This window comes from Medicago sativa, chromosome 5, assembly GCF_051527215.1.
Source record: "Medicago sativa cultivar Bolivia chromosome 5, Bolivia_mono, whole genome shotgun sequence".
NCBI classification, from domain to species: domain Eukaryota; kingdom Viridiplantae; phylum Streptophyta; class Magnoliopsida; order Fabales; family Fabaceae; genus Medicago; species Medicago sativa.
The window spans coordinates 509,861-651,198 of record NC_140753.1 but is presented as its reverse complement, the minus strand read 5'-3'; the positions used below and the strand labels follow the sequence as shown (position 1 = coordinate 651,198).

At 34.0% G+C, this 141,338-nt stretch overlaps 10 protein-coding genes, 1 long non-coding RNA gene and 1 pseudogene across 23 annotated transcripts; 6 read left to right on the top strand and 6 right to left on the bottom strand.

The window, feature by feature from the left end:
* Window positions 1-7,826: 7,826 nt before the first annotated feature.
* Window positions 7,827-10,666, top strand: LOC146918863 (uncharacterized). 2 transcript variants are annotated; one of them, XR_015011247.1, is made up of 5 exons: window positions 7,827-8,185; window positions 8,498-8,625; window positions 9,004-9,073; window positions 9,727-9,850; window positions 10,436-10,666. It is a non-coding gene; the product is annotated as an uncharacterized LOC146918863 (long non-coding RNA). The 2 variants fall into 2 exon arrangements; XR_015011246.1 differs by having other exon boundaries at window positions 8,425-8,625.
* Window positions 10,667-13,084: 2,418 nt separating this feature from the next.
* Window positions 13,085-17,106, top strand: LOC146918862 (cysteine-rich receptor-like protein kinase 25). The gene is made up of 7 exons (XM_085712101.1): window positions 13,085-13,952; window positions 14,836-14,979; window positions 15,174-15,295; window positions 15,384-15,594; window positions 15,716-15,953; window positions 16,428-16,578; window positions 16,678-17,106. Exons 1-7 carry the CDS (start codon window positions 13,196-13,198, stop codon window positions 17,005-17,007), a joined length of 1,953 nt encoding a protein of 650 aa, XP_085568227.1. The 5' UTR covers window positions 13,085-13,195; the 3' UTR covers window positions 17,008-17,106.
* Window positions 17,079-24,680, bottom strand: LOC146918861 (GPCR-type G protein 2). The gene is made up of 12 exons (XM_085712105.1): window positions 24,370-24,680; window positions 23,828-24,287; window positions 23,500-23,578; window positions 22,033-22,121; window positions 21,715-21,807; window positions 21,003-21,029; window positions 20,794-20,880; window positions 19,817-19,888; window positions 19,082-19,212; window positions 18,264-18,415; window positions 18,098-18,145; window positions 17,079-17,994 (listed from the first exon to the last, which is right to left on the bottom strand). Coding segments are annotated over exons 1-11 (1,407 nt in total). The 5' UTR covers window positions 24,585-24,680; the 3' UTR covers window positions 17,079-17,994; window positions 18,098-18,143.
* A 1,027-nt stretch (window positions 24,681-25,707) lies between these two features.
* On the bottom strand, window positions 25,708-41,122 carry LOC146918859 (putative DNA (cytosine-5)-methyltransferase CMT1; annotated as a pseudogene). The gene is made up of 21 exons (XR_015010647.1): window positions 40,525-41,122; window positions 40,345-40,444; window positions 40,087-40,194; window positions 39,857-39,976; window positions 39,652-39,758; window positions 35,385-35,566; window positions 35,062-35,231; window positions 29,963-30,028; window positions 29,580-29,849; window positions 29,081-29,139; window positions 28,877-28,943; window positions 28,421-28,750; window positions 28,243-28,311; window positions 28,047-28,133; window positions 27,855-27,942; window positions 27,380-27,498; window positions 27,189-27,290; window positions 27,063-27,106; window positions 26,898-26,967; window positions 26,517-26,620; window positions 25,708-26,073 (listed from the first exon to the last, which is right to left on the bottom strand). The product of XR_015010647.1 is annotated as a putative DNA (cytosine-5)-methyltransferase CMT1 (transcript).
* LOC146918860 (uncharacterized) lies at window positions 35,616-39,283 on the top strand. Of its 6 annotated transcripts, none has more exons than XR_015011244.1 (7): window positions 35,616-36,011; window positions 36,138-36,273; window positions 36,398-36,420; window positions 36,525-36,596; window positions 37,636-37,721; window positions 38,180-38,346; window positions 38,911-39,226. XR_015011244.1 is itself a non-coding variant. In XM_085712097.1 (6 exons), exons 2-6 carry the CDS (start codon window positions 36,224-36,226, stop codon window positions 39,102-39,104), a joined length of 441 nt encoding a protein of 146 aa, XP_085568223.1. In that variant the 5' UTR covers window positions 35,616-36,011; window positions 36,138-36,223; the 3' UTR covers window positions 39,105-39,283. The 6 variants fall into 6 exon arrangements, 1 of the variants encoding a protein (XP_085568223.1); XR_015011240.1 differs by having other exon boundaries at window positions 36,393-36,420; window positions 36,525-36,607; window positions 38,911-39,083; XR_015011241.1 differs by lacking the exon at window positions 38,180-38,346 and having other exon boundaries at window positions 38,911-39,283.
* Window positions 41,123-41,593: 471 nt separating the features above from the next.
* On the bottom strand, window positions 41,594-42,432 carry LOC146918858 (cyclin-dependent kinase C-2-like). Its single transcript, XM_085712098.1, has 3 exons — window positions 42,180-42,432; window positions 42,010-42,091; window positions 41,594-41,915 (listed from the first exon to the last, which is right to left on the bottom strand). Exons 1-3 carry the CDS (start codon window positions 42,281-42,283, stop codon window positions 41,805-41,807), a joined length of 297 nt encoding a protein of 98 aa, XP_085568224.1. The 5' UTR covers window positions 42,284-42,432; the 3' UTR covers window positions 41,594-41,804.
* A 2,790-nt stretch (window positions 42,433-45,222) lies between these two features.
* Window positions 45,223-48,466, top strand: LOC146918857 (uncharacterized). Of its 3 annotated transcripts, none has more exons than XM_085712095.1 (2): window positions 45,223-45,476; window positions 46,420-48,466. In XM_085712095.1, the coding sequence occupies exon 2, from the start codon at window positions 46,488-46,490 to the stop codon at window positions 48,180-48,182; it is 1,695 nt and encodes a 564-aa protein (XP_085568221.1). In that variant the 5' UTR covers window positions 45,223-45,476; window positions 46,420-46,487; the 3' UTR covers window positions 48,183-48,466. The 3 variants fall into 3 exon arrangements, with proteins under 3 accessions (XP_085568221.1, XP_085568220.1, XP_085568222.1); XM_085712094.1 differs by having other exon boundaries at window positions 45,347-45,481; XM_085712096.1 differs by having other exon boundaries at window positions 45,471-45,721.
* Window positions 48,467-62,858: 14,392 nt separating this feature from the next.
* Window positions 62,859-64,374, bottom strand: LOC146918856 (uncharacterized). Its single transcript, XM_085712093.1, has one exon. The coding sequence runs from the start codon at window positions 64,323-64,325 to the stop codon at window positions 63,078-63,080; it is 1,248 nt and encodes a 415-aa protein (XP_085568219.1). The 5' UTR covers window positions 64,326-64,374; the 3' UTR covers window positions 62,859-63,077.
* An 18,035-nt stretch (window positions 64,375-82,409) lies between these two features.
* TOR (target of rapamycin) lies at window positions 82,410-118,628 on the top strand. Its single transcript, XM_085712092.1, has 57 exons — window positions 82,410-82,777; window positions 82,900-83,238; window positions 83,519-83,593; window positions 84,101-84,273; window positions 85,190-85,288; window positions 87,863-88,022; window positions 88,117-88,260; window positions 88,424-88,593; window positions 88,676-88,877; window positions 89,001-89,195; window positions 89,510-89,662; window positions 90,197-90,318; window positions 90,429-90,528; window positions 90,613-90,699; window positions 90,774-90,904; window positions 91,168-91,270; window positions 91,350-91,532; window positions 91,614-91,706; window positions 92,361-92,396; window positions 92,595-92,693; window positions 92,785-92,883; window positions 92,983-93,145; window positions 94,313-94,437; window positions 94,573-94,625; window positions 95,555-95,678; window positions 95,770-95,952; window positions 97,821-97,973; window positions 98,060-98,212; window positions 98,688-98,759; window positions 98,934-99,068; window positions 99,174-99,235; window positions 99,304-99,401; window positions 101,258-101,367; window positions 101,444-101,617; window positions 101,702-101,767; window positions 102,629-102,697; window positions 102,788-102,898; window positions 103,825-103,965; window positions 104,053-104,181; window positions 104,263-104,428; window positions 104,506-104,720; window positions 105,489-105,695; window positions 107,566-107,679; window positions 107,756-107,959; window positions 108,496-108,576; window positions 108,812-108,886; window positions 108,969-109,035; window positions 111,524-111,684; window positions 111,809-111,982; window positions 112,092-112,220; window positions 112,300-112,383; window positions 115,063-115,124; window positions 115,201-115,273; window positions 115,363-115,497; window positions 117,357-117,530; window positions 117,605-117,870; window positions 118,136-118,628. Exons 1-57 carry the CDS (start codon window positions 82,640-82,642, stop codon window positions 118,152-118,154), a joined length of 7,428 nt encoding a protein of 2,475 aa, XP_085568218.1. The 5' UTR covers window positions 82,410-82,639; the 3' UTR covers window positions 118,155-118,628.
* Window positions 118,629-120,351: 1,723 nt separating this feature from the next.
* On the bottom strand, window positions 120,352-125,179 carry LOC146918854 (inositol-tetrakisphosphate 1-kinase 4-like). Of its 4 annotated transcripts, none has more exons than XM_085712088.1 (10): window positions 124,776-125,179; window positions 123,981-124,062; window positions 123,827-123,859; window positions 122,153-122,273; window positions 121,959-122,057; window positions 121,540-121,659; window positions 121,240-121,416; window positions 121,066-121,121; window positions 120,898-120,982; window positions 120,352-120,729 (listed from the first exon to the last, which is right to left on the bottom strand). In XM_085712088.1, exons 1-10 carry the CDS (start codon window positions 124,892-124,894, stop codon window positions 120,638-120,640), a joined length of 984 nt encoding a protein of 327 aa, XP_085568214.1. In that variant the 5' UTR covers window positions 124,895-125,179; the 3' UTR covers window positions 120,352-120,637. The 4 variants fall into 4 exon arrangements, with proteins under 4 accessions (XP_085568214.1, XP_085568216.1, XP_085568215.1 ...); XM_085712090.1 differs by lacking the exon at window positions 124,776-125,179 and adding an exon at window positions 124,191-124,232; XM_085712089.1 differs by lacking the exon at window positions 123,827-123,859.
* Window positions 125,180-134,370: 9,191 nt separating this feature from the next.
* LOC146918853 (uncharacterized) lies at window positions 134,371-135,194 on the bottom strand. Its single transcript, XM_085710542.1, has 2 exons — window positions 135,170-135,194; window positions 134,371-134,789 (listed from the first exon to the last, which is right to left on the bottom strand). The coding sequence occupies exons 1-2, from the start codon at window positions 135,192-135,194 to the stop codon at window positions 134,371-134,373; spliced, it is 444 nt and encodes a 147-aa protein (XP_085566668.1).
* Window positions 135,170-135,866, top strand: LOC146918852 (thymocyte nuclear-like protein). The gene has a single exon (XM_085710538.1). The coding sequence runs from the start codon at window positions 135,342-135,344 to the stop codon at window positions 135,789-135,791; it is 450 nt and encodes a 149-aa protein (XP_085566664.1). The 5' UTR covers window positions 135,170-135,341; the 3' UTR covers window positions 135,792-135,866.
* The last annotated feature ends 5,472 nt before the right edge of the window (window positions 135,867-141,338 follow it).

The following is a 141,338-nucleotide window of genomic DNA, read 5'->3' as shown; positions in this document are numbered from 1 at the left end:
TCAGGGACCAATTTGAGTATTTGGTACAAAGATAGGGGACCAATTTGATGGTTTACTCATAAAAATAGATTTTGTGTTAAAAGAATGAAGATGCTTTTTTTTTAGAGATTTAAAAAAAATAAAGTTATTTTTGTTTACCTACTATCTATAAAGATCCTTTTTTTAAAATGTGTTTTAACTCTTACATGTGTTACCTCCTTGTTTTTGAAAAAAAAAATAGATTTTGAGAAAAGTTAATCCTAATAGCTTTTCATTTTAGGGTCAAAATATTTTTTTTTTTTTTTGATAAAATGATTTATCTAAAAATCCTAAACAAACGCTTAAAAATGAAAAAAAAATATTAAACAAATGGGGTCATAGTGTCCTAGGCTTTTTTGAAGCCTGTTGTTTTCACATCCAGTCTTTCCTATAAACACATAGAAATGACAAAAAAACTCAGCGGTAGTTAACTACCGTCGGTTATCTAGTTATAAGTCAGTGGTAGTTAACTACCGTTGAGATGTTTTTGGTCATTTCCATGTGTTTTTAGAAAACAATAAATGTGAGAAAAGCAATTCTCGACTTTTTTTGTTGAATATAAATGGTCTCTAAATTTGGGATACTTACTTTGGCCCAATTCGTTCCCTATTTTATTTATTTTTTTATGAATTCAATTAGTATTCGGTGTAAAATTATTTTACAAATACATTTAATATTCATTTGTAACCAAAAAAATACATTTAATATATAATTAATGATGACTTATCATATTAATTAAATGAACATGAAAACATATGAGTCTCTTATTTTTTTATTGACGTAGTAATACAATATTGGGATGTATGTTTAATGAAATAAGAAAAACGTTAACTTGTGCCCTAAGGGCACAAGATATGAACCTATAAATAAAATTAAAAAATAAGTTACATTGAAAATATAAGTTTTATATCTTTAAAATTATGAATGCACAGTTTCCAAGATTAAGTTTCTATATTTTGTATCTTATCTTGTGCCCTTAGGGCACAAGTTAGCAAGACCCTTAAAATAATAGGGTACTACTCAATTTAGTCCCTGATTGTGTAAAGAGTATCCACAATGGTTCCTTGATATATCAAAATTTTAAAGCAGTCCCTGATTATCCACTTTGTTAGTCAAAATAGTATTTGACGTTAAAAAAAAGGTCATCAATGTAAATATTTATAGGGACTTCTATGACAATAAGTAAGTATTGAGGGACTAATGTGACAATATTAACGAAAAAAATTAAACGTAAGGACTATTTTGACTAACATAGTCACAATCACGAACTATTTTAAAATTTTGATACATTGAGAAACTATTGTGACTACTCGTTACACATTCATGGATCAAAATGACTATTACCTTTTAAAATAAATAATCGTACAAAGCATATAAATTAAACTTTTTTTATTTTATCAATTTTTATTGACTATTCTAAATGTGTAAAAAAACAAGGGATTGGACTCAAGTGGTTAATGAGTTCCATCAAATGATGAATCATTTGAAAGAACCCGAGTTTGAAAGAATTTTTGTTCAGATTTTACTTACTTCTCAATCGAACTTCAAATTATCAATATTTACTTTCTCTAGGCACCGAAAGGTTAACTCATAAAAAAAATATGTAAATTGCTTACCTAGAATTGTGCATGTTTGGTTCCATTTTTGGAAAAGTCTAGCTTAATTTTGAAGGTGTAGAATTAGTTTTATCATGTTTAATCCTCTATTTTAAATTGATTCTACATGGAGTTAGATATTGAAACTTCTAATTTTAAAATTAATGGTTGGACTAAAAATTATTGTTCAAATAATCCAATTGTAGTTAGAATTAATTCATCCAAAATTAATTTTTCATGTAGCATAAAACACACGCTTAAAATTTTTATGGAAAATTGAATGTAAAATACCTACCTTAAGTTTTTTATACATTTTGATTCGAATTTTTCAAAAAAAATTACATCTCAAAATTGGATAATCCAATAGTGTAAAATACGTATTACTTAGTATAGACCTTTTTTAAGGAGTCCTCGTGAGTTTAACTCAGTTGGTATGGACAATGTATAATATGTGCAAGGTCCGGGGTTCGAATCCCGGTCACCAAAAAAAAAAAAAAAAAAGACCTTTTTTAAGGAGCTTAGTATTGACTTGTATTTTAGGATCTTTTGCATCTCTGGATTTTTTACACGTACTTATTGTTGTATACGGTTTTTTTAGGGCATTATACGGTTACTGTTTTACTTTCTTTTACTCAAGACTTGTTGTTTTACTTTTTATGGTTTTTTAGACGTCCTTATTACCTTATGGTTTTGTTTAGATTATCTTTACGGAATTATGGATAAATTATCCGACAACCATTAAAATTAATCACAAGAGTAATTTAGAAGTCTTGATAATCAGAAGTTTGATGAGGAGGTAAGTTTGTTTAAATTTTTCTCATAAATCGAAGTTCAACTCTTTGATTATCTTTTTATAGATATTACCAACAAAAAAATATTTATAGATGTCACATACTTCCTTTGTCCCTGTTATTAAGGCCCCTTGAAATAAATCATGTCCTTAAATATAAGTTCATATACAAATTATTAGATGTATTTTATTTTTCCTAAATATAATCATAACTAATACTACTCCCTCCGTCCCTAATTATAAGCACTTTTTGAGTTTTTTTTTGTCTCTTAATATAAGCATTTATGCAAGTTAGTAGATGTATTTATTGTTTTTTCCTAAAAAAATGTCTCTCATTAATACTCATATTATCAACTTTTCTTCAAATATGAAATGTCAAATTTAATACTCCCTCCGTCCCATATTATAAGCCAAGAAAAAAAAATCACACTTATTAAGAAAACTAAAACATAGTAGTTTGTAACATAGTTTTTTGTATTATCTTTGAAATACTCCCTCCGGTCTCAAATATAAGAAAAGATTCTTTTTTTAGATTCATTGAATAATTAATGTATCTGCTTTACAATGTAGACTAGATACATTAACTGCTCAATGAACCTAAAAAAGGAATATTTTCTTATATTTGAGACCGGAGGGAGTAAGTTTTATAGGAAGATGTAAAAACAATTTTCATTGGTAGATGATTGTAGATAAAATGAAAAAGAGAGCAAATTAAATGCATTCTGCATTTAATTTTCCTTTGGAAAAGATAATTTTTTTTAAAAACATAATTAAATATGATAAAAGTTTGTCGTTTTTACTTATAATTTGGGACAAAGAAAATGAGTTTTTTTGCTTATAATTTAGGACGGATGGAGTACACATACAAACAAATGACAATTTAATTATGTTTACACACAAAATAGATACATTAATTGTACTAACAATCTTATTTACTAAAGCTTAACCCGTAAAGCTAACCCTAAACCTAATTTTTTTCCCCCCATTTTTTCCTCCACTTTTCTAAGCCATTGGATCTTGCGCATTTAGGCGCCATTCAATTTTAGCCATTGATCATATTATATTTATCTCTTCTATTTTCCGAAACAACTATTTCGTATTTATCTCTTCTATTTTCCGAAACAACTATTTCATATTTTTCTCTACTTCCGAAACAAATTGGCCCTACAACTATTTCATATTTATCTATAGCCCTATTTTTCTGAAACAACTATTTCATATTTATCTCTTCTGTTTTCCGAAACAACTATTTCATATTTAACCCGTAACAAATTACATCTAAAAAAATGCATCGCATCAATTTCATTACTTTCCTATTAATTTTTTATTTGACAATTACTATTCCCCAATTACTATTTCCCAAACAGATAATATTACGAAATCCCTCTTCCCTCTTCCCTCACGTTAATTCTTCTTCTTTTTCTGTATTTCAGTTTCTTTTTCTATATTTCCAAATTCTCTCTTCGCTTCCTCTCTCTCGCCGTCTCCTTTATGCCAACCATCTATACTGCTTCCCTCACACGCTGACACCCCTGTTTGAATCACTCTCATCTGTCTAGCTTCATTCCATGACACCTCTATTTCTCTCCTTCTCTCCCTCTCCATGATCGTACTGCCCTTACCATGGCCAACCCAATTGGTTTCTGATTTCCCTCTTTCTTTCTGCTTTAATCGTCTTTCGCTTTCTTCAATTTCATTGTTTCATTTGATAGTTGACTGGATTTCTTGAACAGAAGATCAGATGGATCGAAGAGGGCGGCAGAACGGTGATTATTCGATGTAGAAGACCTATCGTGTAAGTGGGTTGCGAATGTTTAATTTTAATCTCTTTTTAATTATGTGAATTAAGAACTTTGTTTGAATTTGATTATGATATCCCTGATTAGGGATTGAAGATACTACTATATATTTGATCTTAATTCCACATCTATGATGTTGTTATGCTGTAATTTTCGTGATTATGATATCCCTGAATTTTCTTGCTTCAATTAGTTTTATGTTTTTAACTTGATTTTCGTGTTGATTTTAAGTTTGTATTCCTATTTGGTGATGTTTAATTGTTGATTACAAGTTTTTGTTGATTTCTGATTTTTTAACCCTATAGATATCGCGAATTGTGTTTTCACGACAACCTTGCGACAGGCGTAATTGTATTGCAGCAGCCTTTATTCCTTTTCATCTGCTATGTGTGTTTTAAAACAATTTTAGCATCCAATGACCCTGTTTTCTTCGCTATACATTCGGGATGTATGCTTTCTTGATAAATTCCTCACGACAGGTGTAAGTTTTCATCGTTCAATATATTATATTTTACTGAAAAATCTTTAGTCCTGATTTTTTCTGTAACCCTATTATGTTTTTACTTCGAAATTCGAATTATAAATCTTATAATATGTGTAAGTTTCTTTTTTTTAGGATTCAGTATTGGACTGCAATTTTTAAGGTTTCTTTTCTTTCTAGGATTTCTCTTATTGAGTGAGAAGATATGTAACATGAATTCTAATACTTGATACTTCAGGACTGTCCTTTGTCATTTCTATTAATACTGTTGCTAAGCAGTGAGTAGGGTATTGTGAAACTAATGACAATTTTCGTTTGTTACAGTAACGGATACACCTTGGGCTGAAAGAGTAACCTTTGTATGTCAGTCCTTTTGTGGTATGCAAATTATGCTATTTGCTATGCAGATTTTAGGACACTTTGGTTCAAATTGCTATTTGTTATATAACTTATATTTATGTGTTGAGAAATTTATGTACTGCTTCAAATTGTTCTGCAACTTTTATTTGGTGTCCATGTTTCTTAACAAAACTATATGTTTCATCCATTAATATTGAGTCATCGATACATAACAAAAGATGAGTTGGGAATAATACTATGACAATAATCACGGATAACATTACATTATAAATATTCAAACTTTTGGTTTTAGTCTCCAATAAAATTTCACTGACAATTTTGATCTCTGCTTTTTTTTTTTTACAAAAGAGGGCAAAAGATCATTGATCTCTACTTTTATGAATCCCAAAAATAAGAGGAAGGTGGAAAAAAATGTAAGCAAGAATATATAAAATTTTGCAACGTACCGTAGGCTAATTATAATTGTAGTGCTATTTTTTGTTTTTTATGGTGTATTTAATTTTGAGCTGTCTTTTTAAAATTGTCTTTCATCTATTCTTTTCCATCTATTCTTTGCACAAATGCTTGCAATATATGCATGAAGTATTTTAGAATTGCTCTATAAATAAATACAATTCTGCTACTTAGCTGTTAGTCCAATGTCTTCTCCCTTACTAAGCATTACAAACTACAGTTTTGATATCCTGCTTTTCTGTTACAAACAACCTGTCCAGCAAACGATAACTTTATAAAAATCATTATATCTTATGTGGGAGACTTCATTTTTGCATAAATAATCCACATCATGTATATTGAATTTCATGATTTTTGGAGGTTTACTAATGCAATAATATCTCATGATTGTCATATATGTGTGCGTTCACTAATGCAATTTTTGGAGGTTTATATTGCGAGAGAAAGATATGTCAATTATTGGAGTTTCAGGACTGTTGTTGCAAGGCATTTGGCAAACATGTATGGAGGTTTTTGCTTCTTTGTTGAAGTTAAAAATACTGAAGTAGGAAGGAAGATAATTTAGCTGTTGGGTATACTGGTTTATGCATAAATGTAGCACAAGATACACTACAACATTTTAGGCCTAAAGCAACGCCTGTTTTTTTGTCGGTAAAAAAACCGTCCTGGTATAGAAAAATAGGAACGGTTGTTTTACTCTGTTGACCAAGTACATTGATTTTCTTTTTTTCATGAGTAACCGTTATGGATTAATATTTTTTATATTTTCTATTTTTTTATTTAAAAAAAAGTTAGTTTTTTATTGAGTAATTAGCCAAATACCCCCCCCGAAATTGCAAGGCGCGTCAATTACCCCCCTGTAGTTAACGAAATATCAATTACCCCCCCGAAATTGATAAACGTTAGTCAATTACCCCCCTCCGTTAATTTCCTCCATCCAACATGCTGATGTGGCAGTTAACTGCCCACGTGGCACTGCCACATGGTCAGAAAAGGCATGCCACGTCAGAGGGGGGTAATTGACTATATTTTTTAATTTTTTTTTGAAATTTTTTTTTTCGAAATTTTTTTTTTTTGAAATTTTTTTTTTGAACAAAAATATGATTTTTCCTTGCAAATTTATGATAATTGATCACTACTATGAATCTTATTCCTTCTATATGCTAATTTATATGACTAATATATGCCACTGTCATTATTATCACTACTATATAATGTGAAGTTGATGGTGTGTTTCGATTTGGACAGAAGAGGGGGAATTGAAGCTTGCTTTAGGGCTTAATAATGATGAAAATGATAATGGAAGCTTTGCATGTTGATTTTTATTGAAGTACATGATAGTATTGTTGTGTATGTTGGTAGTTTTGATTAAAATTCTTGGTTCACAATAGTTATATGAAATATGTATTGTTGTTATAAGTATTTTCTTATGTGTATTGGAAACAAATGTAAGAGGCAATTATGCTAAGCTGTTTGTGCTGCTATTGTTCTAAGTTGTTTGTGTTGTTATTGTTCCAACAAGTTCGTGTCAAAAACCCCCTGTAGTTTATCAATAATGGTCAAAAAACCCCCTGTAGTTTATCAATAATGGTCAAAAACCCCCCTGTATTTGAATTATTTGGGCTTATGTTTTGACAGAACCTGTTATGCTAGTTCTGTTTGTGGCTGGTGGCGTGTTTCTGCGGCCTGCAGTGTCTGGGTGCCTGCAGTGTCTAGGTGCATGAGTGTCTAAGTTTATAATCTATGACTAAGGTATGCTACTATATGACAGAATTATCTCTGTGAAATCATCATTTAAGTATGCTACCTATAATGACAGTATAAGCATAGAACAGTATAATGACAGTATAAGCATAGAACATCTATATGACAGAATTATCTCTGTATAAGCACATTATATAGTAGTGATAATAATGACAGTGGCATATATTAGTCATATAAATTAGCATATAGAAGGAATAAGATTCATAGTAGTGATCAATTATCATAAATTTGCAAGGAAAAATCATATTTTTGTTCAAAAAAAAAATCAAAAAAAAAATTCAAAAAAAAAAAAATCAAAAAAAAATTAAAAAATATAGTCAATTACCCCCCTCTGACGTGGCATGCCTTTTCTGACCATGTGGCAGTGCCACGTGGGCAGTTAACTGCCACATCAGCATGTTGGATGGAGGAAATTAACGGAGGGGGGTAATTGACTAACGTTTATCAATTTCGGGGGGGTAATTGATATTTCGTTAACTACAGGGGGTAATTGACGCGCCTTGCAATTTCGGGGGGGGGGGGGGGGGGGGGGGGTATTTGGCTAATTACTCGTTTTTTATTCTACCGTGTTCAATCTCTCTCTCTCTCTGTATACACCACCAAAAAAATTCTCTCTCTATTCCCAATTCCATTATTCATGATACCCTCCCTCAGAGTCATCACAACTATCGCAGATCAGAAGAGAACACCAAACCATTCAACTTCCTGGGTCGACGCCAGATCCACTCTTGCACAGGTTCACCGCCGCCATAGTCAAATCCACCGAGGAATAGTTTATCTCTTTGTTCTCGCCAGATCCACTATCAGAAGAGATAGTTTTTCCCTGTGTAACTTCTGATGCGTGATGCCTAAAAAAGGAAAACTATCTATGGTTCACAATCAGATCAATCTTTGTCTTCTAATCCCCACTTGTTTTTTGTAATTGGTGCGTATTCTTCCTCCTTTTTCAATTCCCTGTATTGTGTTTCTTTTGTTGAATATCCCAAATCTTAATTTGTCTCCAATTTTGAATTCAATTTTTCCAGAAAAGGATTTATTTCACCGTAATTTTTTTTATAGGGTTTTTCACGCCCCTGCTTTCCTATTTCAACTTTTTTATTTCAATTTACATATTGAAGATAATTTCATTCAGAAAATGATCAATTATTTATTTATTTATCATAGTGAATTATCTATGTAATTATCGTTACAATTGTTGAACTTTGGTCAATGTTATATGGTAAAATTTCAACAAAAGAGAAGGAAAGAAAATCCTAATGTCATTAAGATTGAGGTTTGAGGTTTGAGGATTACTTGGAAGATGGAGAAGGAGAGAGGGGCAATGGGTCCACTCGTGATTGTAGTTTTGGAAGGAGGCTTCAAAAGGTATGAAAATTGTATGTCACTAGATCAATCTTTCATAGGCATTTGAGCTTAATATTTACTCTTGAAATATGTTTATTTATATTTAATATTTACTATTGAAATATGTTTGTTTATGTTTCTGGTGATTTTCCATGGATGTTTTTAATCAATGAATCACAGACTTACATAGACACGCGACACCCATAATAATTTAAAAAATTGACATAATTCAATGTAATCTTACGTCTTAGTGTTGTGTCGGTGTCGGACAAGATTCATATCCGACAACAGGACATGCCTTATATGAAGAGTGTACATGCTTCATAACTTGTAATTCTTGTAGTCAGTTCTTCTACTCTCCATACTCTGAATTTTTCTTCGTATGTTTTTTCTTCATAGGTTGAGCATGTTGTACTAAATGGATATAATGAGATAAAGCTGCTAGTAACACAAGTTGCAGTTAGGATGGGTATTCCTCTGAACTTTTTTATACTCTCATTCCTTTCTTACATATGTATTAATCAATTAACATGTTCTCTAAAGAGTTGAATTATGAATTTAAAGTATAGTGTAATTCATTTATACTTTTTAATGATTCCAAACAGATACATTTTAGTACTATATAATGATAAAACATAGTTCCATAAAGACAAAATGGAATCCCAATTCTTTGTGCCTTGTCATTTGGGATGAAAGAATGTGGCTTTTTAACTGTAGTGTGAATCATGTTATGACATGAATACATGGGTTCTATACTTCTATATAATTAAGTTTTATTATTGGTTGGCTTTTATATTGTTTGTCTTGTATAGGGCCTAATTGATAGCATCAAAGAGATATTAGTTTCCTCACCCCATGTCCAATTAGTGGTGGTTTGGTGCACTCTCACCCTCTCTCGTTTGACCTTTTTTTTTTTTTAAATCTTTTGATTTTATATTTGACTTGAAAATTGCGGTTCCACAGTATTTATTTCCTCCATGATTGCTCATCAAATTTGACTTTTACCTTTTAACTATAATTTTATTAATTTTAACTCATTAAATTTTCATTGGTGTATCTCTTTTTGTTTTCTATTCTCCTTGACTATATTGTTGTCTTTGTGTTATCTCCCCGAATTGACAGGTAATTAATCATCAATTTTGTAGCCTTCAATGAAGCTCGACAACTTGATCGAAATCCTAAGATATAGAAAAGTAAAAAATTTATGTGGTCAAAGCGGGCAGATTTCATCTATTTCTCTTATGTGGTAATAAGTAGCCTTCAATTTTTGTCTTTTTTGTGGTATAAATAAGGTTTTCATCTCTTTCTCTTTGTTTCTGTTAGTTAAAGTTTCGTAGGATATAGAAAACTATAAGTCTTATGTGGTCAAAGCCGATTTGGATTGACTAATAAATAGTTTATACAAATAAATAAGTTTAAGCTTATGAAAAATAGTTTATACAAATAAATAAGTTTTTATGTTGATTCATAAATTCTCACTAACGTAAATCGTATCTTCATAAGCTGTTTTTTTTTTCCTTCAAAAATTACCTTGAGAAGCTTATGAATAATGCAAAAAAACTTATTTATTTACATAGTTGTTTTGCATGAACTCAAAAATAGGTCAATTCAAATGGCCCCAAGTCTACAAAGGCTCTAAAAAAATGTTAGCTCATAACATATAAAGCATCATAGTGTACCTCTGTTGACTAGTTATTTTGTTTGCTATTAGCCTAATGGTTATTCCATGTGTATAGTTGTTTGCTTATGATTTACCATGTTTGGAATTTTGATAGTGCAAAGGGGATTTTTGTACACCTTACTTATTGAACATATTAATTTTATTTTGTAGATGAATAATGATGATATATTGATGAAGAATTCAAGATTTGCAAGAAGATGAAGAGATACAAATGTTGATGCTTAAGTTTTTTTCTAATAGATGTTGATTGTTATTTTTGAAGATGTTATTTTTAAAAATGATAATTTACAATATATCTTAGGGTATACATTAAAGACTTAGAAAATTTATGATGTAATTTTGTTGTGCGGATCAATGATGATTGACAAGTATTTGATTTTATGTAATTTTTTAATTTAAGATCTTATATCAATTTTATAATTTTTATACGAATAATGTTTTACTAAAGTTATGGTTCCTATAAGTCGAATAAGAATGATTGACAATGATTTTTATTTAGTATTAAATAATAATAATTAAAAAAATATCTTTCACAACAGTTAGAAATTGTTGGGGTAGTTATGAAGAGCCAAAAGAAACAGGTCTTTGAGAACGGTTTACGTAATAGCAACGGCAAAAGGTCGTTAAGATATCCCCTGCAAAGCGTTCTCCAAAATGTACTATTTGCTACGGTTTTCTTACTGGTAACGAAGAAAAAGCGTTGCTATTTTGGTTGTTGAAAGCCGTTCTCTTATGGCGCCTATTACTACGCTTTTTCCTACGTTGTTGCGGTATGTGAACAAAAACGTTTTCTAATTATAAGACAACGCCTCGGTTTGCCACGGACGAGAAACCGTCCTGGTAGCTAACAACAACGCTTTTTTCACATTTTGCAATGGTTTTTTGGTGTTGTGGTAGACCCAGAATGTTGTTGTGATATACTCAATGAGGAATGAAAAAAGTGCTGATCATGCAATACATAAGAGCAATGGTACAGGTGACAAATAAATATTATAAGTGTTTTTTTGTTTTTGTACAAGAATACTATAAGTGTTTATTAATTATGTATGTATAATTTGTGATACATTGGTGTTGCTTTAAGTATTTGGTGTAATTCAAAGTTGCAAATATGCGCGGAGCAAAAGGTGTATGATCTAAACCTATTAGACTCATACTATTGTGCCTTAACTTAATGAATTTATTTGTTGTCTTATTCCAAAAAAGAAATTTAAAGAAATAACAAGTTTGATTGTATAATAACTGATGTGGAATAAAGTACAACGGAGAGCAGAAATTTTCAAATACGAGACCTTTAAATTTAACCAAAATTAATAAGATCTTTTTATCAAGTAAAATTTTAAAATATAAATAAAAATTGGAGACCTTATTTAACATCAACTTTTTATTTCATTTCTATATATACTTTAGACCTTATTTAACATCAACTTTTTATTTCATTTCTATATATACTTTTCTATATATACTTTATACAATACAGACTATATTTTACAGTGAATATGACCCGTGCGTAGTATATATAAATGTTAGACAGTCTGACCTAACCCTAATCCCGCCCTTTTTGGCGGGATTCGAACCGGATACCATTTTGGCTACACATTGGAAATCTCACCACTAAGCCACTTCCTTTTTGTTTGAAATATTGTTGCTTCCAAAATTGATATACCGTACTAAAACATTTTTTAAAAGACGCAAACACCCTAGCGGTTCCTTTTCTGATAACAATTTCTTTTCATGCTTAATGGTTCCTTTATTGATGGCAGTATTTATTATTATTATTATTATTATTATTATTATTATTATTATTATTATTATATTTGTTGTTGATGATGTTATTATTTTCTGTCGTTTACCACATAAAAGTTCCTATTCATATTTCTTCTTCTTTCAGTTACCACATAAAAGTTCATTTTCCTTTTCATTTTTATAGAATTAACGGCCCTTGCGGTTAGGATCAGTTTCTTGGTGTATTCTTACTACGTGTTACGATATTAAAGTTGCATTTTTAAAATTGTTGATAATTTGACTGATTCTGATGATAATTTTGTCATTAAAAACTTCATTTTTTAGTGTAATTTTGTTGGCCTCTTTGTTTGTCATATATTATATTACTTGAAGTTATTTATTCTGACTTTTTATTTTCAAAAATCACTACACTAGATTATAACATTACTTTGATTTCTCCCTTTGACTTTTCAAACATGTTTACTATTTTCAATTAGTTTATTTTAGTTGTTCTTTTAACATGAATGTAATCAAATATGAAGATTGAGAAAAAAGAAATTCAAGAACACAACCTGGTAATATTATTTGGTAAGAAAATAAAGTTAATAACTTAAATTAGTGTAATTTTTGCATTTTTTGTTGTTGAATTTTGAAGTCGTTTCATAACATAGTATTGAATGTACAATCAATATGATATTTATATACAAAACCCGTGCATCGCACGGGTTAAAGTCTAGTTTTTCTTTAAAAATGTGAAAAATAACAAAGGGTTTATATATAAAGACGGACGAGGGAGTACTAACTGATCTTATAAAAAAATCAAATTAAATGAACATACAAATAGTAAAAAATAATTTTGTAAAATTCAAAAACAAACCGACACATTAAATTTAGGTGTTAAATTAGTCAAATGAATTTATAATTAGTCGAATGAACTTAGATCAAGAGGGAGAGAGGCTGCATAAATTTCCATGGTCATGCGTTGAATAGTGAGTCCATGATTCTTTCGTTTATCCTCGTCCTCGCCTTATTTGACTTTGACAATGTTTTGCTTTGGTTTCGTTAGTTTCACACAATATTTGGTTTTAGGACGCCATTGACTTTTTCTATTATTGATTTTATTTTTTTATTTCTATTGCCTTCTTCCTCCATCCATGCAACCACAACGCAAAAACTCAAATTCAAAAAATGGCTACCCTTGCACAACTCCTTTCCTCCATTTGTGTATTTGTTATCATGTTAACAACAAAGGCAGTTGAAGGAACACCAACATACACAGCCACTCACTGCACGAACACAACCACTTATGCACCCAACTCTACTTTCCAAACAAACCTTGACATCCTCTTCTACTATTTCTCCAATAATATCTCTCAATCCAACGGTTACTTTCTCAGTATCACCGGTTTCAACAGCGTCAATGCCGTCGGAGGACTCTTCCTATGTCGTGGCGATGTCACCACCACTGTATGCAACCAGTGTCTCACAACTGCAGTCAAAGAGATAAGACAACATTGTCCAAACCAAACCGAAGCACTCATCTGGTATGATGAGTGCTTCGTTCGTTACACAAATAGGTACTTTGCCGTCGACAAGATTGACCCTAGAGTCAACCTTGACGATGGAAATATTGTCTCCAGCGTTGTCTTAGGAACCTTCAACCAATCAATGCATGGATTGTTGAATGATTTGGCAACAGAAGCCTCTAGGAGTTCCGAGTCGAAGAAGTTCGCCGCCGGTGAAGTAGTGGTGACGGAGTCCATGACGGTGTATGGATTGATGCAATGCACGAATGACTTGACGAACAGTGAGTGTGGGACATGTTTGAAAAATGCTATTGGAACTCTTCCTTATGGAAAACAGGGTGCAAGAGCTTTGCTTCCTTCTTGTAATGTTAGATATCAAATCTATCCTTTTTTCACTTCATCTTCGCCACCATCTTCGGGTAATAAACTATTTCTTGAGTAAACATTATTTGTTCTAGCTCTGAACAAACTTTGTCATAGATACATGTTTGATATTACGCTGACTTGTTGAAATCGCTGACATACTTATTCTGATACTAAACATGCATTAGATAAAAATTTATAATGAACTTAATTTTTTTTTTCCCATCATTCAAGTAACTAAAATGCATCATTTGTCTTATATTATTCTAGAGCAGAACATCGAGACCTAAGTCGCGGTGTGTCGTGCTCAAGGTCTAGTATTGTGTTTAGGTGGGATAAATGACCTATTACTCTCTCCATCTTTTGGTCCTCCTCCTTCTATAATTTTCATGGAATAGGAGAGTGATTCAAGTATAAATATTCTAGGTCGAGCACCTTTGCGTCTAGTCGAACACTAAAAACCATTTTTTTGGAAATTCGATATTTGATTTATTGACCAACAAATATCAAAGATCGTGACTCGTGTAAAAAGAATCGAGTCAATCTGAGAGGGGAGGCATAAAATGCCGTGCCTCTTAAACGTTAAAATTTTTATGAAGATACACTTTTATTTTTTGAGAGAATTGGAATAATTTTTCTTTTCATTTTCATTTCCTATTTTTTCGATAGTAGAAATACAATTTGTGAGCCTAGCTCAACTAAAGATTTTGTTAGATTGAACATCTTCACTTATATTTAAACCTGAAACCTCACAATTGTGTGTTTCAGATGATACTTTACAATTCGTTGGCAAAACCAACAAAAATATTCCATGATGAGTTCTTAATCCTTAATTTTAATGTAGTACTATTTGTTGGTTTGATTCTTCGTTGTTGACCATAGTTTAATTAATTAATGTACTTGACCAAAATTATCCACAATTTCCACTTGGTTATGCAGGGGGAATGAAACTTGGACCTGGCACAATTGCGGTCGTGGTTGTCGTGCCCATTTTTTTCCTAATTATCTTATTTTTAGGTTGCTACTATTTCAAGAGAAGGTCAAAGAAGAAGAAGATACTAATGCCAAGTACAATGGAAAATTGTATGTGAGATATATATATATATATATATATATATATATATATATTTCTAATCATATATATATATATATATATATATATATATATATATATATATATATATATATGATTAGATTGAAATAAATAAAATAATGTCCAATTTCACTTTACCCTTATTTTATGTCTCACATAATTACTTTGAATAATATTGGTTCAGTTGGTGATGAATTTCCAACATTGGAGTCATTGCAATTCAATTTGGCTACACTAGAAGCAGCAACTAATCAGTTCTCATTGGCGAATAAGATAGGAAGTGGAGGATTTGGAGAAGTTTACAAGGTAATTAACAGTGTCCAAATGTGATTAAAAAAAGTTACATTTTTCTTGATATATAATGATTATAATCAATTGGTATTTTTATTTTCAGGGGGTTTTGTTAGATAGCCGACAAATAGCCGTAAAAAAACTTTCAAAAACTTCAGGACAAGGCACAATAGAATTTAAAAATGAGATTGTACTAATAGCCAAACTCCAACATAGGAACTTGGTAACCTTGTATGGATTTTGCTCGGAAGAACAAGAAAAAATGCTTATTTATGAATATGTACCTAATAAAAGTCTTGATTACTTCTTATTTGGTAAGATACTTTCAATCGTGATTCACTTTTCATTGGAGCTTAAAATTCATGTTTATATTATTCAACTTGTTTATCCATTGCTTATATGTACACTAATTAAGTGTCCTATGCTAAATTGTAGACACTCATAAGGAAAGAGTCTTGAGTTGGCCTGAAAGATATAACATCATAGGTGGTATTGCACGAGGGATTCATTACTTACATGATCAATCAAGACTTAAAGTCATACATCGTGATCTCAAACCTAGCAATATATTGTTAGATAAGAATATGAATCCAAAAATATCAGACTTTGGTATGGCAAAAATGATTGATATAGATGAACATCAAGGAAATACTAAGAGAATTGCCGGAACTTAGTAAGTATTTACAAACTTGTATGCTATATTCCTTAGTTTTTCTTGTTACTCTCTAATTAAAAAGCACATCCAATGGTTTTTTTTTTTTTTTGAAGGAAACATCCAATGGTAGAATCTAATTTGAATTTTTAACTTTCATTTAATGGATCCTGCAATCTCATATAAGACTAATAGAGTTTTTGGAACATTGGTAGCTTACCACTAGCCGGACGCACGTTTAGTTGAAGCTATGTAAAGTAGTTTTTAAGTTGTTGTGATTTTTTCGCCGTGAAAATAAGAGTTTTTAAAACATATGCCAAGAACTATATGACACCGGAACTTAATTTTTGTTTGTAATTTCCTTTCAATGAGTCCCATAGTATTATCAAATACTTTTTGATAGATATGATTCAAAATGTTCTACACCACATCATAAGTTTGATTATATCTGCCCAATTTTCACTTTATATATTTAAAATGGACTTTTTTTTCCAGTGGTTATATGTCTTCCGAATATGCAATGCATGGACATTATTCAGAAAAATCAGATGTGTTTAGCTTTGGAGTGATAATTATAGAGATAATTAGTGCAAAGCGGAATGCCCTTAGTCTTCATTCACTGGATTTTGATGACCTCTTAAGTCATGTGAGTATGCTAATCTTAATATATACTAGTTGATTTCCACATTTAATGTATATTTCATCATCTCTACTGGATGTCTAATGTGATAAAGAACTGTTGCAGGCTTGGAAAAATTGGAGGGATGAAAAATCTTTAGAAATATTGGATTCTAATATAGAAAAATCATATTCCTATATTGAAGTCATTAGATGCATTCAAATTGGTTTATTATGTGTGCAACAAAATCCAGATGATAGACCAACAATGGAAAGAATTGTTTCATATCTGAGTAGTGTTTCAGTGGAGTTACCATTGCCTCAAGAGCCTGGAGGTTTCATGGGTAATAGAACGAATCAAATACCAAGGGATAATATTTCAGATCAACGTAACAATAGTAATACTACGGGATCCTCAGTCAATGATATCACCATGAATAATTCTTTTCCTAGATAGCTTGACAATCATCATCTTAAAAACTATTTTTTTATTTTTTTTATTTTTATCTTATGTATAAAACATTCTTATTTGTATTTAATGAATGAATTTTCATGGTTAATCATTGATTTTCTGCGATGACTAATGAGACATAATGGGATGAGCTTTCAATGTTGTATTTTTTTTTAGAAAAACTAAACCCCATGTTGAATAAATATATTTTATTGAGGGATTTTTATATGTAAAGACACTCAGCATGTGCAACTTTATTTATCTCTCTTGGAAATCCATTTATCTTGACAATGTTTTCCTTACCTCCCGACCAAATTATGGATTACCAATGACCTTTCCTCTCATAATCGTCTCTCAGAATCGAAGGGTTAACACACCCAAAAAAAAAACATTTAAATAATTAACATATAAGACATATCCTTTAAATAATTGTCAATGTGAAGGATTTTACATAATGTTTGCTTTATGTAAACCTGTGAAGTCTGAAGATACAATGCAATATAATACGGATACATGGATACACAATTTTAGAAATATAGGACACAGCACAATTTTTTTGAATGGCCAACACAACACAACTTAGACCCGTAAATAAAACTAGGTTAAAAAAATTATACAGATGTATCTCACTTGTAAAGTAATAGACATTAATAATTCATTTGTGCATAATATCAATTTACAAAAGGGTTAAAGAATTTTTGGTCCCTGTTGATATTGTTTTTCATTTTACCTTCTCTAAAATGTTTCGTCAAACAATGGTCCTGCAAATATTTCCCGGCAGCAAATTTGGTCCTCGTTGTTAAAGGGTTTGTGAACTTTAAAAGTAGGTTCGGTTGATTTCAGTTTGGTTCGGTTCAGCAGTTATTTTGAACAGTCCTAGACATGGATATTCCAATAGACTTGGCAGTATGTGCATATGTTGATATTATTACAAACAATATCAACCTTCTCATTGATGATCTCTTCCGGTATGAATTTCTAGTCAGCAATTCACTGGCATAGGAAAACAATACATAATTTCCATCAGTTATCAAATAAATTTAAATGCATCAATCTAGAAGGTTTAAACCATCATGTTTAGTGCCCTGAACCATACCTTTCGTTGCAGTAGAAACTATACATGTATATAGGGAGTATATGCTTCCTGTTTTACATTGAAATAAACAACAAATATAGTAAGTGATTCATTAATCTAGCAGCAAAATCAATAATTCACAATGCCTAGAAAAGGATTAGCTCATATTCAAGTAAGTTACACTCACAATCAATTGGATGTTTATCAATTTGGCGAGATGTATAATGCGCAGATAGTAAAAGTAGGGAAAGGAATGCACTAGCCACAAATATTGCATCAAACCACCGGTGATAAAAGTCAAATTGGATATCACCGCCCAATACCTCTGTAATGATAATCCTGTCAATGAATTCAGATCAGATATTATCAAGATAAATGCTGATCATCCTAGGATGTTTATCCAAACTATAACTATTCCTACACGTGCCAAATTTGAATCAATCAACACAAGTGCAACAAACAACCAGACTCTTGCTTCGGTTTGCTACTACCTTGAGTTGAATTCTAAACAATGAAAAGTAGTCAGCTGAATGTATAGATATAAATAGGATTGAAAGGTTTACTTAAACGTTATTGGTGTTGTTCATTCTTTTTGTTTCTTTTTATCTTCACTCTCTTTCATTCATATTCTCCATGAAAATGGCAACAACCTTATGTTTCACTTTTCTCTCGTTGACAGCTTTTTATCCATTCTGTCAAAACAAATCTTGACTAATCAACAGCTTAATAGTACCTCTCTTACCCTATTATTCATATATTGTCTCCGGCCACAGGTAAATATCAAGCACACCTAAATTCAGTATTTCTGATTTAGCAGGATTGCTGGACATGTTTCTACCATGCATATCAATTAAAATATTACTAATGCACAGATTACTAGTAGGCCATGTTTGTGAACTAATTGCGCACATTCCAAAGCCAGTAAACAAGAAAGGAATAAATAGTTTCTGTTGAGTGGATGGCACTTCGAGAGATTGGAAACAGTAAACCAAAACACACTTATACCTGTATTCGGTTGCTAAGCTTTTCCTGATTAAAAGAATAGAAGATACAAAATATGTTCCCATTATCTCGGACAAAAACAGAACAACGTTGCTGGATGATCCACTTCCAACTCTTGAAACAGCAAAAAAGAACTGTAATCCAAAACAAAAATTTGAACTTAGGCTTCATAATAAGTCAAGTTAAATTGTATTTGTTACTGCCTTGTTATTTTTCAACTTGACGGTTTTCTTTTGTTTTATTTAAGCTGGAAAGTTGATGTTCGATGGCCATTATTTCAGTGGTGATAAGGGTAGCATCTCACAATAGAGGTTCTGCCATTCTGTCAAAGTGGACATTTTGACATTATAAGCATGTATTATTTATTTATTTGTTTCCTTATATTCAATAATTTTCTTTTAAATAATTAAAAAAACAGTTCTAAGAGCATATCAATATTGTTTGGGACTTGGGTAGATTGTCTAGTACCAGAAGAGGTATATTATTCATTAGATTATTCCTTTATCCATGCCAGGAATGTAAATTGTCTACTCTCCTATATCATATTTTATTCTTTTGTATATCATCCCAGGTTGTATGCAAATTCAGCCTTAAAACTTCCAATATGTATTTCGTAAATGGTTACGCTGGTTTACTCCACAAAAAAGATCGAAAATGCCTTAGCAACTATCCAAGAAATATCAAATAGAAAAAAATAGGTGTATAAAAAAAAGTAGCAACTGAAAGCAGCAGAAATACCTTCATTAAATTTGTTAAGAATCCACGCACTGATATCACAACCAACATTCCGATGAATAGCAAGGAAATATACTGTAAAAAATGCAGAAAAATTATAAGTAAATACAACATCAAATCATGTAATACCATACAAATTCTAGTCAACAAAGGAAAAGGTGTATGAGAGAAGAACTAGGAGAGTAACAGAAGACTATGGTCTCTTAGTTAGTTGCTGAAAGCACCACATATAAACTAGGGAGAGCTAGTTTATTTGTGTGAAAAATAATGAAGTTGACTGCCTAAGGTAAAAAATAATGATAATAATCACAACATCAAGTACATGTGATAAGTAACTAGGGAGAGCTAGAAAGCACCACATATGATCATAACAGAATACATTCATTTAATAATCCAAATAAGAAAGTTTCACATGACTAAACAATATATAAACAAAAAGAATTCTTAGGAAATTACATTCAATGGCATATACACTACAATATTCTTGATTCATGAGTTTTTACTTCTCAAACAACTCTATTACATAAGTTCCAAGATATCAAATGGGTTTATACTTCATTTAATAGAGATCTCAGTACAATGGCTCTGATTAGTGGGGAGGATCAACAAAAAGTGAACAAAGGAAAAACATGAACCTTACATTCTTCAGTAAACAAGTACAAAGCAAACAATTGAACCTCATACAAAGCAACAAAAAAGAAATTTAAGGAGACTTCTCAAAGACATAAAATAGTGAATGGAGTGCACAAACTTAATTGTTTTTAGTAATTAAGCTCTGTGTATATATTTATCCTAATCAATTTAGGACACATGCAGTGTAACTAGAAGTGAACAATACCCACTTAATAACGTCAGCTCATATACACGTCTACAACTCTTTACAAAATATGAGAATTCTAATTTGATCTTTAAATAAGAATGCATTAGGTTTAAGGGACACATTGACCATCATCTATTCTACAATGCAACTGGACACTAACCTGAGATAATAAGGCTGCATTTATTCCAATATCAAAAAACTGTAGGAATATACTTATCATCCTTGTCACGGGATCAACTGAACCAGCCTATATTGAAACACATTATCAGCAAAGAAGCACAGTGACAATATGAGATTCAGACTAAAAGATGGAAAAAAAGTAATTATATTTGGAAAATACTAATAACAATACAAGATATGATCTTTTACCTGTTTGAAAACAACACTTTGCAATGACTGCAAAAAAGGATTAATCAGTTAGCCATATTGACTACAGTAAATTTTTAAAAAAAATCACTAGAGAAATACTCCATTAAAATACTATTGCTGCTAATATCACCGTACAGGTGTCACAACATAGTCAACCTCAACTGAACCTTTCAACACGGTAATATACTTCCTCCGTCCTATTATGAGTGTCACACTAGGTTTTTTTCACACAAATTAAGGAAAATCTATAAATGAAAGAAAGAGAATAACAATTTTATCAAACATGAAAATGAACCAAACTTCTGGGTGCAATCTGTACTTTGTCCTAATTTTTGTTAGGGAACTGTACTAAGCTGCAGCTACTTTATGTTGTTCATATTTTCAGCCACATGGATATTTTGGTAAATTTTATTAACCCATATCATAAGCTTTATTCAGGTTCAGATTTATGAGTTGGAACTTGGAATCCTAATACAATTAGCAATATATTCAAATCTTGAAGAATAAATTGAAAACATGTTGCTATCAAACAAGTGAATTTTTAGTTTAGCATCAGTCGGCAAATAGATTGTTGGATTTACCATACTTTGCTTCCGAGCCATTTATACCTAACGAAAAGCTCTAGTCCACCATTACAAACATTAGTTTGTCCCAGAAACCTTAATCTAGCATATAAAATATCAATTTATGCTGCTGTCTGATATCACAATACCTTGATCATTTTATACACACAATAAACGGAACAAGCATAACCTAGTAGATTCTGCATATGTCCTTTCCAAGTTCGAGAATATGCAGCAGCTTCCTGCATAGTTGAAACCATTTTCATAGTAAGCAGATTTACGTAGAAAATATGAGAAGTGAAACCAAGTTCAATCACATTAAGATGGAGTTGGCTTTTTTATACAAAATAAGTCTCAATTTTATCTTTGATTACAACATGCATTCTTCAGAAAGCAGTAACACTATTTTCCAGTTTTTTTAAAGGTCAACGCCACAGTTTTTTGTGATGATATCGGATAAAGTAAACCTTTGCTTGTCGAAGCTCATAGATCTCCAAGAACAATTGCTTTGAAAGCTCTTCTAAAGCCAGTACCTCTGCTTCCATGCCTTTGATATCTTCACATTCAACCAAAAAAATTTAAAAATTTGTATTTGATAATTGATAATTTTATAACATAACTAAAGAAAAATAAGAATATACAATCAGATGTACCATTATTAAATGAATCACTTCATGACCAGTAGTAAAAACAAATCATGTATCATGTAAACCCCCAATTTGAGCAAAAAATTCCAATCATACTGAAACATGGTAATACTTATTTGCATGATTGAAAGGGACGGCCCCATTTTGATAAAAAGGAAACATATAAATTGAGAAATGGAATCCAATCTCTCTGAATATCCAATAAAGAAAAAGGAAAACTTGTGCTATCCAGTCATGGTGGGGGTCTAGAGAAGGGTCGGACATATCTGTAGGCCATGAGTTATCGTAGGCAACCTTGTCTTGCATTTACAAGAGGCCGATTCCATAACTCAAACTTGTGACCTCCTAGGCACATGAAAGTAACTGCTAAAGGCTCCCCACACCCCAACTTCAAAGCCTTTTGTTGCTTTGGAGCTCATACTGTAGCGGGTCTAGGGAAGGGTCAATCACAACAAAGAAACCCATGAACACTAACCAAGCCTCATATAGAAGCTACAGAAATGATAGACATGCCTTTAGTTAGTTGGTTTTTTGCTCGTCAGTTAGTAAACGGGTTAGGAGGTGACTATAGATAGGCAGAATAAGTAGACAGTTGGAAAATAACTCAGTCTTGGAAGAGTTAGTGTTCTAAGTCTATGTTTAACCATTGACCGAGACCCATTGTAATGAGTCAAAGAGTTGAAAAGGGCAATCTAGGAAATTTGAATGTGGACTCTTATAAATAAGAGAAGGCCAAAGAATTAAGGCATGAAATATGTGATGATCTCATTTCTCTTCTAATCTCTCTCTTTCTCTTTCATGTATCTCATAGCTACTGTACCTTTATAATTTTCTGCAACTACTTGTTATTGAACAATCCATTAAACATTGTACTAAATTCCCCATTAATCAAGTTCAGTTCCTTTGAATATTTGTACTATCATTACACCCATCAATAAGGCAATCCTTTTGTTTCTGCGAGAATTTCCCTTTCTTCCCTTCCTGCTCAATTTCTAGTTAATACTATCAAAAAACCTTTCCCAAAGTTATAATAGTTGGTGAAAGATTATCCTTGAAAAACTCAAGCGTTATTCTCCAACTAAACACATAAACCACTACATAAATGCAAATCATCGTATAATAATTTAAAAAAAAAAGACACAAATGTTTTTTCAATCTACATGTCCTCAGTACACAGTTTTTGTTTACTTTATTGATCATGTAATTCTTTAATACTATATTCACCAAAATTTATATCTCTAAAGCAGGCGCTTCAAATGGCTTTTTCAAGAATAAAAGGAAACTAACCTTGCTCCTTCTGGTCCTCTTGCACGGATCGAACAACTGTACCAACAATACGTTTGATAAAAGATCTGGCAGTTAACCTCTGCGAAAAACAAGTTCAGATGAAGCTAGAACAGGAACACAAAGTAAAAGGCAAATAAAACCTATAAAGAAAATGGCTTTACAAAATCAATGCATAAATCAATAGATGTTAACACTCAATAATTAATATATTAAAATTGTGAAACCAAAGGAAATGTCAATATAATTGTTATGCAAATAAAATAATAAGTAATTAATTGTTATTAGAGTCCAAAAACATGCCGAGTGGCAAAAGATAAAAAAAGGCAACCTCTTCAGATCCTTGCTTGTTCTCCATCTCCATTTGAGCGAGAATAATTTTCTTTTTGTTTGAAATACCAGTCTCAATTGACTGCATAAGTTGTCTTTCCAAGGCCTTGATCTCGGTTTCCTCAATCTCTCTGATGAAGAGTGATAAATAACTGTATGGCAAGTTAACAGCACCAAAACCAGATAGAACAGCCATGACAGTAACACCAATGACACCAATTCTACTGACCAATTGAGGCATAGTAAAGAAACCTTTATCAGGTGATGGCATTGGAAAGTGAATACCCATTCTCCAAAAAGCATAAAGAAAAGCAAACAAGAACAGAACAGCACCAAGTGCAGCTCTTTCAGTTCTCAAACCACTGCTTTTAAGCATCAAGTAACAATGATAATAAGGCAAAAGAAACACCAATAACAGTATCAAACAGAATAGATCAATCTTCCAGTTCACAACTCTTGCCCTATTACAACAAATTAATTATCATCAATAAATCAATCAATTAATCAATCAATTAGGTTAATAAGGTTTGAAAAATGACATACTCTTTAGAGAGGATGGGAATGATTTCGAAGATAACAAGCTGAAGAAGATTGCAAGAGAAAGCAAAGACAATACTGAAAATGATTTGAACAAGAACGCGTTTCTCTTCATATTCTTTGTAGAGACGACGATTCAAAAACCAAACACCTGCCCAACCAAGTGAACACAAACTTCCTAACACAACTGAACCTTCCAAGATTCCTCTTCCCCAACCCATCCTAACACCAAGATCGATCACTCTGATTCCGATTTCGAAACAACGCTAGATTCTGTTTTAATGGAAAATCATGTCTTAAGACTGTAATTATCTAATGGAAAATGCTCATTTGCACTATGAAATTATATATCGTAATTTTTTCTCAAAAAACTTGTGTATTTATATTTTTTTTTAAAAAGTATGATAATTGCAACTTTCAATGTCGTATTTCTACTTAAATTCTTTAATGTATGTGTTTTTACGACACACACCTTCGATTTCAAAATGTAAGCAAAATAAACTCACTTTTTTTCCAAAATATAAAAAAAAAAAAAAATCCTATTTAATTTTGTTTTTTTAAAAAAGCATCTTTTCGAACAAAAACTTTTGTTTATTATCATAAAATTAAATGGAAATTACATTCAATTTTTCCTCTCTTCCATTTTCTCCATAACTTATAGCCAACAAAAATTGTTTTTAAATCTTCTTATAAAACTTATTCCAAAGAAAATACGAAAAATTATACTCAAGACCTTAGCCAAAGATGCACCAGAACACACCCATACCAGTCAAAAACCACACCATCATGAAAGCATAGGAACCAGTTTGAATTAAAAACCATCCCTGCCCACAGTGTAATTTGCTACCTCTCTCACCAGATACCAAGACAAAATCATGCTATTAATCCAGTATTCACATTACAAAATTATATCAACAATAGTAAATAAATTTCTGCACACACTTAAAACTAAATTTTTAAACTATCCAATAGCTCAATATTTCATTACACTAAACTCACATCAAACCGGTTGACTTTTGAATCCGTTCATTTTAAGATAAACACCACTTTAGTGAAACTTGTGATTTAATGCACAAAAAGCTACAATGTTATGCAATCGTTTCCTAATTTTAACATATGAAGACGTCAAACAAAGGTAAGGTCTGAGGGTATGAGTTTGGGTTCCATTATACTAAGCAATCCTTAACACTTCCAATTTAAAAAGAAACATAGAAAGGGAGTTCATGATAATATATGATATGAATAAAAATTAATGTAAAAATAACTTCAAGTAAATTTAAGAGTAACTAAATCGCAGTTGTTAAAACATTCACACTAGACAAAAATTAGATGAAACTTCCAAAATCATCACCAAAGTGTGAATCATAAATCATTATAAATAATGTCATCAATTGTACAAACATTCAATCATACAATTCCCTGGTGAAGTATGTGTACTCTTAGCTTGAATACGACATTCCAAATTAAAAAAAAAAAAAAGGAAGCAATTAAGTAACAATGGAAAAGACATTAATTTATTAGAGAGGAGAAGATCAACTTGAATCATCATCATCATCAACTGTATCTAAAGAAGGGGCAAGACAACTTGGGTACTTAAATGGGAGAGTTGTCAAAGGCTTGTCATCAGAAAGTCCTAGAATAGCCAAACCTAATGTGTATCCAAGGGCAAGAGCTACCGGAACAGCAACCGCATTTCCAACTTGAGTATACCTGCATTGAAATTAGAACCATTGAGTATCCTGTTATACATAATGTAAGAGATAGAGAACGTTAACTTAACTCAAACTATAACTACATTTACACCACTAAAAAATATTACATTAAGAGACCTAAACAGGTATGAACCCTTAGGACAGTTACTGAGCAGTTATTGTGCAATCATATCATGTAAATTAATGTATTTGTATGTTTGTAATAAATAAGGAAGTTAAGGTTAAAATAGGTTAGTGAGTTTTTGATTAATGAAAGAGATTCCAAGCTCTCAATTTGGAAGGGTAAACCAAACAGTCAGTCATCCTTGTGTCTTGAAACATCATAGTCGATTTATGCATGTTATCATATAAAAAAATTAAAATAATGCTGATACACTTCCACGTAAGGTTATTTACTGCAAAATTTTGTTTTTATCATTAATTTTGGCCAACAGTACATACCTTGCTTTGGTAGGGCCGCAAAGTTTATAGCAGTCCGGAAATCCCTGTAGCCTTGCATTTTCTCGAATGCTAAGAACTCTGTCTTGTTCCGGGTGGAGAAGAACCTAGAAACAGAATTAGATCAAAGTTTGAGAAAATGCATAATCACACATGAAAAAGAGAACAATCTAGAAGAAATATACTGCCACTTACACAACAAGTCCTAACAATGAACATTGCCAGATAAGTTTAATTGAAAATTGTTAAAATGATCATCCCAAGGAAGATAGCAAATAGTAATTCTCAAATGCAACATTTTTAAAGAGGTTTCGCAAAGGGACAGTCACATAAGTGGCATTAGTTTTACAAACAAAATATAATATAAACAACTTCAATAATAACCTGATTATGAGGTTCTGCTCTCGTTACAACAGTATACGCAATTTCATCCCACCAAAGTCGACCAAATGGCCTGTTATTTTTATCAGATACATAAGAAAATTCAATATAAAGGAAATAAACGGAAAATATGATGGTCGAAAATAGACAATGTGCATATATACATACTTAGAGGAAGTCCCTTTAACAAATGACATGGCATAATCTGGAACCTATTTAAAAAAAAAATGTTTGTGATCAACAAAGAACTAGCTTGAAAATAAACGTGTTCCTAAGACAGCACAAGAGTAATACCAAAGGCTTCCCAGATTTTAGCCATTGTCTTTCAACATTTGGGTCCCATTCCACTTTATTGCCCTTCACAATCACACCTTTCAAGTCCCTGAAGTTAGACCCCTATAAAGGCAAGTAGGCACAATTAAAATACACATGGAGTAACAAAAAATAAACTAGTAGCACATGATGTCAGTTCTAAGATATGGAACCTTCTTGTGTGGAATGTGGCAGGCTCTCTCGTTATCATCTTTATTTAATTTCAATGGAAAGTGATCATATAGCATTCCACTTGGTGCGCTTTCATAGTCAGCTGAATAATTCACCATCTCTAAAAAGCAGAAAAAATAAAGATCATGCCACCAGTAATGTTAATGCATGGAAAAAGGAAGCAAGTCAAATTTTCTTACCATATGAAAATATAACATGCAATCGCCAGTAGATTTTAAAAGCAAAGCAATACAAAATTCAGTCCAAATATATGCAGCCAGTAGATTTTACTTAATAAACAGGGATTGCAATAATCTAAACTCCAACTGAGCTTGATACTTTGTCTTAATATGGTGAACTATGAAACATTCATTCATAAGACCTTGGCTAAAATATTGCATTGTAATGACAACAGGGAACTCATATTGCCGACAACCATGATATACTTCAAAACTAAAAAATAAATACAAATCATACCACTTCTCTTTAGGCGGATATATTTCTGAAATTCTGACCGAGGAGAAGCCCCGTAGCTCCTTTCATCATGGCTCTCGTCATTTTTAATCTGTTTGATGAAAAAAAAAAAAACAAGGAAAGAAATGACATCAAAATTTTATAAGAATCAAAGAAACTATATTCATAATGTATCTGTGAGCAAAATAAACATACTGGAGGGAGATCATCTATTGCATCCTAAAGATATAGTGCTTCAGCCAGCTGACACTTTTCATTTGTGGCAAAAGCAACTGTAATTTCCTGCATTATAACAATAGCCAGATCCCATGGATTAAAACTTTACAATCACAAAATGTATTCCTTATCAAAGAAAATGGCACAAACATCCTTAAGCCTATTAGTTCCTTACTTGAAAGCCAATAGGAATTACAGATCTTGATTCAACCTCGTGAGTTGGTAATGGAAATGCAGGCAATTTCTACAAACAAAACAGTAAATGAATCATTAACCTTGCATTTGAATGACTTAAAGATCAACTTAAATATTACATCAGAATAATTATATTGTAGAGCAAACAATCGGCTTACTTAAGTGGGAAGAGCTCCCCAGAGAAAAACGCGCATCCGAAATTGGGGAAGGCCATAAGACCCTGCAGCCATCATTCCCATTCTAGCTTGATAATTCATGGCTACAAGACGGCCTAAAGCATAACGTCCCAAAAACCCACCCACAAATTTCAAAATGTCAACCACATTCTCCATGAGTACGTATCTCGGCTTCAAGAATTCAATGATATTCATATAGACCATTAATTGCATATTTTTAACATCCTCAAGGGGTGCGTTTTTGTTCCTGAAGCGATTAAAACCAGAAACACCTTGACAAGGTGGTCCACCACAAATAACATCAGCTTGACCCTGGAAAAGAAATAAAGTAGTAAAAAAACCATTTTTTTAATAAATATTACAAGACCAGTTGATAAGCCATTAAAGGTGAAAGAAGAGGTTGAGTGCAATCCAATAACAAGGAGTGGTGTGACTCACAGGAAGAGGCAATATCTTGTCTTTATATCCTGTTGTAACAAAATCTCTCAAGGCATCCTTACAGTCACTGTTACCATTATAAATACAATCACAGTTAGAATCTTGCATAGATCTAGCAATAAGCACTATGTAACAGATTAGTTTAGTGATGCAAAGGTAAGGACATCATTAATAAGAATACATATTTTGAAATCTAGAGATTACCTCAAGCCTTCAATTGGCTCCCATGTATCGTAACTGGAATCATAACCCTTCCACTGCACCTGAAGGATTAAAAATTTATAATAAAAAAAAAAAGTAATTACCGCTAACTGAAAGTGTCATTACACAAATTAAAGCTGCAAGAAAAGTTGTGTTTTAAAATATAAACCATGTACAAAATGTATCTATGCATATTTTCATATACAAACTAGGATCATAGATATAGTTATAAGAAAAGTCGTGTCCTAAAATGGAAACCTAGGGCAAGAAGTATCTGCACATTTTAAGAAATAAACTAGAATCTAAGATATATTAGGCTAGGAGCCGTATGTTTGTGCAACAAAAAAATAGGCAAAGAATCCAATTCTAAATAAAGTAAATTTTTAGTCAAATTAAAAATATAGTCAATTTAAAGTCTTCTCCAACACAGATTGCAACAGTCCTAATAATTGATTTAAGTATGAAAACCAACCAAGTTATGTGAAAGTTTGAGCAAGCTTACTTTAAAGTACAATCCTAGTTTTTCGTCTTTGTTGGCCTTTTTCTTGGCTTTGTTCGGATTGCCATAGCAGACTGCAAGTAGCTTTTCAACCTCAAACACCTCAGAATCAGATGAATCATCCACAACTTCATCATTAGCTTCTTGACCAGCTTCTTCGCCATCATTCATATCAGAATATGAACTTTCAGATCCATGCAATACAAACTCTTCGCACAGCCTTGCCCACTCTTTAAGCAAACTTAGGAAGTTTTCAGCAGTTTCATTTCTCACCTGATTTTCACATTTTATGTAGCAATAAATAAACATTAATAAGAATGAGAATGAAAAACTATGAACAAAGTTACAATGACAAGCGTAAACTACAAGCTAACAACACAACATACGTGTGTTTGAGGATGATTAAGCTTCAAGCTTTCACATGCATGCTTATTGATATCAACTGCCCACCTCTTCAAAGTCAAAAACAGCATTATTAGATCAGTAAAAATGAAATTCCATAAAAGCTAAGTTAAAATAAACCGAAAAACTTAATACAAATTAAACTCAATACCGTGACTAGTTTAATGCCATAATATTCCTAAAGGCTTAGAAGCCCTCCAGAAAGGCTCTAAGACCTCCAGAAGGGCTCAGGCGCCCTCAATAAGGGCTCTTGAGACCTTGGCGCTCTCGCCTTGAGGCACCGCCCTTCTAAGCTTCTAGAAACCTCTAGAAACCACCTAAAATACACAAATACCCCTGTTGCTTGGGAACCAAGCAACCGAAACCCAAGCCCATAGCAGGCTATAAATACTACTCTTGAGAGCATTCTCAGGGCATCGAATCATCAGTCTAAACCCTAGAATCCTAGTATTCCTTACCGTACTTTTTTGCAAGTACAGTTGGCGCCGTCTGTGGGAACGGTAAAACTAACCTAGACCACACTCGTAAACCTAAAAACCTTCCCGGCGATCTCGAAAGATGATGACCGGCGAAGACCAAACTAACATCGATGAGATACTATGGCAGTCGTAGACTTCTTCTCAACCTCGTCATGATCCACTACGGCAAAAGCGGCTGTCAGCCGTTAACATCATCAATCGCTGAAAGTTGGATGAATGATATTCACCATCGTCATCGGTGCACCTCTGAGAAAGAAATCCAGGTGGTAGAGTTCCTTTGTCATTTTTTTTTTTTTTTCCTTTAGTCGTCATGCTTCGCTGAATTCTTTACCAGAAACGTATTTAAATTGTTTTATATATGGATTTCACTTGGTTCAATAGGATTTAGTTAATATTTTGGCTTTGAAAAATTTCACATACCATGAATGCCACACGTTTTCCATACATATGAATTTAAAAAAGGAATTTTGGTGAGATATATAACAAAAAATGATGGTAGCTTTTGATATGGTTCCTGTGCACGTTCCAAATTGATTTAGCCTTCTCATGGAGAGTTTTTTTTAAAGATGTATTTGATATAAGAATTGTTTTGTCTTGTTGTGAGTTCCATTATCGAAATTCAATACTGACCTATATATCCTTTTGATTGCTCATGAAATTTTCATGCTAGTTTTTGGTTTCTGATTAATCGGTTTTATTTTTATCGGACTGTTTAATCCACGTATATTTCCTTGAAGTGTCTTAGCGTTTCAGATAATTGCTCTAATCAGCGAAACAAAGACCGAGAAAGATGAGGTTAAATTCTACGAAACAGGGTCGGATGAGGAATTCAACGAAAGCGGTGTGAGGTCTTTAACGAAGGCGGCGGGAGGTTTGATGAGAGGTTGACTTGGCGAGGAATACTCACACGATTAATATCAGATAAGAACATTATTTATGTGCTCAACTTTACTTATCTTATTATTTGATTTGAAGAAAAATTTCTCGCCATCTAAATTGGAGTGCAAAATCATTGTAATTGTCACATGTTACATTAATATGCTTGATTAGGCAGCCTTATTCGTAAATATTGATCATATGAAGGTGTAGATATAGATGGTTTAAAATTGTTTCTATAAAGGTGTATATATAGTTTGTTTAAGTTATTTCTATTGAATAGTTTTATGCGTCTCTATTAAATATGCTTCAACTTGAGCTTGGATTCATGAGGAATCATTCAATTTTCTTTTACAATAACCTTGATGAGGCATGTTAGTATAGTAGTCTGGTATTACTTTACTCCCAGGATGAATGAGGTAACATCATGGTGCGTTGTCATATGATCAATAGATTCATTATTTAATATACTTTTGAGATGAGTAAGCACAGGGTCGTAATGGACGACCAAAGCTCCTTCCACGACACCAGATACCTAGTAATCTAGGATCACACGAAAATGGAGGATGTACATATTTTGGATCTATTTAGCTATGGAAGATCCAACTAACCAGAGGAGCTAAATTCATCACCGTGATAGTCATCCTTATGAGCAACAACGCCATGGACAACGGTTTTACTCATCTTTCTTTCTTTATTACATATATTTGAAGAAAATTCATTGTCAAATATATTTTGAGAAAATATATTCTTACTACATATATTTAGGAAATTTATTGCCAAATATATTTTGAGAAAATATACAGTTTGATTTGAAGAAAAGTTTATTGTCGACTATATTTTAAGAAAATATATTGTTATGATGTAATGAAGAAAGAATGATGAGTAAAACACAAGTGGTAGAATTAAGTTATTAATAGAAAGACTACTCTAGGTACCCCATGGCAGAAGTAAAGTGTAGTATTGTCAAAAGGTCACATGTGAGGGATTCTGGCGAGGAAAGCCCTGGTATTTAAGAGGTCCAAGTGACCCACCTCTCTTTCCTGGGAACCCTTTCCATGTACCATTTACTTTGCGAACTGGACTAATTGTTTAGTAAAACATAAATAATGGAGTAATAAGCTAGATTGGACAAAAACACATAGAAGAATAAAGTTGAGTAGAAAACTTAGTTCCAACTTCATAGGAGGAAATAAAGACATAGAAAATAATGGAGTGAGCGAGTTAGTTCGGATTTAATGGGAGAATGATAAGTTAATAGGCGAGGTATTCAATTAGAAGAGTGGAGAGGAAAAGGAAGAGGAGTACAAAGCGTAGGCGAGCTAAATAAGAGCTAAATAAAAGAAGACAAAGAACAGTTAGTTCCCATTAAATATAATTGCAAATGATTAAAACTCTTTTATTTATTTATTTACTTTGGAAGTTCGGAAATAACGTTATATTTCAGATGAATAAAGTTTGGAAGGAAGACAAGCCCGCCAAGGGCGAGGTTAAACAAAACAAGAAGAACTCACCAAACAAGGCGCCATGATTAAAAATGCAAGGAAGCAATCGTCCCACCATTAAAAACATAAAGATGAAACACGAAGTTATTCTAACCTTTCTCAACCTTTGAGATTTGTTTTGCAGGTTTTTAACGAGGCGCCCTTTCCTTTTTTCATATATATGACTCTCTCCGCATTTTTTTTTTCTTCTATTATGCAAACAGAATTCACTTACCAATGGCACGAAGATAAAGGATCCACGAGCCCCACAACGCCAACCTTGATAAAGGCTCTGGCTGGGTCGACACAACAACTCGTCTAACCTTCCATCAGAGTTGGAAGTGTAAAATAAAAGTCTTCCCTCAGAGTGGGAAGCAAAAGTCCTCCTTCAGAGTAGGAGGCGCCTTCCATCAGAGTTGGAAGTGTAAAATAAAAAGTCTTCCCTCAGAGTGGGAAGCAAAAGTCCTCCTTCAGAGTAGGAGGCGCCTTCCATCAGAGTTGGAAGTGTAAAATAAAAAGTCTTCCCTCAGAGTGGGAAGCAAAAGTCCTCCTTCAGAGTAGGAGGCGCCTTCCATCAGAGTTGGAAGTGTAAAATAAAAAGTCTTCCCTCAGAGTGGGAAGCAAAAGTCCTCCTTCAGAGTAGGAGGCGCCTTCCATCAGAGTTGGAAGTGTAAAATAAAAAGTCTTCCCTCAGAGTGGGAAGCAAAAGTCCTCCTTCAGAGTAGGAGGCGCCTTCCATCAGAGTTGGAAGTGTAAAATAAAAAGTCTTCCCTCAGAGTGGGAAGCAAAAGTCTTCCCTCAGAGTGGGAGGCGCCTTCCATCAGAGTTGGAAGTGTAAACTAATAAATCGGACAGCCCGCCATCAGGGTTTCTCTTGAAAACAAAAAATAAACGCCGAAAGAATAAACGCCAGGCGTCTCGACATGATCGCCGAAGTGCTTATGTCAACATTTTAGGACGCCGAAAGGTACCAGTTGATTGATAAAGATTTAATCGGATCTACAAAAGAGACGTAGTCACTGAAACGCTCACTTTTAAAGAAACGACTCCCGCATCCCATCAACAATCAACCAAAAGCACCAACATGCAAAATTAAATCAAAGCAACGTATAAAATCATAAAATTACTTAACATTCGTGGAAAATCAAGCCACAGAAGAAAGGGATACCGCATCAAACATAGCTTGAATAAATATTCAAAAGTCACAAACACCAAACAAATGAAGATCAACCGACAAAACTCGCCAGGACATCACGCCAAATGTTGAGAATCTGAGCTCACACAGTCACCAGAGCATACGAGAAAATAAGCACGACAAAATTCAAATTGTTGCAAATCGCCGAAGCATCAAAAGTAATAAAATCGTTTATGTAAATCTCCAAAAACGAATTCAGCAAACAAAACCGACGCAAATTTAATGAGGAATCGCCATAAAAAAGTAAACTCGTCACAACGATACAAACCACTTCGCCTTGTTCCAAGACTCGTGCTTGGGGGGCTGTGAGTGATCAACCTATAAAAACAATTCGAATAGATACTCCATGGAGGTCTATAAAGAAAACGTAAAATCACCCAAGGGGGTTTCTCCAAGTTCGGACGACAACGCCCAAAGGAAAAAGCATTAAGAAATTCAAACACTTCGCCTTGTCCCAAGACTCGTGCTTGGGGGGCTGTGAACCACCAAAACCTTTCTAAAGACTTAATGATCTCTAGGAGATCCAGTCCCATGTTGTCATCACTTCGCCTTGTCCCAAGACTCGTGCTTGGGGGGCTGTGAACCGTCATAATATTCCTAAAGGCTTAGAAGCCCTCCAGAAAGGCTCTAAGACCTCCAGAAGGGCTCAGGCGCCCTCAATAAGGGCTCTTGAGACCTTGGCGCTCTCGCCTTGAGGCACCGCCCTTCTAAGCTTCTAGAAACCTCTAGAAACCACCTAAAATACACAAATACCCCTGTTGCTTGGGAACCAAGCAACCGAAACCCAAGCCCATAGCAGGCTATAAATACTACTCTTGAGAGCATTCTCAGGGCATCGAATCATCAGTCTAAACCCTAGAATCCTAGTATTCCTTACCGTACTTTTTTGCAAGTACAATTAAGCTTCAAGCTTTCACATGCATGCTTATTGATATCAACTGCCCACCTCTTCAAAGTCAAAAACAGCATTATTAGATCAGTAAAAATGAAATTCCATAAAAGCTAAGTTAAAATAAACCGAAAAACTTAATACAAATTAAACTCAATACCGTGACTAGTTTAATGCCAGATTTAGAAGCTCCAAAGCAAAGTCCCGTGGACATAGCTCCACAACCAGCGTACAAATCCAATAAACTCCACTCTGATTTATCAGCAGCACCGACATTAGATCCAGATTCACTGGAAATTGTAGAGGTACTGCTTTCTATTCTTACTGGTTCTGTATTAATTGTACAAACAAAGGCCAATGTAAAAAAGATCAGTAAAGTTCCATGCACAAACCTTAAAAAATCATCATAAACCAAGTACAAAATTCATACCATCCTTAATATATAAATGGAAAATAGTTCTGCACATAAACCCTAGCCAAAACCTAATGAAGCTCCTTCCATTTTGTACTGAATTAATGCCTGGCGATAAAATCCTAGGGTTTTTGATTGTGGTAATGACTGTTTAACCCTTGGTGTGTGTTTGGTCAGCAATGTGAATTGGTTTGAAAACTGCAAAATACAATTAGCCAATAGGAGTAAAGGGACGGTTTCAGAACAGAGGAAACTTGAACCAAATACACATTTAAAAGGCAGTCATGGTGGAGATTTGAAATGAGAGCCCTGGTTTTACACGTTAACATCAAGAGTCATGATTACAACCCCATGTGATTCACTTTCTTCAATAAGTTGGCAGAGGAAAGATGAACCAATTTGACTTTCAAACAAGTGACTTGGGTCTCCTATTTCAAATCACAATTCCACATGCCAAACCTCCTCCTCCATTCCTTCACCATCTGGTTCTTTATCTTCTTTCTCAGTCTCCTCTCAAACCATCCACCCTCTCCTCCACCGCCACCAGCCCACCGTCCTTCCATCACCACCATCACCATCACCATCGTCCTCTTCCTCACCACCCTTCATCAACAAAGCTTCTTCCCTCGCTGAATTTCAAACATCAACTCTGCTCAATTATGCTTTTCCATCGCAAGTCATCGCGTCGGCAATTACAGGTCAGCTTTTCTTCTTCTTCTTCTTCTTCACTAATCTTACTCTGAATCAATTCTGAAACTAAAATCAATTCCAATCCCGGTTTCAATTGTGATGCCTTTTTCGTTTTCCATTTTATGATTGAGAAGCCGACGTGGAAGATCCACGAGAGAAGACGAAGCAGTGGGAGGCAACAATTTATCTCAACAACCAATCTCCGTTGATTGGCTATGGAATGATACAAAAAATTTCTACCATCAATTTGGGAAATAGAGTTTTGATTGGGTATTTTTTATCATTGTTCTTTCACTTCAGCTATGCTATTGTTGTTCACTGTTTGAGGATTGAATTTTATTGAGTTTTTCATTTTAATTTTTCATGTTTGATGATTTTGGTTCAACAAGGTCAGATCTACATATCTTTCCTTTTGAGGTATTCTAAACCAACCTTTTATATATTACTCTCCAACTTTAACGCAACTTTGCTTTATGTTATTAACATTGTAAGGTTTTTTTTTTGTTGTGTTTGTTTTGTAGGTTTCTCTTGGTTGCTGCTTGGTGCTGAGTGTAAAAGAGAAGAAATTATTACTCTATGTTATTTGCTTCAAAGTAATGATTTGGTACTTAATTTTGTGTTTAAGATATTGTTATTAAATCAACTAGAATGATTTACATCAAATTTTCATGTTCCTTATGTTGGTGAATTATCTTTTGTTTTCTTGAAATTTCATTGAGTTTCTTATCCTTTGTGCTTACTTTCATTTATTTATTTAGAAAGTCCTGAAAAATGATGTGTTTTGAATTGTTTGTATTGGCTTCTTGAGAGTCTTGATGAATGTGTATGAAAGAGTATGCTTTCTCTTTCGCTCTCTCGAAGACAGAAAAAATATTGGATGATACACAAAACATTTTACATGCTTTGATACATCAGTGTTGGAAGATACACAAAATAACCATTGTTCTGTTCTTAATCTATCAATATTAAATACAGTTGGTCTGCAAAATTAACAAAATGTTTCATCTGTTTTTTTTGTTTTTGTTTTATGGAATAACCTTCTAACATACATGTTTATATCACACTGTAAATCTCTTTATGTTTATAATAAGTTGTTTTGTGTCTGTTTATGCACTCATGGCTGCCTTTTTATAACTCTGTTATACTATTTGTGGGACACATATCCATTATTCTATAAAATCTTATTATGAACTCTTTGTGGGACACACAACGAAGTTTGCATTTCATGTTTGTATTTTGTTGATGCTTTCAAATGTTTATGATTTTATCAGGTATCGATAGTTTGTAAAAGAGTGAATATCCATGTTTGTTCTGTACTAAATCATGATTAGGATGCTTGATTACATTGCAAAATCATTTTGAATGCCTCAAGGTTATCTTAACAATAGAGACTAGCATGCCGAGCGTATTTTGAGTGGCTCAAGGTTATCCCATGAAACAAAAATATCTTATTTATAGCGCATGAATGCCACCTTTATCATCTTTAAAAACTTCTGCTAAAGAATCTCATTATTTACTGTTAAAAAAATCTACAATCTAAGAATCTATGCCGCCTATTTCAGAATATTCTATATTACATCTTTGGGTTCAATTTACAGATTTTATATCAACAAACTAATTTTGTATGTGTAGGCCATTATCAAGCAATGAGTGCATTAGTTTACATGAAGATACTGCTGAAGGAAGTAACAGAACGCCACTTTGTGATATTACCAACTGTAAGCAATGTTTGCTTCTTAGTTTTATCAGTTTTATTTTTAAAATTTGAATCAGCCTTATGTCTAAGATCACATCATTGGTGTCTAAGTCTGTCGCCTTTTCGTTTTGTTCTGATTTTTAATCGTTATGTTGAACTTTTGAGTTGCGTTTTGTATTTAGCTTTATGGTGTTTTCCTGTATGGCATTATGAACTATCGTCTTTTGTTTGTGTTAATCACTGTGTTGAACATAGCTTTCGAGCACGGAAAGTTCTGAATCAATTTAATTAGCATTTAACTGTTTTAAGATTACTATACTTGAGTGTTTTGTTTTAATTTCTAATGCTCAATTGCAAGTTTCTTTCCATAGTGTCAACACAGTAGAGAGACTTCAACACCTTATGCGCAATCTGTTATCATTCGGTTTGTGGTTTTTTTTTTTGGCAATGAGTATGTATGCTTATGTTGCCGCAATTTAGGTGAAATCACCATTTTGAGTAAAACAACAGTTCAGACTTCATGTATCGCTGTCTAAATTACGGCTGGCCAATGTGAATGGATGGATAGAAAAGCACATATAGCAGTATCATAATTGCTTATATTTTGATCAATGTGAATATCTACTACAATTTATGCACTAAATATGGTATGTTTGGTTTTTTGTTTTACATTTTTCCTGTTCAAAAATATGATTCAATCCCTCACCAAACTACTATGAAGCATTGTTTTACCTTTAATTTCTTAACTTGCTTATAAATTTAAAACTTATTTATTTAGACAGGTTGTAAAAGTCGTCTTTAGTATTGATTTTGATTTATAGAACAAAGTCTAAATCTATGCTTATGTTTATGATTTTGGAAGTAATTTATTTAGATTTCTTTAGTTTGATTTAGAGATAGATATGAAACTCTATAATATCTCATTTTGTATTTGCAATACACCAAGTTGTGTGACTGTAGAATATCCATCAGTAACAATTCTCTGCACATGATTTCTTCACTTCCTCCAAGAAAAATCACTGCATCGATCCTCTCATTCCAGCAATTTCTAGATGTTGGTTGTATATGTATTCTTTCACATGAAAGTGTCACAACTTTAACTTGGTGAATTTGGTTACTATAAGTGACACCACTAATTTTCTTTCGCTTGCAATTTTTGTTCTATGATTTTGGCATGTATTTCTTTTTCTGATTTTTTGCATTCATTCAAGGTATTCTGGTGGCCATGAAATTGTTAGTCCTTGAAAAATTTAAGGTCAACCATTCAAGGTATATTAGTGATATCTTCGATTTGAGCTGCTACAATGTTATGGAGTGCACATTCACATTTTTAGGAGTAAAGTTTGGAATGCCCATGGAAACTTCAATGAAAGATTTAATCACCAATGTCTATTTTCTTTTTTAAACCTCTAGCTGTAATCAAACCGAATTCATAACAGTTTATGTTTAACCCAATGGTTCATTGACATTTAAGTGAAAATTAAGAGCCGGACATGAGTCTGAGTAATTACATATTTTGTTATTAAATGTCTGGTATAGTTCATGAGCATATTCTAAAGCCACTTATAGTACAGTTAGCCGTAGAAATACATTTTAATAATTAGTATTACACCGATTAGTAATCACATGCTATTGTAGAAATTGAAACGGTTAAAGTTTCAAATTCTTTATGCTCTTATGTTGTAATGAAATTGATATATATTTAATGCTGTTTTTATTGAATGTACTCCCTCCGGTCACTATTATAAGCAAAAGTTCACTTTTTAGATTCATTCAATAAATGATGTATGTAGTCTATATATAGACCACATACATCATTTACTGAATGAACCTAAAAAGTCAATTTTTGCTTATAATAGTGACCGGAGGGAGTATTTCATTTAAAACAAAGTCCATATGTTGCCTCTACCTGAATCTCATCATTTACCCGTGCGATAGCACGGGACGGCGACTAGTTAGAAATATTGGAGAACGTAAGATAAGGCACGGTATACTTCATATCAAAATATAACTCACAAGAAGGAATCTTCTTCTTCTTCTTCTGTGCAGTTAAATCAACCTATATAGTACACGGTTTCATCAATTTACCAGCACTCCATCATTTCAACGCAGATTTATAAAATTACACAAAAGAAAACGACAACACAAATCACTTACATCAGGTTTAACTTCTGCAATCTGTACTTTCCTAAGTATACAACCCAGAGGGTTTTCATCTTTAACATCAGAGATAAAAACCCTCTTTTTATCAACAAGGCGACCATGATCCTGTAAAACCTACAAGCATATACAAATCATGAAAATCAACAATAATATTAAACAGTGAAACAAATCAAAAACACAAACAATTTTAAAATAACGATAATAAAAAAAAAAAAAATAATTACCGTATCTTGTGCTCTGTAAAACCACTGGGCGGTAAAGAACTGTTGTTGGTCATCATTTACAAAGAGTTCAACGATTCTAGCAATATAATCTTTTTCTGCTTTTTCAGCCTAGACAACATTCAATAAATCAAGACATTAAAATAAAACAATGTTCAATAAATCAAAACAGTAAATCAAAACTAACACCAAATCACATGAATAAACCTCAAATTCGCTACAAATTTTTTAATATAAAATGGAAATGAATAAAATACAAACCTGAACATAAGCATTATCGTTGAGTTCATATATAATGCCATCAACTTTTGCTTTTCGGTAATGATACTTGGCTTTTATGCAATCGTTATTCCTCGAACCACTACAAAGCGCAATTGTATATCAGTGAGTTTCAACTCTTATAATAAGATAATCAAACAAAGAAATAATAATAATACTCACTCGTTATTCGAGTACCGGTGAGGCCATTTTGACAGAGCTTCGTCTGCAGGAATAGGTTTTCCAACAAAACAGATTCTGTCGGTATCAACCGCTGATTGTTTGGTTACTCTCTTTCGGTTGGAAGGAAGAAGCGAAACAATGGGTTCTTCAACTTGAACATCTTGTTTGGAAGATTTTTTGGCCTTCTTTGGTTTTGAAACGGCTGCTATTTGTTTAGGTGATTGACGAATGCGGCGTTTTTTAGTCATTGTAGACTGAGGTGGAAGAGGCAAGAAAAAGAGACGTTGTTACATGAGAAATGATATTTTGACAACCACTTTTTGACAAAAATTTGACAATTTTTAAACAACTTTCTATCTCATACTCACATGATGTTGTTATCCTCTGTTGTCAATCAAAATATCATTACTCTTGTTATATAAGGGTTGTTTTGAATGGTTCCTGTAAGAGCGGGAATTTCCACTAAAATTTCGCTACTTGAACACGCTCAGTATAAATGGTAGAAATTAATTAATTCATTGACTCTTTGTTTATTTTGATTTTGAAATGATGGATGCCTCTTGTGAATATTGACTATACCGTCGTTCGATCAGGAGTTATTGTTTATTGTTCACTTTGCATATATAAAATATAAACAACGGTTAATTAAACATCAATTAAGTCTTGTTAGCAGCTGAGCATTGACTTACTCAATAGGTAAGTGTGTATATGTTTTTTGTTGGGCTTAATTAATCCTTTGGTCCCTTAACTTATTTTTGGATTTAAATTTGATCCCCTAACTTTAAACTGTCTCAATTTGGTCCCTTAAGTATCTCTCCGTTTACCAAAGTGGTCCCTTCCGTTAGTTTTCTGTTATGTTTAATAAAAAAAGTTAAAATGTGGTACACGTGTCATCTTCTTAAACCGTTTGATCTTTTTTCTGAAAATACAACCATTAGATCATGCTTGTCTATTATATCTAATTGTACACCACCACCACCAAATTTTTTTTCAACTTTCTTCATCTTCTTCCCTCATTCTCTTCATCATCTTCATCACCATTTTCATACCTTCATAGCACAAACCCAAAAACAAAAAATAAAGTGTATTTTTTTAAGCAAAATCCATAAACATACATCATCAACAACAACAACAAGATCCAAAATAGAAACTGCAATAACAACAACAAAAAAAAAAGATATTTTTTTTCCTTCTCTTCTGATCACCTTCCTTCTTCTTTTCCTTCTCTCTTCTGTTCCCTCCTTCAATTCGATGAAAATGAATAACTTGCCTGGCCTTCCTTAATCTTCTTTCTCAGGGCCTGGAGACGTAACGATTTCCTTTAACTTGATAACATTTTCATGATGTAGTTTCTTTAGAATTTTGATTTCTCGTATAGCAGTAATAGGAAACTACAATGACAAGCATAATTTACAGTATAAATTAATTAATTACACAGAATTGCACATAGGAATGAAATGTTTGAAAATACATTCATATTCATACCCCTTCTCTTTCATTATCCATACGTATTTGCTTGAGAGCAACAATTTCACCGGTTTCGATCTCTTTGGCCATGTAAACTTGACTGCAAGCATAATAAACATTGGAATTTTAAATAGAATTGGGAAATGTTGAAGAAAAAGATGAAAGTGAAATTGAGAAAAAGTAAGTACCCATAAGTGCCTTCGCCGATTTGTTCGAGTTTCTCAAAGCAATCGACGCTACGGGAACCACGCGAAGGTGAATCAATTAAGTTTAGTTGCCCAGCTGCTGCCATTGCTAGTTGATGACTAACAATAAACCCTAAAACCAAAGATAGAGGGTTTGAATGGAAGTGATGATTGATGATTTTGGGTTTTGAGTGTTCTGTTTCGATTTTTGAAGGAGGGAACAGAAGAGAGAAGGAAAAGAAGAAGGAGGGTGATCAGAAGAGAGAAGGAAGGTGAAGAGAAGGAAAAAAAAGATCTTTTTTTTTGTTGTTGTTATTGCAGTTTCTATTTTGCATCTTGTTGTTGTTGTTGATGATGTATGATTATGAATTTTGCTTAAAAAAAATACACTTTATTTTTTGTTTCTGGGTTTGTGCTATGAAGGTATGAAAATGGTGATGAAGATGATGAAGAGAATGAGGAAAGAAGATGAAGAAAGTTGAAAAAAAATTTGGTGGTGGTGGTGTACAATTAGATATAATAGACAAACATGATCTAATGGTTGTATTTTCAGAAAAAAGATCAAACGGTTTAAGAAGATGACACGTGTACCACATTTTAACTTTTTTTATTAAACATAACAGAAAACTAACGGAAGGGACCACTTTGATAAACGGAGAGATACTTAAGGGACCAAATTGAGACAGTTTAAAGTTAGGGGACCAAATTTAAATCCAAAAATAAGTTAAGGGACCAAATGATTAATTAAGCCTTTTTTGTTGATTCTAATAAAATTGAGTTGAAGCTAAAATAATTTATGTTTTGGTACATTTATGTATAAAAGTTAAATAATAATTTTAGTACATAAATAAATTGTTGAATATGTTTTTAGTATTTACAAAATCATGATTTTTTAAGTTTAGTCCGTCAAAAATATCTATTCACGTTAAAGTGACTATTTTGAGGAGTAAAAATATCCATTTTTTCTAAAAACATTTTAAAATAAAGACTATTCTTATAAACTATGATACTATGGATGATTAAAAATACCATTAAAATTTAATATGGACTAAACTTGAAAGCTTGTGATTTTGTACAGATTAAAAATGTATTTAACCAACAAATCAATTTTAACTTCAAACATAATCAATTTTAAACGAAAATCAATAATGATCTCTCTAAAAGTAAAATAAAACACCTATAAAAAAAAATCAAACATACAATCGCAATTAGAAGAAAAAATCATTCGTTGTGGTGGTTAAAAGCTAATAATACCACTTTTGTGTACGGTTCGCAGAGATGGTGGTCGGACCCTTTACGTTGTTTGGGTATCGACTGACTTTGTTATTGTAATTACATTGTTAAACAATAGTTTTTCGGGGTGGTTTCTCTGGTACATCTTGTACTGAGGAATTTTCATCGCCGTTGTTAATATATACCATTTTGATTTCTTAAAAAAAAAATTAGAAGAAAAAATCAAACACCTATAAATTGAAAGTAAAATCAAACTTAATTGTACAAAACAAAAAACTTAATGTGTTTTTTTGGAAGAAGAAAAATACATTCATTTATAATTTTGGACAAAATCTTTTCAAAGTAACTTATAATTTGAACGGGAAAGCAACTTATAATCTCATATGAATATGAATGGTATGTTTGCTAACTGTCGTTTTTATCAAAAATTTATAGTTTTTTTTTCGACAATTTATAGTTTATTTCTCATTCGTAGTTTATTTTAAGTTTACTTCTCATTTGTAGTTTATTTTTTACAATTTATAGTTTATAGTTTATTTATAATATGAACGGAAAACAATTTATAGGTTTTTTTAGAAAAAAATATTGAAAAAATTATAGTTTATTTTTACTAGTTTATAGTGTCTTTTCTAAAAGCATTTAAGTGGTTTATAGTTTATCATTTTCCTCTCATTTTTACCCTTGTTATCTTAATAATAAAAAATGTTAATTACAATTTGTCAAAAAAAATGTTAATTACAAGTGTTTTCATGGCATTTTATATTTATAAACAAATTTGGCGGATGATTGTTCTAAACAATACAAATTCAATCAATCAAATTATATGTTATCAGGATAAATTTGTAAGAGACTCGTTAGTTTTATACACTGTCGCTTCCTTGTTTTTATGAGGAGAATGAATAGGTTAGAACACTTTGGTTAAGTTATAAGAGATTCATCCTGTCTCATGTAAGCTTTTTTAGATTTATTGTTTCTTGTGTTACATATATGATATACGTTACACCTTTATTTAAATAATTTATCTTTAAAATATAACACTCTTAATCGGCAAATTTCATTAAAATAATTTATGCATGTCAACATGTTGGTTGTCCAAAAAAGTCGGTCCTAGTTTTCTAGTGAGAGAAACTCCAACTTCTCTCTAAACTTTCTTTCCCCTTCGTTCATCGAGGAGGGGTGGTTTTAGGTCATTTTTTGACCTAGAATCACCCCTCTACATCTTTTTTCTCTTTTCTTTCAATCTAAATAAGTGGTTTTCACATAGATCAAGTTTCTTCTTTTGTGTTTTTTTTTGTGATTTCGTCGTCTAGGTGCGGCGTTGTGTTGTTCGTCGTCTTGTGCGGCGTTTGATTTCGCATCTTGTCGCGGTGTTCGTTTAGTTCCTATAGAAAGATCGGCATCAGTCAATTACAAATTCAACAAATGATTTGGGCGTCAACGTTGCAGATCCGGAAGCATGTGAATTTCGGTGACTTAGGTTTTATCATATTTTTTGTAGGCATTTTGCCGTTTTATGCTATTAACTTGGGTGATGTGAGTTTGTTCGCAGATTCACCCTTTACGTTTTTAGCGATGTTTGTATCTGATGTACTCTATCAATTTGAATGAATGAATATCGTTTTGTTTTTGTCAAAAAAAAAAAAACATGTTGGTTGTCCAACTCAAAATCAATAACTTATCAATTATCATTAATAAAGTTTAATTCGACTAACAAAATCAATATTGTTAGATTAAATATTATCCATTTTTGAAACTAAAAAATTTTAAGTGGTAGTAGTTGTCATTTCAAAACCATAAGTTATAAAATTTCTTGTCATTTGTTTGCACTATGCATGCATATGTGTACATGTCTTCTTCCTTGTACCAAAATTGCAGGCTAAAAGTAGAAATTAATATGAAAATGAAAATATTTTAGTTTATAAAACTATTAACTAATTGAAGGTTTAATATAATATTTTATACCTATATAGTAAGGTGGAGATGTAACTGGCAATCAAGCGGTCGCTGTCTCCTCCCCTCAGATAAAATAAAGACAGAGTCACTGTATTAAGTTTTCTCCTCACTCAGGTCAGGTGAATTCCTCTACCTTCAATTTATTTATTATCTGAAATAATAACTATGATTTTGCTTCAAGGGTTTTTCTAGGGTTTATTATTGCTCTCTTCTTTGGGTGGATAAATTAGATAAACTTAATGTTTACAATTAAATAACAAAATGAACTATTATATTATTTTCACTTTTCATATCATGTTATTTTTCATTTTCTGAGGGGATTTGTGTCTGCATTTCTTGGAATATTGTTCATTTTTAAGGTAATTGTTTGTTGGATTTCTTTCAGTTTTGTTCTGTTTTGTTGAACATTGTTTTCGGCTTTTGTTTCTCTTCCTCAGTTATCATGGCTTAGGAAAAGTCTTCTACCAAGGGAAAAAAAACCTTAGTTTTACATAAATGTTCTCTTGATAGGGTGTGTTGTCTTGTGACTACAATGTTGTTAGTTTAGTTATTTGGGCTTGTTTGGAATGACTTATTTGAGCTTATCTAATTGCATAAACACTTGTGAGACTGTTTGGGAGAACTAATGACATGTTTGTAAGCTGTTTCCAGCTTTATTTCCAAAAGCACTCCAAGATACCTTATGAAAACATCTTATAGCTTATACAAAAATTGTTTGACTTTATTTTATTTTTTGTTATGGAAATAGCTTATGAGTTATGTGATATGCGCCATAAGCTAATAATTAAGCTGTCTACCCAAGCAGGACCTTTTTCCTATAAATGATGCATAGATGTTGCTGCCCCATTTAATAGTTTTCTTTTCATTACTCAGGAGTTCTGAAATTTTCACTGTGATTGGTGTTTTGTTGATACATGAATTTGAAAGGAATACTATTCTTTGATTTTTTTTTTTTTTTTTTAATGTATTCTTAATATTTACTTTAATTGAATCTTTACATTGTACATGCTTGATCTTTATTCATTGCTTACTTAGTTCCACAATAATGCATTTCCAGTTCAAAGCAGCTGGCCTGCCCTTGTTACTTGGAGAAGATAAATTTGAGTTTTTCTAGGCTAGTTAACCATGATAAAACGGTCGTCAAGCAGGAACAACAGATCTAAAGGCATCAAGGTGAAACATGTTCTGCAGATTATGCTGTTGGTTGGTATTTGCTTCTGGCTGATCTATCAGGTTAAGCGTTCTCACGATAAGAAGAAGGAATTTGATGAGAGTGATAAGAAAGTCTCAGTTGGAGCTCAAAATGGCTATCAGATTACAAAACTTGGAAGAAAAGATCTTCTTCCGGGTAAGAATGAAGTAAATCAAAATGAAAAGCATGAAGAGGAAGAGGAAGATGAGAATATTGTAGAGGATGAAGATAAGCATGAGCAAAATGAACACGAAGAAAGAAACGGGCATGAAATTAAAGTAAAAGAAGATGATGAGAGCAGAACGAGAGAAGGAGAAGGAGAAGGTGGAGAAAAAGAGGAAGATGAAACTGGGGAAGAAGATGACGAGATAGATGACAAGAGCAGAATGAAACAAAATGAACACGAAGAACGGGGTGGACATGAAATTAAAGTAAAAGAAGATGACGAGAGCAGAACGAGAGAAGGAGGAGAAAAAGAGGACGATGAAAGAGGGGGAGAAGATGATGAGATGGATGAAAATGATCCTGAGAAACCAGAGGTGGTTGATCGCAATGAGGAGTTTGTGGATGAAGGGAAGGAGAAAGAAGAGGAGGGTGATGAGAAGGAGAACGAAAACAGCAAGGATGAAGGAAATCAAGGTTTGGTTGAAAGCAACAACATTCATGAGGCTCGGGAGGAACAATACAAGGGGGATGATGCTTCTAGCGCCGTCACTCATGATACTCGTACAACTAGCACTGAAACAGAGACAGCTAGTATCGAAAACTCTGATGTAAACGCAGAAATGGGCATCACTAAACCAGAGAGCAAGCCTAATTATACAGAAGATGGTATCAGGAGTCAACCTGGTTCCAATTTTAGTATTACAGAAGTTAAACTGGTTGTTGGGGCTTATTCCAATTCAAGTTCTGGTAATGAAACTGGAAACAACAATTTGTCTAACCCAGTGGCTGGTTCTCATCAAAATAACACTGCCTTGATATACTTTGATAGACACTCAGAAGAAACAAGTAGTAGCCTTACAATAGTTGTCCCTGCAGCCAGAAATAACATGTCAGGAACCGACACATCGTCTGAACACAATAAAATGGTAACGTTTTCAGGCATAGATCAAAATGACACTTTTAATTCAACAGTCACTGGAATTGTGAAAAATGTGCAGACCGAGGGATTAGAGCAGGGTGGTATTATAGTTTCTAAAGAAAACTTGTCCGGCTCCAACTTAGCAGTCCATGTTAAAACAGAAAATAGAGCTGCAGCTGGAGATGAATCTTCAAATCTAGAGGGTGGTGACATAGAAAAGACGAGAAGTTTTGTAGCGTCAAATGAAACTGAGAGCAAAGTTGACACTGTAATGAGTGAAACAAATAAGACTCAAAATCTCTCCTATATGAATGAGAACACTAATGCTGCTAAATATGAAGGGTCCAAGGGTGACACGCAAGTAAGTGATGCATCAAATTCATCCTTTATGAATGGAACTTCGGATTCAATTAAACACCAAGCCACTGATTCTTATAATTCTCATATCCTCAAGGACATGACAGAGGTACAAACTGATCTTAATACTATGCCAGATAATAGAAATGTAGGAGATAATGATGGTGACAAAACTGCAACAGACTAGTCATAGAAAGGTGTGTTTGTGTTCAAGGTAAGATTTAATAGAGTTTTTCTTCTGATCCATGTAGTTTTGAACTGAACAAAACAAAACAAAAATGAGAATGTAAAATCGTCGAAAGTACAAAGGTAGGCTAGTTCTTTTTTATAGGACAAAGGAAGGCTATTTAGTTAGTTTTATTTATTCACGTCTAAGGTTTGGATATGTAAAATCAATTTGTCTCCACTGTCTGTTGCTATTGTGACTCTATGGCCTATTATCGAGTGTTTTCTTGTTTGATTTTCTCATTATATTCAACTCAATCTGTTTCATATAGGTTTTTTTAGTACATAATTTCTTCTTATAGATTGTACAGAGTAAATAATGGAATATGATACTGGGCAAATGAGCTAAAACAACGTTGCTTATGTTAAAAGACTTTAATCTGATTTTTTGGCAAAACTTGATGCTAGATGTTTGAACATTGCTTTCAATGAAACCTTAGTCCGTCGCTGTTTCCCTTTCCTTTTTCTTATCTTTTTTGTAACTAAAAGATATTAAAAGTCCTTGGATGCATGCATTTGGTATAAGAAGATTTGATGTTATATCATTGAATTTACTTGTTGTTTTATGTATAGTTACATTACACTGTTGGAACGCTAGTCATTCTAGTGAAGAAAATTGGAAAGAAAAACACTATGAAAGAACTAGTGTGTGGGTGTGACTTAAAAATGTCCCACATTGGAGGGTCACCCCAAACTAGTAAGTGTTTATATATGGGTAAAGTGAACTCCAAAGGTGTGCCCTTGGGGTATCCAATTTTGTGAACGGGTGAACGCTTACAAAATATATATATCGCGCGCGACGACGACGCCGGCGGCCGGGTCGGGTCGGACCGGTCGTGGGTCGTGGAATAAAAAAATGATATATATGTTTTTTGTCACTTGAAAATTACGATCCGACCCGATCCAAAACGCGTATCCAGAAACTTCCGGATATATCCAATTAAGAAACAAAACGCGTTTGCTTAAGGATTAAGCAAATTTAATCCCCAAGTCACTCGTTTTTTGTTACAAACTCTCCCTATAAAAGGAGAGCTCGCCCCATTCATTCTTCACACCGAAAATTCACAGTCGATGCTTCCTGTGCTTTTTCCTCTCTTCTCCCTCCGACTTGTTTTAACAAGTTTCTTCTGCTTCTACTCCTTTCTGTCCCGTCGGTTTTGAATAGAGCGATTACGTACTGTATCGAGTGGCTTCGATCGAACGATTGAACCATACGGTTTCGAATAGAGCGGTTACGTACCGTATCGAGTGGCTTCGATCAAACGATTGAACCATACTTTGAGGTGTAATTCTCGAGCGACTATATACTGTGCAGTATATACTCGTAACAGTAATCTGGGCTGTTTTATCCTGGAGACGGCGTGGTTGTTAGTCTATCTTGCACAAACTAGGGTAGTGTCGCGAAACGTCTTAAAGAAAGCGACCTGGTCGTGACTCACCCAGTAATTTCGTTCGGTATATTTTAAATTGAAAAACAACAATTTTAAGACGTTTCTAAAACCATGAGTACCAATAACGAAATTACTGTATCTGGAACAGCTGTCGATTTCAACAAACCGTTTAAGTTTCACGGTAGTAACTTCAAGCGTTGGCAAACAAAGATGATGTTTTTTCTAACTACTAAAAAGGTTGCCCACGTCTTGAAGAACAACGTACCTGTGATACCATCGATGTCGGTTCCTATGGAAACAACTAGTAACGGTAAGACAGCAGTGGCTACAGATGCTTCTGTATCTGCGACAAATGCTGAGTTGGAAAGGCTTACTGCCGAACATGCTGAAAAGGTGAAACAGGTTGAAAAGTGTAACGCCCTCCTTTTTTATTTAATTATTTTTATTAAGTTAGAGTCTATTTATGTGATTTATTTAAATATGTGAGGTGTTAGTATTTTATTAAGTGGCATTATTCTATTATTTATAAGAATATGAGAATTATTAGAGTAAGTAGATTTGGAGGTAGTTTTGAGATTAGATGTCTTTTTATGATTTAGTCGATTATTTTGATGAGTGGTATTTTGTTATGTTATATGTTGGTATTTACTAGCATAATATATTTGTTATTTGGTGTAGAAATATATTTGTTAGAGATATATTTGTTATTTGGTGTAGAAATATATTTGTTATTTGTTAGAGATATATTTGTTATTTGGTGTAGAAATATATTTGTTATTTGTTAGAGATATATTTGTTATTTGGTGTAAAAATATATTTGTTATTTGTGAGAGATATATTTAGTTTAGAAATAAATAAGATTATGAGGAAAAGAGTAGTTTTGAGGTGTAAGAGAAATAAGAAGGTGTTATAAATAGAGAAGTTAGGTTTTTAGAAAGAGTTTACCTAAAACCGCTTTTTGGAAAAGAGGAGAACAAGAAAGAATAGAAGAGAAGAGAAGAGAAAAGTCAAGAGAAGAGGAGAAGACCTTAGGAAAGAAGAACGCTGCTGCTGATTCAGGAATTAATCTAAGGTGATGGTGAGACTATCTTGCATTAATATTAAGTTGTTAAATCATTAGATTACATCTAACAAGTTGGGAAGAGTTTGTGAGAATTTGAGAATTAGGGTTTTGATGATTAGATGATGAAAACTTGTTGAATTGATGTAGAAATTGTGTACAGACCTTAGATAATCCATAGGATGATTATTGGAAGTAGTTTTGAGGTTAGAACCATGAGATTAGGTGAAACTTGGAGAAAATCTGCATTCTGCTCGAATTTTGGATATTAAAACTGGTATAGATAGGTGAGGAATTGGTCTTAGGTGTAAACACGAAAGTTGTAGGTATGGATGTTAGCTTTCTAATGTCGTTGGTCTCACGTCAAAACGATTTATAGAACTTGAGTTATGGTCAAATTACTGCACGTAGGTCACAATGAATTTTTATGGACTTTCAGCACAGCTTTTCCGAATTTAAAATGGAAATTGATATTGATCGGTACAGAATTGGTCTTAGGCGTAAACATGAAAGTTTTAGATAATTTTGTTAGCTTTCTAGTGGCTTTGGTTTGACGTGAAAAGGATGTTTGATCTTTGAGTTATGATGAAAATACTACAGGGAGGTCTTAGCGAAATTGTACGGTGACAGCATTCTCTGTTTCATGTTTTTGCGTTTTGTTCATATGTTTCTGTTTTGAATTGATCTTTGTTGTAAACATGAAAGTTGTTGATATTTGTGATAACTTTCCAGTAGCTTTGGTTTGACATGAAAATATGTTGTGGATAATTTATTATGTTTTTACAAAGATACATAGTGATTTATTGTTGATATTTAAATACTATGTTATATGATGTTGTTTATGATTGATGAATATGATGTTTTAAGATGTTGTTTATTATCTTTTGATATTGTTACATTATGATATGACATGAATTATTTATGTGATCCATATGTTGTCAAGATGCTAAGATGTTAAGACGTTAAGACGTTAAGATGATAAGAGTTGTATGAGTCGGTCTAAGTTGTCATGATTTAAGAAGTTGTCCATTTTAATGGAATTGTATAAGATGTTCACGTTGTTGTCCAAGTTGTAGGAAGATTGTGTCGTTGCATAGTCAGTGATGGGGGCTTAATGCCCGACAGGTTCTTTATGACCTTAGCGATGGGGGCTTAATGCCCGACGGTCCAAATATGACCTTAGCGAAGGGGGCTTAATGCCCTGGTGGTACCACATGCATATTGAAGTTGTCGAAGTTGTCTAAGTTGTTGTCGAAGTTGTCTAAGTTGTTGTCGAAGTGGTCTAAGTTGTTGTTGCATTGTAGAGTCGTCATAACTTATATTTAATGATGATTTGATAAGTGATGTTCGATGATGATGTTTTGATTATGTTTTGATGATGATGTTGTTTATGATTGACGATGATAATAAAATGATATTAAATGAATATTAACGCTGATGTTATGATGTCTTGAGTTGTTGAATGTATGATGATACTTGGTTATGATTCAATGATGATGTTTGTTTAAGAAGTTGATTATGAACTTAATTATGAAGTTGTTTTCGATAAATGATATGCTTTGATAATGATACTTATGTGAATTACATGATGATGCTGATGATTATATTTGGTGTTAGATGTTGATGTTTGTGATTAATATATGTGCTGATGTTTGTAATTAATATTTGATGATGTATGCTGATGTTTATGATTAGTAATTGATGTTATATGATGATGATGTTTATGTCTATAATTAAGATGATATAAGATGAAGTGTATAACTAATGTAGGAAGATTAATGATAGTAGTTAAGGAAGTTTAAGTTGTTAGATATGATTAATGAGTTATAAGATGTTTAAGTTGTTGAATGTACTTTATATGATTTATATGTTTAATATTTTTGTTTTGAGAAATCTCACCCCTCTGCTTGGAAATGTTGCTCTTCGTATGGGTAACTTGCAGGTAATCAAGATTATAGGCGTCGTGAGTGGACTTCTCACATCTGTGTCTAGGTGCTCTGATACGTAACGGGATGGGACTTGACTTTACTTCTATTCCTTACGTATTGTTTATGAACTTTTATGAATAAATATTGAACTAAGACTTATGAGATTTTCTGATGAGGCCTGCTTGCCAAAGACTTTTTATATTGAATGAACTATTTTCCGCTGCGAAGTTTTGAATTACTTATGTTAAATGATTTTGAAGAATAAATTGTTATTTATTTAGTTTATGAATTTTTAAGAAGTGTAACATTCCGTTTAAAGTTGAATTACTCTGATTTTTAATTATGAAATTTTTACGTTGGAAAAACGGGGTGTTACAAAAAGGATATACTCCTCTGGCAAGATGATGATTGCATGTGCAAGAATTATATTTTGAACTGTCTTGCGGATCATCTATATGATCTGCATCTTATTCATAAGACAGCTAAGGATGTTTGGGATTCTCTTCAAAATAAGTATAACACTGAAGAGGCTGGCTCAAAGAAATTTGTTGTGAGCCGGTACCTAAACTATAAGATGAACGACGAGAAATCTGTCGAAAAACAATCTCAGGAGCTTCAGAATATAGCTCATGAGATTTTTGTTGAAGGGATTCAATTACCTGAGCAGTTTCAGATTGCTGTGATAATTGATAAACTGCCCCTGTTTGGAAGGACTTCAAGAATGCCCTTAGGCATAAGACTAAGGAGTTGTCTCTTGAAAGTCTGATTACTCGACTTCGTATTGAAGAAGAGGCAAGAAAACAAAAACTGAATGAAGAGGTGTTTGCTGTCTCGAACAACAACACTAAAAAGGAATCTGTGGGTGCTGTTCTGAAGCCTACTGGCAAACAATTTAAGAATCAGAACCGCCCTGCAAATAAGAATTCCAATCAGAATAAGAATGGGAACCCACCAAAGGTCCCAAGAGTTCAACCATCAAAGAATGACCCTGCTCAACCGGTTAATTGCTACAATTGCGGACAACCAGGTCATATGGCACGAAAGTGTAGAAACCCATCCACTAGACCGGCTCAAGCTCAGACTCACTTGACAACAAATGAGGAGCAGCCGTATACTGCAATGACAACTGAAGTCAACGTGGTGGGTGGATCTGATGATTGGTGGATCAACATGGTGTGTGAATCTGATGGTTGGTTCTTATGTGGCATGCACGACTCTTTCACGTTAATAAACGAATCATTTCTAATATGAGCAACATCGGTTTAATTCCTAAGTTATCTTTGAATGAATGTTAGTTTTTTCTTTGAATGAATTTGAAAAATGTCAGTTTTGTAGTCAAACAAAAATAACAAAAGGATTTCATAAATCTGTAATAAGAGAAACCGAACCATTTGAATTAGTACATTCTGATATATGTGAACTTGATGGTAATCTGACTAAAAACGGGCAAAGATACTTTATAACTTTTATTTATGATTGCTCTGATTACACTTATGTGTATTTAATGGAAAAAAAAAACAAAAGTGAAGCGCTTGATATGTTTAAAATATTTGTTAAAGAAATTGAAAATCAATTCAATAAAAGAATCAAGCGTTATTGTAGTGACAGAGGCACGAAATATTTATCACACACATTCAATGAGTATTGTAAAGAGCACGGAATAATTCATGAAACAAGTGCACCTTACTCTCCTGAGATGAACGGTAAAGCGGAAAGAAAAAAATCGAACCTTTACCGAATTAGTAGTTGCTATCATGCTTAATTCTGGTGCAGCGCCTCATTGGTGGGGAGAAATTTTACTGACTGTTAGCTATGTGCTAGACAGAGTACCTAAAACTAAGAACAAATTTCTCCTTATGAAATTTTGAAGAAAAGACAACCAAACTTGTCATATTTCCGAACATGGGGCTGTTTAGCCTATGTTAGAATTCCCAAACCAAAGAGAGTCAAACTAGCCAGTAGAGCCTATGAATGTGTATTCATTGGGTATGCCTTAAACAGTAAAGCATATAGGTTTTATGACCTAAAGGCTAAAGTGATCATAGTGGGGGTAATAGTGGGGGTAATAGTGGGGGCGCAAACATGAACACTACACCTGATCATGATCCAGTAATCAGAAATATTGATGAAAACATCATAACTGATGTTACAGAACTTCGAAGAAGTAAGAGAGCAAGAACTGCTAAAGAGTATGGACCTGAATATGTGGTCAATACATTAGAAGAGGATCCATCAAATCTCAAAGAAGCTTTGTCTTCCTTGGATGCAGACTTATGGCAAGAAGCCATAAATGATGAAATGGATTCTCTACTGTCTAACGAAACTTGGCACTTGACTGAACTGCCTCCAGGCTGCAAACCAATAGGTTGTAAATGGATTTTGAAAAAGAAACTGAAACATGATGGAACTGTTGATAAATACAAGGCACGCCTTGTAGCCAAAGGTTTCAGACAAAGAGAAAATATAGATTTTTTTCGATACCTACTCACCAGTTACTCGAATCACATCCATAAGGGTACTAATTTCCTTGGCTGCTGTTTATAACTTGATAGTACACCAAATGGATGTGAAAACTGCCTTTTTGAATGGTGAGTTGGAAGAAGAAATCTATATGGAACAACCTGAAGGTTTTGTAGTCCATGGACAGGAAAGCAAAGTTTGTAAGTTAGACAAATCTCTATATGGTCTAAAACAAGCCCCTAAGCAATGGCATGAAAAGTTTGACAACTTAATGATTTCGAATGAGTTCAAAGTGAATGAAAGTGACAAATGTATTTATTACAAGTATGATAAAAACGTTTGCACTATCATATGTCTATATGTAGACGATCTACTCATATTTGGGTCAAATATTCCTGCCATAAATTCTGTGAAATTACTGTTGAGTAAAAACTTTGATATGAAGGACCTAGGAGAAGCTGACGTAATTCTTGGCATCAAGATTACTAGATCAGATAAACGAATTTCCTTGGATCAGTCTCACTACGTTGAGAAGATATTAAGGAAATACAACTACTTTGATTGTAAACCTGCAAGCACACCCTATGATCCAAGTGTAAAACTTTTTAAGAACATTGGAGATGGTGTTAGACAAACTGAATATGCGAGCATCATTGGCAGTCTCAGATATGCCACTGATTGTACTAGACCCGACATTGCCTATGTCGTGGGACTCTTATGCAGATTTACAAATAGACCAAGCAAGGAGCATTGGCATGCTATTGAGAGAGTCATGAGATACCTGAAAGGGACTATGTCATTAGGACTGCATTATCAAAAATATCCTGATGTACTTGAAGGGTACAGTGATGCAGATTGGAACACCTTGTCGGATGATTCCAAAGCGACCAGCAGGCTATATATTTAGCATAGCTGGAGGAGCTGTTTCTTGGAAGTCTAAGAAGCAGACCATTCTGGCTCATTCCACAATGGAATCCGAGATGATAGCACTTGCTACTGCTAGTGAAGAAGCAAGTTGGCTAAGATCCTTGCTAGCTGAAATCCCTTTATGGGAGAAACCGTTGCTAGCTGTGTTAATTCATTGCGATAGTACCGCGGCTATTGCAAAGATTAAGAATCGTTATTACAATGGTAAAAGACGACAGATAAGACGAAAACACAGCACGATTAGAGAGTGTGTCTCTAATGGAGCGGTTAGAGTTGATTTTGTACGTACTAATGAAAACTTAGCTGATCCTTTGACGAAAGGACTTAATAGAGAGAAAGTCCGAGAAACATCCAGTAGGATGGGACTAATGTCTATAGCCCACTGAATGATGGTAACCCGACCTATATGACTGGAGATCCCAAGATTTAGGTTCAATGGGTAAAAACAAGTCATGAAGTGGTAGAACATGCTATGAGAGAAAGAATATAGAAAGCATGATCCTGCAGCGAAAGAAGGATGAGGTAATAGTAACTCTTAAGGAGATCTATACTCTATGTTGAGTGGGGTACACAGCTACAGGAGTACCTTTGATAGACTCACCTATACGAATGTGGAACTTAGGCCAATCCTATGGAATTTTGAGGCAGAATTCCTAGAGCATTCGTTAAAACCGGGATACACGTGCAGGGCCTTAAAACGCACGGGCTTTTAGAATACACCTATGAAAAGGTTTGTGAGTGGATTCTATGTCTGAGATAGAGTTCAATGATGTAAGCAACTCTTGTTAAATCAGAATACCTTCCACTATGCAAAGGTTCAAGTTGTTGGCGACACCTTTGTATATTAGCAAATCTTATGGAAACGTTTTACGTTATTTCTCGAAACCATTTTGAAGTCAAGTGGGGGATTGTTGGAACACTAGTCATTCTAGTGAAGAAAATTGGAAAGAAAAACACTATGAAAGAACTAGTGTGTGGGTGTGACTTAAAAATGTCCCACATTGGAGGGTCACCCCAAACTAGTAAGTGTTTATATATGGGTAAAGTGACCTCCAAGGATGTGCTCTTGGGGTACCCAATTTTGTGAACGGGTGAACGCTTACAAAATATATATATCACGCGCGCGACGACGACGACGACGTCGTCCGTCCGACCGGCCGGGTCGGGCCGGTCGTGGGTCGTGGAATAAAAAAATGATATATATATTTTTTGTCACTTGAAAATGTTAAATTAATTAATTTAATCATTATCCGTAAGCGTTACGCGTAACAAATACATTTGTTACGATCCGAACCGTTCCAAAACGCGTATCCAGAAACTTTCGGATATATCCAATTAAGAAACAAAACGCGTTTGCTTAAGGATTAAGCAAATTTAATCCCCAAGTCACTCGTTTTTTGTTACAAACTCTCCCTATAAAAGGAGAGCTCGCCCCATTCATTCTTCACACCGAAAATTCACAGTCGATGCTTCCTGTGCTTTTTCCTCTCTTCTCCCTCCGACTTGTTTAAACAAGTTTCTTTTGCTTCTACTCCTTTCTGTCCCGTCGGTTTTGAATAGAGCGGTTACGTACCGTATCGAGTGGCTTCGATCGAACGATTGAACCATACGGTTTCGAATAGAGCGGTTACGTACCGTATCGAGTGGCTTCGATCAAACGATTGAACCATACTTTGAGGTGTAATTCTCGAGCGACTATATATTGTGCAGTATATACTCGTAACAGTAATCTGAGCTGTTTTATCCTGGAGACGGCGTGGTTGTTAGTCTACCTTGCACAAACTAGGGAAGTGCCGCGAAACGTCTTAAAGAAAGCGACCTGGTCGTGATTCATCCAGTAATTTCGTTCGGTATATTTTAAATCACTACTAGAAAAAAGCGATTTAGAGACGGATTTTAGGGAGGGAACACAATCCCTCACTAATAGTGACGGATTTAGGGACGGATTTTTGTATTTTTCATAAAAGTTGAGTTGCCAAACATTAGTAACGGAATTGTCTAAATATCCCTCACAAAAATTCCGTCACAAAAATTCCGTCAATAAATCCCTCACTAAATTCATTAGTTGAATGTTTGTTACGAAATTTGTCATGGACTTTATCCCTCTCTAATGTATCCCTCACTAAAACCCTCACTAATATCAATTACATATCTTTATCTAAGGTATCCCTCACTAAAAGTCTCACTAAATTCATTAGCCAAAACTAAATTATTTCCCCCTCATTTCTTTTCACGTTTTGGTTTCCCTCCTCTCATACTGAAATATTCCCCCTCTTTTTTTGGCTCACAAACCCCAAAATAATTATCCCACAAATTTTATACCCACAAACTCAAGATGAACTCAATACTCACAAACCCAAACACTCATCTTCAAAACTTCTCAGTCCCAAATTTTATCAAGTGTTTTTTATTGCTTATTTATAATTTCCAACATGTTCTATATGGTTTAATATAGTAAATGCAGTTAAAATATTAATATAATTAATTAATGAAATCTGGTAGGAAATTGAACATAAATTTCTGTTTCAATTAGTGAGGGAATTCAGTTTCATCACAATTAGTGATGAAATATGCCTTCACAATCTGAGAGGGAAAACCAATCCGTCATTAATTAGTGACGGAAATAATGCTAAATAATGATGGAATAGTCCCTCACTATTAGAGAGGGAACAAGAATCCCTCACTAATTACTGACGGATTTGTCCAAATTTCAATTCATTTCTGGTTCATATTTAGTGAGGGATTTATATAATTAGTGAGGGATTGTATCCGTATCAATTAGGGACGGAAACCAAAATCCCTCACTAATATTTAGCAAGGCCAATATTCTTAAGGGATTACCGGTCGTCACTAAATCCGTCACTAAATTAGTTTGCGAGGGAATTCTGGTAGTTTAGTGAGGGATTTCTACCCTCTCTAAAATTGATTTTTCTAGTAGTGAATCGAAAAACAACATACACTGTATTTAAAATGAAAATTCAAATTTGATTTCGTTGCTCAAGCTTAAATCCAACTGTAATCAGCTGTACACAGCTAAAATTGCAAAGAAAAGGTCTGCAAAAACATTTTAGGAACAAAGGTGGGACACATAAGTGGACCACAAGCAAGGAATATAGATGTTTACTATTATTCATATCGATAGTAAAACATAGTTAAAAGTGCATGCATCTATGAGTCTAAAATGGACCTCATATTTTATTTCCTATAATTTATTAAAAAAATTATATTGATTGTGCACCAAATTATTTAGAATCGTAAAACAAAAAAGACAAGACCTGGGTGTATTTTTTTAGGTGTCTTTCGTATAGTTCTTAATTAAAAATACATATTTTGTGTCTATAATAAACTTTGAGAAAATTGTGCATCAACTTATATCTTTTGTGGCTACTGGAAATTTTTTTTCTTTCCAAGTAGCATAATGACTAAAATTCACCCTTTTGAAGTTGAATAAGTGGGGTGTCCGAAATTCGAACCTCGGCCCCTGCATATAACAATACATGTCCTTAAGTTTCATACATCCTTAGTATAACATATTTTACGATGTCTCACTCATCACAATTAATTATATGAGTTTAAATGTGGTTATATTAAAAGTCACACATTATAATAATATGTAGGCTAAAATATGGTATTAGTCCCTGTAAAATAGGTCAGTTTTGGTTTTAGTCCCTGCAAAAAATTTTTATAGTTTTTTGTCCCTGCAAAAATAGGCCAGTTTTGGTTTTAGTCTCTGCAAATTTTTTTTATAGTTTTTGGTCCCTGCAAAAATAGGTCAGTTTTGGTTTTAGTCCCTGCAAAAAAAAAAATTATAGTTTTTGATCCCTGCAAAATTTTTTTTTTTTGAAATAGTCACTGACCCCAATTATGTGATGATTTGTCACTTTTGTGCATATGTGGCATATGTGCTTACTTAATAAAAAGAATATTATTTTTTATAATTTATATAACAATAATTATGTTTTAATTAAAAAATAATAATAAAACAGATACAATAATTATTTTTTAATTTATAAAAGTGACAAATCATCACATAACTGGGGTCAAGGTCTATTTCCAAAAACATAAATTTTTGCAGGGACCAAAAACTATAAAAAGAATTTGCAGGGACTAAAACCAAAACTGGCCTATTTTTGCAGGGACCAAAAACTATAAAAAAAATTGCAGGGACTAAAACCAAAACTGGCCTATTTTGCAGGGACCAATACCATATTTTAGCCTAATATGTATCCCCTTTATATAAATATAGTAGTATACATTTGAATTGGCATACTCAAGTTCATTATACTCGACACGAGGGAAACATGATTGTGGATTGGTTTGCTAATTATAGTCTATGTATGTATGTCTGAGTTTCTTTAGTTTTTCTATTGTTGACTCTCCTGCTAATGAGTTTCATTGTTTGATTTTTGAGGATTTATGTGGAGGTTATATACTCAGAAGTGTTCAAGTAGTTTATGTGGAGATTTAGGACTCATTTGTACCGAAAAATAAATAAACAAAGAGTTCATTATACTAGATGCGAGGGAAACATGATTGTGGATTGGTTTGCTAATTATAGTCTATGTATGGGTTCCTTTAGTTTTTCTATTGTTGAGTCTCCTACTAATGAGTTCCATCGTTTAATTTTTTAGGATTTATGTGGAGGTTCTATACTCAAAAGTGTTCAAGTAGTTTATGTGGAGGATTTAGGACTCATTTGTACCGAAAAATAAACAAACAAACAAGTATAGAAGTCTTTTTCACATTACGTTTTAAGAATAAAAAGGTTAAATATGTTTTTTGTCCTTATAAATATATCAACTTTCCATTTTAATCTCTCTTAAATTTTCATAAAACTTTTAGTCTCTATAAAATATTCAATCACTTCTTTTGGTCCTTATTTTTAAGTAAATTTTTGTATTTTTTAATGAAATTGTACAGAAATGTAAAGAATGTAAAAATCACTCCCAAAAAAAATTAGAATTTTTTAAGAAAACCATAAATTAAATATGAATTATTTACAGCCAAAAATATAAAAATTCATGTTTTGGTAAGATTAATCTAATTTTTTTTGGAAGAGATCCTTATAATATTATAAATTTTTCTGCAAAATTTTTTTTAAAAATATGAATTCTACGTATGGGTTTACTATAAAGGAGGAACAAAAGCAAAGATGAAATTTTCTTGGAGGACCAAAAGTTGAAAGAAAAATTTTGTACCAAAAAAGTTAAAGAAAAATTATAAATGAACTAAAACGAAAAATTGACATATTTACAAGGATAAAAACATATTTAACTAAAAAATAAAATAATATTTGATTTAGTTTTTCTTTGAGAGGAATTTTGATTTAGCTGTTCAAGGAGTATTTAAATCCAACTCCAGCTGTATATTCACCAAACTGTAACCAGCTGTACACAGCTCAAGTGGAAAGCCAGTCTGGAAAAAGGGTCTAGAAAAACATTTTAAGGTATAACTTTTATTGCGTAAAGAAAAATGACTCTTTTTTTCAGAGAAAAAAAAAAAAAAAACTCTTGTGTTCCTTCCTTGCTGTCCATTTTATGTCCAATGTCCAAAATAATGATAATAATAAAAATATTAACGTGCAATTGAAAATAATATGGGGCAACCTCATAGACATACAACGGTCGGGCTCGGTCGGAGTTCGGCCTCAAACTGCCAATCCGAGTAGGCCGACGGGGGAGAAAAGCCATCCCATTTCCGTCCGTTTGGTGTTTCCGGTTAGATCGGTTTCGGTTTTTCGGTTTTAGCGGTTCATTCGGACGGATTTAGCGGTTTAACATTAAAAGAAACTAAAAATCCAGATTCATAGAAGAGAAAAAACACAATCAAACTTTCACTTGAATTAAATTAGAAGAAAGATCTGGTCGCATATATCACTTTTAAAATTATACAAGCACAATTAAAACGATAAAAAAACATCATAAAGATGTAGATCTTGAGCTTGAAGAACAAACAATGCTGAGGAAGACTCGCAATTGCAACTTCAAAAATGTTCCAGTTTGTGAACTCCAGACTCTAATCAACTCACGACCACCACCATGATGAGAGAGACAAAATGGATGGAAAATAAGTGTGAGAAGTATCTAAAGAAAGCTGTAGCGTTTGTGTGTTTTATTGTGGTGAGCAAGAAGGACTGTTTGGTATGTGAGAAGAAGAAAAGATAGAGGGAGAATGGGGTATTTCAACCACCTTCTCTCTCTCATTCTTATGATTTTATCTCCCCACAACACACACCTATACACAGTTGACAGTACACACCAATAACTTTCTCTATTTTTATTTTTAGTCTTCAAGTTAATTAACACATACTTTGTAAAAAAAAAAGTTAATTAACACATACAAATAAATAGAGATGGTTACAATATTATAGTTAATAATTATAAAGTAGTAATATTAAATAGGAGTGCACATGATGGTAGTACAATGCTACAGATCAACTTGTCACAAAGAACGAGGGCACAAGAAAATATGTGGCAGAAGATAGGACTTGACAAGTAGCTACTACTACCTATTACAAATTTTAATATTGAAGTACCTATGCGGTCGGTTGCGGTTACCGTTGGATTGAAAAATGCAATCCGAAACCGTCCGCTTCTATCCACATGAAACCGTTTTAAATGAGCCGATTTGTCCGATTTAACCGTGTGACCCGACCCGACACGCTTCGGGCTTATTGGGTCGGCCGGTTTGGGTCGAATTGCAAGTTTTTGTCCAGCCCTAGACATAGAGATGCATGCACTATTAAAAACATAGGATTCTTCTCATGCTCTGCCTCTATCTCACATTATTTCCAGCACACGAGCATGAATTAAAAAATACTACTCCAAAACAAGAATAATAAAGAATACAAGACCTGATCAGTAAGCAAAATATAAATAAATTCAACCAAAACTTTATATATTTAATTAATCCATAAAAAAAAAAAAAAAACTCAAAAACTAATCTGACAAATAATCCTCATCTGTACATTTTTCACTCAAATAACCTAGTAAAAAGAAGGTCAGTAAAAAAAAAAAATCCTCAAAAGTTTACGGTGAAGAATAACAACCGAAACGACAAATGAATCAACACAAAACGACATAAACCCGAATTTACTGCCGCAACTCTTTTCGTAATTTCTGAGAAAACAATTTGCACGCATCCATACTCAAATCCATAGCAGCTGCAAGAGCAACAAAAGCTGCAGCATCTTCCGTGCATGTCACGTGCTTCACACCAACTTCCACCTCCGGTTTACTACACTTTTTTTCACCGTCAAATCTCGCGGACATCACAAAACCGCTATACAAAAACTGATTCTCCAATGAAAAATCTGGACCGGAACCAGACCCGGGTCTTGATCCTGAACCGGATCCTAAATCCCAGCTTCCGTTTGGAGTGTTAACGGGAGTAACACCTGATGCTACATCAATTGTAAATTTACCACCATTCTGTGAACTGATACTGCAACCGGCGAGTGTGACTGGATCAGCGGTGGCCGGAAGAACGTCGAACCGGTATCCAACGGAGTTTGAGTAACCGGGTTCACGCCAAGCTTCGAGTCGACCCCATGGTTTCCAAGTACCATCACCATCGGGTTTGATAATTAACCAAGCACCTGGGTTTGATTTACTGACCCGTTGTGAACCAGGGGAAGGAACGAACGGTGTAACCATTGAAGCACACGCAACCGGTGAACCGGATAAATCGTGTATCGTAATAGACCAACCTTTTCTATCCATTGATGGAAACTGAACCGGGTTTGAAGGGTTTTTGTCTCTGAAACTGAATTTGCATGTGAAAACCGGTTGTTTTACTTCTCCCTTGACTTGGAAAACCTGTGGACTGCATTCCGGTTCACCGTCAAACCGGAAAATAAATCTTGGGTCCGGTTCAACTCGGACTGTTAAATGCAATAATTGACCAGTATTTTTTCCGTTGTTGTTGTTGAGAGTGAGAGCTGTCCAACCGTTGTGAAAAGAACAGGGTCGTGATTCAACTAACGTTAGATCAAGAGGTATTGAAATTTTACCTACGAGTTTTGCAGTGTTGAAAACGCATGAAGGATTTGTGTTAGTTTTGAAAACGGAGATTTTGATGAGAGGGTTTTTAACGTTAGAGATTTGTGATTTAGGGAAATCAAAGGTAGCAGCGAGAGAGTGAGGGTGTGTTTCTGATTCTGATACTAGAGGAACTGTTGCGACGTGGCAAGGTGGAGAATCAACGCCTTTGAGTTTGATTTCGCAGTAGCATGTGGAGCTTGAAGGATGAACTTTGCCGGAGAAGGATGGTTTTGATGATGATGGTGATTTTATTGCAAGGTTTCCGATTAAGATCCGTACGAATGAGCACGGATCCATGAGTGTTGTATGAAAATTGAAATAAGTGAGAGGAAATGATGAGTTTGACAAAGTGAAGAAAGGGGGTGTGGTTGGTTTTTGTATGTTGTTGGGATTGAGTATGGAAACTGAGGTGACAGCCTGTATTTCGTTGGTTTTTGAGAGAGAGAGAGAGAGAATTATTATTTGGTTTCTTGCTGTATAATGGTTTTTTCTTTCTATTTTTTTTTTATTACGTTATTATGGTAGGGACATTTAATATTTCTTTTTCAATCACAACCTTTTCCTATTCATTTCCCTTTTTCCTTTTTTATTTTATTCTTTTTTCTATTACTATCATTTTTTAAGGAATTATTGTTATTGCTTGTGATCTTCTTTTTTTTTTTTAACTTCTCCATTTATTGACTTACGGGATCCATTTTCTACTAGGTTTAATTGCTCATAAAAAGGTATATCAATTTTGACATGAGTCGTAGTTAAATAATTTTTTGGCGAAAAATTAAAATTAATTATTTTGGTTGTGTTTAATATTTATCCAATTGTTATAAAGTAGTTCATAATTTTAAGGAGATTTTACTGATTTTTTTATCAAATAATTTTATTAATAGGATTTTTTTTTTACCAACAACTTTATTAATAGGATAAAAAACTAATAGTTTAAATTAAAAGTAAAAACAAAACAAAAAATATCAGCTCAAATAGGAGTAAATATTTATATATAAGTAACTTCTCCATGTTGAAACTCCACACACTAAAATTTTTAAGAAATAGATAGAATATCGCAATTTGAAACTCCGGTCCAAATTTGAAACTCCCAGGTAATCTTTTTACACTTCTCCATGTTGAAACTCCACACACTAAATTTCTAAGAAATAGATAGAATATCGCAATTTGAAACTCCGGTCCAAATTTGAAACTCCCACGTAATCTTTTTACATGAATTGTACTAGTGTACTTATATTGAGCAAATTGTCATTTTAGTCTCTAATTATGTGCCTCGTTGTCACAAAGGTTCAGACTCGGGATTAAATATAAATAAGTCCTTGACTATGCATTTCCCTTATAGTTATCATTTTAGTCTCTGACGTTAAATAATTTTGTTAAGTGATAATGTGACACATGTTTTACGATGACATGACATATGAGGTGTCACAAAGACTAAAGTGAAAGTAGAAAATAGTCACTTTGGTCCTAAACCAAAAATTAATATCCCAAAATTGAATCTCAAATTCCTAAATCACAAATTCCTAAATGTCATCTAATTATCTCTTTTGTTCAAAATTAATCTTCCATTAAACATCAACTTATTGTTAGGTCGCTGACTGTGCATACTTATTATCGGTTAGGTCCTTGACAGCAAACATGTACTTTTACTAAGATTCCTCGCAAGCTATGAAGCCCGGATACTCCAAAACGGAGACGTACCCGTACCGGATACGTATCAGATACCGATACTCCACGGATACTCGCGGATACGTACCCACGAAGTATCCAAATTAATTATTTAAATTTTAAAAAAAATATTTTAACGGATACTTATACGATACTCCGCAGATACACAAGGATACTTATAAGATACTTCACAGATATGTATCCTAGAAAAAGATGAAGAGTAAAAAAGTGAGTCAATGTTATAAACATTCGGTGGAGATATATATGATTCAATTTTAGATATGCATCACTAGAATTGTTTCCCGATGAACCGCTTAAAATTATACTTCTTGTGAATGAAGGTAACGAGAGATAGATGATTCAGTTAATCAACATTAGATAAAATTTGTGTTGAGTTCTTTTAATCAATGTTTATTTTCTTCAAGTATTTTACATACATATAAGTTTTAGTATAAAAATTTTGTTGACGTATCCTAGCCGTATCGTATCCTAAATTTTGAAAAAATTGCGTATCCGCGTACCCGTATCGTATCGTACCCGTACCGGTATCCGTATGTGAGCTTCATAGCTCGCAAGTTGTTAGTTTAACAGAATAAATGCTTCCTTCCTGTTATGGTATTCAACTATGGAAAAAAATTAACGTATGCGATTATTATGGCAAAAGATTATTTGATGTCTATATAATATTAAACTTTTATTTCATTTAAATAAATAATCATCGAACTCTAATATATATATCGATAATATTGTTATAAATCTCCACATCTCAAAAAAATATTATCTATCTATCTATATGTGTGTTGTCGTTGTTGTTGTCTATATTATCTTATCTTATAGATATTTATGTAAATATTTTGAAAAATATGATTATTATGGTAAATATTATTTGATGTCTATATAATCATTAAACTCTTACATATACAAAGTTTTTTTTGGTACAAACGTATAGGGAGAGTGTATCGTTTATATGTTTTTTTACAGAAAATATTGTTTTTTTTAAGGGAAGAAATTCATCTCATTTCATTACATAACAAATCATACATACAAAGTGGAATTTCAATAAAAGTTTGGGAGCTAGCGTCTAACAGGCTGCCCGTGCCAGAAAATATTGTTAATGCGTTAATTAAAAAATTATTAATATTTATGAAACGTTATGGAAATTTCTTTCTTATTTTTTATAGACCAAGTGAACTATATATATATGAATTTAGAAAAATATTTTGTGGTTAACCAAACCACTAAAACTTACATTCAGTCAATTGGACATTCAGTCAATTGGATTTATATGCTTAATGAGCTCCACTAATCAAGACGAATTGTTCAGGAAAATTTAAGTTTGATTTTTGAGTAGAATAAATTTTGGTCAAACTTTAATTACCTTCCGACCAAACTTCAAACTGTATAAATTCTTTTTTTTATTTAAAAAATTCTTATATTTTTAATAACACCAACAATATAACATTAATATATGAAATTTTGTTTAAGAATATAATTTGAATAATAAAGTGTCAATCCAAAATCTATATCCCTTCATATATAGTATAGATAATATTGTTCCTATTGTAACGGTATATTTCTTATTTTAATGAGATTTAATTTTTAATTAAAATTTTAAAAAAATGTCATTAACGGATATAATAGTTTAAATGAAGGCTACAATAGGTAATGAGAAAGTCAAGTCAAACTCGTATATTTCCTTTGTGTATGTTATAGATTATAGATAGGAAACGTGATGTCGTATAATGTGTTTTTATGGTTTGAAGGTAAGTTGTTTATTTGGAAGATAAACTGTGTAAAAAAAACATTAAGTATTATAGTGATGTAAGTGTAAGACATGTTAATAACAAGTCTAGAATCCGTTTGGATTGACTTATTTTTGAATTTATACAAATAAATAAGTTTTTATATTAATTTACAAGTTCTCGTAGATGAAAGTTGTATCTTCATGAACTATTTTTTTTTTTTTACAAACTACGTTGACAAACTTATGAATAAGACATAAAAATTTATTTATTTATATAAATTGCTTTTGTAAACTTATAAATAAATTAATTCAAAGAGACCCGAAATCTATAAATAAAACATTTGTGAAATTAATTTTAGAAAACAGAACAGTTGATACGGCATGCTAACCTCTTGAAGTTGATATTAATATACTCCCTCCGTCCCTTAATGTAATATCCCTTTACTTTTTTCACATTTCTTAAGAAAAGCTGACAATGTAATTATTATGTTTGTTTTGTGTGTTAATGTTACCATATTGTCCTTTGTTTGTATATGTATTAAATTTGACTTTTTAAATTTCAAAACAAGTTAGTAGTATTAATTAGGGGTATGTTTAGGAAAATAATAATAAATGCATCTAGTAATTTGAAAAGGGGTTTAGATTTAGGGACAAAAATAAAGTCAAATAGGTGATTAGGGGACGAAGGGAGTATTATCAAAAGAAGTAAGGAAAAACGACAAAACCAAGGCCGAAAGAGGTATATAAAATGAATTAAGGAGGGTGTGATGAGCATAGATTCTCTTCACTCCTAAAAAAGTTGAAGACGCAAATTTATTTTACTAAAAAATGTTATTTTATATTTTTGTAGTATTTATTTTGAGATCCAATTACAACCATCTATTTATTTTAAGAAAGTATAGATAATCAATGATTAAGTGAAATATGATAATGGAGTAATGGGGTTGAGTGGAGATGGAAATGCATGAAAAAAAAGGTGGAAGCATAAGAGATATGAGCTGGATGCTGCAGAGATTGCACGTACGTAATAGTAAAATAAAAGAAAGAGCCAAAGCCAGCAAGAAGTCATTGGAGAAGTTTGTTTGTCGTATATTGTAGTGTTAGATTGGATTAAAATTGTGCACGTACGCTGTCACCATTGGTCACAAACAATTACAAACGCATAAGGTCGGGGGATCCATCTAACTCTCATATATAGATTAGCTGGCATCATCATCTGCCTCATCGACATCAGCTGTTGTTGTTATCTGGGAATGGAATGGACCCATTTTACATCAACACAGCTTTCATATCCATCTTGCGTCTGCGGTCCTCACATCACATCGAATCTTTTTCTCAACTCTCATTCTTCTTCTTTTTTTATTTTCTTTGCAATAGTCAAGAAATATGAATCTCTAATCCCGCATATAATTTTGGAAAGGCTCAAATATGGAAATCGTCCCTGCAAATATATAGCGTTTTGGTTTTAGTCTCTATAAAAATATTTTTTTGGTTTTAGTCCTGCAAATATAGAATATTTGGTTATGGTCCTTGGTATTTTGTTTTAATCCTTGTAAAAACATTTCATATTGAAATTGGTCCCTATAATATTCATTTTAGTCCTCATTTTGAGGGACTAAAATCAAATATTTTACATATTACAAGGACCAAATCCAATATGAATCAATTTTACAAGTACTAAAACAAAATACCAAGGACCAAAACCAAATTTTTTATATTTGCAGGGACTAAAACCAAAAAAATATTTTTACAGGGACTAAAACCAAAATGTCAGATATTTGCAGGGACTATTTTCATATTTAAGCCTTTTGGAAATGTTGGCATAGTCTAATGGATTTAAAAAAAATTATTACTAATTTTAAATAGTAATATTATAAAAAAAATAAAACAGGTTAAATGAAGAATAAAAATGAAAGAAAAAAGGCATTCTAAGAATATATGTATCCCCTCTATATACAAATATATGTTTATTTAAATTTGACTATTAATATTTTGGTTTAAATGTGTAATTGGTCCCTGCACTTTTAACAGATTTTGGCATTGGTCCCTGCACTTTTTTTTGTTTGGCATTGGTCCCTGCACTTTGTAAAAGTATTGGCATTGGTCCCTGCACTTTGTAAAAATATTGGTATTGGTCCCTGCACTTTGAAAAAATATTGGTATTGGTGCTACGTGGCATGAAATGATTGGGACCAATACCAATATTTTTCCAAAGTGCAGGGACCAATACCAATATTTTTACAAAGTGCAGCGACCAATGCCAAACAAAAAAAAGTACAGGGACCAATGCCAATATTTTTACAAAGTGCAGGGACCAATGCCAAACAAAAAAAAAGTGCAGGGACCAAAGCCAAAATCTGTTGAAAGTGCACGGACCAATTGCACATTTAAACCTTCATTATAAAGTTTTTTTTTGGTTTAAATGTGTCATTGGTCACTACACTTTCATCAGATTTTGGCATTGGTCCCTCCATTTTTTTTTGTTTGGCATTGGTCCCTGCACTTTGTAAAAATATTGGTATTGGTCCCTCTGTTAACTTTCTGTTAAAAAAAACACAAAACTAACGGAGTGCCACGTGGCCCAATCATTTCACGCCACGTGGCACCAATACCAATATTTTTGCAAAGTGCATGGACCAACACCAATATTTTTACAAAGTGCAGGGACCAATACCAATAGTTTCGTGATTTTTTTTTAACAGAAAATTAACAGAGGGACCAATACCAATATTTTTACAAAGTGTAGGGACCAATTCCAAACAAAAAAAAAGTGCAAGGACCAATGCCAAAATCTGATGAAAGTGCAGGGACTAGAGGCATATTTAAGCCTTTTGTTTTGTCAGAGTTTCGTTATAAAGTTAAGAAAGGACAAAAAAACAAATGAAGGAATAAACGAAGTAATAAATAACAAACAAACAATGAAGATAATTGAGCCTCCAATTATGATAATCAAAATCAAAAGTAACAGGTAGTCTACAAAGGATAACTTGGCTAGACATGACATTATTGCAGACGACTCTCAGTTATGTGTTGTTGGTTGCGGTTTTAATGAATGAGCAGATCATATTCTTCTCCATTGCCTCATCTTTGGAACTCTTTGGCAACTCGTTAGGGATTGGATTGGTGTTTCTTCCGCAAATCCTTATCACATTAACAATCATTTCACTTTGCTTTAGGGGTGGCAAAAAAATATGTGTCCGCAGGTATCCGTGGATAAATCCGTCATGGGCACGGGGCAGGTAGCTAAACAGATACCCGTGGGTATAATAAATGGGTATTTCACTACCCGTTACTTTATGGACACGGACACAGATTCGATGATACCTGTGCCCGTGGGTATCCGTACCCGTTAATAAATTAAGTAAATTACTAAAATATTCATATGTATATATAAAATAGCTTGGAATGCATATGAATTTTGCGATGTTTATTTGGATTTTAGTCTTTTCTAGTTTTTATTTGGAGGTTTTTATGCTTTTTGGATGTTGGATGTTTTTATCCTTTTATTTTACTTCAAGAATTTGTATATATTATGTAAGAATCATACTTCCTCCGGTCACATTTATAAGCAAAAAACAACTTTTTAGGTACATTGAATAATTAATGTATCTAACCTATAAATGTGACTGGATACATTAATTATTCAATGTACCTAAAAAATCATTATTTGCTTATAAATGTGACCGGAGGGAATATGCATTATGGTATGATGAATTTGCTTAGTATTATGATTAAATCGTGATTTTGGTTGGATTATGGTATAGATTATGAAATTTGAATGGAATATGTTACGTGTGGATCTTTAAAAGTTGAAGTTTGTAAGTAATTAAAAAAGTAATTTTCTTTGTAAAAAGTAAAAATAAAAAATCCATCGGTACCCGCGTATATCCATGGGTATCTAAATACCCGTGGATTACTCGTATAGAGATACCCGCACAAATACGGGGACGGGCACCGGTACCATATTTATCCAACGGGGCAGGAACGGATATCATACTGCCCGTACCCATGGATACTCATTGACACCCCTAATTTGCTTATTCTACAGAAGGTTCAAAACAACGACGATAATTTTTGCAGCTAATATGACTTTGTTGTGTTTCAGTGTTGTGGGCAGGAAGGAATAATAGACTCTTTAACAATAAAGCTAAACCTATTATGAAGCTGATTGATAAAGTGAAAGTTTCTATCTATTGGTTGCTGAAAGCTCAAAATGTTAATTTTCTTTTTGGTCATTTTATGTGGTTGAAACAACCTTGATTGCTTGGGTCTTGATTGAATTTTTCTGTTTTCCTCTTTCGGTTCCGTGATGTAACATAATTTTGCCCCACTTTGCACACCTTGTGCTAGGGAGCATATTGTTTTTTGTGGTGATATATATATCATCTTGGCTTGTTAAAATAATAATAATAATAATAATCAAAAGTGACATATTTTGATTTCAACCACCAATTTTTTTTTTTTTTAGGGTTGTCCCTCTGATGGCTAAAACACACGCTCGTTTCTTTCCTTTCAAATAAAACATGCAACAGATAGCGAAATAATATTCATCGACAGTCAAACCACCAACAATACCGCCAAAATGGACAAAATGGTCTGAAAGATAACCCTAAAATAGGCATTTAGTTTCCAAATTTCTTATAAGTATGGTGTGAATTTAAATTCAAGAAATAATAAAAAAGGATAAATTTGTGTGAGAAAAAAAAAGGTTCAACAAAAATTTAGTTAACAGTTAGTTAAATTACAAGTTGCCTTTATATAACGGTATATATTATAGGGTTAATTGTTTGAATCGTCTATACAGTATATACGAGAAAAACGTCCCTGTAATTTTGTATTCTTCCTATTTTTGTCCTCTATTTGCCGAGTCATATAAGAGACGCTGATTTTTTTTTTGACAAATTCACTATTTTTTTGCATAAATAAAAAAATTCTTCACAAACTAATTTTTTGCCTACTTTGTTTTTTTTTAACATTAATTGATGATCTGAAATAAAGAAAAAAATTGACCATTATTTCTTTTTGTAGACCTTAAAGTGGGTTAGACATCGAAAATTTTCATGATTTTTGCAGGCATGTTTAAGACGTTAAAATAAAGCTTCCCACATAAAATTAGAAATTTTTAACCATGAACAGATTAATTATGAATCTTTAAGGCGGCAAAAACTCAATAATAAAAATAACATAAACTTCACATTTTTTAAGAAATAGGGAACATAAACTCATAGTTAATTCGTCTCTCGTTTAAAAACTACAAATTTCATGGAGGAGATTCTTACGGTGTTATAAACATGTCGGTTAAATTGAGGAACAAAATTTGACCCACGAGTATATGCTTAGAAAAAACGAAGTTGTGACTATGTCCGTTTTAGTCGAAAAATCAAAATATATCGAGGCATATTTAGAGTGATATGAAACCTTGTAGATAGTTTTTACGTGTTTTTATAGATGTCGTTGCAACATATCATCTCAAAATTTGATTTTTAGGTCCATATTTTCGTTGTTTTGTTTTTTTTGGGTTTTTTGCGATTTAAAAACTCACAATTAATCTATTTCTTGTTCAAAAACTCCAAAATTTTATGGTGGAGGTTCTATGCATTTTTATAGAGGTCTTTGCAAAAAAAAAATATCATCTCAAAATTAGTTTTCTAGGCCGAGGTTTCCCTTATTTTGATATTTGAGTTTTTGGCAATTTTAATTTTTTTAATTAATTAATCTGTTATCGGATAATTCTAATTTTACGTGGGAGGACTTATTTTAACAGTTTAAACAAGCATGAAATACATTATAAAAAAGTTAAACCTACATGCCCCTTTTTGAACTTTATGTCCACATGAGAAAATGGACTATTTTTTCTTTGGGTAATGCTATCCAGTGCCCTCGGAGCACTGGTTAAAGAACAATAAAATGAATGGGTCCCACTTAATTAACCTTAATTAATTTGAAAAGCTGGTCAACTTAATTAAAATAGGAATGGTTGTATTGAATACTCATGTTACCGTTGCAGGTACCAGCTCTTTTTTACACTTTTTGTTACCGTCACATACTCTTTCAACAAATTCTCCTTTTACACTTTTTCTATGAAATCCTACGACACCACTTTCTTTTTTCCAGGTACCAGCTCTTTTTGGAATTGTTAATTTATTTTGAATTTATTTAGATATGTTACTAACTATATGCATAGGCCTTCGTGAATTGATTTGAAAGAAAAAATGATTAAAAAAATCATGTAAAACAATTTGCCTTGAATAAAATTGCAGGAAAGAAAAATATTAAGAAATGAAGGCACCGCATGAATACAATGGGAATGGGGATATTCCTGAAATTGAAATCACAAGGAAAATAATGAGAATTGAGAAGCACGCGCGCGTTGCGGGCTAGCTCTGTAAAGTAAAAGAAATTTGCACTATTAAATACAACTATTTCCTGTTTTAATTAGTTGATTTATTTTCCATTTTAATTGAGGTAAATCAAGTGAAATCTGTTTATTTATTGCCTATTTATTGTTTCTTATCCGGTGCCCCCGGGGCACCGGTTAGCAGCACCCTTTTTCTTTATTACACACCCGCGATCAATGTTAGAAAAAAAAGTTAGAAAAAAAATTGAGGGGAAAAAAATTAAATTATCATGTCATAAAAATTTTATGTGTAAAGATTTCCTATCACGTCAATGCATGTTATGCGACTGTGCTGTTGAAAGACAAAAATAGGAAAAATCTCAAATTAATGGGGTAGAACGTGTTTTTTTCACAAGGGCATTTTTCACGTTTTGCGTGTACTACAAGGATGAAATAAAACATAATTGAAAACATGAAAAACTAAATTAATAGATTGAATATAGTCAGTACAAGATTATAATCTTCGAAAGAAAGTGGCGAGCTAAAAGCGTCGTCAAGTAATCTAACTCCAATCATCTAAAAACTAGCACTCATGCTCATCTATGGAGAAGTTGGGATGGAGTGAGAACTCTAAAATTGCTAACTCTGGCTGGAGCTTGGTCTATCCAATTAACTATCAAATTTTTGGACTTTTGGAACCAACTCGTTGTTGTGCTTTTATAGTACTCCCTCCTGTCCTATTTATAAGAAAAAGTTGGCTTCTTGGATTCATTGTGTAATTAATGTATCTTGTCTAGAATATAGACCAAATACATTATTTATGCAATGAATCAAACAAGTCAAACTTTCTTATAAATAGGACCGGAAGGAGTATAAGGTAAACTGCTCCAAGTTGTACCCATTGGTCATTTTCCTATGAGTTGTCCTTATCTTATCATACCTACTCTATGCATATTCCATTATATTCCTCGTACTCCAATCATTGGTACTAACTCATAATTCTTACTCCATAAGCAACAGTCATAAGTGGTCCCATGAGTTCGTACTAGTTGTACGACCCGACTTGCAATCTAGGACGCTACATCTCTCCATATCTTCAGCGAAACAATCTTAATCCACGTCACAACTTCCCATATCTCCAAAGTCATTCTTCATACTGTTTCATCATACATTCATGTGGATCGGGAAAACCCGTTGAAAGGACACACGACCCTTCATAAGGGCTCAAACGAACGAAAGCGCCCTTCCTGAGGGCCTTAGCAGAAAAGATGGCGCTTTTGGCGGCACCGCATATGAGCAGATTCTAGAACAGGATAATACTCCTAATAGTCATCCGTATCCCTTGATGATTACTCTTATCCCCATAACTAAAACGCCTAAGACAGAGAGTTTAGCCAACCCTCTATTGACTATAGATAGCAACCTTAAGAGCAATTTCAAGGCATATAATAATCTGTCTAAAAACCCCAGAATACGATACTGAACCCAGAGTATCCCTTATTGTGCTTTTGCAAGTACAATTCACAACAAACATTACTGGTTCAAAATGATTAATTCACACTAAAAATTACTAACAACTATAAAATCCTAAATTTGCACTGATTAGATGTTTTAGGCAATGCATTCACTCAATTTCTTGTTATTATGGGGGACAAGTGCAACGTCGATAAGTGTGAAGAAATATGGAGGGAAAATATGAGATGAAAAATAAGAGACTCATCTGTATCCACCTTTGGAGGGGGGGGGGGAGAGAGAGAGAGAGAGAGAGAGAGAGAGAGAGAGAGAGAGAGAGATCTAATTTCATTTGTTCTTACCTCCCTTACAACTCGTAGTACATATAATTACATAACCGTAAAACTGTAAGTTGTTATGACATTATGTAACTTAAAAGTACAATAATCGACACTAGTGTAATATTACTTGCTCACTAATTAAAAAATGATTAGATATTTTTGGTCCCTCTAGATATTACTAATTTTTGTTCTTGTTTTTTTTTTCTTCCCCAAATGTGCAACGCCCTCCTTTTTATTTAATTATTTTTATTAAGTTAGAATCTATTTATGTGATTTATTTATATATATGAGTTGTTAGTATTTTATTATGTGGCATTATTCTATTATTTATTAGAATATGAGAATTATTAGTGTAAGTAGAATTGGAGGTTAGAATAGAAAGAAGAATAAGTTATTGGGCCTAATCAGATTAGGAAGAGTATTTAGTATTATAAATAAGGAAGCTTAGGTTAGAAAGAGTTTTTACGTTAAACCGCTTTTTGGAGAAAGAGGAGAGAAGAGAAAAGAAAACAAGGTTTAGAGAGAAGAGAACAAGAGGAGAGAAGAACAAGAGAGAAAGGCTGCCATCGGTAATTCTAAGGTAAGGGTGAGACTATCTTTCACTAATATTAAGTTTGTAGATCATTAGATTGCATCTAACATGTTTTAGGATGAGTTGTGAGATTATGAGGAATTAGGGTTTGAGTGAGTAATCGCACCCTTTAACCCTTCCATGGTATATTGATTTTGAAAAGAATTGCAATTTATTTGAATGATTTATGTGATGAAAACCTAACCCTATTAGTTGGAGGATTTTATGAAATACAATTAGTTTGATGAGGCGTTGATATATTATTTTAGATGATGAACCATGAATTGGTTATATACATGCTATTCGATTTAGGTTGTTGTCCTCATGAATATGTTCTTCGGTTTTGTTGTTTATACGATATGATAAACCTACCTATGCCCTCGCTGCTATCTACCCTAGTATTAAGGTCCATGCACTGTGTATATGAATACTTATTTTTCTTGTTGAAAGGACCGTATATAGGAGGCATATTCATCATTTGCTAGTTATTGCTAATTCATCATTATAAGCTTATATACTATACACACGATGCATGATTATTGATGTAGGATTATAAACAAATTATTAGTTGTTATTACGTAACTCTTTGAATATATGGATACATAATTTTGACTAGTTCCTACTCTGTATTCCAAGTGCAATATCTTGCATACATATATGCCTATGTCCTTTGACTTATTACCTCCTTCTCTGAGATCTTGTTCTACTTGTAAGTTGATTGATTTATTATTTATATTTTAGACTAGAGTAATTATTTGTTAGCATGATTTCAGGAAGATACCGATTTACATATTGTATGTATATACACACATGTTAATCAAGGAGTTTCTATTGTATTAGCTAAGAATAATATCTTCTAATTTTAAAGTGGTTTTATAAAGATAATTGTTATAAAGAAAATTATTTCCACTATTTTAAAGACGTTTTTAATAATAAGTTTTAAATAAATTATCTGATTATGTGTAAGTGATTAATTATTTGATTGAGTGCAATTTATGAATTATGCAATGCAATGATTGTAAAATTGATGTGATAATTGAAGATGATTATACAGTGATGTTATTAAATGACGATGTGTTATATAAGAGTTGTTATATGCTGCACTTGTTGTTGTTTGCTGTTGTTGACCATTAATGTCATAAAGTTGTAAGTGTCGGTCTAAGTTGTGAAGTCGTAAGAAGTCGTCCAAATTATTGGAATCATATAAGTTGTTTAAGAAGTTCGAGTAGTAAGATGTTGAGTCCATTGCATACTCATTCAAGTTGAGAGCTTGATGCCCTGGAGCTTTTGCTCAATTATGTTGGGGGCTTGATGCCCTCGAGCTTTTGCTCAATTACGTTGAGGGCTTGATGCCCTGGAGCCTTTTTACGCTCAATTATGTTGAGGGCTTGATGCCCTGTATTGGTACCACATGCATTTGCATATCAAGATGATTTAAGATGATTAAGAGTTGCATAGTCGAGTTGAGTTGCATAGTCGAGTTGAGTTGCATTGTTGAGTCAAGTGCTAAGTCGATTTATCAAGTGATGTTGCTGAACGAATATGAAATTGATTATGAGTTTGGATATGAAGTTGTTTATGAATTTGATTATGAAGTTGATTGTGATAATGCTATGTTTATGATAATGTTGTGTTAGATAATCCTATGATGTTACATGATTATTGTTAAGATATGTGATGATATTTAAGTTGTTAAATGTAATTTATGATTTATAAGCTTAATATTATTGTTTGAGAAATCTCACCCCTTCTGCTTGAAAATGTCGCTCTTCGTGTGAGTAATTTGCAGGTAACCAAGATTAGGCATGGTCGTGAGTGGACTCCTCACAAGTGTGTGTCTTAGGTGCTCTGATACGTAACGGGATGGAGACTTTGCTATTGTTTTCTATTCCTTACGTATTGTTTTACGAGATTTATGATTAAGTTACTAGATTTGAACTAATGTGATGTTTTAGACTATTACGAGACTTTTATGATGAGGCCTTCGTGCCAAAGACTATTTTAGATGATGAATAATTTCGCTGCAAAGTATTAATTAATTGTTGATTGAATTTTGAAGGATAAATATTAATTTATTCCATTTATGATTTTTAAGAAATGTGACATTCCGTTTTGTGATGAAAAACTCTGATTTTTATTTAAGAAATTTTTACGTTGGGAAAACGGGGTGTTACAAAATGCCCATGTCTCATGTTCCAATTGGTAACCGAAAATTTATAGGGACTGATATTCGAAGGATTTTTTAGAAGTACTGAAGATAAAGGTTCGTATATTTAGAAGGATTAAAAAAATATTTAATTCAAGAAATAATCATCTATACTGTATTACACCACCTGTCAAAAACATGTCCTGCCATTTCGTCTTTTATTTACACTAACTTGGGTCTAGGCACAATCATTGTCAATTTCTCGCGTGTGCCTATTTTTTTTATTTTTTTTTTTTACAAAAAATTTCATAGGATTTCATATTTAATAATCTAAACAAAATTCAGACCTGTTTGAATTATAGAAATCCAAAATTAGCTTGTATATAAGTAGCAATAATAATCTCTCGCATTTCAACAGTTGCGAACTTTGCTTTTAAAAACAACAAAAAAATACCACCAAAAAATTGTACAAATAAAATAAAACTAATGCAGTTTTTTCGAATTTTTATGAGAACATGAAGAAAAAATATGCAAAATGAGTCTAAAAGATGAAATCTTGATCCTCGATTTTTTTGGGAAAGCTTCAGAGCGATTTGATAAATTAACTTGAAAACCGGATTTTCAATTTGGACACGGTGAAAATAGCTAACGATGACCTAAAACACAAGAACGAAGGTTAGAATGATTAATATGGTTCTCAAACTGGGTTCCATGTTACAAATATGCTTAGTCATAGTGCTGATACAATTCAAGTTATATAATTCAAACTGTTTTGCTATGAGTTCTCGGCACAAGAAGGGTGTTTACGGGGTGTTCAAATTTTATAATCCGAAGAAGAAAAAAAACACACCCTACTTAGAGGGTGTTTAGGCTGCATAACTCAAATTGGTGAAGAACTCATTTTTTTCATCCAGGGGAAAACTCATTTTGGATTACATAATCCAATAATTTCATGGACATTTTTGGAAATAACCATGTTATTTGTACAACTAAAATTGGACAACCAATGCAACAACCTATAACTTTGTGAGGAGCACAAAAATCAAAATTGGACAAAATATATTTAAAAATAGCAAATAAGTTGTTGGTTGTACAATTTGGTTGTCATATCATTCCTCTTTTGTTAAAACAAAAATAGGCGCGCGAGAGAAATTGATAGGGTGGAAAAAGCGACAGTCCTTGGTTTTTCTACTGGGTTTTTTTCCGCAACCCAATTGACCCATCATCTACTGAGTAGTTCTTTTTTAGGCCCCCCTCGAATAAATAATAATAATAAATAAAGGCTTAATTGCACTTTTGACCCCCTATCTTTCCAAAACTTGCGGTTACAGCCCCCTAACTAATTTAAATACAAAACATCCCCCTAAGTATTGAATCTTTGGCAGTTTTGGCCCCCCAAGGCCAAAAAAAATAAAAAAATGACACGTGGCACCTCATTTAGGGTGCCACGTCAGCGTTGGGGCCAAAACTGCCAAAGATTCAATACTTAGGGGGCTGTTTTGTATTTAAATTAGTTAGGGGGCTGTAACCGCAAGTTTTGGAAAGATAGGGGGCCAAAAGTGCAATTAAGCCATAAATAAATTCAGGAGATAACTCTCGGATGGCAATTTAAAAATCTCATCCAAATGGCGCCATAAAGTCCATTTCAAGTTTAAAAATCTTATCAGGTGAATATGTCGTAGTTGTTTTCCAACTCGTGCGTGTTTGCATGATAAATGTATCCATATCCATTTAATTGGGTGGCGTGTGATGATAGTTATGTAAATAGTGTTCATATTTTTTTTTGTATGCCCTTTACCCGTATAAGTATGACGAGCTAGTAGTCTGTGGTATGAGATTGAATGATTGATGCAACAACGAATAATGCAAACATTATTATAATTGCTATTTTTTTTATCGTTGCAACACTTTAATGATAAAGAAGTTGGCCGAAGGACTTTGTTAATATGGAGCATAAGAACACAAAGTTTTGTCTGAATGTTTAAGAGACTAGTGCACAAATTTTGGAGAAAGTCATGCATTTATTTGAGGATTGTAATTCAACGAACAAGATTATCCCACATAATTGTCAGGCAGCAACGATGTTGGTGCAAAGACACATATTAGCAAGTCTGATTGGATGGATAAGGTGGGAAAAACCGACATGGCGATATAAATGCAACGTTGATGCATCGTTCTTGTCAGGCATCGTTTTTTTATACGAGATGGAAAATACCAGGTTATGCTTGCTAAAACAATGTGGAGCTCACCTATTGTAACGTAGATACTAGATACAAGTGTAGCGTTAGACCTCATTCACACTCTCAACTTGGTGCATGATTTGCAACTAGAATGAGATGACCATGCTCTTAATTTGAAAAAAGTGGTTGCTATTTTTACAAGGGTAGGAAAGATGCGAGAGAGTTGGTGAGACATGTTGTATGAAGGTAAGCGTCCTTTTGGTTTATATTTCGAAAACTCCTGTGTTGAGTGTTTAATATATAGCAGATAAAAGAATGTGTTAGGTCATGCATACTTTCCGCGTTCTCATTGACGGACCAACATGTATTAATATAAAACATATATTTAGTAAAAAAAAGATTGAAAGACCTAATCTAGGGCGCCCCTAATATGGACCCCAAAAATAAAGGTCCATTGATGAACCTTTGCATTTTACGGAAAATACTTCCATGACATTGCTTGGGTGCCATTGGTGCCATTGGTGCCATTGGTGCAATCCTGGCCGTTGATGTGTGTTGATGGGTGTGGGGATGTGTGTGTGTGTGGTGGAGATGGCACCAATGGCACACAACTATGGCACCAAAGTGGAACCCGTATTTTACCTACTACAACCAGTCATTCTTTAATTATTTAATAATTATTTTTGTTATAAAAAAAATTGTGTAATTTACTAGATACCAATCTTATCCGGTTCATTCTAAAGTAGCCACGAGAACAACAATGTTGATTGTTAATGAGAATTCATGGTGTGGATGAGAATGGGTATACAGAGCCTTAATACCATTGATTTGGTTTTTTTTCTCATGAACATAAGTGGAAATCAGCGTTTAAGTCTACAAGAATTAACAGCAGAAGATCATTGTACTTTTTCATGTCTATGGTTGAAGATCTTCAATTTTACATCTTTTTCACTTTTCATGTTCGATATTGTTACTAAAGCTCTGGCGATGGTATCCCTAAAAAAAAACTAACTTTGGTGATGGTTGTTCTACCCCCATTATGTTGTTTCTGCATAGTTATATCTATTGAGGTTGAATTTGGTTGCTCTATCCCCATTATGTTGTTTCTGCAAATTTGCAATGGTAGCTAAGCTGAGAAGGTTTTACCTTTTCTAACTTCCATCACTAAGAATCGTTTTAGGCTAAATTAAAAAAGGAAGATGAGGATGGAAGCTCTTCTGCATATAGATCTATTGAGTTGGATTCAGTTGTTATATCCCCGTGTTGATCCTTCATATTTCCATGGAAGCTAAATAATTTTGACCTTTTCTGATTTAAGAAATTTGTAACTAAATGGAGGGTAACCGGTTATAGGAGGTAAACTGCACAGATGGACCCTTATTTTTGGGGTCCATATTAGGGTCTATCATAAAAAACTTACTTCCTCTGTTTCAAAATGAGTGTCGTTTTAGGTGTTTACACACGTATTAAGAAATGCAATGATTAAAAGAAAGAGAATGGTTATTTTACCAAATTATCCTTATTAACTATTGGTTAGTTTTAAAAAAAATACTTTGGAAGTAGTGTGCAGAGTATTAATTGGATGATACAATTGAAAAGAAAAAGTTATTATTGCATTGGAAACTGAAAGCGACATTCATTTTGAAACAAATTTTTTTGGTTAAAGCGAAACTCATTTTAAAACGGAGGTAGTATTAAGTATAATAACTAATAACTAAAATTTTCTGTAAAAAAAAAAACCAATTCAATACAATTGGAATTCAAAACGGCCCGTTACTCACAAATCTACACTGTCTAGTGATTTATCAACTCTTACAAGGAGCAGCCAAATCCTTGGACAAGCGTCAGAATTTACCAATATATTTGTGGATTGCAATAACAAAACCCAGCTAAAGATTTATCAACAGTGTTAGTAAATAACGGAAAACATCAAAGGGAAAGTACGAGCATATGATAGTACGGGCCGTCGGGTTAAATTCACGCAATCGTCATCTATTCTGAAATCTGCTCAGTTAACAGCTTATTAGGAAAATCGCTTTTCTATTCTCATTTCCCAGGCATGGCGTTACGCGATGCCTGAGCAGCTTTTTTCCATTCCATAATCACCTTTCTCTCTTCTTTCCGTCGCTTAATCAATTATTCATTGCATCACACTGGTTCAATTAGGGTTTAATGGCGACCACGTCTCAGTCGCACTCTCACTCCCACTCCCACTCCCACTCCCACCGTTATATCGGTCCTCCCTCTGTCGTACCCGGTGATGCACTCAATCGTATTCTCGCCGATCTCTGCACTCGCGGAAATCCTAAGGTAACACCGTTACTCCTTTTCACTTAACTTAATTGCCGCAATTTGATTGAAAATAAGCTGATTATTTAATTGGAATTGAACATTAGCTGATCATTTAATTGGAATTAATTTCACTTTTATAGGAAGGAGCTTCTTTAGCTTTTAAGAAGCATCTAGAAGAAGAAGCACGTGACCTAAGTGGTGAAGCTTTTTCGCGATTTATGGATCAATTGTATGATAAGATATCGAGTCATTTGGAGAGTAGCGATGTTGCTGAGAATCTAGGAGCTCTTAGGGCAATTGATGAGTTAATTGATGTGGCGCTTGGTGAAAATGGTTCCAAGGTTTCTAGATTCTCGAGTTATATGCGGACTGTTTTTGAGGCGAAGCGTGATCCGGAGATTTTGGTTCATGCTAGTAGGGTTCTTGGTCATCTTGCTAGAGCTGGTGGAGCTATGACTGCTGATGAAGTTGAACGTCAGGTTACTGCACATTTTCTTTATCCTCATCGATGAAGCACGGACACGGGACACAACATAGACACCGACCGTGCACGACACGGAGGGCGACACCAATAATAATTTAAGAAAATGGCTTAATTCTATGTAATTACATTTGTCGGTGTCATGTAGGCGTCAGACACATTGACACGTGTCAAACACCGAAATGCTTTCGATCATAAGTGTCGGTGCTACAAAGATCATTAGAGGCTATTGCTCTTGGAGTTGATTGAGTGTGCTGACTTTTTCGTTATCGTTTTAGGTTAAAATTGCATTGGATTGGCTTGAAGGGCCCAGAATTGAGTATCGGCGATTTGCAGCTGTTTTAATCTTGAAAGTAAGTTTCATTATTAATTTTTATGTGAGAATTCGGAAGTTGGGATTCATTTTCTAGTCAAATGGTTATTTTTTAGTTTTCTTTTCTAAGTTTCATATTTGGAATTTATTTGTTAAAACATTGAATAAACAGTCAATTGATCCCTAAACTATCACTCTCTCACCAATTTAGTCCCTAAACTATTAAAATCAACTAAGAGATCCCTAAACTAGGGAAAATACATCAATTTAGTCCCTAAATTATCATGAAAACAGCTAATTTTGTTAACTGAGGGACTAAATAGTTAGATGATAGAATAGTTTAGGGACCTTTTAGTTGATTTTAATAGTTCAAGGACTAAATTGTTGTGAGTGTAATAGTTCTGGGATGTAATTGACTGTTTATTCTTAAAAAATTATTTCAGTGATGAACTATTCAGAGAATAGTGTTTTTATGTTAACTTACAATTTTGGGATCTTCCTATTCCAAGAATATGAATGCATTATGTTTTTATTTTGGTCATTGCAGGAAATGGCAGAAAATGCTTCAACTGTTTTTAATGTCCATGTGCCGGAATTCGTTGATGCTATCTGGGTTCCTTTGAGAGATCCGGCATTGCCAGTTCGTGAGCGGGCTGTGGAGGCATTGCGTGCCTGCCTTAATGTTATTGAAAAGCGTGAGACACGCTGGCGTGTACAATGGTTAGTTCTTATTTTTGTCAAGTGTAGCATATAAACTGGGGTAAACTTGTAGTTGAAAGTATTTGTTGACTATGTTGACTTCGGTGACAGTAATTGTACTTGGACTAAAGGACATAAAGAAAAAACTGTCTCAGTAAAAACTAGTTTAAACCACCAGAAGTTGATTTAGTAGTAGTAAAGACTGCTCCACGGCTTGCCTACTGTTACTTTGCGTTTTAGCGAAGTCAACTAATGGATAGACTCTGAGCTTTGACCATAAGTTCAAGTTCTTCTTCAAACCGTGAATGGTTATGGAAGACATTTTCTTATCATTTATTTATACTTGATGCTGTTATGTTACAATTTTATTCAGATTATTATAGATTATATAACCCTAGCCCGATACCAGTGGCAGTATATGTATTATTGTCAGTGATTTGAAAAGGCGTCTCACAAAGTTCCTTACTATACTTAACACTGTTCTGGAGTAATAAATGGGACAAACTTTGCCACTAACTCATTTGGTCTCATTTTCCTCCACGGCGGCAGTAAAAATATGGGCCGAGCCTTTTAGGAACAGTAGTATCATAGAATAGCAATAATAAGCTTAGGGTAAGTTATGCCTTCCTATTCTTTAATAAGTAGGTTTTATAATAGATTTGGTTTGTGAACAATGAAGGGTTATATCTTTAGTCGCCTGAATCCACATCGATGACGGGTGATGAAGTTAATGTTGACTAATAGAGCGGTGTTTTTTTGGAGGGTTTTCGGTGAAGTATTTATGTCATTGATGGTTTATTGCTTAGATTTCTGTTGACTTTTGGATGTATGGTTTCTGTTGACTTCCATCTTATAGAATACTTAGATTTCTTTGATAGTTTATTGCACAGTGCATCCCTATTAGAGAGTAAATCCTTTCATTTGTATTTGATGGCAGGTATTATCGAATGTTTGAGGCTACACAAGATGGGTTAGGTAAAAATGCTCCAGTGCACAGTATACATGGTTCGTTGCTCGCTGTTGGAGAGCTTTTGAGGTTAATAGAATTTTATCATTTGCATTGTTGATATGTAGATGTCTTATAAGTTAATCAAACTAGCATTCTTGACAAATTTTGTCCACTTTTAGCGAGCATTATATAAATATATATTCACAATGTCTATAGGTTTGAAAGTAATTGCCTGGTTTGTTTAAGCACCGTACTAGTCAATGTAGTTTGTTGGTAGCGCTCAGTCCTTTATGATGCGTGCTTTAGAAAAGCTATGTTTCTAGACATGTAACCTAAAATGAATATGAAATATAATAGAAGTTGTCAATAATTTAATTATCAATCTTTGACTGCTGAGATGGGCAAAAGATGGCAATAGCGGATTGTCAAACTTGGAAATATTTAATTTTTGAATAATACCTTCCTCAAACATGTTTGTTCCTTGTACCACCTTACCTATCTTCCTTTGTTGAAACTTAAGAACCGCTTTGCATTTGGTTATTGTTGACCACCTATCATTCAGTTTCACCACTCTATTGGATTCAACATGTTTAGATTCTGTTTGTAAAAAGAAGCGGGTAAACTAATAATAGATGAGTGTAGAGTGGACAAATAACAAGGTGATTGAATTTGAAACGTTAGGGTGAATTAGCAGTTGAACTGACTAATAAATATAAATGAGCTTAAAGAAAATGTTTATATTTATAATATTTTTTTTGCATATTATTTACTTTGAAATTTTTACTGCTATTAATACTTAAAATTATAATCATATTAAAAATTATAATATATATTTTTAATTTACTCATTCGGATATATTTTTATCAAGTGAAATGAGTTAGTATATGTAAAGATTTAGTATTTTTTGCTAATTTTGGGGGGTAGATAAAACATTTAATTAAAATAGTTAGGTAAAAACGAGTAAAATACTATTAGCTCAAATATTATTTCAAAGAATGTATAAAGAAACCTTGGAAATTAGTGAAAAAAGGATAGGTGAGATAAGCTAGTTTACCAACTACTTCTATTTTAGTTAAACAAGCTTATACGCCAGTGGATGAGATTTTCCAAACTTGGCCTTAGTCGTCAGCAAAGTGTAATACGGTCTTGAGTGACACACCTAATCATGGGGCATAATATTGTCAACGTGCATGTTAAATTGAAATTAGCAAGTTCATGGCCATTGGGTTTCTTCTGTTCTCGGCAAAATTCTACAAGGTGAAATTTGGTTTTTGGTAATTAGTTGATTTTTTTACCAACTCAATAAATAAATTATCATGATGTTAGTGTCATATCTAATCAGTAATCTTCTCAATATTTTTGTAATTGAACTGTTTGGTACTAATTATGGCCATGAAGGAATACTAGTTGGGGGTTGGTAAAGAAAGAATTTAATTTGAAACAGTTAGAGTAAAAACAAGAAAACTACTATTAGCTCAAATATTATTTCAAACAATGTATAAAGAAACCTAAAACACTAGCAAAAAAAGCTACAAGATAGGTGAGATAAACGAGATTATCAAATACCTCTATTTTAGTCAAATAAGCTTATACACTAGTGGATGAGATTTTCCAAACTTAGCTCTTGTCATGGGCTAAGGGCAATATGCTCTTGAGTGACATGCCTAATGGTGGGGCATAATATTGTCAACATACATGTACAATTGAAATTAGCGAGTTCACGCCCATTGGGATTCTATTATCAACAAAATTCTACAAGGTGAAATTTGGTTTATGGTAATGAGTTGTGTTTTTTTTTATTAACTCAGTAAATGTATTGTCATGATTTTAGTGTCAGATTCTAATTATTAATCTTCTCATTATTTTTGCAATTGACTTGTTTGGTACTACTTATGGTTGTGGAGAAATTCTGGGGTTGGAGGGGCGTAGAGAAATAATTTAATTAAAATGGTTAAGATAAAAATAAGAAAAACACTATTAGCTCAAATATTATTTCAAACAATATATAATGAAACCTTAAAAACCAGTGAAAAAAGCTACAAGATAGGTGAGGTAAGACCAGACATGATAGAATTAGAAATGACAACATTAGAGAGTTGGGGTAGCACCTATAGTAGTAGAAAAGATGGTAGAAATAGGCTCAGACCTGGTTTTGGCATGTAGAGAGAATACCTGTAGATTCTGTAGTGAGGAGAGTAGGTCAGATTATGACAGAAACTATTAGGAAAAATTTAGAGATTAATGAGTTGGATCCAAATATAGTTTATGATAGAACATTATGGCGTAATTTGGTCCATGTAGCCGACCCCACTTAGTGGGATAAGACTTGATTGTTGTTGTTGTAGTCAAGTCTGCTCTAAGATAGTGGATGAGATTTTCCAAACTTAGTCTTAGTCACAGACAAAGTGTAATATGCTCCTGACACGCCTAATGGTGGGGCATAATATTGTCAACATACACATACAATGGAAATTAAATAACGAGTTCATGTCCATTGGGATTCTGTTAGCAAAATTCTACGAGGCCAAATTTGGTTTATAGTAACCAGTTGATTTTTTTTATTAACTCTAAATCTATTGTCATGATGTCAGTGTCAGATTTTAATCATTAATCTTTTTATTTTTGTAATTGAATTGTTTGGTACTAATTATGGCTGTGAAGGAATACTGGTGAGTTCATGATGTCAAGATACCGAGAAGTTGCCGAAATTGTTCTTAGATATCTAGAGCACCGGGATCGGCTTGTTCGCTTGAGCATTACTTCGTTGCTACCTCGAATTGCACATTTTCTGCGTGATCGTTTCGTTACCAACTATTTAACAGTACGTTAATCTGCCCTATTTCAATTGTACTAACTTTTTTTGGTGGCGAATCATTTACTTACTTGAGTGCCTATTGAAATGAAATTCCTTGCAGATATGCATGAATCATATTCTTTCCGTCTTGAAAGTTCCTCAAGATCGTGATAGTGGGTTCATTGCTCTCGGAGAGATGGCTTTGGCACTGGATGGGGAACTTAGCCATTATTTGCCGACAATATCTACTCATTTACGCGAGGCAGTACGTTACATTATCTGTTATCAGATGCCAGACTTCTGCTGTATTTTATTTTATTCTTGCTGCATGTTTCATTTCTTATTTAGAGGAGTGCTTGTTTATTTTTTTGTTCAATAACACATGACAAGACAATCTTTTGACAGTTTAGGCATTTTTATAAATGTAGATTGCTCCGCGTAGGAGTAAACCCTCACTTGAGGCCTTGGCTTGTGTTGGAAATATTGCAAAAGCAATGGGGCCCACTACTGAACCTCATATTCGTGGACTTCTGGATGTTATGTTTTCTGCTGGTCTTTCGACTGTTCTTGTGGAAACTCTTGAGCAAATAAGCATGAGGTATGGGGGTTGCTTTGAACAGAGTCTTTCACCTTCCTTTCCAGCGAATAGTTTTTAAGTATTTTTTATCTTTGTCATTCAGCATTCCATCTCTGATGCCAACCATTCAAGATCGGTTACTCGACAGCATATCTATGGTTCTTTCTAAATCGCCTTATCTAGGGAGGCCTGCACAAAGCATCGGTAGAGGAACAAACATAAATGTCGTTCCACAAGTTTCAGAGCTTAGTGGTTCTGCTCTTATACAGCTTGCTTTGCAGACTCTTGCTCGCTTTAACTTTAAGGTTCTGTATACTCATTTTATGTATTAACTGCTGTCACATATGATAAGATCCTCACTTTTTTTGGTATTCCTAAGTCATTTAATATTTGCGAGGTTGTGACACGATCTTACTGTGTTCATATAGGGCCATGATCTACTTGAGTTTGCCAGGGAATCAGTTGTTGTCTATTTGGATGATGAGGATAGATCTACACGAAAAGATGCAGCTCTATGTTGTTGCAAATTAATTGCTACTTCTTTCTCTGGTATTGCAAGTGCACATTTTGGTTCTAACAGGTTGTCTCGGTCCGGGGGCAAGCGCCATCGTCTTATTGAGGAGGTTTGGTGTTTACCAATATTTATTTTTGATAAGTTTTTCAATTTATTTGTGCTTGAAATTTTGATTCTCTGAAAAGTGAAAACCCCATGTTAAGAACCTTTTTGTAATTGGAGTCCTTATTTTCCATTGCTAGGCTTAGGGTTTAGGATTTAAAGTTATAGGTGACATCGTTTTCATACTTGTTGAGAGACTAGAGTGCTTTGTGGTATTGAGAAGTTTCTTGTTTTGTGTGAACTTCACTCTGTCAGTTCTTTTGAGGTGGATGCATCGTGATCAACATGTTATAATGCTTTATGGTATTTGATTTTCTGCAGCTTGTGGAGAAGCTTCTCATTTCTGCTGTTGCAGATGCTGATGTTACCGTACGCCACTCTATCTTCACTTCTGTTCATGGAGACAGAGGGTTTGATGAGTATTTGGCACAGGCTGACAATTTGAGTGCAGTATTTGCCGCTTTAAATGATGAGGTAGAATTAGACTGGATACCTTGTTTGGTTAGATGTCATGCTATATGGCCTTCAGATGTTGATTTGCTATTGTTTGATCTTCCTTAGGCTCAATTGATCAGTTTTTAACTTTTTATCTAAAGGTGCAGAATGTTAAAATATTTTTGCAAGGGCGGTAGGTAGCCAGGTGTTTTGTAAATTACAATTATGTCTTTTACTTAATAAATGTCACACGAATATACTTGACGTTGGCCCACTGCTTTTAAGGGTCTTTTTGTCGGGTTTGTTTAGCACTGTATGGTGTAGGATGGTGAAATTTATATTCTCCATTTATTAAATTAATTCCGAAGCGCCTGGCTCTTTGACAAAATTGTGTTATGCATTCATTAGAAAAACAGTACACAAATTGGAGATCCTATTGCCTTTCTGTGACAAAGTCGTGGTTATGGTATATCATCATATGCTTCTGTAGAGTAGGAAATTATTTTCCTGTGGTTTTTTCTTGAAGTGTCATTTTATTTGATCTTGTTGATATCATAGTGACTCGTTCTGCAGGATTTTGATGTTCGGGAGTACACAATTTCTGTGGCTGGAAGGTTGTCTGAGAAAAATCCTGCATATGTTCTTCCAGCTCTTCGTCGTTATCTCATACAGTTGTTGACATACTTGGGCCAAAGGTAACTTTGAAGTTTTAATTTATGGAATGATTCATCGTCACCGGTGCAATGGAGAACAAAAATAACTTATCTATTCCATGCCCATTTTAATTCTCTTGCTGTGTCACCAGTGCTGATAGCAAATGCAAGGAGGAAAGTGCAAAGTTAATTGGCTGTTTGATAAGGAATTGTGAACGACTAATACTTCCATACATTGCTCCAATTCATAAGGTTTTATCTTGCTTTGTTATTAAAGATAAATATTCGTTTTATTTTTATTTGGTATCTTGTTAATGATTTTTCAAATTATATCAGGCACTCGTGGCCAGACTTGTTGATGTTAATGCCAATATTGGAATTATAAGTGGAGTCCTTGTAACTGTGGGGGATCTTGCCAGGGTGGTTAGTAAATTTTCCTTCTTTGTCCTGTTTATATTTATTGGTAATTAACTGATTTGGGTTGTGGTTCTGTTTAGGGAGGTTTTGCAATGAGGCAATACATTCCTGAACTTATGCCTTTAATTGTTGAAGCTTTATTGGATGGAGCAGCTGTCTCCAAACGTGAAATAGCAGTTGCTACCCTTGGTCAAGTTGTACAGAGCACTGGGTATGCATATGTTTGTGATATTCATATCTTTTTGGGATATTTTTTGACAATATTTTAAAACTAATCTAAAACTGGTGCATCCATTTGCAATTTTTAACATTCATTTTTCATACAGTTTCAATTGCATGCTTAATTTTGATTTTTTATGCTTTTCTAAACTCTGATATCATATGAAGGATAAAATGAAGTTTGTATCAGATATCAAGTTATATGCTCACTTTTCTCTATTAATGTAGTTCAAATTTGTTTTACTATTTTGGCAGGTATGTTATTACTCCATATAACGAGTATCCACAACTACTTGGGTTACTCTTAAAATTACTGAATGGTGAGCTAGTGTGGTCTACCAGGCGTGAAGTATTGAAGGTGATAATGATAATTAAGTAAAGTAATCTTCTGACATGGGTACAAATGTGGTAGTTAAATTAGAATGGGTGTCTGACAGGTTCTTGGCATAATGGGTGCTTTGGATCCTCATTTGCATAAACGAAATCAAAAAGCACTGCCAGGGCCTCATGGAGAAGTTACAGGCCCTGCTTGTGATTCAAGTCAACAGATTCAGTCTATTGATGAATTTCCCAAAGACTTGTGGCCTTCTTTTGCTTCATCAGATGACCATTATTCCACGGTAGCATATTACTATTCCATGTTAATGTTTTGAACTTTCTTGTAGTGATTTGATACTTATAATATTTATTTTTCATTTAAGGTTGCGATTAATTCTCTCATGCGTATTTTAAGGGATCCGTCACTTGCTAGTTACCACTTAAAGGTCGTTGGGTCTCTGATGTTCATATTCAAGGTATGCAAGCATGAAAAAGACACCGTCTTTTGTGTTTTCTTTCTTCTTTCTTCCATCTTGTTTGGGCCTGGAAGGATTTAAATCCTTCTGATTTGTTCTCTTCTCTAATAGGGAAAATAAGACATAGCAGTCAACTTTGTTCTGTTTAGTTTATTTTTCTCCAAGCTCATGTTATTGTAACACAAACTTGTAAAGAACCAGCGGCGCACTTGAAATTTTGGGAGGACATGAGGTTGAGCCTTCTTTGGAAGAAACTTGAAATAGAAATTAGAAACTGTTGTTCCACATCGATTATAGATGTTTCCTAACTATAGATGTTTCCTATGTAGTTCTTATGAGACTTGGGTTATCTTCACCTTACAAGTCGACTTTTTGTGGTTGAGATATGTACGGTTGCAACATAGCTTTAATTTAGGAAAGTTGCATGCAAATAGGGATTAATCTAAATTATGTAAATGCTTTTGTACATCAAAGATGATGTGTAGAAATAATATTAAAATCAATCTTGTTAGTTTGATTTCCTTATCCTGATCCAATTTTCAAAACTAATGAACACTTAAAGTGTTCTTTGTTATTATTGAATCTATTGATTTATAATCCATATATTATGGATACTCACTGCTAATATGATTGAAATTTTGTTTGTGAGGTCAGTCAATGGGACTCGGCTGCGTTCCATACTTGCCAAAGGTTAGTCCTTTAACTTACATTTGTGAAGGATCTTACTTCCATCTTTTAGTCTATGTTGTTTTTATCTGGAATCTCTCTTAAGTGCCTAAGAGCTTGTTCATGGCATTTGAGTTCATGTTCTGAACATGGGAGTACTTTGGGTGGTGGATATAGTTTTTGTTGATTGCACCATGGCTTTTGCCCTTTTCTTTCTGGTAGGTTTTGCCTGATCTCTTTCACACTGTTCGTACATGTGAAGATAGTTTGAAGGATTTCATTACATGGAAGCTTGGGACTTTGGTGTCAATTGTGCGCCAGGTAGATTTTAAAATCTTCAAAATGCATCCAATATTTTGTACGATTACTGTTTTTTTCTTCCCTCTGGCCTAATTACGATGTTATTGAGCAGCACATTCGAAAATATTTGCAAGATTTGCTTTCTTTAGTATCAGAATTTTGGTCCGCATTCTCTCTTCCAGCCCCAGCTCGTCCTGCCCTTGGCTATCCGGTTAGTGTTGCAGCTTCCCTAATTTTGGTATATTAAACCAAGGGCTTTGTTCTTGTGGTTTAAGATTATTATTTGTTTTTTCCCCTTCAAATGTTACAGGTACTTCACCTGGTAGAACAACTTTGCTTGGCTCTTAACGATGAATTTAGGACATATCTTCCAGTTATTCTGCCGAGATGCGTACAGATAATCAGTGATGCAGAACGGTGCAATGACTACACTTATGTTCTCGATATTCTCCACACTCTAGAAGTTTTTGGTGGTTTGTTCTCTTTCCTGTAGCATATTGTGTGTGTTTTTATTCAAGTGCTATAAATCAAACCACTACTTCAATTTTTGATCATGTGCAACTTACCCTTGTATATCAAATTCAGTCAATTAACTTCTTAAACTTAGATTGTTTAAATAAGACATTGTTACTATTCTGTTTAAATTGCTAATGGAATGGTGCATGTGACCCACAAATGTTTAAAATATATATAAACCTGAATGAAATTCAAAAGAAAGAAAAGGGTGCCACCACTCATGCTACAAAAGGTTTTATATTTATACTTTCATGGGGTGACATCACTTTTACTATATTAAGTGGTTGTGGTGCCTAGAAATCAGTGTTGTCAAATAACGGCAGCTATTCCTGTTTCAGCTAGCTGATGTAGCAGCAATGGCAAGAAAAAAAAAAGAATTTTAGGGTCTTCTTTTAAAAGAATAAAGAAGAGATTAATTTCTTCTTAGAATTTGAGTTGGACCCTACTCAACCTTACAAAATCAGCTTGTAAAGTGACGACTGCCTCTACTTATAAGCACATCGTAAGGCCTTATCTCATCCAATGTGGGACTATGAACACTCCCCTCACGCTTGGGATTGGACTTCTGGAACATGACCCTAGTGGCCCGATAGCGATTACCTGATAGCATGTGGCCCAATGGATCTTAGATAGGCTCTGATACCATCTTGACATTGACATCGTAAAATTTATTTACACATGCATTCAATCAAATCACACTATCGTGCCACTTTCTTGGGTTAGATCCTACAATATCTCAAAATATCTACATCGTGTGATTTGGTATGCACACATACAATTATTTTATACTGTCGGTGTATACAAATTGAATTCAATAACAACTATGCGTGTGTCCCGAACATGACCTATTTTCATAATAGAAAAACCGACGTGTCAGCGAGTACTTTCAATATATAAGCTATGCTCCGACTCCATTCCCTTTTGTATTTCTTTGCAACTGTATCTTTTTTTGTTTGTTTGTATATAACTGACTTATTTTCAACTGTTATGTGGCTTCTGTTATTTGCCTACAACACTATCTGCTATTTGACGTAACAGATTTTGGGCGATCTATTTTTCGCCTTCTGCTATTTGATAACATTGCTAGAAATGGAAAACCGACAATATTCTTACTGGTTATGCAGGGACTTTGGATGAGCATATGCATCTACTTCTTCCTGCTCTTATTCGGTTGTTTAAAGTGGATACCTCAGTTGACATAAGACGTGCTGCAATTAAAACTTTGACAAGATTGATCCCTCGTGTGCAGGTTGGTTACCGAGCTTGCTTCTATTCACCAATTATTTATAAATTGGATTAGTTTATGCTTACTAACATGATATTTTTGCTTTTCATGTTTGATAATTATTGTTCTAGCTGATATCCTTTTCCCTTTTGCCATCAGGTCACTGGTCACATATCCTCTCTTGTTCATCAGTTGAAGTTAGTTTTGGATGGGTGAGTCTGCAAATTCTAAAATTTCAAAATATATTGTCGAACACACGGTCCTTTCACCTTTCAGTTCTTTTGACTCGATGTTTAAACTTTAAGGCTAATATTAGTTAATCTTTCTTTTTAAATGTGAGCGATGATTATGATTATTGAGAGATTTATGTCAAAGTAAATTGTGAAGCAGAGGTATGCAGATCCATGAAGTCTGTATACAGAAGATTTTTCTGAATTATTGGTGGAACTATCTTATTCTGCAGCTTCTCTGTGCCTTGTTCAATCGTAGTATTTAATCAAGTGGTGGGTTATGCTTAAATGAGTTGCTAAAACTTCTTGATAGCTTGTTCTCCAATGCAGAGAGCACGATGCATTTTGGGGAGATAATATTTATAATTAATTTTAATTTAAAAGCAATAATAAATCAGAACTGAGGGTATGCAATTGAGGATTTAGGGATTAATCATCAATAATTTGGGAATTTGGACTTTTTCCACGGGGATATCTTATCCCGAGCTGAATATGGTTTTATCTCGTATTGTACATCAGTTTTCCTTGAGTTTTAAGTTTGTGTTGCTTGTCGTCATAGATTTTGAAGTCTGTTGAGTAACCGATAGAATCCATGTTATCTATCTTAAGGATGTTAGCTGCTTGTAATGCCGGATGTTCGATTTTTTTTTCTTTCTGAGATTGTTTCTTGCTTCTTTGTTCCTGTTCTATTTCACATTCTTATAATAGTCTTCGTTGGATTTTGATATTTTTGTCGTCCCTATTTATGCAATTGATATTTGCCGTTAAACCAGTGGTGTTGATACTATTTCTAGAATTCCTAATGTCATTCAAGTTTCTTATTTTTCTCCTTCATTTCTTCTAATTATCGTCTATTACATTCTTTGGTACCTGACTTGGTGATGTTTATCAATTGCACTTCTAATTTACAGGAAAAATGATGATCTCCGAAAGGATGCTGTTGATGCACTTTGTTGTTTGGCTCATGCCCTTGGCGAGGATTTTAAGATTTTTATACCATCAATACACAAACTTCTTCGGAAATATCACTTGCGGGTTATTTTTTTTCCTCTCATTTTTTCATACTTTCCCACTTAATGTCTTATATCTTCGTCTTAAAAGTTCTAAAAGTGATATATTTCAACAGCACAAGGAATTTGAGGAAATTGAAGGGCGTCTACAGAGACGTGAGCCGCTAATTCTTGGGACGACAGCTACTCAAAGACTGAACCAACGACTTCCTGTTGAGGTTATTAGTGATCCGCTAGATGATGTGGAGAAAGATCCTTATGAAGCCGGATATGATGCTCACAAACTCAAAGGCCATCAGGTATGCTCTTGTCATGAGTTGTGAAGATTTTATCCTTCTATTGTTGCCTTTGGGCATTCAGGAGTATATCCACTGAGCTTACTTCCATTGGCTTTAAAATGGAAATTTAAACTGATATAAGAAAGTTGGTTGTTGAAATCTAACCCTTTATTGAAGTTATAGGGTCTCCAGATAGGGAGGGAAAAGAAAGAATAGATACTTTGAATTATCATCATGGTTTTTATTACGATGTTCCAAAAAACTAAGCTGTGAACTATGTTTATTCTTAAACTAGATTTTTAATCCTAATTGAATTAAAAAGCTGACCGCAGCAGTAACTTAATTAATTACAGAGGGGTAATCCATGATACCTTGTGTGGTTCTTGTGATGTGAGAAACTCTGCACCCTGTCTGCAAGTAATAAAGAGGAGTATAATTAAGACTCCAAAATGTTGATCCCACGTGGATTGAATGCGAGTACTAGTTTAGATGTAGAGTATAATTGCACTTCCCTTGCTTGGGAATGCAGACTTTGCACGAGCATGGACACTATTCTATGACATTTACTGAAATGGGCTTGTTTCTGTTTTGGGTTATTCGAGCCCAAGACCATGCTCGGTGGTGGTCCATGTCACTGCACTACTTTGAATCCTCGCTGCTGTTTTCTTGAAATTCTCCAAGTCCACCTTAATTTCTCATTCCTATTTCTCTCCCAAATTATAATATTTTCCACCTTTCTGTCACTGGTGGTTCAGAACCTCAGTTTTAGGCGCACTGATCAGGGGATGGGTGACATGAACCTCTGTTTTGGGCGCATAATTCAGGCGACGGGTGAAGGGTTTAGCCTTCCCCAAAATTCTAAGGTGGGTGGTGACACTTTGAGTTGCACCACTGTAGCAGAGTTACTTGGAGTTGAAGTTTACCGGGCAGCTAACCCCTGTAGAGTTTTAAAAAACCGTAAATATTGAAACTCATGTGCTGGGCTAAAAATAGTAAGGGAAGTAAAACGTTAAAGAATAATACTTTTAATGTTAACTTTTAAGAAACATTCAACTGTGAAGGGAAAAATAAACCAACATAGAATCATGTGCTAGGCTGGTCCCACTTAAATGGATAAACACAAACTCTCTTGCATAGGCACGGGTACGGTACCCGGTACGATACGGGTACGAGAATACGGCCATTTTAGAAAAAGTAAGGTACGGGTACATCAATAAAATCATAAGTTTTGTTATAGAATATAACATGAAAGAATTAAATTCTTCAATTCACAACAAAAAAATCACATCAGAAATTTAAAAAGTCGAAATTTAGAGTTGGTTACAACAACAAAGAAACTCAAACACACAAATAATAGTATATTGTCGTATTAATGTATAAGAGAAAGCCACAAATTTCACTCACAATACAATAATGAGCAAAAATGGAGTACCACGAGTACCGTACGCGTACCCGGTACCGGCACCTCATCGTTTTACAAGTTCCCATGCTTCAGAGGACACCAATATTTAAAAAAAAAATCATTTGCGGAACGTAGTTGTAATTTGCACTGCTGTCTTAATGAAGGTTTGCACATTAGATGATACCTTCAAAACTAGTCTGGATTTTGGAGTGTTGGTAAATGTGATCCGTAAATAAGATATACAGAAAGTTAATTGCTAACATGCGCCCTTAAAACACTAGTTAAGGAAACAGATATGTAAACATTGTATTTGAAATTGTGTATTCAATTCTGTGAAAGTTTAACAGTGTTTTTTTTCCGAAACAAAAATTTCTATTTTTTTATTCCTTAACAAGTCCCCCAAGGGCACATGTTAGTAAGACCCATAAGTAACGTGGCTTAGAAGCTCGGATCTTTTTTTATTGATGTCCTGAAAACTTTCATACAGGTTAATGATAGTCGATTACGATCTGCTGGGGAGGCTTCTCAGCGAAGTACAAGGGAGGATTGGGCAGAATGGATGAGGCATTTTAGCATTCAACTTCTAAAGGAATCTCCTTCTCCAGCCTTACGAACCTGTGCTAGGCTTGCACAGTTGCAGGTTGCATCGGATATTTGTATTTTTCATTGTAGCATGGGCGTTGTTTTGTTTTCCTATCTGATTTTCATCTACACTGGGTTTTACAGCCTTTTATTGGGAGAGAATTGTTTGCAGCTGGATTTGTCAGCTGTTGGGCACAGCTCAATGAGGCTACTCAGAGACATATGGTTCGGAATCTAGAGATGGCATTTTCATCTCCACATATTCCTCCGGAAATTTTGGCAACTCTACTCAATTTGGTACATATTCTCATCTTTGTCATTACATTGAAACTTAAATGTGAGTGTTCTATTATAGAACTTCTATTTCTTCTTTATTTTCTCCTTAAAGGATAATTATTGGGCATATCTTTTTGAAAATTACCGAAGGTGAGAGTTTACTTCAGGATATGTAACATTACTGCATTTGTGTGTTACTGTTTACAACTATTTGATGGTTTTGATATGACAATTTGAAAAGTATATTCACACATTGGTCCATTTTGGTTGTTGCTAATATACTCTGATATGCATGTAAAGAATATTTTGAAGAATATTTTTATTAAGAATTTCCCTCAATATCGATGTGACCTGGAGGACGAATGATACATGTAGTCGTTTGAGAGTCCCCTGAAGTTATTTATATTGATTTTGAAGATGCATGGAGAGAGACTAGACAGACAATTTTCTACTTTTAGACTTTACACTCACCTGCTTTTGTTACTTGTATCTTTAGGCTGAGTTCATGGAACATGATGAGAAACCTCTTCCTATTGACATTCGTCTTCTTGGTGCACTTGCAGAAAAGGTCCGTCCCTTTTTATTTATTGTCGTTGGGTATTTTTGTGTTTGCGTGAATGTGATGCATGCATCTCCTTCAACACATGTTTTTCTTTTGAACTTTTTAACCCTGTTATGCTGGATATTTTCTTGACTCCTTATCTTTTTCATGTGATATTACTCTTTTATGTACGACCTACAGTGTCGTGCATTTGCAAAAGCTTTGCACTATAAAGAAATGGAATTTGAAGGAGCTCGGTTTACCAAAATGGATGCTAACCCAGTTTCTGTAGTTGAAGCTCTTATTCATATAAACAACCAATTGCACCAACACGAGGTTTATTTTAAAAATTGATTTCTTTTCAAGTTTACCAGTTGGCTGCTACTCTCGTATTTTTGACTTTGCTGACTCTGCATTACAATCAAACATTTACTTTTATAGGCTGCAGTTGGAGTATTGACCTATGCTCAACAGCATCTAGAATTTCAACTCAAGGAGTCATGGTAATGTTTGATCTTTATCTCTGGAATGCTATTGAGATTATTAGTTACTTATAGTATATATACATTAGGTATGAGAAACTGCAGCGATGGGATGATGCCCTCAAGGCATATACTGCAAAGGCGTCTCAAGTAACAAGTGCACAACTTGTGTTGGAAACTACTTTAGGTCTGTAATCATGACTTCACATTCATTCTAACTTTCTTATTTTGAGTTATTTCGATGTGCTTCAACCTGGGCCAATTTTGGCATGTATGGTATCCGATAATCTATGGGTATGGGGATACTGCAATCTCTGAGAATTGAGGTGATATTTATTGCACGGTATGCATTTTGATCTTGAAGTGTGGACAATGCATAGGCAGATTGGTTGGTTAATTAGTCAGTCATTTAGGTAGATTGCTAGTAGAATTGAGATGTTTCCTACAAATAGGGGTATGTGCAGACCCTTGAAGTTCTGCAATTCATTCTGTAATTTGGGAATTCTTCCTTAGTTATTTCCATCAAAGACACTAAACCCTATCAAACTGTAGGCGACTTAGTAGTAGAGTCTTTCATTCCATGTCTTGAACCAACCATTCAAAAATTGACTAGTATTTCTCATACTTGTCCTTACCGTGCCAGACGCTTCCAGACATGCGACTACGAATAGTTGCTCAGTAGAACACACATGAGAGATGTGCTGCTTAAGAACGTGTGATGGGGCCTTTTAGGCTGGTATTAGGGTAGATCGGCTTGTCGTGAGTTTATTGGTGTGGGTGGGTGCTAGAAATGTCACTGGAAAACAAAGTGGCTGCCAGAAAACAAGTGAAAACGGTTTCGGAAAGTGGTCACACCACTGAAGGAGCAAATCAGATTTGAAACACAGTTTTACGAAAAGTTTTCTTACCGGACAGTGGGTCCACTGAATAAACACGGTTTTAGGGCTGCCTCTCTTTAGGCTCTATATTCCATGTTGAAGGAGGGAAAAAAGAGGCATTATATGGTGTGAGTCTGTCTTTAAACTACACCATGGAGACTCTATTATGTTGGCTTTGAGTGAATCAATACACAATCACAACCCTAACGATATAATAACTATGATAGCATGTCTATCCTAAATACTAAATATTCATGTTAACGTAATATATTATTTACATAATTATCAAAACCCTATCAAATATCTCTCTTTGCTGTTTCCTAAAAAATTTGAATGTAGAAAATGGCCAAGGAATTTTATGTGCTGAACTATTTATGAATAATTTAGATTTTCAATGGTTTATCTTTAATTGAGATTTTTGATGAGATATTATGACATCTTTTAATCTGTGTAGCACATGGTTGTTAAGAGCGCGATCTTAATCGTGAGATCGTAATATCTCACATTTTTCTCCCTCCACCATATTGGAGCGGTACGAAAATTGTAGGAGAGGTGGGAGGGGTGAGCGTGCAGAGGAAGATTGTTAAACCGTGGGAGCTCTTTCTCTCATTCTGGTTTCACACGATTCTGGCCCGGTTTAGCACATTTTGACCTGATCAAACCGTTTTGACCTGGGATAACTTGCACCTTTACCACCCAGTTCCACATGTTTTTGACTCAGAATTCGACCCACTTTTGATTGGATAGTGGGATACACTGAACATACACATTTTTTTTGGGACTTGGTGGGTTTAATTGAGAAATTATAGTCCAACTTGGAACTTCTATTTTTTGCAATTATTATTCCGTTGTGGAAATTAATAAAAAATTTATATAATTTATGTTTAGGTCAAACTCTTATCATTATGATCAAATCAATAAAAAAATAAGTTTTTTTACGATAATTATGTTAAGGTTATATTTTTTTAGTTATTTATATAGTTTTGTCTATCTTGTGGGATCTTATAAGCCATGTTAGGATTCTGTGATTTACACTCTTGCTATACTAAAATGATTTTTGGCGGGATCCCGAGTTTGACAACCATGGTGTAGCTCACTTCACCTAGTGGCAAAGGATCTTTGTTGTTTGGTTTGAAAATGTGTGAGCTAGGAGCTTGTTTTGCAGGTAGGATGAGATGCCTTGCTGCATTAGCTCGATGGGAAGAGTTAAGTGATCTATGTAAGGAATATTGGACCCCTGCTGATGCAGTAACTCGCCTTGAAATAGCACCAATGGTGGGTTTTATACTTTGGTTTATGTGTGATGGACATTTTCTACTGGCTGTAATTGGACTATTGTTTTTTGGTTTAGGCTGCTAATGCTGCTTGGAACATGGGAGAATGGGACCAAATGGCAGAATATGTGTCTCGGTTAGATGATGGTGATGAAACAAAACTTCGAAGCGCGGGAAATAATGCCTCGAGTAGTGACGGAAGTAGTAATGGTACCTTCTTCAGGGCTGTTCTATCAGTTCGCAGAGGAAAGGTATTTAATTTGTTGATGACATCTACTTCTCTTGTTTGTTTCTTTTTTCAATTTCATTTACAGTGATTCCTATCTATTTGGCAGTATGATGAAGCACGTGAGTATGTTGAAAGAGCTAGAAAATGTCTGGCAACAGAGCTTGCTGCTTTGGTGAGTGTGCTTCGTTAAATTTTTCGTACAGGCTTAAATCTTTAGCATTATTCATTAATTTGAATTTCTTCATTTGTATAGTCTTACGTGCATAATTCCTCAGTCATTTTGCGTGTTATCATTGAATATAAAGAAGGTTTAATTGATACTTTTATCACTGTTTTTGGAAAGGGGATATGGAAATTTTTGCATTTACGTCACATGTTGTGCCATATTTTGTATTTTCTCCAGTCACCACACAGATTTGACATCATTTTGAAGCATTTCCATGTGCTTAGTGCTTACGTTAATTCAATCTCAATTTGAAAATGCATGTAATTGTTCAATTCAAAAACCAATCTTGCATGTTAGTTAGAGATATTTACAAAAGAAATTCCCAAGCCCTTCTACTAATAACTTAATTTTTTTGGACGAATTTCCCTTGAGTCCGTACATAACCCTTCCGCAATTTGACTTTTATGCTGAAAATGAAACCTTGTACTGATTATATTCATTTATTCAAATAATATTTTCATGTGTTCCCATTTTATTTATTTTTGATATAATTTGATTGGCATACAAAGTCATCAAAATCGGAAACTGAAATCTCGACTGTGTCACACATCAAAGCCTACCAATCATCTGCAATACACCAAATCAATATTAAAAATAAGCAAAATCACAAAAGCATGGGGTGACATAAACCAAAATCCGTAGAAAATAACACCACAAAATCTACAGTAAGGTAAATGACACATTCAAGAAAACATCCATAATAAAGCTAGGAGTGACAACTCACCAAGTAAAATTAGATTTTACAATGCCCAAAATAGCTGATTTATCTGCACAATCATTTCCTTCACAATTTGTTTGCACCTCCAGGTTTTGGAGAGCTATGAGCGTGCTTACAGCAATATGGTTCGTGTTCAGCAACTATCTGAACTAGAAGAGGTTAGCATTAAGAAGTCTTAACTTTGATTGTTACCATTCACTTGATGTAACACTATTACCGTAACTTGGGCTTATCTTCTTTTCTCCCAGGTGATTGATTACTGTACGCTTCCTATTGGAGATAGAGTTGCTGAAGAGCGACGGGCTCTTATTCGCAACATGTGGACTCAGCGTATAGAAGGAGCCAAGAGCAATGTTGAGGTAAACAGAGTTTCCCATGGAACTGCATATGCATGCTTAAACATTTACACAGTTTCCCCATGGAACTGCATATGCATGCTTAAACATTATTTATGGGTTGATTTTCTGAGGAATGTAATTAGCGTCTTTCAAGACTTCAAATGGATCTTTATATTATTTCGTTGTGTCACCGATAACATTGAAAATTGTTTATTCCAAGGTCATAATATTGGGATTATGGCGAGAGAGATTATGTTGATGAGTGGTATTAATTAATGACCTCCTGTAGGTCCGCAATTATCATTCAGTCTAAAACATAACTAGTAACAATAAGTCAATGCAAAACAAAAAGTGGATGAGAAATATTGATACTGAGACAGAAAATGGAGAGGCCAAACTCAGCAAGAAGCTGCGCAATGCAGGTGTTAGCTGCTGGATATTTGCTGAAACTGGGGTGGGCTATTGAGATGAAGCTGAAGCAAGATGGGGACTTTGTGTGTGTGTGATGGTGTGCTGGGAGGCTGGTAACCCAAACAATTGGTTTCTGTGTTTGAAGGGTGTTGGAAGACCAAAAAAAACTCTCTCAATTGCTTGAAGCTGGCTGGTTTAACTGTGGATAAAATCGAGATTGTATTTATGAGATGCCAGAGTAAATATTTGCTGGTTTTCGGAGATTTCATTCAACGAAACATTATAGGTTTCAATCTTCGAACCCTTTCAGATGGAACAAACCTCTGAAGTCTTTCCAATTTAGTGCCTATGGCTATGGGTTGTTGCAGTTGTGCTGGAATGGGAGCGGGCTGTGATGTCCCATATTCAGTTTCATATTTGTGACAACTGATGTTTATTATCTGCTTCTGCAACACAATGTTTATCTGTGTAATTTAACATTTGACAAATTTGGGCATTTAATTTCCTTCCTCTGACTTTGTGATGCTTTTTGGCAGGTTTGGCAGGCACTTCTGGCTGTCAGAACACTTGTGCTGCCACCAGCTGAAGACATTGAAACATGGCTAAATTTTGCTTCTCTTTGCAGAAAAAGTGGGCGCATTAGCCAAGCAAGATCTACTTTAGTTAAACTTCTACAGGTTTGAACTGTGCACCTGGTATATGATGGTTTCTTTCTTATGTTACCTCTCTCTCGTGTGCCATACTCAATTTATTTTCGTTCTCAGTATGACCCTGAGATAACTCCTGAAAATGTCCAATATCATGGCCCACCTCAAGTAATGCTGGCGTACTTAAAGTTCCAATGGTCACTTGGAGAGGATTCAAAGCGTAGAGAAGCATTTATTAGGCTACAGGTATCATACTTTCCTCTTGTGTAACATGCACTTGAGCTTGAATGTTCATCGTCAATCATCCATCTGCTTTATCTTGCCTAGAATTTGGCTATGGAATTTTCAAGTGCACCCAACATTCAGCCAGTTACACAAACGGTTTTCACAAGTGGTTTGAATCCAAGTGTTCCTCTCCTTGCCCGTGTTTATCTGAAACTTGGCTCCTGGCAGTGGTCACTTTCCCCTGGACTGGTTGACGAATCCATAAAAGGTTTTAAGTTGTCATAAATTAGACCTTTAACAGAAAATAATATTGATCAAATTTTAATTTTGTTTCTGTAATTGTAGATATACTCAATGCATTCACAAAAGCTACTCAGTATGCAAATAAATGGGCCAAAGCTTGGCATAAATGGGCATTGTTCAATACAGCAGTGATGTCTCATTACACTTTAAGAGGTTTCCCTGACATTGCAGCACAGTTTGTTGTTGCTGCTGTCACGGGATACTTTCATTCTATAGCATGTGCAGCAAATTCGAAAGGCGTTGACGGGAGTTTACAGGTAAGCTCCTATTTCTGTTATTGTTCTAATATGAAACCATCCACATAAATATCCCTTCAATTTGGACAACAAAATTAAATTTTGGCTGAGTTGCTACCTTGTTTTTGTATTTCCTGACTCAAAGACATAATAGTCTACTTTTCAATGGAGTATTAAAGCATTTATGTTTTTTTTTTCTTTCTTTTCAGCAATGCTTTTTTGGCTTCTTTTAATTCATTGATCACTCAAAACTTTAAAGAGTCTTGCACTGGCATTTTATAGTTTTGTTACATTCTTAATTGGTGCCATGCTTAAACGATGCTGCAAACTAGAGTGCTGATAATTGGTTTTTAAATCTCACAATTTACTGGGGCTCAAGTCGAATGACTTGTTTCTATATTTGAGTTCTGTTTATGGACATAATTTTTACCGTGCACCGTCAGTATGACAAATAGCATTGCGCTCCCATGGGTTCCCACTTGTTTCACATTGCTTTCCAATAATATGTTTCTGACTTCATAATAGATTTTGTTAGGCATATATTACTTGATAGTCTAATTTGTAAAATAGCTTATATTTCTTGGTCTTGAATAGATTTTGTATTTGATAAATAGGAATGCTTTCTTGGTCTTGAATAGATTTTGTGTTCAAGTTTAACAGTGCAATTCTTAGAGAACTGTCTTTTGCACTATACTTTACATGAGTTTTCTACATGGACTCTTCTGGCAAGTAATCTGATTGAATTATGTTAGTCCTTTTCCTTTGATTCTTAAGCATGCTGAACTGCAGGATATTCTTCGACTTTTGACACTATGGTTCAACCATGGAGCTACTGCAGAAGTTCAAATGGCCCTAACGAAAGGATTTTCCCTTGTTAATATCAATACGTGGCTAGTAGTTCTGCCCCAAATCATTGCCAGGATACACTCCAATAACCATGCCGTGAGAGAGTTGATACAATCACTTTTGGTTCGAATTGGGCAAAATCATCCACAGGTATATGACTGATATAGAGTAGTTTTTCCTTATCATTTTTCTTTTAGAAATAGACTATGCGGATGTTGGAGAGGCTTGTTTTCTTGTGAGACCTGATTGATTTTCATAACTTGCCGAAGGATTACAGTTTTTTGTTATTTTTATTTTATCTTTCTTAAATAAGACTTTATAGAAGCAAGAGATTTGCTTAATTCAACCATGTGTTTGCTCCTTGTTTTGCTGAAAATATATAGTATATCAGGAATTGTATGATGAGCAGTATGATATTTTTTTTTCTGCAGAATATAATGCGTATTATTCAATAGAAGTCTTAGAATTTGGGTTGGGCCTAGCTCAACCTCTACAAAACAAGACATTAGAGTAAAATAAAGTAAAACGAACTTGGAGAGGTTTGGCACCGTTTTCTGAGGTTTAGGAATACCAAGATGAACCAATTAAGTGTGTATGGTAAAGGCTATGAGACTCATATCCAGCATCAATCGGCTGTCCCAAACTATGTTCTTCCAAACAACAATTTCTTTTGTCGAAGGTAATTGAACTCTCATGAGAACAAATTAATCTACTAATAAAGTAAATTAAAGAGACACCCAAAAACATAAAGGACAAAGTCAACTAATAGGGAAGGGAAAGTAAAGGATGGGATGTCACAATACCTTGAGACTAGGTTTAGGAACCATTAGCTAGAGGTACGTAAATAAAAAAAATGTAGAAAGAGAGGAGAAACGAGTCTTATTACCAAAGGCATGGCCAGACAGCGAGATCAAGAACCTTGGGACTAAGGGAAGTAACTGTTATATGCAGTGAAATAAATTACTAGTGTATGCAACCAAACTGGTATATCCGGAGTACCGACATTTCTAAAAACACTAACGAAAGTATTCATACTTAGTCGGAGAGACTTTAGGAAAATCTATGGTATTGGTATGTTGGATGGAGCAGCCTGGGTTCCATTTATAGGGCATGGAGGGAAAAAATGCTGTTCCCACAATGTTTTATTGTATTTTTGAGCCGATGGTTATGATCACAGTTGAGAATAGGCTTGGAGGGTGATGGGCCTCCCACATAGCAACCTTGATTGTTGTTATGAGATACAAGGTCAGGGTGACCCAAGAGGAATTGCAACAGGGGATCAATTGTAGGCTTAGCTGAAATCTGGATAAAGGTAGAAAATATAGTTGGGACAATTGTAGACACTAGGTTCTGATTTCAGGTAGCAGAGTAAGTCGGAAGCAAACCAAAAAGGGAAAGGTGTATAAAGTAGGTTTTGTGTTGCTTACGTTCCTTTTTATGTATCATTTGTCCCTTGCAACAGGAGGTGGGAGAAACTCATTAAAATCATAGTGTGCAGCGTGAGCCTTGCAAAAATGGGTAAAAATAGTACTATCAAACTCCACAGAGGCACCGGGTATTGTTAGTAAACTGCACTTTAGCCTGACTCCAAACATATTTGCATATGAGGCGACCAATCTTCTCCTCCATCTATTAAGAGGTGGTCCTTGTACACATGACCATTAAGCCATAACCTTCTTTCCATAAGCTTCATGTAGGTTTTTGTATTCTGCTGGTGGATATATTTATTATGTTATTGCGAAAGCCATAACCTTCTTTCCATAAGCTTCATGTAGGCTTTTGTGTTCTGCTGGTGGATATGTTTATTATGTTATTGCGAGGACCTAGGGACAATAATAGAGTCAGTTTGCATTTATTGTTGATGTTGCTGGTTGATATATTTATTATGTTATTGCAAGGAACCTAGGGGCAACACTTTAATGACTTACACATTGCTTCTTATTGTTTTGTTGCCCGTGTTAATGATTTGGATGCCAATTTTGTATTAATCTTATACTTTTGGGTTTTATGTCTTCTTCAGGCTCTCATGTATCCTTTGCTTGTGGCCTGTAAATCAATAAGCAACTTGCGCAAAGCTGCAGCTCAGGAAGTTGTGGACAAAGTTCGGAAGCATAGTGGTGTGCTTGTGGATCAGGTTTGATAGTTATCTATAGTAACATTATTTTTTGTCAGATTCTACCTTTTTAACCACAAGATGGTTTTATCTACAGGCCCAACTTGTATCAAAAGAACTTATCAGAGTTGCTATTCTTTGGCACGAACTATGGCATGAAGGACTGGAAGAAGCCAGCCGTCTTTATTTCGGCGAACATAATATCGAAGGGATGCTAAAGGTCTTGGAGCCATTGCATGAAATGCTTGAAGAAGGTGCAATGAAAAACAATGCTACCATAAAGGAGAGAATTTTTATTGAGGTTGTATAATTATTATCCTTCATCAGTTATTTTAACTAGTGGAAAGACGGGCACTAACATGCCAGTTTAGCCACATTTTTTATTCTATAATATCTACTTTAATTTAATTCATTTATATATATTGTTTTATAGTATCTATCTATATTATCTAAACTTATTAAATTTTACTTTGAATATTCAATTTATATGTTTTTAATTTTGTTTTTTGAAAAATTATGTTGTTAATGAAAAATTTTGTTATTGAATCTGAAGAAAAAGGTAATTAGTTTTCAAGCTTCCTATGATTATGGTGCAGATTAAGTTTAAATTGAAATTTGAAAAAGACCGAGTTGTTAAGGGTAAAAATGTCTAAGAAAAAGGTCCGACCAAAAAGTCGTAAACAGGCAGTTAAGTTTTGAATTGTCTTTATATATTGGTATAGAAGATAAACCATAATAATGTATGTCTTTGAAACTTTAGTTGTATTGCATAGTTTTTTACCTTGAATTTATCAACTCACATTATTTTTAATAAAACAGTTCTCTCTACTTTCTTAGGCCTATCGACAGGAATTATTAGAGGCTTACGAATGCTCTATGAATTATAGGAGAACTGGGAAAGATGCCGAGCTTACTCAGGTATGAAAGTTTGGACTTGTAAAATTGTGCTAAATTACTTGTTATGAAAATCCCTGGATCATTTCAACACACTGATATATTGGTACAGAAGTTATTGTAAATACATGTGTGAAATAATTTTTATTTATTTATTTATCAATCGAAAATCCCTGGATCATTTGAACACACTGATATATTGGTACAGAAGTTGTTGTAAATACATGCGTGAAATAATTTTTATTTATTTATTTATCAGGCATGGGATATCTATTATCATGTGTTCAGAAAGATAGATAAGCAACTTCAAAGTCTTGCTACTTTAGACTTGGAGGTAATAGTTATGCTTCGTCATTCATTCATTCAATTTATTTTTGTCATTGTTACGGGACTTAGATTTTGTTTTAATTTTGTAGACGGTTTCTCCAGAATTGCTAGAATGCCGAAATTTAGAGCTTGCTGTTCCTGGGACTTACCGCGCTGGTAAATTAGATTTACTATTTCCTTCATGTTATAATATTACACAATGAAATGGGGAGAAGATTGTTGAAATTCGGGACGGAACTCATCCTTACAAAACCGGCTTGAAATGTTGGAGTGCCTCCTCTTTATAAACTCTTATCAAGAGTCCTATCTATCCGATGTGGGACTAAATCCACCCTCAAAGCCAACACATGGCAAGCCAAATATCGCAATTAGGCGACTAGGGGTGGACCGCAATAAAGGTGGAATTTCCAACAAAGATAAAACAGAGAAAATGAGATGATATTTTTCACTGTTTGGATGGGGGAAAAATGAGAGATGGTACCTTAGAATTTGCTCACCACTTGTTTATTTAGATGGAAAAGTGGGAAGAAAGAAAATTAATACTCAAGTGTAATGCTTTTTTAACCAGTGAAATTAGAAGAATCGAGTGTATCTCTCTAGATGAGAGAGGTAACTAGATAAATAAAATGGAAAGAGTGAGTTGTTTAATAAATTATTTTTTGTCTTCTTGATGAGGGAACTGTCACATGGATCAACACATCAATTGACACAGCTGTCCAATTTTTGAAGCAAAGGAAATTTGCATATTTCCCTGTTTTTTCTCTACTCATCTTCCTCAAAATTTCTCTTGATGTTAGATTATACTTAGATATTTAGTCTGCTAAACATTAGATTTCTATGTATTACATTTATATACGGTAGAAAATTGAAATCAATAAAGTGTGATTATGAATATCTTAATCTGAAAGAGCACAACACCTTATATATGGTTACTCCAGTTTCAACATAACTAAAAGATCTTCAGTTAGTTACAGCTGCCTAAGCACTATGTTAACTACCGACTGCATATACGGTTCATTAAAGTATCTTTGCTTCTCTACAGCTACTCAACACTTCTCCGAAACCATTGTAAAGAAGCGTAAATGAGATCAATCTAAGTGTTCTGAAAACATAATTTGAGTTTATTTTATCGAATGGTCTGGTGTACAGTTTGGTAATCTATGTTGAAATTTGGGCCTTACTCATCCTTACAAAACCGATATGTAAGGTTAGGAGCTAGGAGCAAGGTAGCCAAGATCGCGTCCCAGGTCGTAGGATCGCACGATCTTACGTGCCACGGCCACTCAATCGTGCTTCGATCTTGCTCCGGATCGTTTTTGTTCGATTTCGTGGGCAGATCGAGTTTTTTTTGGCCACAAACGCATATAAAACGAGATATAAACAGAGAAGTAGAATGAGGAGAGAGAGGATGAGGAATGAAGATGAAATCAAGGATTTTAGTTGCAGTTAATGTCAGATGTGAAACCCTCATGTTTCCTGTGTTGCGGCGGCTGGAAGAAGAAGACTAGGTCAAGCTAGGTTAAATTTGTAGAAACTTATCTGGGCCCTAAGGGCTAAGGCCCAATACTAAATATTTTCCTTTTATAAAACACTTTACTCTTTTAATAATACACCTGTCTTTCAAAAAGAAAAATAGTACTGGTACTCTTATTCTCTCAACAAAATAAAATACTATTAGTCTTTCAAAAAGAAAAATAGTACTGGTACTCTTATTCTCTCAACAAAATAAAATACTATTAATTAACTTAGTTTAATGTTGTAATTTATAAGTTATTTTGTTTTTGTATTATAATTTTTATGTTTTTGTGTGTGTATATATGTGAAGTTACAACTTTGCCCTTGAGTGGGTTCTTACGAACCGTGTTACGTTCCCCGACTTTACGTTCCTTCACCAGCCGATTGAACCTACGTAAGAACTCGTTCCTGACTACATTGGTTAGGAGTGCATTCTCTTTATAAACTATTATCAAGAGTCCTGTCTATCCAATGCGGGACTTGGGTTTTTCCCAATACACCTCCTCATGCCCAGCACCATTGGGATTAGTGCATGTATAAAATCTTATCAAGAGTACCATTGGGCTTGGTGCATGTATGAACTCTTATCAAGAGTCCTATCTTTCCAATGCGGGACTTGAGTTTTTCCCAATACACCCTCTCACGCCTAGCACTATTGGGCTTGGTGCGTGGATCGGCAGGTAGCCTGAACTGAAAGGCTCCGAGGGGGTGTATTGGGAAAAACCCAAGTCCCACGTTGGAAAGATATGACTCTTGATAAGAATCTTATAAAGAAGAGGCACTCCTCACCTTACAAACCGATTTTGTAAGGATGAGTTAGGATCAATTTCAACAATCTAACAGTAACAGTACATATTAGTTATAACTCACTCCTATGAGACACCTGTCGATTGTTTAAGCTAACTGAGGGACTCCTCTGATTACTTCATTAGAAATACTTCTAACGTACTCAAAGCTGTGATCAGAGTACATGCACTAATTCGTTTAAATAGACTAATATAAACTTAATTCAGCCTGGTTAATGAGTCGAGTACAATTATTATAAATGATTACAAATAAACATTATTTACAACACTACATAAATATGTAAATATATTATATTCCAATAACATGTATATCCTTATTTCAGATGTACCAGTGGTTACTATTGCATCATTTGCACGCCAGCTTGAAGTCATACCATCTAAGCAACGGCCCAGGAAATTAACTATTCATGGGAGTGATGGCGATGATTATGCCTTCTTATTGAAGGGGCATGAGGATTTACGCCAGGATGAACGAGTTATGCAGGTATGTCGTCACATCTATTAGTTTTCTGAGTATGCAGTTTGTTTATCTATTATATCTGGTGAATTTTTCTCTAGATGCATTTATCTTGACAAGTTGATAAGTATCCTATCATTATTTTTGCTAGCTTTTTGGTTTGGTGAATACTCTGCTTGAGAATTCTCCTAAAACAGCTGAGAAAGATCTCTCTATTGAACGATATGCTGTAATCCCGTTATCTCCAAACAGTGGTTTAATTGAATGGGTCCCGAATTGTGATACTTTACATCAACTTATCCGGGAGTTCAGAGATGCTAGAAAGGTCAGCTTTAGTCCTGGTTGCATTCACTTACAAATGAAGGTTTCTGAACTCAAATGATAATTCTCCATGATCTAAGTTGCCCGAATTATTTTACTTCTTGGTTATACAGGTCATCTTGAATCACGAACACAAATGCATGCTCAGTTTTGCACCTGATTATGATCATTTGCCTCTTATAAATAAAGTGGAGGTGTTTGAACATGGTTTGAGCAGTTCTGAAGGAAATGACCTAGCCAAGGTATGTGATGTTTGTACAATTTTCACTTCACACATGATGTTCTATGAAATCTAATGTTTCACAACTTTCCTGCTCCTAGGTGCTTTGGTTGAAAAGTCGAACTTCTGAGGTATGGCTCGAGAGGAGGACAAATTACACCAGGAGTTTGGCAGTTATGAGCATGGTATGTCCTTGCTATGCTCAATTTTTCTCGTTTCTACCTGCCAATAATGTTTTAATTTCCAACATTCCCAACGTTGAATTGGTATTAATTATCCTAGCTTGGACACTATTCTTTCTAAAACTGGGTTGCTTAATCCCTTGGTGAAGATATCCGCAAGTAGACCTTGTGAAGGAACATAAGTAGTACAACTTAAACTGCATTCAAACTTCTCTTTGATAAAATGCTATGCGCCTCAATCTGTTTCATTCAGTCATGATCTAAAGATTATGCAAGATATTTTGAAGTACGGGAAATTTGAATTGGAATTGAATGTTTTGAAGAAGGAGGAAGGGGTTTGGGATACTTTTTGATGTGCAGTGTTTTGCAGATCTGGGTTTTGGGGAAGATAAAAACAATTGATGAAGATAAGGTGTTTTTCCAGATCTTGCACAACTCACGTGTCTCTTTCCTTTTTCTTTTCCTTTTTTTATTTAGGCTTAACAGCAGTTTTGTCCCCCTATGTTTCAAGAAGTTGCGATTTTGGCCCCCTAACAAAATAAAATACAAAACCGCCCCCTAAGTATTGCCCCTTTTGCAGTTTTGGCCCCAGGCCAATTTTGACCAAGTCAATGCACACATGGACGCCATGTGTGTAATTATTATTTTTTTAATTAAAAAAATAATTTTTTAATTTTTTTAATAATTAAAAAAATAAAAAAATTACACACGTGGCGTCCACGTTAGCTTTGACTCGGTCAAAATTGGCCTGGGGGCCAAAACTGCAAAAGGGGCAATACTTAGGGGGCGGTTTTGTATTTTATTTTGTTAGGGGGCCAAAATCGCAACTTCTTGAAACATAGGGGGCCAAAACTGCTATTAAGCCTTGTATTTAATCAATTCCATTTATAAAAATGTGCCTTTTCTTAGTTTTTTTATTTGAAAAATACACACGTGGCATCCAACTCATTTAAGTGAGGTGCCACATATGCTTTGACTTGGCCAATTTTGAAAAAGGGGCTAAACATAGGGGACCACAATTGCCATTTTTTTTAATTGGGGGCCAAAATCGCAAGATTGGGAAAGTTACGGGGTCAAAAGTACACTTTAGCCTTGATAATTTAGTTTTTGTGTGTAACTTTGTTTCATTGGATTTTGTTGGTATTTCATGAATTTTGAGTAATTTGTATCGTTTTTTTTTAAAATTATGTGTTTATTATTTTTAACTCTAATACTTCCTAAGAATATCGAATAGTGGCCATCCTGCACCCCGCTATCCCTGTTTTGGGGTTGACATAGGCTTCAACACTAGAACAAACCACAACATTTTGCTTTATACTACTGAAATTACAAAGTTTCCTGCGAGAAGCATACAATGGCCGATAGCAGATCTTCAATCAGTAATTGGGCCTACATAATCAGCATTAGTATAAAACTTCGGAGAGGTGGTGGCGTGAGAGGGTGTACCCAAGGCCATTGGCGATGTTCTTTCGGGTTCTAGCAAATTTGGAAGTGGCGATCCTTTGGCTGAAGTGGCCAGGGGTAGATCAGTGGCAGCAATGATCACAACAGTCAACGACAGTGAAAATGGATGTCAAGGGACAGAGACGACTTCCAACAGGGAAAACTTGGCACAGTGTGGGGTGCGAAACACTGCAATGAGCCAAATACAATGATTGCAAATAGTTTTTTTTTTTTTTTTTGACCAAATCATTGCAAGTTTTTAAATTGAAGTTTATAAAGAGCAACATTCTTCACCAAAAATATACAACCTAATTATTTTTGTAGACATTTTTAAATTGAAGTTTTTTTTTCTTATAACGGTTTAATTGAAACCTTTGTTTAATTAAAATTACTAATACCATGTATAATATTTATAAAAAGCAAATAACTTCCCAGATATTAATCATAAATTTAAATGACAAATTCGAAATCAGGGAAAAATAATCTTATTATTTTAAAATTTTAATAAATGTAAAGATTTGATATTCTTTTTATTGAATTGAGTGTCAATGGTGTTATATATAATATCTATATATGCAGTACGTTTGACATTTATAAGCTATATTTTATTTCTTCAAAAAAAAAAAAAAAACTATTTTTTATTGCTATTCTTATATTAGGTCAGCTCTGACAACCTTAGGAGTTGATTCTATGGGGGCTCTACGCGGAGAAATACTTGCTTGGCGCTAACCCCAAATGAAAAATATTTGGCGCACACACAAATGAGAGAAGTTAAAATAGAAAATGATGTGACTAAATTATTTCTCTTTTAATTAATATTTTTTTTTTTCATTTGGTTTCTTGATCATGTAAGATTTGCTCGTCTGTGAGTTTACATACACTCGAGTTTGACGATGTTGGATATGAGCTTACTTCTTTTGAAACAGGAAATCTTACTATAGTTAGTGGATACAACCTTAGTGAATATGTGCGAGTTTCCTACCATCAAAGTTGATTAATTTTAAAAATCTTAAATATGAGTCCTTTTTAAACAATATATATTCCATTGCAATTTCCCAATTTGGGGTATGAACTTTTATCCATTTTTTGACACTTTGCATATGTTTGCCTGGCAATAATGCCGTCAATACTAAGTTGTCAACTACAATTATATTTTCCTTTGTTGTTGGTTATTATTATACTTTATTTACTATATTATTATGTACTGTATGAGCTAGACTAATGGTCTGGTTTTGACAGGTTGGCTACCTGCTTGGGTTGGGTGATCGCCATCCTAGCAATCTTATGCTGCACAGGTTTAGGTAGGCCGTGATAAAGAAACATAGTGAGATTGCCATAAACTTGGTTTTAGATTCTAATATTCCTAATGTTCTGCAGCGGGAAGATTTTGCACATAGATTTTGGAGACTGTTTTGAAGCATCAATGAATCGTGAGAAGTTCCCGGAGAAGGTACGTCCAATGACCTTTTTTTTTTTTTTTTTTTTAATTATTAGGGAATATGAATTCTAATTGTAGCTTACTTTAATGTTTCTATTCAGGTTCCGTTTCGTTTGACAAGAATGCTTGTGAAAGCCATGGAAGTTAGTGGTATTGAAGGAAACTTCCGCTCAACTTGTGAAAATGTTATGCAAGTTTTGCGAACAAATAAAGATAGTGTTATGGCGATGATGGAGGTAAAGAAAGATAATTCCTCCACCCCCCCCCCCCCCCCCCCCCCCCCCCCCTCTCTTATTGCCATATCTCAGAAATTCAAAATGATTATTAAACATCAGATTCTAAAATTAATTAAACACCAGATTCTAAAATTAATCGGTAAATATATTATTTGGTTAGTGATGCTACACATTTCGGACATTAAACCGAAATTCTTGTCCTAGTTAATGCGACAATCCAAGTTTACATTGGTATATCATGAACCAAATTTAATGCCTGAAAAGAAGAAATAGAATCTAAAACAGAACTATATTTTTCTATCGGCAATGCTACACATTGCGAGAAAAATCTCTCGAATGTATCCCAAATGTGAAAAGGCTTTGATAACAAAAAAAATAATAATTGGTCCCACTTACCATTCAGGCGATTACCAACAATACAGGATCATTCCTGAAAAGAAATAGAATCTAAAACAGAACTATATTTTTCTATCGGCAATGCTACACATTGCGAGAAAAATCTCGCGAATGTATCCCAAATGTGAAATGGCTTTGATAACAAAAAAATAATAATTGGTCCCACTTACCATTCAGGCGATTGCCAACAATACAGGATCAGTTTTATTGGTGTGTCGTGGATTTCCGCGAATTTATATTTCGCTCTATAAAGCATTTCCCTTTGATTGTTTTGATTTCTTCTAAATCTCAAATTTATAATTTATTAATTTTAGTTGATGGCTTTTAGGTGTAGATTTAGTTTCCAGTGCTACAATTTTTGGTAGAACTCTTGGATTTTTGCAATATTTATTTTAGTTTTGCTAATATGGGTACCAGATAGTAACAGCAACCAAGCCTTATCCACTCAGCTGACGTTCATTTTAACCTCATAATTTCATTAAAAAGTTTTGTGAGCTACCAAAAACCTCTATCTCCAAGACTTTTTCACACTTCAATAGGTATGTTGTCAGATCCAACTGCCTTGCCAATACTCATCCATAACTAGTTATGTTTTCGGTCCTCCAGTCTAATGTCTAGCCTATTAGTCTAGTAAGATCTCATATCCTTCATTAAATAAGTTGTGGAAATACTTCTTCCATCCATCCTTTATACCTGTTTCCTAAACCAAAACATTACCATCTTCATAGTAATTAATTAAAAAAAAGGGCAACCCGGTGCATTAGAGCTCCCGCATATGCAGGGTCCGGGAAGGGGTCCCACCATTTGGTGTATTGTACGCAACCTTACCCTGTTTTACACAAGAGGCTGTTTCCAGGACTTGAACCCGTGACCTTTCAGTCACATGACAACAACTTTACCAGTTGCGCCAAGGTTACCCCTCATCTTCATAGTAATTAATTGACGGATTATTTTTTAAAAATTACGGAAAATTGTTGGTGTTAACTCAATACTGGGACTTAATCCAAGATGATTGATTAGGTATTGGTTTCATGTGGATATCAAGTTATGTAGGGTTCAGATTGTGGGTGGTTGATTGACATCATGGATATTATTTTATTCTCTTTATATATTAGACACGATTGTTGGTTTGATCAAGAAGCAAATTATGTCTAAATTTTTGTCCTTGTACACATAACTGATTGTGAAAACATAACTGATTGTGAAAAAAAAACTTCTTTTTAATGTTCTGTGGTGATTTGCTTCGTTACTTTTGTAAGGGTATCGGATAGTTACTAGGGCAAGATTAACAGTTAAGAAAAATTTGTTTTATGTATTAAAAACAACTGTGTTTAGTAACTGAGATCTACAATTTCATAAATTTGGGACTCAGAACGGTGTTTTTATTCCAAACAATCTATAGTTTTTGCTGTTAGCCTTCAAAATATTTGAATTAATAATTGATTATATTTTCTTACATTCAGGCCTTTGTGCACGATCCTCTCATAAATTGGCGTCTTTTCAACTTCAATGAAGTTCCACAAATGTCTATGCTTAATAGCAATCATGTCCCTCCTGTTGTAACTAGTGACGAATCTGGTGCAAATAGGGAGCTTCCTCACCCTCAGCGTGGTGTCCGTGAAAGGGAAATTCTTCAGGTATATACATCCTGAATTACTTTGTTGCTTTCTTTTGATTTTTTGGTGCTCATTATATCTACTTGCACATATAGGCTGTTAACCAACTCGGTGATGCTAATGAGGTGCTAAATGAGCGTGCTGTGGTTGTCATGGCTCGCATGAGTAATAAGCTTACAGGACGGGATTTTTCAACTTGCTCTTCAGTATTAAGCACCTCCCTTCAGAATGCTGTTGACCATAACAGCTTAGGTGCGGGAGATGCTCGTGAAATTGATCATGCTTTATCTGTGAAATTGCAAGTACAGAAATTGATATCCCATGCTACCTCACATGAAAATTTGTGTCAAAATTATGTCGGGTATGATCTCTTAACTCCTGTAATTAGTTTTTTTTCGAGTTAAAATGAATTATAATTCATGTGGATTGACTGATTTTTAGATACGTGGGAATGACTATAAATTCTTTTTTCAAAGAAAATTGGCTTAGCAACCTTCCTTCTCTGCCTCCTATATGTTTGATCTTTTAGATGAAATGGAAACCTTTGCTTTTTTATTTGACGAGACAACAGATGTCATGTCTGCCAGCCAATTATGGCTTCTTATATTACTACTTTTCTGTTTCAGGTGGTGTCCTTTCTGGTAAATGTCAAGGGAGCTGTAAATATTGTATATAATATGTTCGCAGTGAAGACTTGCCGTGGATCCTACATTGTCTTCTTTCCCTGGCATCTTCTAATGTGAATATGTACAGCTATTTGCTGCAGTGTATATTGTTGGTCCTTGTAGTTCAGGCTACATTTTAACAGGGTCTATGTCCCTCCAATCTTTAAATTGTGTATATGTGTATTAACTATGTATGTATGTATGTATGTATAGGCATTTGTTGCTATCAAAAAAATTTAAAGCGTAGCACTGGCACATGCTTGTTCCTTGTAGTTCAGATTACTTAACGAGTCATTCTTGTAAATATGGTGTTTTCATTTAAGCATTCTCAATTGTATTATACTCCTTTTATCTCAAATTATAAGTCGTTTTAGGAAAAAAAATTGTCTCAAATTGTAAGTTGCTTTACAATACCGATGAAACATTAATGTTATGCTTCCTTTTATACCCTTAACTATTTATTACTCTTTCTTTCAATTCCTTAATTTATATTTCCAATACCATTAATGAATGATAATATTGTGAAGTTACTCATAGTTTCTCTTTCCAATACACACTTGATTACATTTCTTAATATGTGTGAAATGGTGAAAACGACTTGTAATTTGGGACAAGGAGTGGAGTACATACATTATTATTAGTAGCAGATGGACATCGAGCTACGAGCTACGACCATAGTAATGACATGGTAACGTTTTGAACTTATGTTGTCACATGAGATTAGGCATGGCAACATAACTTGTTCTCGCCCAGACCCGACAGCCTCCTCCCTGATTTCAAGGAGAAAAGCTTATTTAACTGGGTACAGGTGTGGGGAAAACCAATTTTTCAGTGCGGAAGCAAGGGATGCTTATACCCACCCTCGCCCTATCCTGCTTATTGAAATTTACCTTATTTTAATAATCTTATTATCCATTTACTTTTAAATAGGTACCAAACTCTTTTAATATACCGTTATTCTTTAGAAACATGTTTATTAGAGTTATCTTGCTTTTTTGAAATAGGTTTATTAGATCTTTTATCATTACTTTAATTGTTTTGTTGGTATTAAAAAAATGATTCAGCATGCAGTTTTTTTATTTTATTTTTAAAAACAACAGTTTTCTTAGGTGGAGGTGGGGGCGGGGAAACCTGTCTCCATCGTGAGCAAGGTTTGGGTGTTCAACTGATGATTAACGAATATAATTATGTATCACATTTTTTTAGTTGTTTGCTAAGCATAATGATATGGTTGGAACTTGGTAGTGGTGATGGCGAGCGATGACCGCGGACAAGGGTATTGGAGAGGAAAGCTATGGAATTTCAATAAAACATTTAGAACACAAGATTTTGACCAAAAAAAACATGAATAACATAAGACTGGAAGAGTAAATTTGAAAAAAAAAAAATTGAGTTTACAATTAATTATACAAACATTTATTTTTCATTTTGATTTTTTACAATAAAAATTTTAAGTTTACAATTAATATATCATATATTAAGATATGTAAAATGGATTGAATTTTATAAACAAGATTCTTAGCCTGACCTGGTGTAGAAATTTGGTTGTTCAAGACTTGAATCATAGTGAAAAAGAGGAAAGACTATTGCTGCGGATTATACCCAAAAAAAAAAAACTTCCACCTCATGAATCCAATGATACGAACTTTTTTTTAGGGGAATGTTAACAAGTCCTTTGGGGCATTATTTAAGACCTTTAAATGATAACTTTTTTTATAAAAATATGTGTAATCAATGCATTGGAAATCGAAATATTTGACCTTTGTATAAAATGATTTCTTCTTTTTGAATCCTTAAAGAGTGTCCCCAGGACACTCCTTAAAGGTCATACGATGTAACATTGGTGGTTGACAAACAATCTATTTAGCAGAATGAGAGACAAGGAAACAATGAAATTGAAGATGAGTTGGTTTGTCAAAGTCAAATACTAGATTGAGAAAAGATATGGTGGTTTATCATATATGGCCTCTCAGCTTGACCTTCAAACGGGTCCTAAGAGCCAAAGAACATGTGTAAAATTCTACCCTCAAAATTAGGATAAAGGAAAAAAGCGAAGTGAAATCATAGTCTAGAGAACATGCAGCACACTCTTTTTCCCACTTGCTTTGAAGTTTATTCCTGGACTAGACAATGGAACGAAAATAACAAATTGGAAAAATAGATTGAACAAATGAGAATAATTAACAAACACATAATTATTTAGCAGCAATGAAAGTTCTCCACTAATGTCGAAAATATATAACTTACAAGTTGCAACAAAGGCATTTTGATCAGTTGGCGAGTGAGTTAGAAAGGGAGAGAACATACAGCCTTGAGAACCCATTTAACACATTTTCAAGAGGCTTCAGTGACATTACCAATTTTTTTTTTCTTTCCGGAATTAACATGTTACTGATTATCAAGAAACCACTGCTAAGCCAAGGATAAAATGCTGAATGGATCAATCTATACACTTCTCTTAGTTTAAGTACCATTCTTCTTCTTACACTTATTCTTCACAAGGCTAAGTAGGAAATCTATAAATATGTGTTCATACTCTGGCATTTTTCCATACCCTGCAGAGGGTTAAAGATAAAGCTGTTCAACCAATTTGGCACAACGGCAAATTCAACATACGCAATGCTCATAAATGGAAAAATGAATCATTGACTTACTACAAAGAAACTTTAACTTTGATACACAAAAAATAATCAATGACATAAATTGACATAAGTTGTACTTGCCTGGAAAGTAATTGATATCAATGACATAAAACACATCCTTTGTCCCATGTTCCCGTATCATATCAATGTTGAACAAGTGGAGTCCCTAGAGGTGTGATGGAATATAAATTTAGTATAATAATGTCTGTCTTGATTTGAGGAATGATTATAAATATTAAGTAAGCATACCAGTCTAAGACGGAGGTCCCTTGCAAGCCTCTCCAATAAAGGTTTTGGTGGATGTTCTGTAACAACAGTGTCACAGTAGGTGACAACTAGTTAGATATTAAATAAGAAAAAAAGTAGTCTTCATTTTTGTCTGGTTATTTTTAGAGACAGAGATAGAGAGAACACAAGCTTCACCCGCAATATTTGGATCCAAATCAGCTTCATCTGCAGAAGCTGCTGCACATGAAACTCTTGGAAATCGGAATAAACCATCAACACCCAGCAATTCATGTTTGCCGACATTAGGTAGAGAGAAACGCCTCACAACCTTTATAGTTTCGCCAACAATATAAATCTTAAAGAGAAGACCACCTGCAGTGTAAACCCCACCTCCCCCAAACAGATTAAAAAACAAAAGTAAATAGAAGAATACAAAAAGATTAAGGTAAATAGAAGAACACAAAAAGATTAAGGTCTATGAATCAGTTAACAAACCATGATTGACAAACTCTTGAAGAACAAGTGGTGGCTCAAGCTTCAAAAGTGACAGTTCATCATAAGCAATGCACAATTCATGCGACTTCGCACTCCCATCCACAACTAATGGTTTTGCAACTGAAAATGAAAATGAAAATTTGTGAATATTTAACGATATGTAGACACCACAAGAGAGATGCTACTATATCTGAAAATTAAATTGGGATAATCAGAAGAGCCATGAAAATTTACGATTATAGCTAATAAAACATAACAATCATCAAAACAGATTATCTGACAAATATATAACAGGTGCAATCAAGAGAGTAATTAAAATGCACTCAGATGATATATGGCTACAAAAGAAAAGTGCCGATATCAGATCTATTCCTCTAGTGAAAGTAAGGATCTCGGAGAAAATAAAATAAAATAAATACCTAACGGTAACTTCATTCCAGCCTTAGTGACTTCATAGGGGATAGTAGATGCAGATGCGTTTTTAGTGATAACCAACTGTTGTGGAACACCAACCTTCCCTAAAAATTAAAAAGTTGATAAATAACACAAATGGCAACGAGTAATGAAAAACCTAATGTTGGTAAATTGAATTAGGATGTAGTAAATAAGTTACCATGGCAGTCAGATAAGTTTAGCTCTGCCACATTTTGTAGCATCGATTGTCGATTGAGCAAGTGCTGAATTGCATCTGGAGGGTCAAGGATGGTTACTTCGGGATGTTTATGCCTGTAATCCTTCAAACATAAACAGACAAGTTTGTAGGTAAAATTGCTGGCCCCATCCAAATGCAAAATTCACAGACTACTCAAATAATGACCAGTTACAAAATTCATAGACTACTCAAATAATCACCAGCCCCATCCAATATGGCAAAGCTGTAATCTCAAAGGATTACTGAGCAATTTTTTTTATTTTTTTGCCTCGTAAAAGGAAAAATATGACTAAATTTATTTGAGTCAATTGCAAAAGAGTTAACCAAAAACTTCTCACATATTTCAATACTAAACCATTTATCAGAACTCTCTAATATTTGTTCCTTTCAGGCTGATTTCATTATATCTATTAGGGATGTAAGAAATTATATTGACTATAAACGACGATTATAGAAAGCCATGTACTTCAAGAAACTTGGTGTTGATAGTTCCGTTCTATATTTGAACAGCCCTGGCGTACCAGTTGAAGTTTCTGTTGTGGGACAAAGAGGTCACAAATACAGAAGACTGCTTACATAGATCTACAATGGGTCCTCCCCCCCCCCCCCCCCCCCTCCCCCCCCCCCCCCATCATGGCGAACACTGGACAGCTTATGGAGGCAGGACTGCGGGCAGAACAATAATTCCAAAAGAATTATAACTTTTCCATAATATTTTAGTAAATATGGAAAATACTGTATCAAAGAAAAAAGCTGTTTGTTCTCAATATTGAGACAATGGACCAAGTTTGCCATTGTCAATATTACAGTTGTCTTCATATCAGTGTTGTCAGTCGTGAATCGCAGAAAGTGGTGGTTTGTTCAAAATTACAGTGCTGCTATTTGACAATATTTTGTATGAAATACTAGTGTATCACATAACAATAGAAATTTGTGCAAATTTCACTATATTTATTACGCTACAATGCCGCTATTTAAAAACACTGCGTCATATTTTTTTGGCAAAAGTAAAGAAAATATTATTAATACAAAGACACAGAAATGCCAAGTAATAGAAGCATGATTAATTATCAAAGCGAAAGAAGATCAAAAGTTAAATATAATTACTATTTGACTCCTGATGAGATCAAGAATGTCTCTTGTTGCGATATTTTCCTGATTTTCTTTCCTTTATGCTGTGCTTATACTTCTGATAATAAATTAATTTTCCAAGTCAGATAGTCCTAAATCAGGGAAATATCAACCTATGGAGTCGGCAGCATTGCTCTTCTAGTCTTCTCTAATAAGTCTAAGGAGATGATAATTTTTTCTATAGACAACGAAGTCCACAGCCTATTGATGTTATTTAGATTAATAATCCTCAGTTGTTGGAATACTTGAAACACTAATTTCAACTATCCGATCATGATTCATGATGAGGGCAGCATAAACTCTCCAAGTTACGCCATAAAATAAAAAGCTAATTCTAAGAATCCAGCAAACTAGATTATCCAGCCATTCACCACCGTTTCAAACTTAATTCACAGCATTGGCAGATACCACTGATTTGATGCATAAAAAATTCAAAACAACAAGACATGATTTCTAGTACAATCAGAAAGTGGGTGGAGGTGGAGGTATTCAGAGTTCACAAACCTCGATAATCTCACACCACTCTTTTCCTGGCAACTGGGAATGACAAATAGAAATGTCAGATAACGTGACACAGATAGCAAAACACACACACACACATGTGATGATTTTTATCCATCGATGACAGCGAGAAAACAACGAAAGAAATCTCACAAACCTTATGCAAGACAACATCAAACGGACCTTGTTCTAACATCGGCTTGTTTAGATCAACAGCAACAAAAAGTATCCCCTTATTCCTACAGTACACATGACAACACTTAAGAATCAGTATTGAAGGTCCTAAAATAGTTCATCAACAGAGATTTTCTTTAAATTCAAACACAAAAATATACTACATATGCAACACAGTGACACTCACTGTAAGTGTGATGTTAAAGTGGACCAAACTAAAAAATAATTTGTTCTATACAGAGCTAAGAGTATAATATTTTTTCAATTTAATCCCTATATTTTGCAAGGACCAAATTGAAAACAATTGTAATGAGGAGTAACTTTCAAACTTGTTTTTACAGAAAGTAAAAAGGTAAATCCAGAAAACATCCAAAAAGGAAAGAGGAAAATGTATGGACAAGAATGTAAATTGACATTCCGGATAAGCATGGATGGATTAATTGATAAATTAATTAATTAATTTACACAGAGAATAAAGAAAGTAACTAAGATTTGACCTTGAATTATCAAGCAAAAGGGCATATAAGGTGGAATATTCTGGTATAAATTAGAATAGAATGACAAAGATATGCTTATGTCAAAACAAAAATAAATCAATGTCAAAGATATCAGAAATATATTACATTTTTTTACTACTGATATGATATGATATATTAGAAAGAAGGAAATGAATTAGAGAGTTCAATATACTATACTAACTATTATTGATAGATTAAGGGAGTAATGTGCAAAATGCAGATGAAATGAAAATGCATGCAGAAATAGAATGAATGAATACCTTGCAAGGGCAATAAAGTTTGGTTTTAGAAAGCTTTTCTTCTTCTTTGATGTTAAGGCGTATCCAACAACCACTTTCTCCTCTTCTTCTTCTTCTTCTTCTTCACCGTTCAACTTCATTTTCTTACCTCTCACAAACCCTAATTCAAAAATCCAGAGATTCTATTTTGTGTATTATTCCTCCAAGTTGTTTCAGTTTATAGGATGAAATTAATAATATACTATAGTTTGGTTTGGTTGAATAAATGTAATGTAATGTAATGTTGAGTTAGAGTATGATTCAAAAAAGTGTGTGCGTAACAACAACAACAACAACAACAACGTTGATTATTATGATTTTCATTTGATTCAATGGTTGCGTTGCGTTGCGTTGCGTTGCAGAGAAGAGACAGAGAGACAGAGTACGAAGGAATTCTGACTGCGTTTGTGTTTATTTATTTATGTTTCAGTGCGAAGAAGCTTAGCTGTGTTGTAAGGAAAAAACTCACTTTCTCTATTTTACCCTTCCCACTCTCTTTTATTTATATTTATTTATTATTTCAAATCTACCTTAATCAATTTCTTCTATCTTATCCTCCTCTTCAATTCTTTAATCAAAACCATAATCTCATTTAGGAATGCCAAAACAAAACATGTCTCGCTGGTCCAATCAACTACTTAATTCACATTTGAATTCGATCATTTAAGTTGGTTCACTCCGTTTAATCCATAAAAAAAAAAAACAGACTAAAACTGACTAGTCCATGAGTTGAGTTTAGTAGATTGGCTAGCCAACTCTCTAGTTTGCCAAAAAGTGAGACAGAGCGACAATTTACATTCAGTCATTTAAGTTCATCCACTCTGCATTGTTTTCAGACTATTAAAAGTCATGGACCAACCCAATTTTCCATCCCTACCTATTTCTATATTTAAATTTAAATTGGCCAATAAAGTTAGTAGTAGTATTTTCATATCTCAAAAAGTGATTCCTCACATTGTTCGTATTGAAGTTTTACCTGCCCAGATATAATCAATGAAATAAGGCAAATGTTAACATGTGTCCTTGAGGCATATGTTAAGGAATTTAAAATAGAAATAAATGTATTCAACTTTTTAAAGTCAACATTTTGTTCTTTTTTATGCAAAACTTCTAATTTTAGATTTCTTAACTTGTGCCCTAAGGGCACAAGATAACAAGACCCATGAAATAATAATCCCCTTTTGTTTTCATTCTTTTTATTAAATATAATTTTTTTTTTTTTGGTCAGATAGCCTAGTGGCTGGAGCTCACACATTATAAATGTGGAGAAGTGGGGTGTCAGGGGTTTGAACCCCTGCCCCTGCATAAATTATACAATATCCCTACCAACTGAGCTAAGCTCACGGGGATTATTAAATATAATTTCTATTTGACTATAGCTAAAGTTGGCTAGTATGTAACTATTTATGGATCATTCATGAGATTTTAACATAATCTTACCTTCCCGTTGAGTCAAAGTTTATTTATCATTGGCCAAAGAGTAAGGAATATTTGAGAATATGCTTGGAGTTAGGCAAGTAAATACTCCCTCTGTCCTAAATTATAAGCAAAAAAATTTCATTTTCTTTGTCTCAAAATATAAGCAAAAAAAACCAACTTTTATGTTATTTCAAAAAAATCATCTTTTCCAAAGTAAAATTAAATGCAAATTGCATTCAATTTATTCTCTCCTTTATATTCTCTCCATAATCATTAACCAATAAGAATTGTTTTTACATCTTTCCATGAAACTTATTCCAAGAAGAATACAAAAAATTATGCCTCAAATTACTAACGGAGAGAAGTTAAGGGACCAAAATAAATCAAATTTTAATTAAGGGACCAATGTGATACTACCTAAATACTCCCTCCGGTCCTTATTATAAGAAAAAACTGACTTTTTAGATTCATAGAATAATTAATGTATCTTATTGTAAATATGGACTAGATACATCACTTACACAATGAACCAAAAAAATCAATTGTTTCTTATAATAAAAACCGAAGGGAGTAGTTAGGGGACCAAAAATACAATTTAGCCTTGTTATTTTGTTAGCCAGTAGTCGCACTTATAGTTGTAAACAATGATGTAAATTAGTACGTATGAATTTGGTTTACCAATTTATTTTACTTTGCTAATTCTGGATCGTGAAACGTAGTACAGTGACGTCATCAATTTTATTACAAACATAAGCAATACAGGATTTGCCTTCCTGTCAACAAAACATGTGGTGACAATTACAATAGAATATTCCTGATATTGACAAATAGACTTACCTGAAATCCCATAATATTTTTTTGACATAGCCATAATTATTTAAATATGTATTATATATTTTTTACTAAAAATATGTATTATATATTGGTGACTTAAATATACAATATGAATGACGTTTCTAACTTACGAATTACTACATTTATTCATGAAAAATAATGAATCATGAATTTGTATAGGAACGAACATTGTTTTAACAATATTTTAGGTTAATACAAAGATAAATGATATTTGTATAACTATTTTATAATAATTTTTAATAAGTGAACCGTCATAATATTCCTAAGGGCTTAGACGCCCTCTAGAAGGGCTCAGACGCCCTCCAGAAAGGTTGCCAAGGCCCAGGCGCGTCCTCCTAAGGATGTCGCCCTCCTTAGCTTCCAGAAGCTTCCAGAAACTGCCCAAAATACATAAATACCCCCGTTGCTTGGGAGCCAAGCAACCGAAACCCAAGCCCATAGCAGGCTATAAATACTACTCTTGAGATCATTCTCAGGGCATCCAATCATCAGTCTAAACCCTAGAATCCTAATGTCCTTACCGTACTTTTTTGCAAGTACAGTTGGCGCCGTCTGTGGGAAAAGGTAAAACTAACCTTGACCACGTTTCTGAATCGTAGGTCGCGATTTGGAAATCCTAAAACCCTAATTCTGAATTAAGCTCCTAGATCGCATCTCTCATCGCGGTCTAGGAACCCAACCTTGCCATCTCTCCGATCAGTTATTGTTCCTTCACCGCCATAGGTTTCACCACGCCGTTCCTGCAAAAATTGTGTGGTCCGGTCTGTATCGTCGTTTGTTCTATAGCAAGTTAGCCGAAGGATATAAAAATAATCTGGAAATTGTGAATCATGTTCGACAGTATTCGAATCTGGCGAGAAGGTTTGTAGATTCTTTCAAACGAAGGATAATACACGCCAACAGGTTTCATCCAATTAACTAATCGTTCATCGAATCTTATTTTTCTATCTTCATATTAATTTTATTCTGTACCACTGTTTTTAATGTGCACATCGCTTTGGTTTTGAAGTCAGCGCAACAAGAACCAATTAGTCTATGATCTCATACGTTTTATTAATCTGTGTTGAATTTTATTAATAATGAAACATACTGTGGCAAGCTATTATTAGATTATAAGTGGTTATTGTGAACTGTCGTCACTTTGATCACTTTCTGCCGAGGAATAATCAAGTAGACCTACTAACTATTATTGTTTTTACCAATTGAAGTCCATTAATTTGTCAATGTGGTTCTAATATACCCAATTTCGTTTGAATAATTTTATGAGATGCATATTCTACCATGCTGTAATTCTTGTGATTTAATTGCTACTAGTTCTCCATACAGATAGTTTTTGGCGACCTGTAAAATGAATAAATAATGTTAAAGCACATAGTATTGGTATGTCCCATAATTAAAGTATATCCCATGTTCTTTTATCTTTCTTAGATTCATGTTGTACTTATATTCAAATTCCTAATGGAGACGTAGTCGGTACGTTTTCGTTTCTTTACTTGAAGAAGGATGAGTTATTTTATGCCTACATGTCGTAGCATCATAATGATGGTTAATTCCTTTTGATTATGCTACTAATTAAATTCCTCTTACTAGTTATATTCCACTTGTATTACTATTCATATTGGCTTGTTTAGACAATAATGGAGAAATCAAGACGCTAAAGCATATGGTATTTGGTAGTTCGGCCGTTATAATCCTTCGCCGAAAAGCAGTACAATTTCTGGCGGCCATTTGACTTTTATAAGGTCCAAGAGAGAAGCAATTAGAATACGTATCCCTACTTACCATAACAGAGCTGCACAAAACGCCGCTGGACCTAGCGGCGATCTCTAAAAGACGATGACTAGGGAAGATCAAACCAACATCAGGCCTCAAAATCTAGACGACGAGATACTCTTTCTCGAAGCGATTCTTCCATCCTCAAGCAATTCTCTTTCGAAGAAATATCAGGTTCTATATTTTTTAAGAAAACATACTATTTGATTTGAAGAAAATTTATTGCCCAATGTATTTTGAGAAAATATTTTGAAAAAATATATTTACACTTTTAGATTTGAAGAAAATTTTATGTTCAATATATTTCCACCTTTTGATTCGAAGAAAATTTCTTGCCCAATAAATTTTGAGAGAATATATTTTACAACCTTAATTTTGAAGGCTCTTTATCGATTTTGTTTATTTTGCAATTATTTGTTGGTGCATATACATCATATGTGGACAATAAGTCTCATAGACAAATTAGCTTTAACTTAATTTGTTTCACTTGATAATAATGTTCATTGGGCGATTTAGTTACGATGTAATGAAGAAAGGATGATGAGTAAAACACAAGAGGTAGAACCAAGTTATTAATGGAAAAACTACTCTAGGTACCCCGGGGCAGAAAGTAAAGTGTAGTATTGTTAAAAGGTCGCATATGAGGGATTCTGGCAAGGAAAGCCTTGGTATTTAAGAGGTTCAAGGACCCACCTCTCTTTCCTGGGAACCCCTTCTACGCACCATTTACTTTGCAAACTGAACTAACTGCTTAGTAGATACATAGATAATGGACTAATAGACCCAAATTAGACAAAATCGACCCACGTTAGAAGAATAGAATTAGATAGAAGAACTAGTTTCCAACTTTATAGGGCAAAATGGAGATAGTATAACAAAACTAGTCAGTTTCAAGATGAACGTAAAAACGAGAAAATGAATGGGCGAGTTAGTTCAAATCTAAGAAGGGAATAAGGGAGTTTCGATTTAAGAGAAGCGACAATAGTTGAATTGAAGAAATAATAAAAAAGAAAAATATTAAGAGCACAAGATAATTAAGTAAGCAAGTTGTGGAGTGAGAAAAGCGAAAAAGAATAGGAAGAGGAGTAAGAAATATGAACGAATTAATAAGAGAAGAATAAATTAAGTATGATGGCATATGAAGGTGGACGAGTTAAATAGTTAGTTCTCATTAAGTATGATTGCATATGATTAAAGGCTCTTTTATTGACGATATTGATTTCTTTGAAAGTACGGAAGAATTGTTATATTTCAGATAAATAAGGCTTGGGAGGCAAAACAAGCCTGCCAAGGGCAAGACTAACGAAAGAAGCGTACTCGCCAAACAACGCGCCACAATTAAAAGAGCAACAATCCCGCCATTAAAGACATGGAGATAAAACGCGTATTATATTCTAAAAACAACTTTTTCAACCTTTTGTTTTGCGAGTTTTTAACGAGGCATCTTAATTTCTACAACTACTTCGCCGTTTCTGTTTGTTATTTTTCAGGTGCTACTACTACAATGTCCACGGAAAACTACAAATTGACTGTAAAACTCGCCCTAAACGTCAACCTTAAAAAGGCTCTGGCGGGGTTCGACATCAAAAAATCTGCAATCTACTAATCGCCCTAAACGTCAACCTTTAAGCAAGGCTCTGACGACGTCAACCTTTAAGCAAGGCTCTGACAAGTTGAAGATAGATCTCAAGGATCTGCGAGCCCGCCAACCTTTAAGCAAGGCTCTGGCAGGGTCTCGCCAAGTCGAAAATCGTCAACCTTTAAGCAAGGCTCTGACAAGTTGAAGATAGATCTCAAGGATCTGCGAACCCGCCAACCTTTAAGCAAGGCTCTGGCAGGGTCTCGCCAAGTCGAAAATCGTCAACCTTTAAGCAAGGCTCTGACAAGCTGAAGATAGATCCCAAGGATTTGCGAGCCCGCCAACCTTTAAGCAAGGCTCTGGCAGGGTCTCGCCAAGTCGAAAATCGTCAACCTTTAAGTAAGGCTCTGACAAGCTGAAGATAGATCCCAAGGATCTGCGAGCCCGCCAACCTTTAAGCAAGGCTCTGGCAGGGTCTCGCCAAGTCGAAAATCGTCAACCTTTAAGCAAGGCTCTGACAAGCTGAAGATAGATCCCAAGGATCTGCGAGCCCGCCAACCTTTAAGCAAGGCTCTGGCAGGGTTTCGCCAAGTCGAAAATCGTCAAACTTTAAGCAAGGCTTTGACAATTTCGCTAAAAATCAAGAAAGCGCCAATCTATGATTAAATATGATCTGAGTCTGAATTAACCACTTTGCTCTTATAAACGTCGTGTTTGGGGTTTATGAATCTTTAGAAAAATATAAAAGGGCGACCAACCCAGACAAAGCTCGCCATAATATTCCTAAATGATAGACGTCGCCCGCCCCTCTGTTTCTAAAGCAATTTTATAACAAACCGCTTCACCTTGTCCCAAGACTCGTGCTTGGAGGGTTGTGGACCGTTAATGTACAATTAAGAGCTCAAACGCTTTCCAAAAGGGCCAAAAACGGCCTTAGGCAAAACCCCTTAAGGGCGCCACCTCTAAAGGCTTCTTAAAACATCTAGAATGCTCTAAAGCATCCTATACGGCCGACCTTATAGATTCATCACTTCGCCTTGTTCCAAGACTCGTGCTTGGGGGGCTGTGAACCGTCATAATATTCCTAAGGGCTTAGACGCCCTCTAGAAGGGCTCAGACGCCCTCCAGAAAGGTTTCCAAGGCCCAGGCGCGTCCTCCTAAGGATGTCGCCCTCCTTAGCTTCCAGAAGCTTCCAGAAACTGCCCAAAATACATAAATACCCCCGTTGCTTGGGAGCCAAGCAACCGAAACCCAAGCCCATAGCAGGCTATAAATACTACTCTTGAGATCATTCTCAGGGCATCCAATCATCAGTCTAAACCCTAGAATCCTAATGTCCTTACCGTACTTTTTTGCAAGTACAATAAGTTTCTCTCTTGCACTTTTTACTCTTTCTCAAAAAAAATTTATTGTTTTTGTCTTAAAAGAAAAAGAAATAAATAATTGTTACAAATGTTGTTTTTAAAAATGAATGTACAAATATCATTCATCTAATATAAAACCGTCCAACTATAAATTAAAATATGAACTAGATGATTGAATGTGTCGTTTTCTGGGTACCCTCGTGCAAAAAATATATAACTGGTCAGAGGTTTTTACCTCAAAATATTAATGAAATCATAAGTTCGGGGAGATTACAAATCGTGTCGCAACATTAAGTACTTCATAACCCCAAATTGCTTGCAAAGATCAATTAACAATATTTCTTTGTAGAAAAAGAAACAACTGTGATGAATTGACCCACTTGATATAGACCATGAACACCAATAATATGAGAGACTATAACATGTTCCAAGTGCCCGTAAATTAGATGTTTCGACATTCCACATCACAAACCTGATTCTCTCAAGTCTTAAGATCATTTAAAATGATGAGTGTTTCACCTATTTAACATTATACTAAATAAATATCATATTGCGGAGTAGAAAAATTTGGTTGAAATATAATAATGACTCTCTCTAAAAATATTTGGGTGAAATATTATAATTTCGTCTATAAAGTCTCTCTCTCCACTTTTTGCGAGTCTCGTTTAATAAATCATAATGAAATAAATAAATTTTATTGAAATATAATAATATAGTTATTGAGATGACCTATTTAATATTTTTTTTTAGATGTTGGATTGTAGAAAATTTGTGTTTATTAAGTACTACAATGAAATACATGATGTGGACATCGAAGACTTAAAATGAGATGTTGTGTTGTGGATGGTATAAGTTTTTTTTTTTTTGGTTAAATAACTTATGACTAGAGATTCACCTTTTTAGGATGAATAAATACGGTGTTTGATGTTTAAATTTGACTCATATGCAATGTTTCTATCAATTGAGTTAAGCTCACGGGGGACGTGAATGCTCTAATTTACTAAATTGAAATTGAATAAAACCCAAAATGAGTGTGTTGTGGATAGTCTAAGTTTTTTTTTTTTGTCAAATAGCTTAACGGTTAGAGATTCATCTTTTAAAAATGAAGAAATGATGTGTCTGGGGTTCTAACTTCGACTCCTATGCAATATTCTTATCAAGTTAGTTAAGCTGGTGACGTGAATGCTCTAAGTCTATTAATCGAAATTGAATGACAATAAGTGGCTGATGGTATAATCAAGTGTGAGTGATTCTCCAAATCGCATACCCCCTCTGTCCCAATTTATAAGCAAAAAAATACAAATTTACACTTATTAAGAAAACAAAAACATACTCCCTCCGTCCTAAATTATAAGCAAAAAAAAAATCACATTTTCTTTGTCCCAAAATATAAGCAAAAAAGACCAACTTTTATGCTATTATTATGTTTTTTCAAAAAAAGTCATCTTTCCAAAGTAAAATTAAATGCAAATTGCATTCAATTTGTTCTCCTTTTTATTTTCTCCATAATAATTAACCAATGATAATTGTTTTTACATCTTTCCATGAAACTTATTCCAAGAATAACACAAAAAATTATACCTCAAATTACAATGTTTTAACTTTCTTAATAAGTGTGAAATTGTGTTTTTTTGCTTATAAATTGGGACGGAGGGAGTACATCATTGTTTACAACATAATCCCATCATTGTTTACAACTATAAGTGCCACTACTGGCTAACAAAATAACAAGGCTAAATTGCATTTTTGGTCCCCTAACTATTTAGGTAGTATCGCTTTGGTCCCTTAATTAAAATTCGATTTATTTTGGTCCCTTAACTTCTCTCTGTTACACATTTGGGTCATTTCCACTAGTTTTAATTAAAAAAACGTTAAGTTTTCTTCATTTTCTTCTAGAATTTTTCTGGGATTCTTGTTGTTGAACGTTGATGGAGATGATATGAAGATGAAAAAGAGGAGATACAAGTGATTCTTGTTGAGCGAATCTCTATCACGTGATTTTAAACTCAACTGTGGGCAAAGTCCTTTGCCGTGTGATACAAGTGATATGTTTTTTTTTTCTTTTCCCATACTTGCTTGCTTGAGTAGTCAATATGAAAATAATATTGAAACCAAAAATCATTAATGGTAGAGTTGTGTTTATATACATGATCAATGAACCAGTGTTCATTAACTTTTGTCTGATACTAGCATACTTCTTTGCTACATAGATTTTCAGACTTCTTTTTCAATGCAATACATATCCAAACTTGGTGCATGTTTGTTCACTTTAGACTTCATACATGCTCTCTAAATATGTACATAGAATCAATGGACAAAAGCCAAATTTTGATTAATGGGCAAAAAAGACTTCAATCACTCAGCAGGATCACAATCAACATATTTTATGGTTGGACATGCATGAGAAATTTTTACCTGCACAATGTGTTGGTGTATTTCTGTTCCATGATCACAATAATCACCACATATAGAAGATTTCCACCCTCCTTTTAGCAATGTGAATAAAAGTGCTTTAAGTAAAACTAAAAGTGAATAATCACCACATAACGTATTTATTTTTTCCGCAAGTAAATAAGTGCATCAAATTCTACAAAATTGGAGGGAAGATGCGTGAACGGGGAGATATTACATGCTTCTGCATATATTTGTTAAAATTTGCTGGGTCTGGAATCCAATGAATCTCACTCATGTTTGGTGTCTCAACATAGGACATAGTAAACTCTCCTATCTTCTCTAACTTACCGGCCCTTAGGACAAGGTTGCCACGATGGTAGGAAAAGATGCCATTGGATAGATATATGATGTCGCCTGAACCAAAAGAATCGCATTCATCTCCCCAAAGCTGAAAATGAGTTGTTGCTGTCTTATCGGCTACAAGCGCCAAACATGTCTTATTTTGCCCTTCAAGTGTTGTCTTTCCGTTCTCCAAAATTATAAGACTAGTGTCTATGTTGATGTTGTTTTGAGCTGCAGGCACAATGTCTTTGAGAACAACCAACCATCTTCCTATAAGAAACAATAGACAACCTTTGATAAATATCAATTAACTGCTTGTTGAACAAAAATAAGATAGTTTTCAATACTAATGAAAGAAATAAAAGAGAATGCAAAATCCAACCCACAAATTAATATTAGGAATGAATCACCACATAAAAATGGGTCACACAATCATGAATTTCAAATTCGGTCAAGGGTTTAAATTGCAATCCACAACTGCAACTACCGGAATCACAATATAAAGGATTTTGAGATATCCACGGCAGCAAAATTAAAAACAACTTACCTATGAATTTGAATTTGAATTTGAATATGATACCAAACTCTATATATGTATGTTGCTCCAATTTGATTTTTGGATTTTGTTTTTTTCAAATCATAATATGCACGATTTGGGTAGAAGACGCGTGGCATCATGTCATCCGTTGATTGCTTTTGTTGCTGTAGTGAGCGGGAAAATTAAAGGAAATTGGCGGGAAGAATGGAAACTTTGTTTTTAGGGCGAATTATAAATAAATTAGGGGTAAATGAAAAGTTTTAGAGAGAGAGAAAGAGAAAGAGATGGGAAAGGAAGTGAAGAGGTTTCTGCTGAAAACAGAACCGTCTGAGTGGTCATGGGAGGATCAAGAAGCAAACGGAGGGATAAGTAAATGGGATGGCGTTAAAAACAAACAAGCTCAGAAATATCTCAAATCCATGTCCCTCAATGATCTCTGCTTCTTCTACCACTCTGGTCCTAAGTCCCGTCGCATCGTCGGCGTTGTTTCTGTCGTCAAGGAATGGTACACCGACGATAAAGACGATGGCGACGGTGCGGTGGATGTTAAAGCTGTTGGAGAAATGAGGAGAGCGGTTGATTTAAAGGAGATGAAACATATGAAGGATTTTGTTCTGTTGAAGCAACCTAGGCTTTCTGTTGTTCCTGTTCCTCATGTTATTTGGGATACTATTTGTCATTTGGGAGATGGGTATCATGGTGATGGGAATCATGAATCAAACCCTGTTGATTGAATTCATCTATTGTAATGTAAATTAACTATCATGTTTTAGTTTTTTACTTTTGATAATTGGAATTTGAGATTTAAATTCTTGTGTTTTCGGTGTTTTATTTATTTATTTTATCTCCTCATTTGCTAAACCTGGTACGAATGTCTATTTGCTGAGGTTACTAAGTATAGGAATCATGCCACCACCTGCCGAGCCCAACCTATATTCTTTTCTTTCATAATAAAAGATTACACGTAATGTATGATTTTAATCAAAATAACACATTACTCTTAGGCAAACAACTCTTAAATCGCTTCAAGCAAAATCAAAGTGATCAAATATGAGAAGTTCAACATGTTTTTATGACATTTATTTTTAACTTTTTAGGCTAGCTAACTTGGGACGAATCCAGAGATTTGTCGAACGGGGGGTTGAATGAAAATTGGCTAAACAATCCCTGATTGTACGTATGAATGTTGTCATTAGATGTATCGAAATGGCTCTTTTAATAAACATTTTGGTTCTTGAATGTATTTTTGTAGTCAATTTAGTGTGTGTTTGGTATGGCGGTGGAGATAATTGATTTTGATAGAATTGAGTTTGAGAGAATTGAGTTTGGTTAAAAGTGAGTTTGGTGTGAATTGATTTGTGTTTGGATACACTTCTTTAAAAGTGATTCTTAAGAGTTGATGTTGTTTGGATGATTTAAATCAAACTTGATTTTGAAGGTGTAATGACCAAATTATCCTTTTAATTCTATTTAAAATTAAATAGCTCATTTTAGATAATTATTTCAAGTTATCTTCCTATTTTCTTTTTAAAAAAATTATCATCATATTTGGATTTTTATTGATTCATTATTTAGCTGTACGCATGTACCTGTCTCTCGGTTCATCTTTTTTTATCTTGTTAAATTAATCAATTAGTTAAAATCATTTTTAAAAAATCAAATAAGAATTCTCTAGAACTTAAAACTCTTAAAAAAAAAAAAGAATTCTCTAGAACTCCCCTTTAATTAATACTAATAAATTAAAAATATAGTAGTAGGTTATGAAATGCACTAGTCCAGGCTCTCTTGTCTCTAGGGCTGGACAGCGGACGGTTCCGGGCGGGTTTCGGGCTCAAAACTCAGAACCGTTCAAACCATCGGTGTCATAATCACAGTCTGTTACTGTCCATCTGAATCTACGGTTTCGATGGTAGGCGGTTTGACGGTTTTAGCGGGTGGTCGGCCGGACACTGCGGTTGTGAACTAAACAAATCTGATAAAAAAAAACTCAAAAAAGAAAGAGAGAAGTGAACAAACACAAGCAACTAGGGCTGGACAGCGGACGGTTCCGGGCGGGTTTCGGGCTCAAAATTCAGAACCGTTCAAACCGTCGGTGTCATAATCGCAGTCCGTTACCGTCCATCTGAATCTACGGTTTCGACGGTAGGCGGTTTGACGGTTTTAGCGGGTGGTCGGCCGAACACCGCGGTTGTGAACTAAACAAATCTGATAAAAAAAACTCAAAAAAGAAAGAGAGAAGTGAACAAACACCAGCAACAATCTTAACCAAACTTAACCAGAAGGAAAACAAAATAGCTCAGATCTATTTCACTGTGGTCTTGCATGTTAAACATTGATCCGTTGGTGGTGCAAAGGAACAAGATCTCAAACCAGTAAGAAATATTAAAATGGGTATGAATTGATGTTGATTGGTAACAGAGAGCATAGAGAAGACATGGTATTTACAATTGAACAAAGGGGAGACACTCTAAAAACTTAGAAAGAAGGAAGAAGATCGTAATTTTTCCTTTTTTTCATGAATTTGGATACTGTAAATTTTTGGAAGGAAGAAGAAAGAAAGAAAGAAAGAAGGAAGAAAAGTAGGAGAGATAAGCAATGTCTACTGTGGTATGGAGTGAGAAAGGCAGGAGAGATAAAGAATAATAATGGGAATCAATAATTAATAATGACAAAAGCAAACTGTTACGGTCGGTTTCGGATTATAGTTGGGTTGAATATGCAAAGCCGAGATCGTCCATTAGAACCCATCCTTAACCGACCCATGCAACCCGTCGAACCGGTTCGCCCCGCCCGTTGCTCTTTATTTGCTCGCGGGCCGGCCGATTTTGGACGGGTCGGCCCAATCTATGCAGCCCTACTTGTCTCTGTAATACTAATGGTGCCTCTCCATTGTTCAATTCCATGGAGATTAATTCTGTTTCAATTCGTTCAATTCGTTCTCCAAGCTCCAGACTCTTCTCTCACGGATGTTCAATTCGCCTCTCCTCTGCAATACTAATTCTGTTTTTAGTTTCCCAAATTTTCTAATTTTTCATTCATGTTCTTCGTTGAAACTTCCATGGAAATTGGGTATTTTCTTCATTCTTCCTCCTCCACTTTTATTTTTCACCAGTTATAGAAAAACAAGAAGAAAGTGTTCCAGAGAATAAATATTGAAGTTTGAAAAAAAAATTAGAGCTTGAGGGTAATTAGGGAAAATATATTTCTTAACAAAAAACAAACTCCAAAATTGATTTGAGTTGCCGCAGAAGCTACAATTTATGGCTTCTTGTTAACCCACGTTTTGGCTGTAAACTTGCTTTTCAAGAATTGCTTTTGAGTGTGTCCAAACATCATGAAAAATGGCAAACCCACGTTTGGAAGTTTAAACCTGCGTTTGGGCGCTCCAAACGCTCAACCAAACATAGACTTAGTTTTCAAAGGTGTTTTCTATTGATTAATTTAGTTTATAAAAATACTAACAAAAAAATACATTAGAGATGTGTCTACAATTTGATACATTTCAAGAATAAGATGACAACGCCCCACACATTTAGGGATCAATCGAGTGTAGTAGTTAACGAAAATTTCTACTTTTAATTATGCTCTATTTTGCAATTTTCATTACAACCAACCGAAGAAGCTTTAGATATATATTTTACAAATGAAAGGAATAAGAAGAATAACACACAAACAAAATTGATTGGAAATGAAATAAATCAAAAGAAGAAGAAGGCCACGAGATACATAAGTTGGGTTCAGCATGGTTGATGATTATTTAAGAATTTATGGTTTTAAGTAGTTTTTAGGGTTATTTAATCATTTTGAATTAGTATGTTTGTTGTGGATGTTTTGTGGAACAAATTGAGGAATTGCACTAAGAAGATACAACGTGGAAAAAGAGTCTGGAGAAGTATGAAGATACAACACTAGAGGATGCAAGAAGATATAGCGTTGAAGATCGTCCATGAGGGCATACAACTGTACGAACCTATGAGGCCCCCTTGCTTATCATTGCTTAATGGCTAAGTTGTATGAGCTGGCGCCAATCATTGGTAGTACGAGGAATAAGAGCACATGCTTGGTACTGCAAGGATAAGATAAGGACACCTCTTGCGCGAAATGACCAAAGGATGCAACATGTGTAACGCCCGTCTTAATTATTCGATTATTTAAAAATATATTTATATATATGATTTACGTGATTTTCATGACTGATATGTGTGAATTTTATGATTTATGAAGTTGAATGGGTTATATGATTTATAACTGAATTATGAGGGATATTTTGTTGTGGTGAAGTTGTTATGTTGTTATGACTTATTTTATTATTAAATAAAATAAGATTTGATAAATAAAATAAAAATATTAAAAATTGGGCTGTGTTGTGAGATGAGCAATTAGTAGTGATAAGAGTAATTAGGAGAGATAAATAGACAACAAAAGTTAGAAAACATAATACGTACGTTTTTGGAGAAAAAGGGAGAAAAGTCAGAAAAGAGGAGAACTAGAGGGAGAGCTGCGATTTCATCATAACCAGGTAAGGGTGAGACTAATTTTCAATATTATTAAGGGTATAATTCTATAGGATGAATTTAGCATGATTAGGTTAAGTTTTGGTGAGAATTGAGAATTAGGTTTAGGATCAATTTTGATGAATGAATCAAGAACAGATGTTAGATTGATGCAAAATTAGTGTACAGACCTTAGATATGACTTAAGATGATAATTAGATGCTATTTGGATGAAGGAATCATGAATATAGGTGAAAAGTTGTGATTTTTAGGTTTCTGGCCGTACTGACATTCATCGCTCGCACCTGCGAGCAAGAACACTCGCATCTGCGAGCTAGAACCCAGAACTCGCAACTGCGAGCAATGCAACTCGCAACTGCGAGTGACCTGTGAGCTCGCAACTGCGAGCAGAATAACTCGCCACTGCGAGTAAATACGTAGGAACCCAGAATGCACACTTTGCTCGCCATTGCGAGTGAAGTTACTCGCAACTGCGAGTTAGGCTGTTAGTTGCCCAAAATTGTCCCGATGCGATCCTTTCGCACGTATAGTCTTGAGCTGACCTTAGAAGTAAGAATGAGGGTGATTTAGAATGTTTCCAGATGTTACAGAAGTCTGTTTATATGACTGAAATGATTAGTAATGTTGCATGAATAATGTTATGATGTTTTTATGATATTATGTTGATGTAATCCATTCCTTAAATGATGTTGAGATATTCCAACACTGTTATATGTTGTAAATCTGTTGCTGTTCATTGCTGCTGACCTTTAATGTCTTGAGATTGCATGAGTCGGTCTATGTTGCAAGAAATTAAGAAGTTGTCCATGATTATGAGTCGTATGTGTAACACCCCGTTCTCCCAACAACGTAATATTAATTATTATAATCAGAGTAATCACACAACGGAGTGTCACACTACTTTTCAAAAATTCATAAATAGAAAGTATCTATTTATTTAAGACCAACATAAAGAATCTTAATAAACCGCAGCGGAATAATTCTTTAAAAATATAATTTCAACCAAAATTCAACATCAATGAAAATCTTGGCACATAGGCCCCAACATAAATCAACTTTATTTTCAACAACGATAAACTCTAATAGCAAGTCTTTTCCAAAATATGTGATACATAAAAGAAATGAGAAGACATTCGCAACGATTTCCCCATCCTAGTATGTATCAGAGCCCTAGACACTTGAGCCGACCAAACCTACAAGTCATCAGTACCTGCACATTACCCACGGTCGAGGCAACATATACGCAGAAGGGGTGAGAAACTTATCCAATAATAATAATATATAATTCATCAAATTAATGAAAACAACAAAGCATATCACAACAGGCATCATTAATAATGTATTTAAATAAACACATAGGCAACGACATAATTATTTTCAGCAACAACAACAACAACGTTATCCACAACGACACCGACAACTCGACAATGCGACAACGACAACAACTCGACAATGCTACAATGACAACAACAACCCAACAATGCTACGACAACAACAACTAATGCATCATGCAGGTGGTACCAATCTACGCGCGTTGAATGCTAAGCATTCCAGGGCATAAGCCCCCAACGATTTGGATGGTTAAAGCATCCCAGGGCATAAGCCCCCAACAGGTGAATGATAAACATTCCAGGGCATAAGCCCCCAACAATTTGAATGATAAACATTCCAGGGCATAAGCCCCCAACAGAACATGAGTATGCATATGGACTCGACTTGTGTATATCAACATACAACTTCAACAACGACTACAACAACAACATATGT

Coding starts and splice junctions, on each gene's coding strand:
- LOC146918857 (XM_085712095.1), top strand. CDS start 46,488: ATGATAAAACGGTCGTCAAGCAGGAACAACAGATCTAAAGGCATCAAG.
- LOC146918856 (XM_085712093.1), bottom strand. CDS start 64,325: ATGGATCCGTGCTCATTCGTACGGATCTTAATCGGAAACCTTGCAATA.
- LOC146918862 (XM_085712101.1), top strand. CDS start 13,196: ATGGCTACCCTTGCACAACTCCTTTCCTCCATTTGTGTATTTGTTATC. Junction 15,296..15,383: donor GATTTGGAGAAGTTTACAAG/GTAATTAACAGT, acceptor TTTTATTTTCAG/GGGGTTTTGTTAGATAGCCG. Junction 16,579..16,677: donor TTGATGACCTCTTAAGTCAT/GTGAGTATGCTA, acceptor GAACTGTTGCAG/GCTTGGAAAAATTGGAGGGA.
- LOC146918854 (XM_085712088.1), bottom strand. CDS start 124,894: ATGAAGTTGAACGGTGAAGAAGAAGAAGAAGAAGAAGAGGAGAAAGTG. Junction 121,660..121,958: donor TGGAATGAAGTTACCGTTAG/GTATTTATTTTA, acceptor TTTCATTTTCAG/TTGCAAAACCATTAGTTGTG. Junction 120,983..121,065: donor GGGACCTCCGTCTTAGACTG/GTATGCTTACTT, acceptor TCACACCTCTAG/GGACTCCACTTGTTCAACAT.
- LOC146918853 (XM_085710542.1), bottom strand. CDS start 135,194: ATGCCACGCGTCTTCTACCCAAATC. Junction 134,790..135,169: donor ACGCGTCTTCTACCCAAATC/GTGCATATTATG, acceptor TGTTTCTTATAG/GAAGATGGTTGGTTGTTCTC.
- LOC146918861 (XM_085712105.1), bottom strand. CDS start 24,584: ATGGGTTGGGGAAGAGGAATCTTGGAAGGTTCAGTTGTGTTAGGAAGT. Junction 21,808..22,032: donor ATGAGCTTCGACAAGCAAAG/GTTTACTTTATC, acceptor TCAACTATGCAG/GAAGCTGCTGCATATTCTCG. Junction 19,889..20,793: donor ATGCAGCCTTATTATCTCAG/GTTAGTGTCCAG, acceptor CATTTTTTACAG/TATATTTCCTTGCTATTCAT.
- LOC146918852 (XM_085710538.1), top strand. CDS start 135,342: ATGGGAAAGGAAGTGAAGAGGTTTCTGCTGAAAACAGAACCGTCTGAG.
- TOR (XM_085712092.1), top strand. CDS start 82,640: ATGGCGACCACGTCTCAGTCGCACTCTCACTCCCACTCCCACTCCCAC. Junction 102,899..103,824: donor GAGCCAAGAGCAATGTTGAG/GTAAACAGAGTT, acceptor GCTTTTTGGCAG/GTTTGGCAGGCACTTCTGGC. Junction 103,966..104,052: donor CTTTAGTTAAACTTCTACAG/GTTTGAACTGTG, acceptor TTTCGTTCTCAG/TATGACCCTGAGATAACTCC.
- LOC146918858 (XM_085712098.1), bottom strand. CDS start 42,283: ATGGCAGCAGCTGGGCAACTAAACTTAATTGATTCACCTTCGCGTGGT. Junction 42,092..42,179: donor ATCGGCGAAGGCACTTATGG/GTACTTACTTTT, acceptor TTATGCTTGCAG/TCAAGTTTACATGGCCAAAG. Junction 41,916..42,009: donor TGGATAATGAAAGAGAAGGG/GTATGAATATGA, acceptor TTGTCATTGTAG/TTTCCTATTACTGCTATACG.
- LOC146918860 (XM_085712097.1), top strand. CDS start 36,224: ATGATACAAAAAATTTCTACCATCAATTTGGGAAATAGAGTTTTGATT. Junction 36,274..36,392: donor GGAAATAGAGTTTTGATTGG/GTATTTTTTATC, acceptor TGGTTCAACAAG/GTCAGATCTACATATCTTTC. Junction 37,722..38,910: donor ACTTTGTGATATTACCAACT/GTAAGCAATGTT, acceptor CATTCATTCAAG/GTATTCTGGTGGCCATGAAA.